Source organism: Cupressus sempervirens, chromosome 10 (genome assembly GCF_028749045.1).
Source record: "Cupressus sempervirens isolate cs-2001-9-10 chromosome 10, ASM2874904v1, whole genome shotgun sequence".
NCBI classification, from domain to species: Eukaryota; Viridiplantae; Streptophyta; class Pinopsida; order Cupressales; family Cupressaceae; genus Cupressus; species Cupressus sempervirens.
In genome coordinates, this window is record NC_143127.1 from 164,682,113 (window position 1) to 164,826,291 (window position 144,179).

A 144,179-nucleotide genomic window follows, 5' to 3' on the forward strand; every position below is an offset into this window, starting at 1 on the left:
TAACAAAAATCAAGGATAATTCAGAAGGGTAATTGAAAACCCAAATGAGATAGCAGAAACATTTGTGGATTATTATAGAAATATCCTTAATAATTTGAATCATCAAATTTATTAGCCAAGAATAAGATTTAGGATCTATTCCAAGAATAATAAATGCAAAAGATAATAAAAACTCAACTAAGAAATTTACCAAAGAAGAAATCAAAGATCCCCTTTTTCAACTTAATTTTGACAAAGCTCTAGGCCCTAATGGCTTTCAACCCTTTTTTTTTCAAAAATGTCAAGAAATTCTAGGAGATGGCCTTTGGAAGGTTGTTGAGGAAACTAGGAATTATGGATCCCTTCTAACTGAAATTAACAATACATTCCTAGCTTTAAATGCAAACAAAGTTGAACATATGGGTCTAGGAGATTTTAGTCTTGTAGCCTTATGTAACACAATCTACAAAATACTCTTAAAAGCACTAACCAACAAACTTTTTTAAAAGTACTACCAAAGCTCATTTTAGAGGAACATACAAGTTTTGTTCCTAATAGGTCAATTCTCAATGCTATTATCATTGTTCAAAAATGAATTCATTATGTACAAATTAATAAGGAATCCCGTATGCTAATGAAGTTAGATATCTTAAAAACCTATGATAACATGGATTGAAGATTCTTATGTAAAACACTCAAAGCTTTTGGATTCTCTCATGAATGGACCAACTTAATATATAATTGCATTTAGACAACTAAAATTTTCCTTCTAATAAATGGTACTCATGAAGGTTTGTTTAGCATATTTAGAGGAATAAGATAAGGGGATCCTCTATCACATTTTCTCTTCATTATTATGGTAGAAGCTTTTGGTAGGGCTATAATAAAGGCTCAAACTTAAAAGAAAATTAGAGGAATCATAATAACTGAGGAGGTCCCTAAAATAACACATCAACAATTTGTAAATGATGCAATTCTACCAAGAGAAAGCACTTTGACAGAAGTTCAAGATTTTAACCAAATAAAAAATAATTATATGGAAGCATTAGGTCAAAGAGTAAATGCTAATAAATCAAAGATTTCTTTTATTAATACCAAAGAGGAAGTGGAGAGAGAAATTTGTAGAATAATGGAATATAAAAAAGGAACCTTTGCATGCAAATATGTTGGTATTCAACTTGAAAAGGGCATTAGAGAAAGTAATGCTTCGGATACAATTTAGAAAAATTGGATAAAAAATGAGAAGTTGGAAAGGGAAATAGTGAAATAAAGCCGGTAGAATGACTATGATCAAAGCAATAGTTTCAATTGTCCCCACATATCATATATCATGTCTTCCCCTACCCAAAGGTGTAAAAATAAAATTAAGACTCTAAACTTAAAAACTTCTTTTTGGCAAGGTACTAGATATAAGAAAAAAACTTTGATAAAATCGGAAAAAATATGTAGACCTAAAGAATTTGGAGGCCTAGGTATAAAAAAATTGAATTTGCAAAATGAAGTGTTAGGGACAAAACTTATTTGGAGAATGTTTAAAGAACACAATAGTAAATGTGCCAAAATTTTGTATCATAAATAATTAAGCAATAATAATCCTCTGTCTTTGTTTAGAACTAAAAATCCTCCAAAAAGTTCAAGAATTTGGAACTTCATGTTGAAATGTTGCCCATTAATAGCTAATAACTTAACTTGGAATATCAGTTTAGGGCATGATGTTTTATTTTGGGAAGATTCATGGCATGGGCTCCCTTATTTGAACAAATGATACATTCTAAGTTTGCTAGTCCTATATTACCTCTAGAGGCCCATCAAAATTTAACTTTGACAATCCTGCAAGAAGAGGTTTCCATTTACATTCTTTCCTAGCGACCTTGTTAGGTTTTGTGTATATTATTGGTGGATTAATTAATTTATACCGATTTATTTGCATCCCAATCTAAAAAGGAACCTTCCTCCTTATACAAGTTTCTGAAATTACCGATAGCTACTTCAATAATACAAGCCTCCAATTTATTAAAAAAGATGTTAGATCCATCTTTTCATTACAAAAAATTCTCCTATCCTTTCTTTCCATAATTCCATTAGGAGTATAGAAGGGGATATTTTTCATAAATTACTATAAACCTTAGAACAACCATGTTTTAGCCAACTTTAATTTATTTTTAATAGGTTATCAAGGAATGTGGTTTGCCAGTTTAATTTCTTACATAACCAATACCAATAATTCTTAGCAAAGGAACAATCATAAAACAAGTGTTCAGAAGTTTCAATTTTTATTTTTTTTCACAAAGTGGGCATCTAGATGGTCCTTCAAAACCCATCATGATAAACCTATCGACTGTTAGAATTCTCTTTTGAAGAACAAGCCAAAGGAAGATGCTTTTGGAAGACAAGTTAGATCCCAACATAGATTTAGAGAGATGTCAATCTTATCCCATTATTGAGAATTGATTAACTTTTCATACTCTAGTTTGACTTTATAATTACCGTCCTTCAAAGCTTCCCAAATTAATTTATCTTTCATATTTTTATGATTTGCATGTCTACTTTTTAAAAATTATGCACTTTTTCTATGATGAAAGTGGAGTTTCATCTAGGGTTTTCCATTGCCATCCTCTATTTTGGTCACTGTTAATTTTAATTTTATAATCACTCACATACTTACCCCATAGAGTTGAAAGAGTGTTTTCTATATTAGAGAAAGAGAATATATAATTATAATGGTTAATATTATGAATAGACATTCTTGAAGAGACAAGTCTATTCATAACTCTTTCTCCATATAAATATATTGATAGTTGCATTTGAAAAACACATACCAAGAATAATAGCAGTGATATTACATTTGCAGCAATACTTATAAAATCAGCATGTTATTAGAGTCAAGTTGCAAATGTAAGATAAAGTATGAAGAGTTGAGTAAGAGCCTTAAATTGATGATATTGTATTAGTGAGTAGTTCCTTGCAAATACCAAAGGTACAGGAAATAGTTTGATATTTCTTAAATGGCAAGGAGTTCTGTAAATTGGTAAACACTGATGAAGTAGTAGCGTTTGCTGCTGCCCTTGAAGCAATTTTCTTGAATAAGGATGACTTTGACATTGTCTTGGTGGATGTAAGACCTTTTGAGCCTTGCAATCACATTATCAAGTGATAATATAATTTACTTGAAGTATGGTTCAAAGGTTCCATTGCAGAGGTACATAAAAGACACCAATTGTTTGCCAGCGTCCTCCATGCTTGTCCCTAAATGGCGGATTCCATCCAGACACTATGCAAAAGATGTCAACAACTCATTAATGTCTAAGAGTATGTAATATCGAGTGGTGAATTACATGTAAAATGTGGAATCGTCATTGAGGAATGTCGACTGGTCATAGAGTGATGATTGCATGCTCTTGTTGCTTGCACCAAAATCCATAAGCTTTAGAATGGGTGATCGATATTCTATATAGCTTGACGGTGGTCAATTTTTTTGCCAATCAAGACCACTTCAATATTTGTGAAGCAAATATCACCCATACCATAACTGTGAAGGAGGAAATGTGCGGGTTATATTATCCATCAAAGACACATTATCTACATACTCATCAAGAAATGCCAGACCCGCAGTTGGTGTGGTACAGTGGTCATAGAGAAAGGTCAAACTATGTTGGGCAAGGTGTTAATGGTCCATATACTATGGAATTAAGGAGAACAAGATGTGTGTGTGGCTAATGAAATAAAATATCTGCTACAATCTCTGAAAGAAATATCATTTGAGGAGAGGGTTCTGATGTTACTACCTTTGCCTAAGGAGGAAGAGATGATGCAGTCTTACAACTCATCTAATATCTTCCCTGAAAACCCAATTTCGAGGTGGTCAAAATATGGTATTCATCTGCCATGCCGATGGGACAAGGACAATTAAATAAGAAGTCATCCATATGTTTGAACACAAAGATCTTATTACAATAAGTATATAAGGAAAAAGAGGGAGATTGAGATTCAAAGGGAGCTTGTCATTTCATTAGAGGCAACCTTGAAACAGAGGAAGCAGATAGAGGACATGATTCAGTCAACCTTCAACGATCTTAGCTATATTGATTTAGAGGGAGTAAACCATGTTCAAATGGATTTTCCAGCGATCAATAATTTGTAGCAGTCACGAGGGTTGTGATTCATGAATATACCTCGTGGCTATGCAATTTTAATAGGCCTACCCTATATGTACATCATGAGAAAGTGACGACTTTCAAATGATGTCACTTCTATATGCAGAAGTTACTATAAAGTGACGATCTTACAATAACTTGTATCATGAGATCTAGATTTGAGTAAATGGTGAATGTCTTACATCTCAACATTCTGGGAGACCATTACTCAAAGAGTAGTTGGTGAATATCATTTGATATTCTGGGAGGTCAATACTCTTGATGTCAGATGTGATATCAAAACTTTTTTTCTTTTTTTTTGAGTACTTGGTGAATATCTTTGATATTATGAGAGGCCAATACTCTTAATATCAAATGTGATATCAAACCTTATTTGAGTACTTGGTGAATATCATTGATATTCTGGGAGGCCAATACTCTTGCTATCAAATGTGATATCAAATCTTATTTGAGTACTTGGTGAATATCATATGTTGATATTCTAGAAGACCAATATTCATGATATTGAATGCAATACCAATGGTGTAATATATGTCTTGTGTCTATCCTCCCTAGCTAAGAGGGAGTGTTAATGTTTTGCAGCTTCGTTTTGATAAACTCTAGTGAAAATATATATATAATTTTTTTTTTATTTTTTTTTTATTTATATATTAGAGAAAGAGAATATAAAATTATAATAGTTAATATTATGAATAGACATTCCTAAAGAGACAAGTCTATTCATAACTCTTTCTCCATGTAAATATATTGATAGTTGCATTTGAAAAACACATACGAAGAATAACAATAGTGCTTTTACATTTGCCGTGATACTAATAAAATCATCAATATCGTTATGTGACATCAATTTAGGAGATATATATTTGTACTTGTATTGTATTATGACTCGACTCATTATTACTATTATCCTTGTGATATGTATAATGGAAGATGTGCTATTGTATATGCCATGATGCATTATTATATCTTATGGATTGTACCTTTACTTATATGGATATGATAAATGCATCCTGATCCCTTCTATGTCATGTGTATGCATTAATAACCCTCTTGATATGTATTCATTTAATTACAACTAATTAAAGAATTAGGAATATTTCAATTGGGTTATTAAATGAACTTGGGATATATCATGTGATTTTGTTATGATGGATCGTAGTAGTTTAGTAACTATGTCTAGGAACCCTTTAGATAGTTAATCGAGATGTGTAAATTGGTATCATGTTTCATCACATGTTAACATTGACATTTAGACTTATGTTGTACTTTTTTCCACATTTTTGATGTTGAATGTTCATTGCATAATATATGTTTAACATTTAAGAAAACAAAATATTGCATCAACGATGCAAAGTTAGGTTGATTTCTCATGCATTCCCTGGTGAGGCATTACATCATCAACTTGTGAATTCATCATTTGTGGAAGAATCAAAAGCTACGACAGCCAAATGTTCATCACTGGCATCCTTCCACCAAGTGACAACACTAGGAGAGAACAATCATTTGTCAAGTGACGAGTAGAGAAACATCAATGACATCAAAATGGAAGGCCCTCTTAATCCACCGTTTGAGTCTATGGCTAATCCATCGGCTTATCCCCCACCATGAGAACTACATCTTTAAGTAGAGTTGTGGAGTTATCAATGTCAACCAAAATGTATGCAAATGTAGAGGCTCATACGAGTCATAGTCTCATCCACCTTTAGAAAATGACCTATACAGTTGCCAATGGTCTCAAAGCAAGAATTATCTAAAAAATTAAGGGAAAGATTTGGGAGACAAACCCACGTTGGATGCACAATAAGTGGTTCAGTAAGAAGGTTAAATGAGATTGTACAAGGATTGGCTGAGAGAGTCTCCCAAACATAAAACTTCTTAGCACCAAATATCGTTCTTGCAAAGAAGTAAACAAAGTAATAAAAAGAACCACTTGCATAAGGGAAAAACTCAATGTTAACAAGGATAACAAGTCTCCAAGAGTCTGTCTCTCGACAATAAAGATCTAGAAAAGAAGGCTAGAAACCAACGAATCTACAAACTAGCCTACATATTTGTTAAAAATCCACATTTTCCACCGCATCATAGTTATACACCACCAGAAGGGATGTCTTGGTAAAGGCAAGATGTCAATTTCTCTTTTGAAGGACCAACAACAAATTTGACAACATGAAAAAATCTCTCCACTAGTACTAGGTCTCTAAGACGAGTGTCCAATGAGCACCACTCCAACAAGAACCCTTCCACCAGCATGTAAGGAACAACAATAAAAACACCCATAACTAGATGCAGGACACCCAATAGACCCGAGGAAAGGAATTGGGGCGAGAGCAAACCCCCAACCTAGACAAGGTTGAAGCATCAATGACTTACCTAGAACCAACCACAACTCAGCTCTATGACTTTAGGGTAACCAAACAACCCAAGGGTTAACTTATCTCTTTATCCCAGGCCAAATGGAAACTTTGACCTTTCCTCGAGTATGAGGTGTCCATAAAATAAAATATTAATTTCTAACATTTACATCATAAACCCATTAATCCATCAACATATATTTAAAACATATTTCAAATAGCAACATCACTGCTCTAATTATGCAATTCAAACAGTTAAATTAAGAGTTCATGGAGGTATGTAACATTTTCTATCTCACATCTCTTGGTTAGCAAGCCACAAAATACCAAAAACCAATGAAATGATTATCATATCCAGAACTGCAGATTTGGTTTTTCATTAAACAGACCTCAAAATACTAATATCTGAGATATTTAGGTATTTTTAACAAACTGCTTTGATCTTTTAGTTACGGAACCACATCCACAGGCACAAGATCAGGGTTACCATATGCATGCACTTGACCATTGATGGAGGACATCTGAGTTTCTTTAATGCAATGGACTTTAACATGAGAGTGGGTTGTGTTGGTTATGAGCAAAAATGGGAACTAAGGTCATTTTCATAATGTTGCCATTGAGGAACTAATCCTAATAGTCTCTCCTTGTAATCAATATCTTTGCAGTGGTATTATACCAGTAATGCCTAACAAATAATAATTCCAATACTGAAAGAGGGATTAAATGGCTTCAACAATCCCATTATGTACTTTGATATCACAAGGCAACATGCTCAATCCCCGAAACATATATTCACCTTATGTCATTGTTAATATTTAGATGGATATCACTCTTATAATCTTTTAGCATTATACCACTGTTGAGATTTAGATGGATATCACCCTTTCATAAAAATGGACAAAATCACCTAATCTTTTCAAACTCAACACTCAGCAGCTTCCATTCTTACTAACCCTCTGCTCCATGATGGCTTAACGTTGCTCATTTATGAGCACATTAAAGTCCATTCTATGGAGAAATTTCATGAGGTGAAAGGCATGGACGATGTCGCAGAGGGATCCCAGGGTCTCTCTAAAACTTAGGACAGTGAAGGGTTGCACTCGGAGGGCGAGGAGGTGGTGCCTAAAAGCAAGGGAAAGGATAAGGGTTCTGCCCTCAAGACCCCTGTGAAAGCATCTCTGAAGACCCGAAAGAAGAATATAAGTGCCCTTCCTAGCAAGAAGCAGACTAAGAAAATAGTGGAGTCAGACAAGGACTATTTGAGGAGGAGGATGGCCACAGCAAGAAAAAGCAAGGGAAGGCAGTGGATAAGAAGAGGATAATGTCGGCCTGGAAGCATGGTAGGACCTTTGTGTCCAAAAAACAAGCCAAAGTTGTTATCTTGTCTGATGAGTATGAGGATCATTGTTACTGTCACTGAGGATCAAGGTGTTGCCGCAAATAGCAAGGATGGGATTGGGAGGAGGACCAGAGCCAGCATGAGGAAAATGACAGCAAGGGCCTCTTCGGACATCAATCAGATCAAGGAAGCTGCAGAGAAGATGGGCCAGCTGGAGAAGCAGGCAGCGGAGCTGATAAAGAAAATGGGGTAAGTCACATATGGTGTCCTTTCTCTGATTTTTAAGTGTTTTCTGTTTGTGGTCAGTGGTCGGTGTGCTGTCCTTTTGTAGCTGGCCTTTGTTCAGTTGTTGGCTCTATTCTTTTTCGCTCAGTTTTGTCTACTGGGCTTGATGTTATATCTTTGAATCTAAATGTACAAGGTTTCAGGGGCCTTTCAAAACCTGTTTTCTTAATAGAAAACACTCAGCAGCTTTCCAGATTAAAAAGATTAAAAAATTCTTCATGCTGGAGCATCCTCTTATTAAAGTTAATGGCATAAAAGAATTTCAAAATTCAAAGAATTTCAATATGTAGCAAGGTCATGTAACAGCTATGTTTTAAATTCAAGTGTAGCACACTAATGTGCATCACAAGAATCTCATCACATTAAAGGCAGCCCAAAACCTCACCCAACATCTACCAAGAAAACAAAAAATACATAGTGACAGAAAGAAGACAAATCTGCAATGAGGATGTCAGTCACCATTCTTATTAATTCTTCATAATTACCTCAGAATAAGGACGGGATTTTGTCATCATTCATCCTCTTCAAGATAAATCGCAAAAATACACAAAATGCACAGGCTGAAAACATGGGCTTGGGATATTCATTTCCATGCAGTGCAATGGTTTATAGGTTTCTTGTAGAGTAACCATAAATTACAAAAGTTTCTCTGTAGCTAATGTTGTTATCACATCTATATTCCAAGAAATTGTGGTATGCTGCAAGACATTTGTGAATGGCTGGCCCAGTTTTAAACCCCACCCCACAATGCAACAAGCATGACTCATGCTTCCAAATTTAAGGAATGCGATCGAAGCTGACCCTCAAAGTCTTAAAAGACAGCTCATGAACTCTACCAAGATCTTCTATGCAAAGATAACAAAGATAAATGAGTCAAAGACTGTAGAAAAAACATCCTTTCATTTTCTGTAAAATTTTGCAAATAAATTTTCCATGCACAGATCTTGACTGTCTATGCTGTGATGATATATATCTCTGGTAGGTTTTTGCTGATACACACCTGAATTTGTTGGTCATGTTCCTGAAGATATAAGCCTCACCACTTTAGGAAATGCAGAATGCTTTCAGTTTTGAACTCCCACCCCACACTGCAACAAGCATGACTCATGCTTCCAAATTTAAGGAGTGTGATCAAAGCTGACCCTCAAAGTCTTAAAGACAGCACATGAACTCTACCAAGATCCTCTACGCAAAGATAACAAAGATAAATGAGTTAAAGAATGTAGAAAAAACATCCTTTCATTTTCTGTAAATTTGCAAATGAATTTTCCATGCACAGATCTTGACTGTCTATGCTGTGATGATATATATCTCTGCTAGGTTTTTGCTGATACACACCTGAATTTGTTGGTGATGTTCCTGAAGCTATAAGCCTCGCCACTTTAGGAAATGCAGAAAGCTTTTGTTCACTTTGTCATTTCTTCTATGCAAGCTGCTTCTATCCAGAGATTCCACTTAAAGTTTCTCTGGTGATTAATATTGTGCCTGCCTTGTGGAGGATGTAACATGTAAACAAAAAATAACTTGCTGGAGGACTTGGTTATTGACCCAAATGCTGACTGTGGTTTATGGAACACCAATAATTGTATGTGTAACATAGTTACACCATCTTGGGGGACGGGGAGACGGCGGAACAGGGGGACAAGTTTCCAGGACGAAGGGACAAAGGTGCCTTAATTTGGAGACGGTGGGGGGACGGCGGGGGTACAGTGGTGGGGGATAGGAGGGGTGCGTGTATAGATACATATGATACATTAAATTGCTAGTTATCAAAAGATGTATTGCAATATAAGATGTAAAGATATTAAAGAGTAAATACTTGAACATTGGATGGAATTGGAACATTGAACATTAAACATAAATAGTTGAATCAACAAATAGTCAACATCGGGACGTCCCTCATCCTCAGCGGAGGTGGCGGAATCTGGTGGCGCTGCTGGGGACGGGGGGACGGAGTCCCCAAGTCCCTAGTGCGTCCAAAAGTCTCTGGGACGTGGGACAAAAGGTGGGGGGGGGGGGGGGGGATGCATCTCCGTGTTACTATGATGTGTAAAGTAACGGGAACTTAAGGCACTCAAATTGACATATTGACAGCACAGAATAAAAATAAGCTTATTTCAAACAGCATTTTTCTTCCAAAGTTTAATTCTAACAGTAGTTATCCTCCAAAGCATTATTAAAGGTATATAGAGACAATTCCAAGTTCTAAGAATTTGAATCAACATTTAAAAACTGACTCAATTCTTCAATTATGAGTTTCCGTGGCAGTGCCTGTTCAAACTTTTGCCCTTTCTTTCAGGATTGAGAACACAATGCCTTCCATTTACAATGAGCAGTAAGATAATCAACCCAGAGTCTTGTAAGAACAAGATATAATAAAATGACATAATATAGACTCTTTTCCAAACACGAGAATCAAATTTTCATGGCCATATCACAGAAAGCACTATTTTCAGATAATACATCGGTTCTTCAGAAACCTAGTACTTTATGTCAGACCAATCTGAGTGCAACTGGACCCAATTAAAGCAATTATTTGTACTGAGTAGAATGGTTGAAAGACCAAAAAGAAATCCTACAAAACTCACAAAGAATGTGCCTTGAATGGAAATGTAGCAGTCTACAGCAATCAAAGGTCCAAAACCATTTTCCAGTTAATTAATTGAAATTGGATTTTAAATATAATCATTCTCTAGTATCACCTTTGCTTTCTCCTTGGATGAGACGCATAATTTAAACAGGGAAATAGGGACCATTAGCCTCTCAGCTCTGATGCATTAAACATCTGATGACATAACCAATAGGGAAATCTAAATAGAATTTGAGATAGAGCATGGCAATCCAGTTGAATATTGCCAATTATGCCCATAAATGTAAAGTTGGAGTTTGAACCATTGCATAAAGCCAGCTAGACTGTGTTTTGTAAGCTACAACCATCTCAAACAAGAGCATGATCCATCAACTCAACTTGCAAACTTCTGGGATATAATGAAGCACCTAGACAGAACCTTAATATTGAAACTCACAATATATGATTGGGCATGTCAGAAGAGAGATGAAAATCATTCCATCCTTGTGATTTAGCTAAGATACCGATGCATGGCATTTTGGCCAGGATGTGGATGCAGATGCGCGGGGATGTGCGGATGTGTTTGGAAGAGGCAGGAGGTGGGCAGGAAGCGTGGCTTCTGCCTGTGGAAGCTTGCGGGATGCTTGGGAAAGCATCCACAGAGAATCCGCGGAGCATCCGGGCGAATCCGCAGAGCATCCTGACTGTAAACTCTCCTTTGCGAATATGGCTGACTGGATCCCCTATTTTGTTCCTCCTAATCCCTTTCTTCTGATGTTGTGCTTCTCCATCAGAATCTTCCCCCTCCCTCAAATGGGAGACTAGAACACTTGGTTACTGGTCTGAAGCTTACTGTTTTGAAATGTAGTCAATATACACTGCCAAACTGACTAGAACACTTGGGGAGACTTAATCAGTTTTTTGCAGTATTATAATGTCATGAAGATGAACTGTTTCAGTCATTGACACTGGCAATATACTTAGTTATACAAATGTAGCTGAAAACAATTAGATTTATTGAATGTTACACCAAATTAGTCAAACAAGGCTTATTCAAAAACTTACCTATACTTACGCCTTCAAATTTTCTCACAAACTCTCATCATTCTAGAAGCCAAGTATAAGTGTACCATGTGTTTTGTTGTTTTCCTTCTATACTGCGTCGCTATTGAAAAATATTAGCTCATACAAAATAATTTCGATTAAGTCTTTGATTATTTCCCATGTTATGTCTCCATCATTTTAGGACTGCCACAGCAAGCAATAATATTCAAAAACTAAATTTGCATACATAAACTATAGTGTGTGTATATATATATATATGGACGCACCCAAACACATCCAAAATCCCCCCAAAAAAAATCCGCACATCAGCACTCCACACCCACATCAGCATCAGAACCAGGATCGGTAACTTAGCAATTTAGTAAAACTGAATTTGCATCTTAGATGAACAATAATGCATCAAAATCATATACTCACACAGTACAATGTGAACATTATACCTGCAGCCCTGTAAAAAAATTCAGGAGGATTTATTAACCTTAGCTCTTCATGCACAGGAAATATAACTAAATTACGATCACATTTACTAGGATACTCCAGAGTTGTTAAATGACTCAGAAAATGATATTAATATGGTACATGACATAAAATAGACCACAGAAGTAATGAAGTGCTAAACATGAATAAGCAGAGAATTCATTGCCTGGAGATACAATTGATAATTCCAAGGCTCTGAAGCTTTTAGTCACAATTCAGTTAGCAATAGTTTGCCACCAATACATTTAATATCTCACAGATGAGTTTGAAGATTCCTTCCCTGCAGTATTCACTTGTTTAGATAGATATTCCTCGTAGATTTCAACAACGAGTCTTGGGTCCTTGTCAACCAAGAGATGGTACTCCTCTCTTGTTGTCAAAGTATGCATATTCTCAATGATTAATGAAAGTGCAGTCTCACGTAGATGCTTGGCATTATGCTGATGGGCAAAGGCAAAAGTCATGATGGCATTGTCCTTGTTCACCTTGGACATTAGGAATTTCTCAGATACAGTTTTAAGATGCTTGACCTGATATTTTTCTGCTAGCACTAACAAGTCAAAGGCCATATGTTCATCTGGAAAAGTCTCGGCTGTGTACAGGTAGTGTACAAAAGCCCTAAGTACTTCATAGCTGAAATCAGTAATCTTGATGGTGCCACTCCTGCTCTCCTCCATTTCATTCTCCAGCATTGCTTTGAAAACAGGAGACTTGCTGATCTATCATTAGAATGAAAACAAAATAAGTCACTGAATGCTTCAAACTATAGACAGCACAATACATACATGTTGTAGGCTTACGAATCTATGACAACATTGCTCAAACATCTAAATGAAAAAAATAAGAGGCCCAATTTAGTTTATAAAAACATCAGTACTCTCATAAAAATAGGCTTCACGCCAGATGGTTCCCTACAGCTAATAAAAGCATCAGTACTCCCATAAAATAGGCTTCGCGCCAGATGGTTCCCTACCGCTAATAAAGCAGGCTGTTTATAAGCTTGACTATGCATATAACCTTCGCACACTCACACTAGTTTATTGTGAATACAAACCTTTTCATGCCCTGCGAAACTAACCCTAAATCGTAACAAAATACTTTGGAAATGTCTAAACAGCAAAGTAAAATGCATGTCTTACCCAAGGGGGCAGTTTTTTTTTTCTGTAATTGTCTTTATATGACATGTTTTAGTTTTCTATTTAACCATGGGTAAAAAGTTTGTAGTATGTGAGACATATCATTGTGGAAGTTTTCATTAAAACCAATGACATTATGCCTTCTTTAATTCTACTCAAAATCTATCATTCAAAGCACTCAATTTTGAACTAAACGCAAGAAGCCCTCTATTATTTAATAAAACTTATGGTGTTTGAAAAGTCTTCAAATCAGATCAATATAAAGGGAGCTTGTCTTTCTGTTTGACATATAAATGCCAGCTAATTTTATTATATAAGACGCTAGTTTAATCTATTAATATAATCCAAACTTTTATGGGCACAAATATAGATACAGAAGAACATGGTATTGCTTACGGATATGGCCATTTTTGGAGACCTCCAATATGGCGACAGCTGGATATGATATTAATGAAAAACACATTCACATATATTTAATAAAAATTATAAGTTATTATAGGATATTTTTATTACTTCAAAAGCAATATAAACACAGAATTGTTACATAAATAATTACTAGGTTACTGATGCTCCTCCTAGAACACAGGATGCAGGTGCAAGTTCCTGCAGATGTTCATGCGGGCCCAGGTGCCTTGTGGGATGTTCATCTGGAAGCCCAAGGTGAGCTTCTGGCAGGCACCCAGACGCATCTGACAGAATCCACATGCCCAGAAAACAAAAATTAACTTTTTTTCCCTCTTAAAGCACATATAAACATGTGCTAATAAACATATTTTATTCTTCTCATTTCATCTCATTTTGTTTGCAGCTAGCCTCTCTTCTCATTTGATCTCCATTTTGGCATTTTGAAGGCCAGATAATTTTTTTGAAGATCATTCATGGGGCAAGAGATAGCTTCCACAAAAGAGTTTTAAGCATCTAAGGTAAGCATTTGATCCCATTCTTGAGTCTTTTAATGAGTTTTTTAAAGTTTGTAGAGAAATTTCTCAATTTAAAAAATATATATTAAGAAATAAGAAACAAGTTTAGCTTTCAATTTTAGTAGTTTTGTATTATTTTTTTTGCACTTGTATGCTTGATGTTCATAGTTTTTTCTAATTTAAGTTTATTTAAGTTCTTACTATAGTAAGAAATTAGATTGTATTCTGCAAGAATGGCCGCCACTTGTTGTCGGTAAAATTATAAAACAGCCGACGGGTAGATTAGCATTAGTCGGTAATTGTTATGTAGCCAACGGACCCCTTCGGGAAGTCTATGTACACCATCTGAAATCATTGTAATCATCATTGGAAGCACTATGTAATCTCTTCGGCATATATGCAAATAATAAAAAAAGTATTGTTGTGTTAAATGGTCTTGTCTATTGTCTGTATGCATAAGTAAACCATTTACCCCATGCGGTAAACATTTGGCACCATTGCCCATGGACCTGGAACGAAGGCAGAAGAATGAAGACTAATGCTGAATCAACTGAACAAAAATAAGAATAAGCTAAAGGAAAAAAATGAAGTACGCACCGCACAAGAATTTTTTTTGGGACAAATAGGCCGAGCGCAGACGGAGATTTCAGCAAATTGCCGACGAACACTAAAGCACCGAGGAATTGTTGGAAGAGACTCGACAACGGTTGAATTTGGTGGAAGAAACAAAGGAGGAATTTCTTAACCTGTATATGCCAAGGGAAGAGAATCTAGATGGAAGGGAATTGACTTGCACGGCTCAAAGTGCCGAAGCAGCACAAGCATGGAGTGAACTCTTCGTCCACAATACACTTCCAACTTTGTTTGAGGAAAACCTTTTTTCGCCAAGTAAAGCAGTTGTTGGAAATAAGACAATTGTTCGAAACAACACGAGTGTTTAGAACAGCGTGGGTGTGCAGAACAACGCGGGTGTGCGGAACAGCGCAGGTGTGCAGAACAGCGCAAGTACACAAGTACCTCCAACTCGAATAGTAATGGCTAGACCAAAGGAAAAATTGCCAAAGTTTGATGGTGATGGAACGGTCGATCCAATCCGACACTGTAAGACATGCGAAACAATTTGGACGGCGAATGACATAACCGACACAGATGAATGGGTCCGGCAATTTCCAGCAACCTTGAGAGGTGTAGCAATTGATTGGTTTGCCGACGTCGATCCCCAGAAATTAACTTCCTAGGCAGCAATTAAAAAAGAGTTTATCACCGAGTTTCAATTGCTGTGAGACAACAAATAGATCGTAGCAAAAATATACACCACAAAGCAAGGGAAAAATGAAACAGTCTATGTCTATGCCAAAAAACTAAAAGAATTAATAAATAAAATGGAAAGTAAGCCAACAGATGGGCTGATAAAGCGATGGTTCATTGAAGGACTACACTCGGAGTTAAGGAAGAAAATGAAGATTGTGTCACCATCATCACACACCGAAGCGTACAATTGAGCGATGGACTTAGAGAGTGAATAGAAAACGAAAAAGAAGAAGAAAAGTAGCTCATCCGACTCAGATGACTCGTCTTCAAAAGGAGATAGCAGTGGTGACGAAAAAGACAATAAGAAAGTTTGAGCTCTCCAGAAGGATATGATCAGAATGATGAAGGCATTTAAGAATATGCAGAAAGAGACGAAGGGAAATGAGCTATGGTGTACAGAATGTAAGACAAAAGGTCACACGAAGGGATCTTGCCCGAAAAACCAATTCTGTGATATTTGCGAAATTATGGGACATTCCACAAAGGAATGCCCCTTCAATATGAAAACAAGAGGGCATCAACAAGTGCTCCTAACACAGGAGGCTTCTACATCAAGAGGGAGCGGAAACACAAGCAATGATCGTGCCACTTCGGGTGGGTACAGAAATAATAGAAGAGGGCAAAACAATAATATCAACAATTATAATGGGGGCCACAGCTGAATTCAGTACGATGAAAACAGCCGCCCGATGGTTCAATGTCGAGCATGCAGTTTGTGGGGCCACTTTGCACGAAGCTGTACATCAGCAAATACACCAAAGTTGTTATGGCGATGGTGCGGTCCTAGAGATCATGAAGATGCCAAGTGCCCGAAATTAGGAGTGAATTTGATCAGCATCGGCACGAACGACTTTTATTTTTGGGGGGGATGATGTTGTTGGTAAAATTATAAAACAACCAACGCGTAGATTAGCATTAGTCGGTAATTGTTATGTAGCCGACGGACCCCTTCGGGAAGGTTCTTCAGGAAGTATATGTACACCATCCGAGATCATTGTAATCATCATTGGAAGCACTATGTAATCTCTTTGGCATATATGCGAATAATAAAAGGAGTATTGTTGTGTTACATGTTCTTATCTATTGTCTGTATGCATTAGTAAACCATTTACCCCATACAGTAAACACTGCCAGCAGTCGAAGTTCAGTGGGAGGGCAAGAAGCAGAAAGTTTCAAAATTGATGTAGGATCTCCTTTATGGAGACATGCCACAAGAATGTCACAAGTTTCAAGAGGTGACTCATATCTTTGAAAGTGAGATTATGTCAAAGTAACAAACGCAAACCATTCAATAGCTGATATTCCCAAGTCAAACTTCATTTTATGGGCCCTTTTGGCCATAAAATGGCAATGTGCAAAGGCACATATGAGAAGGGGATATATAAAGGACAAATAGCTTCATATGTAAAAGAACAAGAAGCTGCTGATAAATTGGTTGAAAATCAAAACAAAGTTTTTATCAACCTCCATCCGAAAAGAAACAATACATTTTCCAACTGAACCAATTGTATCTTCTAGACATCCATTCTTGCAAGTACTTGTACCCAAGAGGAGGAGAAAGAAGTAGAAATTGCATCCTGCATAAGAGGTCCATTGGACACTGTGTTTAAAATGGAGGCAAGAGAGCTTGTTGATCAAGCCATTGCACACTGCCTCTATGCCAATGGTCTTCCTTTCAACTTGATGAGATCACCATATTAGAAGGAAATGGCGGCAACCATCAATAAAGCACCGACTAATTACACAAGTCCTAAGAATGAAAAGGTGTGTACCATTCTATTCCAAAAAGAGAAGACTTCTATAAAGAGAGTTATTCAACCAATTAAATATTCTTGGAAACCTAGTGTTTCTATTGTTTTTGATGGATGGAAAGATACAAAAAAAAGGCCATTGATTAATGTGATTGCAATGTTCCCTAAGGGGCAATATTTTTCAAGGTAGTTGAATTCATTTCCAGAATTCTCATTAAGGCTATTGAGATGGTGGGTAGTGAGAATGTGGTCTAGATGATTATAGACAATGCAGGTGCTTTGGTTAAGGGCTTTTATGACCATATTTTTTGGACATCATGCACCGTACACCTCAACTCATGCAACAAATTGGCACTCAAATACATTGGGTGAAGCAAATATACTAAGGGGGAGGAGATACAAATATTTGTGATGAACCATCACACATCACAATCAATATTCAGAGCATTCTCCAAAATGGAGTTGTTGAAGGTAAATTGTAATTACTAAATTTAATTTATTTATTTAGTTTGAATAAATTTTATGTCATGTTTAATTAACGAATTGTATAGAACTTTGCTTGATATTTGGACAAATTGTTATTAGCTTGCTTAGGTTGTTGAGATATGCTTTGCATCTCATACTATTGTTACGAGATGATTTGTCAAGGTGCAAGGGGCACTGAGCCAAATGATTATTTATAACCAGTGGGGTATATGGAAGGCTTCAAATTCAAAGAGGGCACAAAAGGTGAATGCATTGGTCTTGGATGATAGTTAGCGGGCTCATGTGCAATTTGTATTAGATTTTACCAAGCCCGTGATGACTATGCTATGCTTTGCTGATATAGATCAACCTTGTTTTGGGTAAATGTATGATGGTATGGACACAATGATTGAAAAGGTAAAATTGTAACAACCAACTTTAGTTGAATTATTTTTTCTTAACTTCAATGATCAACTTAATCAACCATTCATCTTCTATTTAATTTAGAAGTGGCGAATTTTAATCCCCTCCATTCACTATGGTGGCAACAACTCAATTTCCCATTTTAAGCCGTCTTATGATGGCATTTAACTTCCATATCTAGAATCGTCCTAGACCTAAACCTAAGCCTTTGAGGGATCACTCCTAATGACCCTACTTATGTATCCTCTCATGGGAAGTCGAAGGCTTCGTAGTTTGCACATGGAGGGAACTTACTCTCTCCTCTTGACAAGATCTATGATCGCTTTAATAATGTCTATTAATTAAGAGGTCCCTTGAACTTGAGTCAATCCCAAAAAAGATATCGATTTTTCCATTATTAGTTGATAATTCCATACCCATCATCATCACTAATTGGTATACCAATTCCATGCATACGCATGAGATTCGTGTCAAAATATCACATAGCAATTATCTCGAGCATGCCTCCCTCACACAAGGACTAGCTCATACACATCATAAGCACACAAGATGACTAGCTTTCCATACATCACATATATAGAAAGTAGCTCCAACATACATCACAATAACAATAGTGCTCAACTCATAGTTGAACATAAGACAATAGTTATGGGTTGATATAAGCATAATGAACTGCATGGTAATTGTCTTATATAAGCATCACAAAGAATATGATGATTGGGTCATAATCAATGGCTAACCATCCCTCATCCATAGTGCATCCTAGAAAAAAAAGGCATATTGGTGTATTGTACTCTACACCTTGGGTCCCATTCCTTTCCTGGGGTTTTGCACTAGCATATACTTGGTAAGAGAACTTGGTGCATCTTATACACCAAGGGTCTATCCTCAACCCAATAGGGTGAAGTATACCATTTCACAGCAAACTATGTGCAAAGTTATACCATGAGACCACTCCGATTATCACCCACCTATTCCTCATTATAATTTCTCTTCCCTGCAGTCCATCACATAAGTAAGCAATGAGGACATCCATTGCCAACATGATATTGGCCCCTGGACCCACATGATCCTAATGTAATCAGTCCAATTCCCTCGATCAACACGGGTATCCTTCGCCTGCATACAACTACAGGTAACCATCCACTACCTAGGGGGTACGACTAACAATCAATCAACATAGTATGCTCCTTGACTACTGTCAATCTCAAACGGATAAGCTTATCTCAAGCAGGTCATAGGATTATCATTCAGTGATCATCTCGAACAGACAAACTAGTCTACATGCTAGAGGAATACTTACCTCTACCTATGCCCTCATAGGGTCCTAACTCCATCCATATTTGTAAAAGTCAGCGCCTGTACTTGGCTTAGCATTATAAATGGAATAAAAGTTCTTAATTTAGAACAAGTAGATAATAATTGAATGATCTACAAGGTCATACACAAATTCTTACAAGATTGGGCTTAAATATCTCAAACACATAACTATTATATCAAAACAATGCATTAGGGCCTCGACACAACACATGACATTAAGTAGATATTGAATATAAAGTACTCATCCCAAATCATTTCCTTTATATTTTTATTCAAGCACATTATGCATTAAATATTTATTGGGTTTCTCATCCCTTATATAACCATTACTACTTGTTCCAATCTCAACTGTAGACTACAATAGAGGAAAGGTTAATCAAAGATTAACCCCGATCCCTAGAGTTATCCCCGCCTAAACTCTCCCCTACGGACTTGAGATCACAAGGGTATCCTTCACTCAAGTGTTGCCTATGTTCCCACTTCCAAATGAGTCAAAGTTACATGTAGTTCTCCTCACTAGGCTTCTCAAAGGACCTACAGACAAGTTACCAAAACCAAAGGCTCATTAATATTTTCCATCATAGTTAATGGTGATTAGCAACAAATAGGAAATCCCAATCACAATTTAACAAATTGTACTATCACACTTACTTTAAAGATATCGAGGTCTTGAACCAATTTCACCCTTTTATTATTCATAAGCCAACTTGATCATCCCAAAGTTGCTTTACAAACATAGGGTTAAGATTATTACTCCGTATTACATTACCTCAATTTACATAAGCACATTGGAAACACTTCCATTCAGAATTCACATAATAGATTCCATATGATGTTCTTATACTTAAGCAGACAATGGATATCGTGTAGTCATATAGAATTCTTTACTTCCGTGCTCAAATGTCATTCTATAATTAAATGGCATGTCTTACTATTAAATTAGGACAAGAGAGTAAATCCATCTTAACATTTGCTCAATATAGTGCTCCATAAATATTTTCAATATCACACGTATATAAAATATCATAATTCCTACATCTTAAGTTTATTCTTAGCAATGATTCTTGCACAACCATACAATCATACTATCATCCAATGCATCGCATGATAACTCTCCTATCAGATTATTGTAATTGGGAGGTCTATAAACATCATGTGGTCATAATATTTCTATAAAGTAAGGCCACTAGGAACACCCCAACAAGGCTTTAGTTGGGTGCCACTTCAATATAGTTCAATGATTCATAAGATATATGACATCATCCTAATAAACATATACAAATTCCTTTGGATCCTCAAAGACATGTTAAGAATTATTAATGTTTGAGCCACAACCGAGATAAGTGAGAACGCCACGATTGTATCTTCATGTATTAATGGTAAAGATATTTTTAACATTCTAGTTTCGTCTTCCTTACATAACTCATTTCCCTTATAATAGCTTAGCCTTTTCATCTAGATAAGATTTAGCACTTGTCACCTATAAATAAATGCTTCTCGTAATTATGGATATCAACATGGTAGAATATCCACCTTGTTATAGGATTCTTTCATCTGATTATTGGATATATAGAACCCGTATTTAAAACTTGTCCACTAACTTATACTTGGATGCATTATATACAATTTCATCTCATATAACATTGTCATCTTATTAACTGTTGTCTTCAAGATGACTACATCATGCATATTATACTGCACTATCTGTCTATAAGGAGGCTGACATTACTAATGATAAATTTGCTTTTAAGTATAATTATGGTGAACACTATGCTCGGTATGAAACACTTAATTGTTAAATTGCCGAATGAGGATATATTTGTGATAATAATAATATTATTACCTTACGATTTATAACCTCATGAATTCAATTACTAGGACAAGTCAATATTCATCATAACTAATGATCATGTCCTATTAGAAAAAGTTTAAGGAACAATAATTGCAAAGTTAACTATCCATAAATCATTATTTTTCTGTTAAACAATTGTTGACGGCTAATCATGCCTAGTTGAAATTAATATATATTGCCTCTATTTATCCAAAGGTAATAAAAAAGAAAGCTTTGTCATATCACTCGCTTTTTCATAAAAATTATTATGAGAAGAAATAAAAGGATAAACACAATCACACCATGGAGGAGTAATTCTCACTAATTTTGATTAGACTCTTTGTAGGTTTAACTAGTTTAACTTTTTATCTTGTTATACTAGAATTTCAACTTCAAAGTTCAATGGATGAAATGAGAATTCTTTTGAATGCACCATTTAAACATTCAAATAAAATATCTTCAAACAAATGGAAGAAGTGCCTAATCAAACCAAATGAATTTGAGAGAATCTTGGGAAGGGAAACTATTTGAAATCTACTAAATTTGTTGAAACGACATTAAAAAACTCTCCTTATTCTCCGACTCAGCGCACTGCTCTGCTAACTTCAATCCAACTACATCTACTTAAAAAACTTAAAAAACAATGGCCAGGCCATACTTGGCTGCCATGGCTTCCTTTGCGGCTACTACTGACCTTTCATCTCAAAGAATGCAATGACTACAGATTTACAGATTATAGATTTGATGAAAAGACTTAGAAACTTTCGAAGAAATGCAATTGCTAGGCGTAAAGCCAAAATTCACAACCTTTTCCACCATCCTCCCTGTTTGTGTTAAAATAGAAGCTTTGAAACAGGGGCATGGAAGGCTGGTCATCCATTCCATCTCAGCGTAGTGTAGTTGATAAGAGTACAAAGACTGTCCTTCCTATTTGCAATCTGTATCTCTAAATACAAAATGGATTATCATATGAATCTTCCAATACATTTTTATGAAAAAAAGCATTCAGATTATTAACAAAGATCATTATTGTCTGCAAATACTACAATGGCATTAACACTTATCATTTGCTGATATTCAATATGTACTTCTGCTCTTGATTCAGATCTGATTTCTTATTTTCTTATTGGCTTGTTCTTGACCATTCCATCCACCTTCAAATGAGGCTTCAACTCCTTTTATACCCCACAAGTTGGGAAAGGTCACATCTCTATAACTTTGAACAGATACCCCTCTTCTTGTGCACCTGCTGCCTTTTTACTAACACCCACTGCCCCTTGCTAAAGATGATAATCAACAATCAAGGAAAGCATCGATCCCAAAGCAATAATTAATATGTTTTCAAGGGAGATGTCAACCCCTTATTTATTGTTCTTTGCTTCTTTCTTATGTGGCAATTTGTTGTGTTATATTTTTATCATCTTCTCTTACGGTGGGGAGGCATGACAGTCCACCCTTCCAAAGATTGCTTGGTCTCAAGAAATTTTAAATAGGGATGACCAAAAGATCTTGGTTCCTTACCAACCGGTGTCTTCCATAGGCAAATGATTCCATTTAACCAAATACTCGGGAATAGTTTTTTAATCGGAATTTCTACTCACATATTGATAATGGTTTCGGGTTCCAAAATCAATTTGCCTTCATCATTAAGCAAGGGTATTTCCAAACATGGTGTGATATGTCATCCTAGCACCTTTTTAATGCAAGACATGTGGAAGACATTATGAATTATGCTACTCGCCAATGATTCCAAACTCGTAAGCATCCACGCCAATCCTCCTTATAATCTTGTAAGGCCCATAGAGTCTCGGTTTCAATTTTCCATCCAACTTACTTTAATTGATGATTGCTTATAGGGTTGCAATCTTAGGAAGACTAAGTCCCCAACTTTGAGTGTCCTTTCAATTCGTTGATCAACAAATATCTCTTGTTGATTTTGTGCTTGGTGCAACTTATCTTTAATTGTGTTCATAATGTCTACATTTTGTTGGACTAAGTCTCCAGCTCCTGGCACCCAACTTTAGGTGAAATTAATCTCCAGATGAGGTTGCCTCATACACATACAAGGCTTTGAAAGGACTCATTCATGTTGACATATGATGGGTGGTGTTATAAGAATATTCCAAAAGGTGTAACCATTTGATCCATGCATTTTGTTATTTGGTGACGTAGTTTCTTAGATATCCCTCCAACCATTTATTGACAAATTAACTTTGTCCATCAATTTGTCGGTGGTAACTTGTACTAGGTGTGCTAGGGGTTAGTTTAATCCCCCACTCATTTGAAAACCTCATGCCAAAACAAACTAAGGAATCTATTATCTTTACCATTGACAGTATTTTTGGGTAAACCATGCAATTTTAAAAATTCTTTCAAAAACGCAATGACCACTTGAGTGACTATAATAAATGATTATTGCAAGGAAATGTGGACACTTAGCCAAATGGTCCACCACACCATATAATCTAATTCCTTGTACCATTAGAAATCCTCAAACAAAGTTCATTGAAAATAAATCCTATTTCTAATTGGTGAGAGTAGAAGCAATATTGTGAAAACTATATGTTCTTTGCTCCTCTAACATGCCACGCACTCTCTAATGTGTTTTAGGATGTCTCCTTTGAGACCTTTCTTAGAGAATCTCTTTCTCATTTTTTTGGAAGTTTTGTATTACACTTGGTGTCCTACCAAAGGGGTGGCATGATAAGCTTCAATAATTTTCCCTTCATCTTTGACCCCAAAGTGACATTTTTTTTTCTTGCAACTTTCATATTGTAGCTTTCCTCCTAATATATCATTTAATAGTGTGCCCTCGCCATACTCTACAATTATGAAACATTCCCATTCGATGGAGATATCCATCATGGAGCATAGGGATCTTCATGATAAGGCATTGGTTCCAAAAATTATTGTTCCCTTTCATATAATCGATGTCAACATCATAGACTTGTAATTAGCTCATTCATTTTTGTTGTATGCCATTTAGATCCTTTTGGTTTTAGAATAATCTCAAGCTAGTATGATTAGTTTTTATAAATAAGCCTCTGACAAACAAGGTATTGTCTAAATTTTGCTAAGGCATGCATGATTGCTAGCATTTCCTTGTCATAGATGGAATAGTTATTTTTGGTTTCTTTTAGTTGTCTACTCTCAAAAGCTATAGGATGTCTGTTTTGCATTAGTAGTGCTCCAACACCTTCTCCAGGAGGATCACATTCAAACTCAAAAGTAATAAGAAGTCCAAAATGCCAAAATTGGGCAAGAGCTCATTATTTTATTAATCTTTTCAAAGGCTTGTCGGGCCTCTATACTCCATGACAGTGCACCTTTCTCAATTAAGTTTTTTAGTGGGGTGGTTAACTTCAAGAAGCCTTTGACAGATTTTTTGTGGTAGTTGTAGAGTCCCAAAATCCCCTTAGGTTTGTTAATGTCCTTGTTGTCAACCAATCCTTTATGGCTTCAATAGTATCTTTATCCATGGTAACTCCTTGGGCACTAATTTTGTGTCCTACTCCTCCAATCCAAATTTATAATTCGATATCTTGGCGAATAATGGCTATTGTTCAAGTATCCCCAATATTTCATCTAGGTATCTTAAGTGTTCTCCCCAAGTTCTGTTATAATTTAGAATGTCATCAAAGAATACCAAGAGAGAGAAATTACTTGTTTGCTAAAAGGGTGGTTTGTACACGATTGAAAAGTAGCACAAGCATTGGTTAGTCCAAAAGGCAAGATAAGGACCTCAAAGTGCCCAAAATGACATCTAAAAGTTATTGGTGAGCATTCTTCATCCACACCCTAATTCAGTGGTAATATCCTAAACAAAAGTCAATTTTTTAAAAGTACATCACCCATGAAGTTCATCCACCCTAGTAATTAGTAAACGGTTTTTAATGGTCTTCTTGTTAAGCATCCTATAATCAATGCACACCCTCATGGTACCATCTTTCTATTTTACTAATAGTACAAAGGAAGCTAGGGGGCTAGAGCTAGGCAGAATATGTCCCATTTCCAATTATTCCTTCATGGTTTTCTCAAATTCTTCTTTATGTCTTCTTGGATGTTGATAGTGTGTGGTGATAACAGATTTTGACCCTTCTTCAAGTTCAAAATGTGTTTGAAACCCGTTTTTTGTGGAAGTACTAGAGAAATGTCACCAAAAACCTTTTTATGTTTGTTTGGAATAGATTGGATTTCTACATGTATAGGTTTTCCTTTGATTGAAGACTTGTCAAGCATCATACATTGGACAGCCCATTATACTTGACCATGCTTAAAAGGCTCTCTTTGTACTTTTGGATGATACTATTACTCTTGGCATCTCAACTACTAAACCTTGTAAGATCACCTCTTTGTCATTGCAATGAAAACAAGGCTACATCTTTTGCAAGTCTCAATAATATCTCCCTAAGAAGTGCAACCATCAAATGTAATGTTGCTTTGGTATTTGCCCATTTTCACCACATAGAAGTTCTTTTTTATTAGATGTCTTCACCATTGAAGTAATATTGTAATATTTTTTGTAATTATCATGTGAGTAATCTTTGTTTTAAGTTACTCAATTGGTTTTTAGTAACTTTTTACTCAATAAGTTGTTTAATTTAGTAACTTTCTAATCAGTCTTTATTTCTTGATAGTTTTTGTTATGCAAAGTATTGAAGTTATAGCGTCAAGAGCAATCTTTCTTACCTAGATTTTAAATATTTAAATAAATTATCTTATATTGAAGGCAATAAAGGGTCCTCACTTTGAAGGGACAAGACATTAAGAGTCAAGACAATGGAGGTCAAAACAACGAAGGCATCTTCGTTTTGTAATGGCAAGATAATGCAGGGTCAAGGCAATTTTACATATTCTTTAGTAGGAATCCGTATGATATACACATTGATATCTTCTATTTCATAATATCAATTCAGTTTGAGCCTTGTGTTTGGGCATGTTGTATTTGACTTAAGCTTGTTCATAAATATAGTGATATATTTGTGGTTGGGTTTTTCTGCCTCAAGTTGCAGGATTTTTCCAGAATAAATTGTTATGTCTCAATGTCTCATTATTTTGGTTTTGTTGGTTATCTTCAAATCCGGTCAAAACATTAACATGGTATTAGAGTAGGTTGGATAACAGCAAATAAAGGACCATATATTTAGTCATTAGTTGGCACTGATCAAATGGAGCATCGTGCAATGGGAAGACTTAATGGCACATTCAAGAGATAAGTATAAGCAACCTGTAAGTATATGGATTTTCTCTTGATTTCCCAACACCCATCTTATAATCTAAATATTACCTTTAAAACAGTGTTACACCGGCGCAGGGGTGCGGCGGTGCGGTGGGATGTCGGGACGAGTTTCAACTACGGGAAAAAAAAAAGGGCCTCAATTCGGGGATGACGAGGGTGCGGAGGGGGCGGGAGGGGATTGCATAGTGTATATATATAAGACTAAAAATGCTAATTATGAAATGATACTTCAATATATTATATAACATACCGAATATAGTTGAATAGAGAAAATTGAAATGCAATTCACAAACCAAAAGTTCAAACTTGAAACTTGAAACTTCATAACCATTACCAATGACCATTTAACAAATTAACTTAGTTCAAGATGCAAGATTCAAAATTCATTGTTCAATTATGAATATCATATATCATAAAGATGCTCATGATGACAATGAGCCGAGTAGCATGAAACACTGAAATGAAATAATGTATCATAGCCATATCAAAGTGAGTACAATCAACAAAATGACAAAATGTCAATAATGAGAATGGAATCTTCCCAAGTGCTCTCTAATCATCCCCTATACTGAAGTCCTTATCATCCCAAGGGTTAGCTTGCTTAAAAAACAAATTAAAAAAGAAATGCAAAAAGTGTTTTTTTTTAATCTTTTTGGGCCAGTCAGTCAACTGCACCCCGCGAGCACCCTGGGAGCACCCCATGCACACCCATGCACACACCCCCGCACCTAAGCACCTGTGATGCACCTAAGTCTCGTGTCCCATCCGGGTGCTCAATCGATGCGGCCAAGGTGCGGTGGCACTTTTTCGGCCAACAGGGATACTTGGGTGCATGACGCACCCGCACTAGGTGCATACTTGCACCGTGTGCTTTGGGTTTCTGACCCGGGTGTGCGCACCCGAGTTACACTGCTTTAAAACCATGTCTATTAGAACTTGTATAAGTTGCACTTGGATTAGATTAGTTCGATATAAGTTACTTATAGCAAATGTTTTCTTTTGTCAATAATATGATAGAGCTAACAATATTTTCTTGTATTCTGTCATAGCCTTCCCAAGAAGATAAAAAAATTGGGGCCAGCAAGGAGAACGTAATTAGTATTGGGCATCGGCAATATTCTCTTTTCATCTGGAACTTATAGAATTAACTCACCAAGCCTAGAGAAACAAGGAAAGGCGCACATTTAAGACACAGGGGTGCTTTGTGCTCTACATGAGCAGCTCAACCATGGCATGCATCTTCCTTGAGGCATGATGGCAATTATTCATAGCAAGTTGCATAGTACTACTTTGCGTGATGTGGTCTTGGGTGCCCTTAATCTAAATGTGCAAATGACCTAAGAGAGAGGGATTTTGGACAGGGCTTTTAATCAATCAGCAAATATGTCGCAAATAGTAGTTAAGGAGGCAAAGAAGCTAGCAGCCAAGGAATGGAAGAGAGAGGCCTAATGTGGCCTAAGGCTAGGGATGTTTCCTGGGGTTGTGGAGGAGCCCGATGCTCATGTCGATCCCTATTGATTTTCCTTGATGGTGCAGGAGCACGTTAAGGTCTTCTTGGAAGATCTTTACAATTTTGGCTTGTAGGTGGTTCTAGCCAACCACCAAGGTAATAAGGACTAGTCATAAAGTCCCAAGGTTGATTTGGTGTGTGGATTGAGATAAGGATGTTTAGAGTTTTGTGATTTATGTGTTCAATTGGGCTCTAGAGTTAAAGTCCTAGTAAAGTCAACAAAAGGGTCAAAGGTTGACCAAAATCCCAAAATGGAGTGGCACTTATGTTTTTGATGTTTTTAAGATGTTTGGGATCCAAGGAATGGATTCTAGCTTGAGATATGCAAGTTAGCAAGAGGAATTGTTGAATGAGCAAAAATTGCAAAAGTTGCTCATGACAACTTTGCAAAGTTATCATGACAACATTTCCTAAAAACTCGAAAATCACCTTAATGGTGTTCTAAGCCCGACCAAAGGGTCCAAGCATGTAGGAATAGGGTATATAAGATCAAACAAACCCTAACTCAACAATTGGGGGTGGCATTGTACGGACTGAGGTTTGGAAAGAACAAGATCTGACTATATTTTCATAATAGAGCCTTCATCCAGTCATCAAATGGATTGAAAGGACTGAACTAATGCTTTGAAACTTCAATTTGTGTTGTGTATTACCCTTGTGTGGCATTGGTTTAGTTGTTTTGTACAACTAGTTAGCATTTTGTTAATTTCTTGTGGTTCACTTCCTGGTTCAGAACCAATTTTGTAAATATGTATCCTACTTGAGTTCTCATGGCTGAACTTCCATGGCCTCTTGGAATCAAGTAGGAGACCTTGTATATATTGTAAATATGGTCTGTGGAGTCATTGTTTGCAAGAGAGCTATATCTGCCATCAAGCCCTAAGCGAGTGCAAAGGCATTCTGACTGGGTGCTTGACAAAACAGAAGCAAGAGGGCTTGCTTAATGGATTGGGTGTGCCAATCAAGAAGTGTAGAAGTGAGGGGGCATGTGTCCTAGACATTTGTATGCAAGGAGGAGTGCAGAGGAGACCATTAAAGCACTTGTTGAGAGCAAAGAAACCAAATAGTGTCACATGCCCTAGAAACCCTTAAAATAGGGGTTTGGTAAAAGTCCTCTGTACGGACAATTTGGGAGGCTAAGACCTAGAGAATCTTGAAGCCTAGGGAGATCTTAGGAAGAATCCCTAACCAGGTTGGAGGTTAGTTTGGAGAAGTTGGGAGATATCCCAAGAAAACTGAAATTGGGAGGCCTAATTGGGGGCAAAAAAGGCTACAAGGCCTAGAACTAGCAAAAGAAGAACTCAATAGAAAACCTAAGAAAGAATCCATCGTTAATAGAGGGGATACTTGTTCCTACCTCCAATAACAGGTTGGGAAGGAAAATGGTTAATTGAGCCCATGAGTGCATCGTTGGAATCTAAGAGCATAATTGAGTGTTTGAAGTTGGTGGAGAGTTCTATATGGAGTTAGGGATACTAGAAGTGATTTCTGAGTAGGGTAGTGAGGAATACCCGAGTAAGACCAAAGAATAGGTCATTGGAAGAGCTAGAGGGCTCTAGAGAGAGTGTGGACTCCCCATCAAAGTGTTATTAGAGCCATTAAAAGGTTTGGGAAGTGAGGTGCATATGCCAAAGCACCATGGTGACCAATGCAAAGTTGCCAAGAGATTTGACAAAACAACAAGACAAGAATAGACTTCTTGAGGAAGTTGTGGAAGAGATGAAGAAAAAACTAGAAATTGTTGACACTGTAGGAAAGATGATTAGAAGTAGATAAAGACAAGGGAAAAAAGTCAAGTAGAAGAGGAAATAGAACCTGAACCAAACCCTCCATTAGCTGAGGAACCTTTCATCAAGGCCTTAAAGGCACTAAGTGGCAAGGCACTAGAAGGCATTCCTATCTTCACTGGAAGAATGGATGCAGAGTTAGTTATGGAATCGATTGAGGGTATGGAAAACCACTTTGAGTGCGATGGCATAATAGAGGTACAAAAGGTGAAGATAGCCAAATCAAGATTAAGAGGACAAGCATTAACTTGGTGGAAGTTCTTGCAAGAAGAAAGAGAGAAGGCAAGAAGCCAATAGTCAATTGGAAGACTATGGTGGCTAAAGTGAAGGAAAACTACCTACCAGAGAATTGTGACATCCAACTAGACAAGAAGAGACAAAACCTTAGATAGGGAGACCTAGAAGTGGTTGCATATATTGAGGAGTTTCAAAAACTAAGCCTTAGGTCTAGAGTGCAAGAAAGTGACAGTGTGATGTCCCCATATTAGTATATAATTTAACTAATAAATAAATGTTTTATATAAAGTAATATTAAATAATAATATTTTTATAAAGTAATATTGCATTCTAATTATATAATAATATCCATATCGTGTTATAATAATAATAATCTAATACAGCAACATACTATATTAATAGAGTATTATAATTGATATATTACTAAACTAATATATATTTTATATTATGTGATATTAATATAAATATTAAATTCAATATAAATAAATAATTATATTATTATAATATAATTTTTATATTGAAAAGTCACAACTCTTCAAATTAAAATATATATATATATATTCTCTTAAAAGTTTATCAACTTCAATAAAATTTACCATATTTATAATTTAATAAATATTAAAATAAATAAATAATAGAATATAAACTAATATGATTGGTGATATAATATAATAATTATTAAAGATGTATAAACATAATCTAAAATCAATAATAGATTATTCTATCATCTTATTCATGTACATATTTACATTCATTAATTATTGACTATTTAATCTTGCAAATATGTCTACATATATAACATTGATGTAGCTTAAATAATAATAATTAATTAATTAATATAGCTGACCATTCTATAGCATAACAATAATCATCCAATTAACCAAGTGCATCATTCAATTAATTGGCCCACTCAAACTCATTTACTCAAATCGATGGATTAGACAAAGAGTGAAGTGGCACCCACATATCAAGGGTCGTGTCAGATCGGAATGTATAAAAGTCACATAAATATTAGAGCATGGGATATACCTCACATTCTCAAATTTCGGAAATGACAGACAAGAAAAGAGAATAGGAAGAATGTGCATAAATACGAGACGAGAAAAAGAATGAAGTATTCATCCACAAATTTTTGTACGTGTCGTCATCTTCTTCAAAATACAATGAACATAGTCACATAAACATTGACACACGCCGTGGAAGTTTATCATTAAGGAAATTAGAAGAATAACTCTCATCCACAAACCCACGTACAACCATGAAGTACAGACAATACACATAGGCGAGGATTATCCAGCAGCGGATAAGGAGGCTTATATGATTCTTATTGGCGGTTCAAACAGAAAGAAAGGACATGGAAAATGATAAAGAACTGTGTGGCATTCACATCTGTCATAGATCTAAAGCATGATGATATCATCTTGGATTTAGCTTGTAATATCTGACTCAGCCATGAACAATAAGGAGGTGATATAAACATCGGAGAGAAAAGATGGCAAAAAGACAAAAATAAAATAAAAAATTGAAATAAACGAATGACTCTCAAAATGGGTTCATTACAGAAAGCATCAAGTTTGCTAGGTATCTGAATAGCTTTAGATGGAATATGCAAGAAAAGTTGAGTCTCTTTACGCTTACTACCCTCCATAGCTGTTATCATATGGCTATTAAAGTGGAAGGAAAGTTGAAAAAGAAACAAGATTCCAATACTAGGGGTAGAGGAAGAGGCAAAGATTCAAGAGGTGGATACAGAGGAGGTTCTAATGGGAGAATCCATGAGAACATAGGCCAAGTAGACTCCAAGTTGGTTGAACAAGCACATGAACCTAATAGTAGGGGTGGTTATGGTAGAGGAAGAAGTTTTCCCGGTGGTGGAAGAGGAAGATCAGGTGGATTTGGAAGAAGTTCTCACTTTGTTTCCATGAAGTGTTACAATTGTGGGCAATTGGGTCACCCTGCTTATAGGTGTCCTGACAAACCATCATCTTCACAAGGGGAGAAAAAGATAGCATATGTGCAAGAGGACTGCCCTATACACTCAAAGGTGAGTTTGGATTCAGAGAAAGGTGAGAATCTGATGCTTAGGAGGATATTGATCAAAGAACCTACCAAGGATGAGCACAAGCAAAAGTAGAGTGCTTTTTAGAGTCATGTGCAAGATATTAGGCAAAGTGTGCAGGGTCATAATTGATTCAAGGTCTACTGATAATGTCATCTCAGAGGAGGCAATCTAGAGGTTGAACTTTACCAAGATACCTCATGAATGTCCCTATAAAGTCACTTGGTTGAACAAGGGGCAAAACATATTAGTTAATTAGCAAGTGTAGGTTGAGTTCACCATAGGCAAGTATCAAGATAGAATACTCTATGATGTGCTACCCATGGATGCAAGTCATCTGTTGATTGGCAAACCATGGCAATATGATAGGGAGGCAGTACACCATGGCAAGGAGAACAAGTACTCATTCAAGAAGAATGGAGTAACTTATAAGATTCAGTCTTTGATAGAAGAAGATGCAGTAGAGAAGGCAGAGGCCAATACAATTTTGATAAGTGGGAAGGAGTTCCTAAAAGATATGACAAGAGAAGACAGACTTGACTATGCTATATTGGTCAAACCAAGGGAGGAGGAGTAAGCTAAACAGCCACCTATGCTAGAAGAGGTAAAGCAAGTGTTAGATCAGTTCAAAGACATTATTTGTGAAGGTACGCCAGCTACATTACCACCAAAGGGAGCAATCAGCCATCAGATAACTTTGTGCCAAGGGCATCATTGCCTAACAAGGCAGCATACAAGATGACACCAAAACAAAACAAGGAGATAGCAAGGCAAGTCCACGAGCTATTGGACCAAGGGTTGATCAGAAAGAGCATAAGCCCATGCGCTGTCCCAGTAGTGTTCGCTCCTAAGAAGGGAGGTAAGTGGAGAATGTGTATTGATTCTAGGGCAATAAATAGGATAACTATTAGATATAGGTTAGGATAACTATTAGATATAGGTTTCCTATTCCTAGAATAGAAGACTTAATGGACTGCTTAGGAAATGCTAAATACTTCTCCAAGATTGATTTAAAAAGTGGATACTATCAGATTAGAATGAAAGAGGGTGATGAGTAGAAGTCAGCCTTTAAGAGCACAGAGGGGTTATATGAGTGGCTAGTAATGTCATTTGGGCTTACAAATGCACCTAGTACCTTTATGAGGGTAATGATGAGGTTCTAAAGGACTATATAGGAGTCTTTGTGGTAGTCTACTTAGATGATATCCTCATCTTTAGTAAAACAAAGGAGGAACACATGAAACACCTAGAACTTGTGTTGAAGAAACTCCAAGAGGAGAAGCTCACCATAAACCTTCAAAAGAGTGAGTTTATGAAACAAGAACTAGTCTACCTAGCAATGTAACTTGACGATGGACAAGAGCAAGGTTGAAGCCATTTTAAGTTGGCCTACTCCTAAGATAGGGACTGAAGTCAGAAGTTTTCATGGGTTGGCTCAGTTTTATAGGAAGTTTATAAGAAGATTCAATGAAATTTGTGCACCAGTCCTTGACACCATAAAAGGAGGACTCAAGACAAAGTTTGTGGACCAAGGAAGTCAATGAAGGTTTTGAGAGATTGAAGAAGGAAGTGGCTACCCAACCTATACTGGTGTTGCCAAATTTTGATAAGCCGTTCATAGTGGAATGTGATGCAAGTAACATTGCAATGGGTGCGGTCTTAAGCCAAGAAGGCAAGCTAGTGGCACTCCTTAGTTGAAGGTTGAAACAGGCCTAGTCTAGGTACTCATCCTATGATCTAGAACTATATGCTTTAGTTCAAGCCCTTAAGAAGTGGAGTCACTACCAATTGCCTAAGGAGTTTGTGGTTTACATGGATAACAAAGGCCTAAGTTACATCAACACTCAACATAAGCTAAGTTTGAGGCATATCAAGTGGATAGAATTACTACAGTCCTCCAACTTCACCATTAAGCACAAGAAGGGAGTCAATAATAAGGTTGCAGATCCACTTAGCAAGAGGTTGCTCACTGTCCAAGAAATACAATTGCAGATAATTTGGGTTGAGGAATTCAAGGACCTCTACAAAGGAGATGCAAACTTCTCAGAGATCCACAAGGTATGTACTGAATTTGATAATCATTTTCATTGTGAATATGTTGACTACACATTACAAAATGGGTTACTGTTTAAAGGCAAGTAGTTGTGTGTTCGAAGAGGCTCTATGAGGGAGAATCTCATTCAAGAAAAACACAATGGGAGTTTGAGTAGGCACTTTAGTTTGAACAAGACACTAGACTTAGTAGAGGGGTTCCACTATTGGCCTAAGATGCAAAAAGACGTAAGGAAATATGTGGAGTGGTGTGGATAATGTCAGAAGGCAAAAGAGGCATCATCAAATGCAGGTCTCTACCAGCCATTGCCCATCCCAAATAGGCCTTGGGAGTGCATCAACATGGATTTTGTAGAGGGGTTACCTAGGACACCAACTGGTTTGGATAGTGTGTTTGTGGTAGTGGACAGATTCAGTAAGATGAGTCACTTTATCCCATGCAAAACAACACATGATGCTAGTCACATTGCCCACCTTTTCTGCAAAGAGATAGTAAGGATACATGGGTTGTTAGTAAGCATAGTTGCAGACAAAGATGTGAAGTTCATGGGACACTTTTGGAAGACCCTTTGGAGGAGGCTAGGAACCAACTTGTCCCATACCTCAACATATCATCTCCAAACTGATTGCAGACAAAGGTAATTAACAGGGTACTTGGTAATCTACTGAGATGTTTGACTAAGGAGTATGGACAAGGATGGGAACAAGTCATTCCTCGAGTAGAATTTGCCTATAATGACAGTACAAATAAAACTACTAGCAGGAGCTCATTTGAAGTGGTGTATGGATTACATCCAAGAGGAGTCCTTGAGCTCAGGAACTTGAAGAGATGTGAAGGGATCAATCGTCATACTGATGACTTGGCTCAATCAATGAGAAAGGTACTGTTGGTGCTTGAAAACGTTACCCATTTCCAATTACCCTGATGAGAATATGACACATCTAGGGGTAGCTAACTCCCATTATCAACACATCCATTCAGAGACCAGGCCAACTATAAGGCATGACCCTTCTTCTTCTTCAGGCTCTGCAAAACCTAGGCGGGTGGACCTACAGATTCTTTATATGGTACCAGTTGTCAAAGCATACACTGAATCTAATATGAAGCAGATAAAACCCTTATTTCTCCTAATAACTCATGAAATGACATCCATCTACAGTAGCTAAATGCAGATCTAGGAATCTCATGAGCTGAGTGAGGGCATTCTATTATAGCTCTTCAACATGAAAGGGGAAAAGCGTTCGATTATTGATGTTCATCTCAGTAAAACCTCAAATATGCAACAGTATAACAGGTGATCCTATAAGTGATCAGTGCCTTATCTATTGGGCAATTCATACAAAAACCTAACACACATCCCTGAAAATCACTGATATGTGCCATACATCAGGACTTCCTGATCTATATAACCACTTTGTGAACTAGACATCTGCATCCTTCTGAACCTCATACTCGACTTATCCCTTCATGAAATCTGCAATCCTATGATGAGGAATCAAGCATTTACATAACTCTTTGAGTCATAAGCAAAATAAATCAACATATACAACCAATAAGTTGCAACTGAGTTTCAAATTCTTTGTTTACAAAACACAAAAGATCACAAACAGCATGAATGAGAGACAAGATATCAGAATGAAGATTGACTTGCTGCTGCCTTATCATTCATTTCCTTGAAACAAATTACAATAAGATGCATGAAATTTAAATGCAAAGCTACCTAACAGATCAGACTATCTGTATTTTTATTTCTACTGCTGTTCACATGAGAGAAATTGCTGAAGAAATATGTGGTATCACAGTATGGGAACATATCAAAACTGGATCCAAAATTTGGTATCTCAGTAGTGACTGGTTTTTCTCCAAAAACTGGAACCCATACAAATGAAAAAAGAAAGAAAGATATAGCAAGAAATGAATTCCCGGATCTGATATGCAATTGCCAGGTGTCCACTTGAAATCCAATCCTCTGTAACTGAAAAACCTCTTTCTTCTTTCATCCCTTCTGATCCGATTTTGTTTCATCATTAATCTGTAACAAACTTGCAAAATATCCTTGCCTAATGATGAAAACCCTTTACTTGCCAAAAAATCTGATTTCCCATGAAAAAGCCAGTGAAAATGAGTTTTTACTGAGTAAATCAGAACAAATTCGACCCTAACTGCATTTCCATTGCCTTCTACTGATATCCAGGTCATTACCTTGACAAAAAACAAAACTGAACTTCCTGGTCTGAATATGGTTGCAATTCAAGTACCTGATAGAAAACCTCATGTAGCTCAAACTGACTGATACCTGTGCAAAAACCGACTCCAGAATCGGAAAATTCATCTTCTCCCGATTCCGGCGATATATGATAAGGCATACTTTGCCTTCCAGAAATGCCTAGAAACTTGATTTGAAAAACACTCCTCCGGTTGAAAGTTCAGGTTGCACATCTTTAAAATTTTAAATTTCAAAATTTAAAATAAGCTAAAGTTTTAACTTTAGCTTATAAGCCCCTTTAGATTTAAAAGAATGTGCACGTCACTTCCTTTTGGGAAAAATAATAAAAATATTATTTTTCAAACATATCATGTTTCTCCATCTCATTCCATCCGGGTCAACCTAAAGTTTGACCGAGTGACACGTGTCACTTACTGATTCGCTCCTTCAATGCATAGTCATTGCCTAGTCACTCACGCCACGTCATCGTCGCTACCTCGCTATATTAAAACTCGTGCATCTTCTGCTTGGCGAGTTAACGAGAACCGTCGGATCTGCCACGTGGCGCAATTTGGTGCGCTCTTGAGTTTTTTATGCCACATCATCATCTACCTTGGAACTCGCTGCCACATGTCACATGTTGATTCACTGATGGCACTGTAAATGGGATCAACGTAGCATTTTGACTCTCACCGGATTTTGCAAATTTTTCGGCTAGTCGCTACCTCGCTAGTCGGAATTTCTCACCACTTTTCGGTGGCGAGGTAGCGAGTCGCCGGATTTTGGAACATTCCGGCAAGTTACCTCCTGCTGACGTCATCCTTTTTCTCGGCATGTTCCGTCAAAATTTTGCTTTGATAGTGTTAACGTCACCTCCGGTTGGTGTATCTAAGTTGGGACCCACAACATGGCATGCGGCTTTTCAAAAGCCATCTCTTTTGGGACATTGCTTATGTTGTTTAGAATCATATTTAAAGATTTAAAAAATCTTTACCCACACCAATGTGGGATAATACCATAATTGCGGTTTCTTAATGATTTGCGTGGACTTTCTGATCATGCATGGGCATTTTTTAGCATGGATCTGCTCCTACAATCAATAGAAACTGTGAGTATTCTTCATCTTTTCGTGTTTCTTGGTCTATTTGAACTGCGTTTCACCTGCAATTTTGGATGCATGGTTTTCTTCCTTAACGCCTGCTACTGATCCTTATCGCATGATATTTCTTATGGCCCACTCATGGTGCTGCCTGGGTCTCACGTGAGGCTTGTTGATCAATTTTACTGTTGAAGCCTCTCTTTTATCAATGCTTGGGGTCTCTGACTGTTGGCGTCTGTTCTATGTGCCTGCGGGTTCTATGAAAACTCATTTTTCATTATGGCTGCTTGAGTCACATCCCCTGTCTCAATGTGCAGCTCTTCAACTTTGACTGCGTGGGAGCTCCCTGTTTCAAAAGGCGACTTCTAAGTTGGTGGCTTTGTCTTTTAATCTCCCACTCATGGCTTCATCTGCGGCCTACATGCTCTCTTTTCAATACATTGACTACTCCTTGACATGGCGCTGACTCCCCTTTTTAAAACATGCATTTCACTCCTTTAAAAAAAAAAAAAAATTGGGCTATTCTTCTTCCTGAGCCAATGAAAAAGGGACTTCTCCTCGCAAGATTCCAATCACCTCTTCATATATATTGACCCTTTGTAAATATGAAAGTGGACCTGCCGGCATATGTTCATATTGAGAAGTAAGGCCATCCACCTCAAGACCAGATAATATAGGTAAAGCTGCCATCTCAAGAGAATACTCAACATACTCTTTGAACAAATGCAGTTTTCTTGTACATTCCTTCAAGTAACCTAGACTTTCCAAGAGCAATGCTACCCAAGCCTCTTGTTTGTACAATCCTGCAACAGAATCAAAGAATTTCTTGGCATTTCCATACTCCCTTGTAGAGAAATATTCACGGCCCATCACACTTCCAACATGATGAACCATTCTGCTAGCATTAACCATCTTATGCTCCTACTCAATGATAATAAATGTATATCAAATGTTGCCCTACATTTATCCTTTTGAAACAGAATGACAGATACATAATATGTATTTATTATTAAGACTGTTATCATTCTTTCTTCAAAAACATCTTTAAATTCCCTCGAGCTCTATCAATCCTGTTGGATTCAGTCGGGCCCCAAAGTGGGTCCGGCTAAAAAAATTTCGTTTTCGAACAACTGATTTGCAAATTGATTCATTGACATCCTTGAACTGACTGGAATTCAATTTGAATGATAAATCATCACTTAAAACTCATTTTACAACTTAACTGCAGACTGTGAATGTGGTGCTAGGAGGTCTGTTGACTACCTTTGGAAACTGATCCAAACACCTGATCGGGCTCTGAAAACTAGCATATTGATTCTCTGTTCCACACACTTCTACCCCGTCGAATCTCGTCTCATGACGAATTCAAGGTCAAAAGATATTGACCATCAAAGTCGCCCCTTCAGAATTACCTGCGCCAAAACATGTCAGAATACCATAAACTAGGTTTGGATTTGGCTCAGAAAACTAGGCAGATGGGCACATGAGAAGACAACAACTGGGGCGTTAAATCTCTGTCATGAGGACATTATGGATATGCGATTTGGGCTCATGACGAATCACAGGACACAAATGGCGGACACTCAAAGTGGGCTACTCAGAATTTTGCAATTAGGAACACTGACTGAAAGCGATTTTTGCAAATGGAATTGACCCGAAAAAGTGTGTAAATGGATTCGTCATGGCTTGCAAACTGACACACTTGGAATATTTTCAGAGGACAACACAGGGGTATAATCCATTCGATCTCACCAATCGCAGATCAGGAGTTATGAGGTCTCAAACAGGGCTACCAATCAATCTGTAAATACTGACACCAGTGAAAAGTTAGAAATTCCATTTGAAATCGCGTTTGAAAACCACTCAAACGGATTCGTCAAGAGTTGAAACTTGAAACATAACAAGTCTCTGACGTCGAAAATATAATGCAACAGGAATTTTAACATTTTGGTCAACTGGTCAAAAGTTATAGCACGTCAAACAGGCCTACCCAGAAATATGCGCAAAGTGCAAAATCATGAAAATAGGAACTGACCAACTTCGAGGGATTCAAAACCTAATCAAATGGATTTGAAATGATTCAAAATCTGGAATATAGGTTCCTAGGTATGGACACTAGACACTCTCAAAGTGGAAAGTCACAAAAACTTTTTTGGGTTCGAAATATTCAATGGCAAACACAGCCTCCTGTCGCTGTTTGACACTCGGGGAAAAATGCAGATTTGAAATGCACTCAAAACAAGACTTCGCAGAATGGTTCAAAATGATGCTTTAACTTCATGGAACACTTAGACGCACTAAATGAAAGTTGCTAGAAGCATAAAACACCTCATGGGGTTTCAAAGGTACAGCTAGGTACATAGGCTTCACAAAGCATTTATAGGCCTCAAAATTCGGACTACAATTTTGAGCGCCAACAGGTACATGAGCAAGTAAAGAAGACCCTAATGGAGACCGATCAGAAGTTGAAAGCTAAGAGAGATGAAGAGAGAAGAGATCTACAATTTGAGGTAGGTGATTTGGTGATGGTATTCTTGAACAAGGCTAGACTACAAAAGGGCATACCAAGTAAGTTACAGATGAAAAGGATTGGGCCATGTAAAGTGTTGGCTAAATATGGTCAAAATGCCTACAAGGTGGAATTACCCAAGGAGATGTCCATCTCTCCTATCTTCAATGTAAAGGACTTGATCAAATATAAAGGACCAGAGATGAATGATGAATAGTACAGTACTGAGATGTGTAAGGATGTGGAAGAACTCAAGGTACCAGATCAAATAAAACCACAGGTTGACAAGATTTTGGATTCAAGGGTGAAGAAGAAGACTAGGCACAAGACATACATGGAGCACCTAGTGAAATGGAGACACCAACCAAAGACAGAGGCTACCTGGATAGCAGAGAGTGACTAAAAAAGTCTAGTATCACTGAGGAGTTCTTAACACCACAGGTTCCTTAACTTCCTTGTTGCAGGGGGAGAATGGTGCAGAAGTACCTTAAGGTCTTCTTGGAAGATCTTTACAATTTTGGCTTGTAGGTGGTTCTAGCCAACCACCAAGGTAATAAGTATTAAGATAATATCTTATACTTTCTATAATAGTCAACTACTTGTCTATAGTCCGTCTTTCAGTCTAGATAGGAATGTTTCCTATCCCGTCTCTTTTTTCTTCAGTCCAGATAGGAATATTTCCTATCCTGTCTCTAGTTTTGTTTCTAATTCCGTCTTCAATCTACGTTGTTTCTTTTAGAAAAAACATCCTTGTAATTCTTTATAAGGAAAACATTTGTTGCTCTGTTAATCAATCAATCATCCGGAAATCCATTAATCTGCCAACTCTTCTTGAATCTTGTAACATGGTATCAGAGCCATGATAAGGAATTTTTCAAAAAAATTATAATTTCTTTTGAAATTATCTGCACACCACGACAGTTGTCTCTTTTTGCAGCCTCCTAGTCTGCAAAATCTGTGCCTGTATCCTTGGGAAAGCTCGCAATTTTTTTCTGCAAATTGCGTCCAAATCACACACGTTTGAAGCAACTCGCGTCCATATATTTTCCAGCTCATTTGACAGCAAAATCACGATTGTAGGGTCAAGGATTAGTTCGTTTTTTTTGCATTCTTCATCATTTGCGCTCTCCCTGAAAAAAAATCTGCCATTTTTATCAAGAAATCTGAAGTTTTTTCAAGCGTTTTTCAGCCAGGGCCTTTTTTTTCGAAACCCTAATTTTTGGAGTCGAAAAAATATTTTGTTTGCAAATTCTTGGTGGGTTTTTCGAGAGCTCAACTGGGTTGTCGTCCGTTTTTTTGGGTGCCTCGATTTTTGAGCCAACGGATCCAAAAAATAGCAGCAGATTCCTTCTAGGTTTTTCGAGCTCTCTTCTAGGTCATTCTCTGATTCTTCCGGGTCCTTCGTATTTTTGCCTCGAAGAACGTGCCTTCACAGATTTTCACAGTTTTTCATTGAAAAACATGCCATGGCATCTCTGACAAATATTCTACTCGAACATAATTCCAAATTCAATGGTCGCAATTATGGAACCTGGAAGCAGTGCATCATCGCAATCTTCGAATATCGAAACACCGATCAACTTGTTCTGGGTGTTACGCAGCGTCCGACTTCTCCTGGTCCTGATCAAGGCGAAGTTGCATTTTTTGCCTTCTGAATTTGTTTCTGAGATTTTGGGTTTGTTGATTTTCTCCTCAAAAATCATTTCAAGTTGTCTGTAATACGCAAGGTTGTGTGAGATTCTGGGTTTGTTGATTTTCTCCTCAAAAATCATTTCAAGTTGTTTGTAATACGCAAGGTTGTGTGAGATTCTGGGTTTGTTGATTTTCTCCTCAAAAATCATTTCAAGTTGTCTGTAATACGCAAGGTTGCGTGAGGTTCTGGGTTTTACCGTTTTTTCCACAAAAACGAAGTTTTGTAATTGCAACTTATTTTGAGTCATAGCACTCTTCTGGCAAAGCTTCTTGGTTTCAGCATTCTGTAGATCCAGGGAGGGTCTCAGTTATCACAGAATGTTCCAACATCCGTACGTTGACCATTAAAGGAGGGTATTAAGATAATATCTTATACTTTCTATAATAGTCAACTACTTGTCTATAGTCCGTCTTTCAGTCTAGATAGGAATGTTTCCTATCCCGTCTCTTTTTTCTTCAGTCCAGATAGGAATGTTTGCTATCCTATCTCTAGTTTTGTTTCTAATTCCGTCTTCAGTCTACGTTGTTTCTTTTAGAAAAAACGTCCTTGTAATTCTTTATAAGGAACACATTTGTTCCTCTGTTAATCAATCAATCATCCGGAAATCCGTTAATCTGCCAACTCTTCTTGAATCTTATAACAATAAGGACTAGTCATGAAGTCCCAAGGTTGATTTGGTGTGTGGGTTGAGATAAGGATGTTTACAGTTTTGTGATTTGTGTGTTCAACTGGGCTCTAGAGTCAAAGTCCTAGGAAAGTCGACAAAAGGGTCAAAGGTTGACCAAAATCCCAAAATGAAGTGACACTTATTAAAATGTTTTTAAGATGTTTGGGATCCAAGGAGTGGATTCTAGCTTGAGATATGCAAGTTAGAAGAGGGAATTGCTGAATGAGCAAAATTTGCAAAAGTTGTCATGACAACATTTCCTAAAAACTAGGAAATGACCTTAATGGTGTTCTAAGCTTTACCTAAGGGTCCAAGCATGTGGTAATAGGGGATATCAGGTCAGAAAAATCCTAACCTGACAGTTGAGGGTGGCATTGTACGGACTGAGGTTTGGAAAGAACAAGATCTAATTGTATTTTCATAACAGAGCCTTCATCTAGTCATGAAATGGATTAAAAGGACTAAACTAATGCTTTGAGACTTCAATTTGTGTTGCGCATTGACCTTGTGTGGCATTGGTTTAGTTGTTTTGTACGACTAGTTAGCATTTTGTTAATTTCTTGTGTTTCACTAGTTCACTGCCTGGTTTAGAACCAATTTTGTAAATATGTATCCTACTTGAGTTCCCGTGGCTGAACTTCCATGCCCTCTTGGAATCAAGTAGGAGGCCTTGTATATATTGTAAATATGGTCTGTGGAGTCATTGTTTGCAAGAGAGTTATATTTGCCATCAGCCCTAGGCAAGTGCAGAGGCATTCTGGCTGGGTGCTTGACAGAACAAAAGCAAGAGGTCTTGCTTAATGGATTGGGTGTGCCAATCAAGGAGTGTAGAAGTGAAGCAGCATGTGTCCTAGACGTGTGTATGCAAGGAGTGCAGAGGAGACCATTAAAGCACTTTTTGAGAGCAAAGAAACCAAACAGTGTCACATGCCCTTAAAACCCTTGAAAATAGGGGTTTGGTGAAAGTCCTATGTATGAAAACTTTGGGAGGCTAAGACATAGGGAATCTTGAAGCCTAGGGAGATCTTAGGAAGAATCCCTAACTAGGTTGGGGGTTATTTTAAAGAAGTTGGGAGATATCCCAAGGAAACTAAATTTGGGAGGCCTAATTGGGGGCAAAAAAGGCTAAAAGGCCTAAAAGTAGCAAAATAAGAACTCGAGAGAAAACCTAAGAAAGAATCCATCAGAATGGGTCAAAATGGATTGAGAACAAGCAAGGAATAGAGGGGATACCTATTCCTAGGTCCAAGAACAGGTTGGGAAGAAAAATGGTTAACTGAGCCCATGAGTGCATAGTTGGAATCTAAGGCATAATTGAGTGTTTGAAGTTGGTGGAGAGTTCTATATGGAGTTAGGGATCCTAGAAGTGATCTCTAAGTAGGGTAGTGAGGAATACCTTGGCAAGACCAAAGAATAGGTCTTAGGAAGAGCCAGAGGGCTCTGGAGACAGTGTGGACTCCCCATCACTTGATAACATTCTTATCATTTGAGAAGTTTGCGGCTTGCATCAACAAGGTGTTGAACTAACTATGAATGACCACTAGATGACATTGTCAAGCAAATGTAAACTGAGTGGAGATTACATGTATCATTTTTCTCCAACTAGTATTGTATAAAATTGTTGGCATTTAAGAAATTGTGCTTTATAAACTTGTCATCCCATAGTAAATGAGAATAATGGTAAAGGGGAGTTGTATTAGTGCACCAAACGTCATTCAGATATGATTTTGTAAGTAATTTCAATGTGTCTTAAATATTGTGCAAACTGGAGTTCCAAAGCAATTGTGAACGAAGTTTCTTAATTACCTGTGATGGAGTCTTTGAATACTCTGTGGATTCATTTAAAAGTCACAAAAAGAAAAATTGGAAGGTATCATCTTGTGTATGATGTGGAGGTCATTATGATTGTTGTTACAATGAAAATTCTTGGACTCTTGCAAGTCAATGAAAGGTCTTCTTGGTTCAGTTATGATCATTCAAGATTGAGGGAACTGTTCTTTAAGGAGATATTCGTTGATATTCATCTTATGTGAGTTTTGGGCAAGAATTAATGGGCAATGGACTTCTATATAAATGTGACTACAACCCTACAGGTTCTTTCTTTGCATTGGGCAAAGCATGTCCAATATATTGCTCAGTTTGAGTATGCAAATACTCTGCAAGGACTCTTTCTTCATATCGAGTTAGAGATTCAAAGGGAGCATGAGTGGCAGATGAAGAGTGTCAAGTTCTTTACAAATAAACAAGATTGTGAAACAGCATGGCTTCAAAAGCTCCTTGTATGGTCAAACATTGGAGTCAACTATAAATTATTGTAATAATCTAAGTTGTAAGAATCTTGCCCTTGCTGAGAGGGGGTCTCGGCATCAGTTACTATTATTATGTGTTATAATACATTTTTCTCTGAGATGAAGAAATTTGAGGTGAAAAGAGAAATTTGACGTGAAGGCCCATGTAACATTTTACTCTGGGACGGAGAAATTGACGCTATCAAGGAAAGAGAACCTCCAAAGGAGATGCTTAACCTTAGACTTGGATATGCCATAGCGGAAATGCCCAAACAAACTATAAGAAATGAATACCAAAGGAAGAAATATCATTGGATTATCATCAAGTTGGCTTGCAAATGCAGAAAATGCATCACCATTGTCAATATACAACTGCTAGCAAGTCAGATACACTCACTGCCTTTAGCAACCTATTTGCAGTTGATCATCCCTCAGTTATGATACTTCAACAAACACAAGTTACCCTAGTTGCTTTTCCACATTTCCTCTCTTAAACAAGAACTACTACCCTACTTATATATAGGATAGCCAGCTACAAGTTGGCTTATCTAATCATTAAATTCCAACACAAAGGAAATGTATTACAAACAAATAGGCTAGAACCCAGATCCATAAGAGCCATCCCAAATAGATACATCATGTCGTGTGAACATAGAACAAGGTCAATCAATCATATAGCAACCTAGAAAAATGCACCATTAAGCATCGCATGTCATGAATCTTCATCGCATGCTACACCTCACAACTTGCCACTTTCACTGTTAGAACAAGAAAGCCAATATAGGATCAAGCATATTGTTAGATAACTTCATCTGGGAACCTCAAAACAAGATGTGAAGCTAGACATCGGATCTCCATGATGCATGGACCGAGCCATAAGGATCACATAAGAAAACGAGCCTACTAGATCAATCGCAAACCTAAAACAACAGGTAAACCATCCAAATGAATTGGAAACAAACAAACCGAAAGGAAATATTTTTGGGTGATGCAAGATTACCAATGACCCAGGGATTGTCTTGCATCTCAGTCACCCTAAGTGAATAGAAGATGTTCCATAAGAGGAGCTTATGAAAATCTGACAAGATTCGGAACATAAATCCCATGTTCATTCTTGACCCACATATCCTCCTCATCAAGAAGGAAATGATTGTGTTGACTCTACAAATGCATAACTCCAAAAGAATATCCTTCATCATCAAGTATCGCACTACAATTGCTTCCACACCCTCTACTATGATCAATCTCACCATACTTAGTGTTTCGACCTTTGTCACTTTTGCAACACCAACTAATGTTCGCTTCAACTTTTGTTGTTTGACTCCACCTCTAACATCATTCGACAACTTTTCATTTTATAATTCATTCACAAGATTGTGTTGCTCATCCAGTGCCCTTTCACTGGTAACCTGATTTAACATCATCCTGTTGTCATTAGTCTTCAATTTCACTAGTTCATATTTGCTCATTAGATTTCTAAACTACTAGATCACCTCCATAACCTTTTCAGCAACTTGTTGCAAATCCATTAGTTCTAATCTAAAGCAGTCTGATCTCCTAAATCCTCCTCATACTTAGGTTCTTAGCTTTCATTTCTTCCTCCTTCAAAGTAAGTAATGTAAGCCAATGACCATCCTTCATAATAGAAACAACATTCCTTTGGCAATCATAAATAACACCAACATCATATTGCCAAAGTTTACCCAACAAAACATGGCAAGCACTCATATTAACCACATCAAATAATACTTCATCATGATATAATCCAATGTTGAAATTAACCCCATGGTTTTTCACTTTTACCCTATGATCATCTTGAAACCAACTTATCCCATAAGCACTTCTACAGCCACCAACTAATGCCTGCTTCAACTTTTGTCATTTGACTCCACCTTTGACATCATTCAACAACTTCTCATTTTTTGTTCCAGTCACAAGACTCTGCTACTCATCTGGTACCCTTTCACCAATAACCTATTGTAACATCATCCAATTGTCACTAGACTTCAATGTCACCAATTCATATCCACTCATCAAATTCGTCGACAACTGTACCACCTTAGTAACCTTTTCAACCACCTACCGCGAATCCATCACCTCTTGATCCAAAGCAATTTAATCTCCTATGGGGTTAAGTCCTCATCATACTTACGTTCTTAGCTTTCATTCCCTCCTCCTTTAATGGAAGTAAAGTAAACCTATAGCCATCCTTCACAATAGAAACAACATTCAATCAGCAATCATGAATAGCACCAACATCATATTGTCAAAGGCTACCCAAAAAAACTTGGCAAGCACTCATTCTAACCACATCACATAATACCTCATCCTGTTATGGTCCAATGTTGAAATTAACCAAACATTGGTCTTGCACTTCCACCATATGATCATCCTAAAACCAACTTATCCTATAAGGAAAAAGATATTTGAGTCTCCTCAATTCTAATTTTTGTATCATTTCTTCAGTCACAAGGTTATCAATACTTGCTCTGCTTTGATGTAGAACTATGCTTTGATACCACTTAACACAATCAAGCAAAAAGAACCTCCAAAGAAGATGTTTGACTTCATAACTAGATATGCCACAATGGAAATGCCCAAACAAACTATAAGAAATGAACGCCAAAGGAATAAATATCACTAGATTATTATCAAGTTGGCTTGCAAATGTAGATATTACATTACCGTTGTCAATATATGACTACTAGCAAGTCAAATACACTCACTAAATTTAGCAACCTATTTGCAATTGATCAACCCTCAAAAATTATGATACTTCAATCGACACTAGCTACCCCAATTGTTTCTCCCCATTTCTTCTCTCTTAAGCAAGAACCACAACCCTAAATATATATAGGATTGTCAGCCACAAGTTGACTTATCTGATCATTAAATTACAAGAAACATTTTACAAACAGATAGGTCAGGTCCCAAATCCTTAAGAACAACCCCAATTAAACGCATCATGTTGTGTGAACATACAAGAGGGCTGATCTATCATATAACAACATAGAACAACGTACCATTAAGCATCGCATGTTGTGAATCTTCATAGTGGGCCGCAATTCGCACCCTGACTATTAGAACATGAAACCCAATATAGGGTCGAACCAATCGAAAGATAACATCATTTGGAAACCTTGGAACAAGATGTGAAACTAGACATAGGAACTCCATGATGCCTAGACCATGCAATAGATCACACAAGAAATTTAGTCACTTGGATCTATCGTAGCCTAAAACAATAGGAAAATTGTCCAAATGAAGATAACATCATTTGAATAAATAAAATAATATATTTGTGCCTGGGTTTTTCTCTCTCATGTTGGAGGGTTTTCCAAGGATAAATTGTTGTGTCTTAGTGTTCATTATTTTGTTTTTGTTGTTTATCTTAAATTCTGGTCAACACATTAATTGGAAGATCTTGTGATTGCTTATTTAAAGAGTATTCCTCTACTTTTGTTTAATATTGAATATCTCAATCAATTGTAATTTCATGGTATCAAAGTAGAGGTTGGTTTTGGGCAAAATTTTCCAATAAAATTCGTGGTTTAATTACCTAGGAATTTAGAGAAAAAATCTAGAACAGTTTTTTCCAAGTTTTTTAGAAACAAAAATTTGGGTCTGCAAAATTCTTTTCAGAGCTACGAAGTTTTTCCCAAATTTTTCACAATATCATGTATGATATCAGCATTAAATTGAAAGTTTGATGATTTTTTTCTACAAAATCGTGGTGATGTTTTGCAACATATTCTTTTGATGGTTTTTTGCAAAATTGTGGTTTTACAGTTGTTTGCCGATTTTTAATCAACCATTTTTGAAGTTGATCTTAGTTTTTGTGTCTCTCGATAAAGAGAGTGTAATGTCCCCAATCGAGACTAGACTTGATTTTTTCCTTAAACTTACCAAGTAGGGTTGAATTAGGTTTGAAAATGGTCATTCACTTAGTTTCTAGATTGTTCCCTTGTGATATTCTATTTCAAAAAGATCACTTGGAATGCCTCCATGGTATTTGTCTACTTGTTGCAAGACTTGACCTCAAAGATCAATGAGTTAAGAGTCATTGATACGATCATGTTGCCTAGGAATTCTTCTATTTGTTTCTCAGATCATCAACTACAATTAGTCATCCTGATGAGTCGTCGATGAATAAACTCTCTCCTTTGTGATCTCTTTCTGCAATGCGGAGTATTCTTTATATTGGTAGTGTTAGCACTAATCCCAATTTATGACAAATTGTACTAATTACAGGTTGAGATTAACTTGTCAACGTCTATTCTTGATCATAAATAGCATTAAATGGCATTACTACATCGTGAGTTATGTTTCTTAATCACAGTGTTGTGTTGACAACCATTCTTATTAAGGAATGTACCCAATGTTGCTACCTTAGGGACCTAATTATGAATTTGCATCAATTATGTTGTTCGAACATGCTATATAGAGACGGCCAACATTGTTACATCCCAATTTTTGGCTCCATTCGAAACGTTCATATAACGGCTGAGGTATTATGTGAAGTCTATTGATAGGTAAAATTAGTTACAATCATGCAAAATGGTAAGATGGTTAATCGTTATAATCTCATATGAAGTTGGCATGCTAGTTAACCGTTATGATGATATTTTAATGCTCTTTTGGAAAGTTGGTTATTTATTATGAATTCCTGGGAATTGAAAAGGCGGTTAGCCGTTATGATTCTTTATGATTAATAACTTGTTATGGTAATATGAATTAATTGTGGAAAATTTCCTTGTAGGGAGCACGTCAAAGGGGTGGAAGCATTGTCAGAAAAGAATTGGACACAGGAGCACCACCATCACTGGGCAAATAGGTATGAATCTTGAACCACCATGGTTAAGGGTAAACGACCAGGCAAGCAAGAGTGTACGCTGGGTAATACCATGAGCTACTTGGTCAAACATATATATATTTAATCATAGTCAGAATTCATGTTTAGAACCATTACTTTTGTTGTTCTATTATGGCGTCTCCAGTTTTTTCATCATCACCTATATATATACGCATATATCTATATATATGTATGATGCCACCATGATATTAAAATAGTATCTATAGTTCGTCCCTATTAATATATGTATAAATATATACATGTGTATATATCAAGAGGATATGAGGTTAAAATAAATCATAATTCTTCGAATTACACACGTATATAGATATACGTATTTTAATGGGTACGACCTTGAACATAATAATAGCATGATGGAGTCATTTGAAAATAATATATATATATATATATATATATATGCATATATATAGATATTTATTTAATAGATTTTCAATGGAGCTCTTTAATATTTCAAACTAGTAATTCTCTACGAGGGGCGACATGTACACTTGGCGCAACTCTTTCCTTTTGAATCAGTGAGCTTAAAAACTGATGGTCTTGATCGAAACTGCCACCTTGGGCCACGGCTTAAGTTCAAGACTTCTCTCATTGCCAAGGACGGCATTCGGCTCCTTTTATTTATTGGGCTCCTATTGTTGTATGTGAAACCGAGCATCATTGTCACACAAATTCTCTATATCAGATTTTAGCTTTGGCCTTCTACAATTCAAACCATTGTGAGCCAGTCAGTCGGGACTTCCCGAGTCACATTATTATCATTCAGGTTATGTTGATACCTTTGCTTCGTATCTTTATATCAGAAATTCGATGCAAGTATATACGATAGTGGATTTAAATATGTCATTTTTCTTCCATCAAACGTGTATCCACATTACAAATCGAATTATAAATGTTCGACTCATGTCTGCCAATCCTCCTTGTTTTCTTCAATATCTACGGTAAACTATTATGCATCAAATTTAAATCAAAAGATACAATGTGTCTCTTATAATGAACAGTTTTCCTTTATTTATGATACAAAATTCTTGATTAAACAAGTGCGAACTTTTGATTCACAAAGATGGCTTAACGCCAGGATTGATTTATCATCTTTGCATCAGCTGAGTGTCAATAATGAACTGCTAATGGCAGAATTCCATTAATGATCCAATACCAAGGACTCGCCCTATCCGGAAGAACAAAAAATCAGAATTATCATAGAGGTAAAGGAGATACCTGTAAAAAGGCAGAATAGAAAATTAGAATTATCATACATGATAAATTTTACAATTAAACTCTTAAGAACTTCCAAGTAAGCTCATGTGTAATGAACCAATTTGGGATGAACTTCAAATCAATCCCAGTTCTAATTTAGTGTCTTGTGAATCTCTTCAAGTGTCTATTCTCTACTTGGAAATGTGTAGAATTTGTATTTATTTTTCAATCAATTCCAATTTCTTGATTTTTATAAGATAAGGTATATTTGAAATTGATAATTTATTCTAATAACATATCAAGTTGTTCTCCTCTCTTACTTAGAGCTTTATTCCTCTTTATGTATTGGTGATTCAGTTTATAAATTAATTGACTTGCTCTTACCTATGGTCCTCCTTATTACTTTACCACTAATGTATTTAACATTTCATTTGCATTGTTCCCCCTTAAGCATTATATTATGCGTGGCGCTCCACGGTTTTAGCCTAAAGGGATGTATCGATTCTCATTCACTTGTAACCGAATATATCCAAATTAGATATTCTTCGTATCTCCTTACTTGTATATTCTTGGCCTCGGTGATATCACCCAATCGTCCTCGTCCACGTCCCTATGATGTGTCAGGTTCACACTTCTTAAATGGTTTGGGTATTTCTCTATGCTACTGCCTTTCTTTTAATTTGTTCCGTTCCACCCTTGTGTTCTTCACTTTTAAATACGATTCCTTCATTGATGTGTAGTTGGTCCTGAATACTCAGCTATTAATGTGTTTCTACCAATCCGATTCCTCTATGTCATTTGATCCATGTCCTTACCATCTTAAGTAAGCTGCATCGATTTTGGAGAGGTGTGGATGAACCGACGAGACGCATGTTTATATTATTATTATTATTATTATGATTCGATTTGTTATTGAGTTTGTTCATTTATCGCATATGTATGTTAAATATATATAAAGGTGTTTGTAATATAGTTATATAAGAGTTACATTTAATTCCAAGAATATTTGATATATATATTTTTATAAGATATAAGTATTAAATATGTTATATAGCATTATATGTTTATTATAACATATTCAAATATATGTTGTTATAAATATAATACCATATTGTATTATTGTTTATATTAATTCTTGTATCATTAATATATATAATATTATATTGATTAGTCTATTAATCAATTTATTATTATTATCATTAGTTATTAATATCATATATATATTCAAATGTGAATATATTATAATCTTCTTTGGTTTCATAATGTAATTATAATATTTATTATTATCTATTTATTATTAAAATATTTGTCAAAATTAGGGTTATTACAGCCCTCCCTTCTCGAATTTGCTTGTCCTCAAGCAATAAACATTTTCATATTGGTTTCACCTTATCTAACGAAATTGACTACTAGATCCCATTCAAATTTTTACTTGTAATATTATTTCATTCTATCCTATAAAAAACCACACATGTAGTATGCATTTGAATGCAAAGTATACATATGAATGTATGAAGACACAAAGAAAACACGAGGCATACACATTGATGCATGAAGACACGAAGTAGACACGATGTAGACACATCATACATAACCTTGATTAGACCCTAAAATTAACAATGCGTAATGACTATACTTCTTCATCCTGCAACCACAAAATAAGCATCAGTACATGCATATAAATATATAAACTTCAAAGAAACTCGAATAATTAATAAGTTAATCCAAGCCAGTTCCATGCTAAGCCCAAGAGGGAACTTTGGCCCCCTTGGCCTCGGTGGTAGGTGTTAAGCATCCACACGAGGTGGTTTAGTGGATTGCTTGTTTGGCTAGAAAGGTTCTTGTGAAAAGGAGTCATTACTATCTTTCCCTTAACTAGCACTACAATAGGGTGTCCTAACCGCTCTTCCTTGATTGCAGACTCCATAGGAAAGTTGATAGGGTGCCCTTACTATCTTCCCCTTAACTAGTACTACAATAGGGTGTTCTCCCCTGATTGCAGACTCCATAGGAAAGTGGTAGGGTTCCCTTACTATCTTCCCTTTAACTAGTACTACAATAGGGTATCATAGCAGCTCTTCCTTGATTGTAGACTCCATAGGAAGGATAGATGCCCTTATAGTCTTTCCCTTAACTAGTACTACAATAGGGTGTCTTAACAACCCTCCCTTAATTGAAGACTCCATAGGAAAGTTAAATATGGCCTTTCCCTTAACTAGTACTACAATAAGGTGTCTTAACCGACCTCTCTTAATTGCAGACTCCATAAGAAAGTTAAATATAGCCTTTCCCTTAACTAGTACTACAATAAAGTGTCTTAACAGACCTCCCTTAATTGCAAACTCCATAGGAAAGTTATATACAGTAGGGTTTCTATATAGTCTTTCCCTTAACTAGTACTACAATAAGGCGTCTTATAGACCTTCCTTGATTGTAGACTCCATAGGAAAGTTATATACAGTAGGGTTTCTATATAGTCTTTCTCTTAACTAGTACTACAATAAGGCGTCTTATAGACCTTCCTTGATTGTAGACTCCATAGGAAAGTTATATACAATAGGGTTTCTATATAGTCTTTCCCTTAACTAGTACTACAATAAGGCATCTTATAGACCTTCCTTGATTGTAGACTCCATAAGAAAGCTATATACAGTAGGGTTTCTATATAGTCTTTCCCTTAACTAGTACTACAATAAAGCGTCTTATAGACCTTCCTTGATTGTAGACTCCATAAGAAAGCTACTTGAAATCCCTAAATCATTTCTCAAATAATCAATTTTACACCTTTATGATTACATTAATTAAGAAAACTTACAATTTCATATTTTTAACTATGGTTGAACTTCCTCAAAGCTCCATTGGCTTCCCTCTTTGTTCATTCACTGAATGTTATTGATGTTCCCTTGATCATATCTCATCTTCTTCGGTGTTGTCCCTTCTAATTCTGGGTCAAGTATTTCTTCTATTCTATGAACTTGACTTTCCTTCCTACATTTATGTCCTGGTTCCCATGATTCCTTGCATTTGAAGCATAATTTCTTCCTTCTTAAGTCTTCTCGTTGTTTTCGAGCTTTCTCATCTTGGCATAGGTGATCCTTTTCAAAGTCCTCACCACAGTGAAAACATTTTCTTTTTGGGAATTCTTGCTTGTGCTTTTCACACATATCATGGAATGGTTTGCTATGGTTGCTTGAAGGTCTACAACTTGATGATGAAATTTCTAATCTCAAAGCTGTTTCAATGGCGTCGTCAAGAGATGTGGGTTTAAGAGCACTGACCAACCCTCTTAGTGAATATTTTAATCCTTCCACGAACAAGTGAGTCTGTCATTATCTACTCCTGTAACTCTGACTGAGAGTTTTTGAAATTGGGCTATATAACCTTCGACTGATCTTTGTTGCTTGATTTGAGTCAACTTTCTAAAGTCTTCTTGAGGGTGCTTCCTATAGAACCTTTTAATGAGTTTTTTGAGAGAATTCTTCATAAGAAGCAATATTTTGGTGTCCTTGAGTAACAAGGCCATGATGCCACCAATCATGTGCCATGCCTTCTAAGTGAAGGATCGCAAATTGAAGTGCGTCCTCTTCTATCATTGGGCTAAGGGTAAGATAAGTGTTTAATTTTGTAGCCAAGCGCGTGCAGTGGTCTTTTCCGATCCATCAAAATTTGGAAGTGTTACTTTATTTACCTTGCTTTTAAGATCTTGATTTTGCGGTCTTCTTTCTCTCCTAGGAGTTTCTTGCCTGTTGGCTTCACAGAATTCTCTAAATGTTACTAGCTCTCTGATTTCTAATGCAAGGCTGGCATAAGCTCTTGCATTCTCAATAGCATTATTGGTTGTTTGTCCCTCTCCTTCTATCGAGGGGTCCTCCCAAGGTAAGAAAGGGGATTTGGGCACCCGAGATGATGAAGCTCCATTATTTTCTGAGTGGTTTGAACTTACGTCTCTTCCATTAGCATTATGGTTTCTTAGATTGTTTATGGAATTTCCCACGTTTTGCAATGCTTGAAGGAGTGCTTGGTTTGATTTCTCTATCCGCTCTGCTAGAGTTTGCTTTGTCTATTCCATAGCATTCCTAATTTCATTAGATAGTTGTTTGCTCATTTTTGCTCCTTTTTTCATTTACTATCTTTTAGGATCGCAGAATTAAGCTCTGATACCACTTGTAATGAACCAATTTGGGATGAACTTCAAATCAATCCCAGTTCTAATTTAGTGTCTTGTGAATCTCTTCAAGTGTCCATTCTTTGCTTGGAAATGTGTAAAATTTGTATTTATTTTCAATCAATTCCAATTTCTTGATTTTTATAAGATAAGGTATATTTGAAATTGATAATTTATTCTAATAACATATCAAGTTGTTCTCCTCTCTTACTTAGAGCTTTATTCCTCTTTATGTATGGGTAATTCAGTTTATAAATTAATTGACTTGCTCTTACCTATGGTCCTCGTTATTACTTTACCACTAATGTATTTAACATTTCATTTGTATTGTTCCTCCTTAAGCATGATATTATGCATGGCGCTCCACGGTTTTAGCCAAAAGGGATGTATCGATTCTCATTCACTTGTAACCGAATATATCCAAATTAGATATTCTTCGTATCTCCTTACTTGTATATTCTTGCCCTCGGTGATATCACCCAATCGTCCTCATCCACGTCCCTACGATGTGTCGGGTTCGCACTTCTTAAATGGTTTGGGTATTTCTCTATGCTACTGCCTTTCTTTTAATTCGTTCCGTTCCATCCTTGTGTTCTTCACTTTTAAATACGATTCCTTCGTTGATGTGTAGTTGGTCCTGAATACTCAACTATTAATGTGTTCCTACCAATCTGATTCCTCCATGTCATTCGATCCATGTCCTTACCATCTTAAGTAAGCTGCATCGATTTTGGAGAGGTGCGGATGAACCGACAAGACGCATGGTTATATTATTATTATATTTATTATGATTCAATTTGTTATTGAGTTTATTCATTTATCGCATATATGTATGTCGAATATATATAAAGGTGTTTGTAATATAGTTATATAAGAGTTACATTTAATTCAAAGAGTATTTGATATATATATTTTTTATAAGATATAAGTATTAAATATGTTATATAACATTATATGTTTATTATAACATATTCAAATATATGTTGTTATAAATATAATACCATATTGTATTATTGTTTATATTAATTCTTGTATCATTAATATATATAATATTATATTGATTAGTCTATTAATCAATTTATTACTATTATCATTAGTTATTAATATCATATATATAATCAAATGTGAATATATTATAATCTTCTTTGGTTTCATAATGTAATTATAATATTTATTATTATCTATTTATTATTAAAATATATGTCAAAATTAGGGATATTACATCATGTTTGTCCAATATGTGCCATCTTGTCAAGTCGAGTGGTGGAATTAAGTATTGGGATGCTCAATGGCTGGACAAAGTGTTCCATGTCTATTATGGGTAGGGAGAGCCTTTCTCGAATGAGATTATGTGAGAATATTTTGAGGGTCCATGGTTGGGAGGTTAAACCCCTAACAATGTTTCCCCTCTCCACAAGATGTCAAGACATGCACCAGACAAAGATAAGTTATGCATTCGAACATTTGTTGGTAACTAGTATTTTACTTTTATGATGTTTATACAAGTAGAAGATATGATGGATTGATTTATATCATCGATTCAGTTATTTCCTTTAATGAAAGCAACTTTTCTCATCAATGTAATTAGTTACCAGTTAGATTGGTTGATCTTCCAACTAAACATGGAATATATCTATATGCAAGAGATAGGTTTATCCGATGGATTGTTATTTCAGTCTGCCATTTATGTGAATAATGAATATGAGCGTATCTTTTAACTATATGTTGTTGCCATAGTTAGCAATGGAAAGAGAAGGGATGATACAATGATATTTGATGCCTTAATTGATACAGTGGTATTTAATGCCCTAAATGATAGTGGTATTTGATGGTATTTGTCATTTTGATAGAGTAGTATAACTATCTGTTCCTAAGCAGTATATATGGACTAACCTAGGTTTTGTAGAAGTATCCATAGACGAATTTCAGTTTTGAATTCTACAGTATGTAGATTTAAATTCATTGATAGTGTCTTCAATTGTTAGTTATGAAAATTTCCGTTTAACCGATTGTACCCATTAATCTCATTCACATGAAAATATCCATTATAACTATCTTCCTATGAATTTGAAGTATTAACTGTATTCTTTGATATGACTGGTTGTTAGTTAAGATCCGATGAACGTGGATGTTACAAACATAATTAGATAAATTGGTGACGTGTTTGTGACATCTACTACAGGTTAGTCCATTTCCATACTCTATGACTTGCTCTTCTAGTCTTTTCATTTCCCTTAATCCGAACAATGATAATGATATTCTTCGCCTTATTCTTAATACTTTTATTTGTTTAATTTTAGTCTCCTCTTCCTTTATGCTTGACATTGTGCCAACAATATAACTACTAATCTTACATGAATATGCACATCATCGTACATGAACATTATTAGTAGCGTATTAGTATGACGAACTCAATATGATGTTGAGAGATGCTAATATTGGCGCTAAAGGTAAAGGATGCTCAAACCAATGATAGTTATCAAGTTGTACCTTGCATATTATTCACCACCTTCTAATATTGATTCAAAATGGACCGTTGGCTAAATTAGGATGTGATTAGAGTGTACGAACAGGAAGCTTATGTGAAATGTCTCCCTTTTTATCGATCTTCTTTAATGCATGGTTTGATATGTGAATTTGTTGCAGTCACTGACTATATTCAAAATTGATGATATCCTTCCCCATATTATGGTTGATGTTTTTTCCCTGTCCATCATCTTCTACTTTCCCCTCATGTGGGTTGGGAAAAGCAATGACTACTATGGTTGCATATTAAGTCACTTGCTACGTATTAGTGTCTAGTATACATTATATAGTATATTTTATTGATGTATAATATATCTCAAATTGTCAATTTTTGATTAAAAAAATTAGCATATATATTACATTATATTGTAATTAGTGTATCACATTGATTTTATTCAAGTTATTATATCAATCCGGCTATATATGGTTTTCATCAATATATTCATTGGATTGTTATCATAAATTAATCTCCTCGTGTATACAAATGGTAGACCACAAAATTCCTAGCTTTTATTAATTTCCATTTGATATCCATATATTCATATTGTTATCTTCTTTATTTGCTTTATGAGCTTCTTTAGATGAAAATGATTACCTTATTTGACTATCACTTGCAATTATTTAAATTTGTTTGGTAGTTATAATTTATTAATTAATTTACTTATTTATTATTTAATTATTACTCCATTATTTCAATGTCTTAATTATTTGTTTGTTATTCTTTTGGTTATTATCTATGAATTTCAACTTAGGAAACAGGGGATGTCACCGTCCACCCTTCCCAAAATTGTGTCCTTAAGCAATTACAATTTCTATACCTATCTTTTAATGAGTAGTTTCCGTTGAGCAACTCTACTATTAATGAGTTTCCTCTTACATAATTTTATTTCCTCCTTACGTCCTTGATTAAGAATTTTGAAGTGTCCTAGTTAGCAAAGTACGTGTTGTTAGAAATAGGGAATACCGAGCAGGGGGTGAATCAGTGTTTCACAAACCTTTGCCCACTATGGTGATTAATAACAATCTTTAAACTTGCATGTATGATTAAACTGAAAAGTAAACATGACCATAACATAATGCAACTCATAACAAAATTATTTGTTAACTAGGAAAACCCTGATGGCGATAGTACCCACAAAATGATCCACTAATCAAAAGTATCTTGTGAAAGATATTGACCTAGTTAGGAGTTATATATATAGTGTTTATGCCCTTGTTAGAAGCCTCAACCCTGTTAGGAGTTGGTATTACAATACAAAGAGCAAGCTAAGCCTACTACCCAAACATGCATATACAACAATATAATCTATATGCAAAGGTGTGTATACACAAACCTTTACAACTGTGCTGATATCTGCACTATCCGATTCATCCTTTGAGTTCCACTTCACAAAATTGTGCATACACTATCGCTGTTATGCTCTAGCATCAAATTCGCATTCTTTACAATCATATAGTGCACCAAAATAACATTATAGCATTACATTACAATCTCACACTTTATTACAAACAAAAAGCTCTTCCTTTATACCAAAACCTTTCATCCTGTCGGACTAGTTGCTTGATACTTTGTTAAATCTTTTGAATTATCTTTTGCCACATGTGGGTTAACATCTAGGATGTCGTCCCAACATTGTAAGTCATTGTTTTGGTAAACCAAAACAATCCATTAACCACAATGCCTCTTTTTTGCTTTTTACTCTTGTTAGGTAGGGTTTTGAGACCCTAAGTATTCTCTTCTCAGAACTTAAAAGGAAAAAAAGAAAACTTACTAAGTAAATCTTTATAAATTATTTTGCATTATAGAATATTTAATTCTTCAAAAGAATTAAAATGCTATCACATTTAAATGATAAATTACTTTAAGGTGACATTATTTTCTTACATAATTTTACTATCGTAATCTGACCGTGAAAGTAAAATAATAAATTGGGTGAACTAATGGGTGTGGAATAAATTGCAAAAAGAATTTGAAATAAATAATTCTTCAAAAAGAATTAATTATTATTGTAATTTGAAACATTTGTGGAAGGATTTGTACAAGAAGAATAATTGGAAAAATCAACTTTAGGAAGTTACAGGCAGTTAGGAACTACTTGGGTAAGAATTCATTAAAAAGGGAAAATTCTATTGTAAAGGTGTTCTTGTCCTCTTTCACATGCCTGTGCATTTCCAAAGGAAAAGGAAGACATTTTGAGGTTTCATATTTGTAACTAAGAAAGGAAAGGAAGGGATTGTATTTAACTTACAAACTTGTTTATGGTGCAAGGATAAAATGATGATATGGTTGTTTTGTTTACATATTTGGAATGCAGGGAAATTTACTTTTAGATCTTGTGGTTTGAATTTATGTTTCTCTAGTTGGAAATGATCTTGTGGTTATTCTGATCATATTTGAAATATTATCTTGCTCTCATTTATCAAGAGTTTTGTTTCATGAAATCTTGTGGTTTTATGCACCATATATGCAGTGTGTATCATATCTCCATTTCATTTCTCTGTAAGTGAGGAGATTGTTTAGACGGCCAGTGTTGTTGGTAAATTCTATATTGTAGCCGACAGGTAGAATTGTATCCGAATGGGCGTGTGACGATTGAGTCACCCCTTCGGCAAAGTATATGTACACCGTCCAAAAAGGACTTTGAAAACATCATCATCATCATTGTAATCATTGAAATAATTGTAATGTGCATATTCTATATTGTAGCCGACAGGTAGAATTGTATCCGAATGGGCGTGTGACGATTGAGTCACCCCTTCGGCAAAGTATATGTACGCCGTCCAAAAAGGACTTTGAAAACATCATCATCATCATTGTAATCATTGAAATAATTGTAATGTGGATATTGCGTTTATGAATAAAGTATATGTTTTGTGTCATATCTTGCTAGACTACATGTGTTAAGTATCCTTTTACCCTGTACAGTAAACATTTGGCATGATTGCCAGACAAACCTGGGACGAAGGAAATGTTATGAAGATTAATGCCAAATTTGTTTAACAAGGATAGGAACAAGATAAAAGATAAGGATGAAATACGTACAACACAAGAAGTTGATAAGTAGGACATGATTTCCACAGCTAGTCAAATTGTGATGTGAATATCAGGATTTAACTGTGTGATTTTGAGTCAAACTCGATGACCCATGTTTCATGAGTAGTGATTCAACATGAATCCATCTCTCATGAGAATAAATGGAACACTTAGCACTCATTGGATCTAGGTGATGCTCACAGGGGTGAAGCACCGGGACTTCCCGGGAGGTCACCCATCTCAGTACTACTCTAGCCTGAGCGCGCTTAACTACAGAGTTTCCTCCACAGTTAAACCCAAAGCTTGCAACCCCATTTGCAAAACCTTCACCAAGTGTTGTGCCTTATGAACCATCCATTAGAAAGCCCCTTAAGCTCATCAATTGATAAGTAGGACATGATTTCCACAACTAGTCAAATTGTGATGTGAATATCAGGATTTAACTATGTGATTTTGAGTCAAACTCGATGACCCATGTTTCATGAGTAGTGATTCAACATGAATCCATCTCTCATGAGAATAGATGGAACACTTAGCACTCATCGGATCTAGGTGATGCTCATAGGGGTGAAGCACCGGGACTTCCCGGGAGGTCACCCATCCCAGTACTACTCCAGCCTGAGCACGCTTAACTACGGAGTTTCCTCCACAGTTAAACCCAAAGCTTGCAACCCCATTTGCAAAACCTTCACCAAGTGTTGTGCCTTATGAACCATTCATTAGAAAGCCCCTTAAGCTCATCAATTGATAAGTAGGACATGATTTCCACAGCTAGTCAAATTGTGATGTGAATATCAAGATTTAACTGTGTGATTTTGAGTCAAACTCGATGACCCATGTTTCATGAGTAGTGATTCAACATGAATCCATCTCTCATGAGAATAAATGGAACACTTAGCACTCATTGGATCTAGGTGATGCTCACAGGGGTGAAGCACCGGCACTTCCCGGGAGGTCACCCATCCCAGTACTACTCCAGCCTGAGCGCGCTTAACTACGGAGTTTCCTCCACAGTTAAACCCAAAGCTTGCAACACAAGAAGTTTTAATTTTAGCACAACAGGCAAAGCGCAGACAAAAGCTTCAGCAGATTGTCGACGGACACCGAGGGGGTGAAAGGGCACAGACGGAGGGAGTGCATTCACCTAGCAAGTTGAGGAGCGTCACGAAATTGTTGGAAGAGACTCGATAGCGATTGAATTTGGTGGAAGAAACAAGGGAGGAGTTCCTTAACCTGTATACACCGAGTGTAAAACATTCAAACGGAAGCAACTTGCACGGCTCGAAGTGCCGAGGGAGCACGAGCGTAGAGTGAACTCTTTGTTCCCAATACACTCGACGAACAGATACATGTAGAGAATCGAACAACTTCACTTAAGGAAGATCTTCTTTCAAAAGATAACGTGATTGTTGGAAGTAAAACGGTTGTCCAAAGCAACGTTGTTGTACAGAACAATGCGGGTGTAAAGAACAACACGGGTGCGCAAAATGACGTGGTTGTACAAAACAGCGAGGGTGTGTAGAACAACACAGGTGTGCAGAACAACGCAGGTGCTCAAAAGAGCGCAAGTGTGCAAAATAGCGCGAGTACATAGCAGGTACCTCAAAATCAGAAGAAAGTAGTAATGGCAGGACCACAGGAGAAGTTGCCAAAGTTTAATGGTGACGGAACGACAAATCAAATCAAAAACTGCAAGACGTGTGAAACAATATGGACGGCAAATGGTGTAACCGATGAGGATGATTGGGTCCAACAATTTCCAGCAACCCTGCAAGGTGTGGCAATTGATTGGTTTGCAGGCACGGATCCTCAAAAGCTAACTACATAGGCAAAAGTTAAGGAGTTCATAGCAGAGTTCTGATTGCTAAGGGACGATAATGAAATCGTAGCAAAGATATATAGCACCAAGCAAGGAAAGAACGAAACAATCTGTGCTTATGCAAGACGGCTGAAAGAGCTAGTTGGGAAGATGGAGAGTCAACCAACTGATGGATTGAAGAAACGATGGTTTGTTGAGGGGCTATGATTGGCTCTGAAAAAGAAGATGAAGATTGTACCACCAGCATTGTACGGCGATGCGTATAATCGCATGATGGATCTGGAAAGCGAAGAGAAGACAAGTAAGAAGCATAAATCGTCGGATTCAAACGATTCATCATCTGAAAGTAGCAGCAATGATGAAGAATCAAGCAAGAAAGTTCAAGCGTTACAGAAGGATATGCTACGAATGATAAAAGAATTTGAAAATTTGAAAAAGAATCCAGACTCGATGAAGGGAGAATTGTGGTGTACAGACTGTAAAGAGGAAGGCCACACAAAGGGTTCATGTCTGAAGAAACAATTCTGTGATATCTGTCAGGTGGCAGGACATTCCATAAAGGAGTGCTCGTTTAATATGAAGTCGAAAGGACACCAGCAAGTGTTACTGATGCAGGAAGTGCCCACCAGAAATAACATGAACAACGATGCAATCTCGAGAGGTTATTGCAACAATAACCGACGTGGAAGGGGTAGAAATAATAATAACAATAATAATAATGGAGGTCGGAGTCAGATTCAATACGATACGAGTGGACGACCAATGATACAGTGTCATGCGTGCAAACTCTGGGGGCACTTCGCCAGAGATTGTACCACGAAGGAGACGTCGCAACTGTTATGCCGATGGTGTGGTCCGAGAGACCACAAAGAGTCAAAATGCCTGAAACAAGGGGTAAATTTGTTAAGCATCGAAGCATGTGATGAGAAGGTACTAGCCATTACACGTGAGCACGCTAAGAAGGCAAAATACCCTGATGCAGAGGAAGAAAATAAGATGTTGCAGCAAGCACAAACAGAGCTAGAAAGACAGATGAAAAAAAGGAAGTTGTAAGTAAATGTCATTGCCAATACCTCGAAAAGGAACTTAGCTGAACAAAACATGATAAGGCAGGTGATGCACATGGAAGTCCCTATTAAATTAAATGACCTCCCAATGCCACAGTTGCAGACGGCCATTCTGAATATGATACTGCTTCCAAAAGCAACAGAGGAATCAAGGACGATAGTGGAACGACAACAATAGACCCAATGTTACTAGCACTCACGACGGGAAGGCATCCGACAGTAGTCGAGATGGGTATTCTGGGAACTATACTAACAGACACAATTGTGGACGGAGGGTCAAGCATGAACGTGTTACCCGAAGATATATGGAAAAAGTTAGGACAACCCACGCTGTGGCCACCTACATTCCAGTTACTCACGGCAGATCAACATGGAATCAAACCGTTGGGAACCCTAATGGCACAACCGGTAACTATTGGAACGCAACCATTTTTATTAGATTTTGTGGTCATTCCACTGAAAAGAAAAGGGTATGACGCTATCCTTGGACGGGATTGGTTGGTACAAGCAAAAGTGAAACATGATTGGAAACGAAATACCCTATCCATGGAACGCGGAGATAAAAAATTTATAATTGACCTGCACACAGATGATGGAGGAGGCAACGTCGTCAGACTCAGGTGGAGGCGAGAGTGACGATGAAGGAAAGAAGAGAATGGAACCAGACAAAGGAGTGTTGAGATTAGGAGGGTCAAATGATGACGACCTAGACTCCATGAACGGCCTATTCCATTGGCAGATAGAAGATTACAAGCTCTTTCCGAGCTGTAATATGTTAAGGGTCGACAAAGGTGAGAAAGGAGAGGAAAATAAATGTCCAAAGGAATACAAAGAAGCGGAAGAAGGAAAGGCAGTTATGACTGAAGCTGAAGGGAAGAACATACTATACGAACCCAGCAAAAGGAAAGATTCCACTGTACGGTACACGATGAATGGACCGCGCAGGAAGAAAATGTTACATTGCACCATGGATTTAGTAGAAAGGTATCGGCGGCAAGGAAAACACATCATACAGTCTGCTTAGGAAACAAAGAGGAAGGGCTTGATAAAAACTTCAACAGCACGGAGTGAAGGTTCTAAAATCAAAAATACAGTTATTGATGGCAAGGAGTGCCAACCGACAAAATTCATAGTACCAAGTTCAAGGATTGCGATTGAAAACAAGCTTGGAGATATGGAAAGTCTGAGGGAGAGATTGTATAATTTAAATAAACAATTGCAAGCACAATGGGCCACGAAGGTTATACAGGAACAGGCATAAGGCATGGCACAACAAGCACTTAAAGTTGAACAGCAAGCACTTAAAGTTGAACAGATTTCAATCAAGACAACTAATGCTGAAGTATAATGGTCGCAATGAGATCAAACTGGGCAAATTTAAAATAAAGTGGGTTGGGCCATATAAAATCTGCAAAAGTGAGCGATAATAGAGCAATAAAATTATGGACGCTCGACGGAAAGAAAGAAGCCGATGCAATGAATGGGTTCAAGCTGAGATTCTATCATGAAAGAATTAACACACCTCCGTGGACGAGCAACTAAGAGACTCTAAAAATAAAGAAAATATTGGTGTATATATGTAAATTAAGTGTAAAATAATTTTTTTTCATTTTTAAGTGGATAGACGTAATAAGATATAAATAGAAGAAAATTAGTCAAAGGAATCATCTCTGTACCATACAGCTAGAAAACCAAGGAATCCACCACTATACGGTACATACAGTACGGCTACCAGAAAAAAAAGGGAGACTATGATAAATGTTGTTGAACAGAGAGTATTTTGAGCAATAAACATCTGGAAGACACCATACGATCGTACGAGCACAATGAGAGGAAAGTGTCGTACGGAGCACTGAAGAGCAACAAAAAGTCACAAAAAACTATACCGTCGAGGAAGGAACACTAGTGGCTATTGGTAAAGATCGTATTGCAAACAACGAAAGAGGGACAAGAACAACATAAGGCAGCAGGAAATCACCGTACAGTAGGGAGAAAAGGGAATAACCATACGGCCTCACATCATAACCATGGTAAACCACTGTAAAGCATTCATAAGGAGGGAAGTAGTAATCGTACAGCCTAAGGAAGGTACGGCCACCAAAGAGCAGAGGAAAAGCGTCACACGGCAATGAGGATTGTTAGGAGACAGTAATGTTGTAGATACCGTATGGCCATCCAATTGTTTGAAAAGCATTGTATGTATTAGAAGCAATTGTCATACACCGTATAGTTAGAAAACAGTTGAAGGAGCAATAAGTGCATACTATACAGTTGAGTAGCAGAAACTCGTGGAGGTTCTTAAAAAAAATGACAACAAATCAAAACAGTCCCTAATGAATAACGTATGATACCGAAGGGAAGGGAAAGACATAAACAAGTAGTAAAACATAAGTTGTTGGCATGAAGAGTATGGGATCGAAAGAAAATCACAGAAATGGTGTGTTACATGGACTTTTGCGTGAGTTTGAGGGTGTTAATTTGGTCTTGGCAGTGGGGTCGCTACCACTCGACCCCACCCTGTATCACGACAGGGAGCGCGCCTAGGGCTCTACCTGCAAGACCCCAGTCAGTTCAGTTATCAGTCGTGGGAAGTGTGACCAGTTGATGAGACTTGGAGCTGCTGCAGGCATAGAGTGTTTGTGTTCCAAAGGTGGAGAGAGCATTGGAGTAAGCCTTTCGAGAGGGGTGCTACGCTTTGAGGCACTCAGAGTAGGTGTTGGACGTGAGGCTGTCTTGGTGGATGCATAGAGAGCTCGAGAGGAACTGATCATCCAGTTGGAGAAAGTAGAGCAACACTTGGCTCAATGTACTCAGGAGTTGGAAGCAGAGAAGCGGCACGGATGGCTATCAAGGTCAAATTAGCTAAGGTGACAATATTGTGCTAGTAGAGGCTACAGATGCAATGTGTTTTGGAGACCAGCTTGGTGCAGGCACGAGAGGAACGTGAAAGTGATGTGATGGAAACAAATCTATCTTGTTATAGTTAGTCAATTAATGTATTCCATTTTGTTAATCTGTCTTGGATATTTTGTAATTGTCGTCCGGAGACGACTTTACTTTTTGAGGGAGATGATGTTGGTAAATTCTATATTGTAGTTGACAAGTAGAATTGTATCCGAATGGGCGCGTGACAGTTGAGTCACCCCCTCGGAAAAGTTTATGTACACCATCTAGAAGGGACTTTGAAAACATCATCATTATAATCATTGGAATAATTGTAATGTGCATATTGCATATATAAATAAAGTATTTGTTTTGTGTTATATCTTCCTATACTAGATGCGTTAAGTATCCCTTTACCCTATACAATAAACACCCTGTGCACTATATTTTTCATTTTCTTTTAAGGTATTTAAATCAATGTTCACATTCATTTCATGTTGATAAGTGGATGTCAGTGTTCCTTATGTGCCTTTTGGTTAAATGCATAACCAGAAATCATTCATTGTGAATCAAGAGAAGGGAGTTGTACCTTCATTTCAAAATTCAGAGAGCACTTGACAAAATAATTGCAAGTGACTCAATTGGTTGTTTCAGAGTTTGTCTTTCAATTTGAACGTTTAAGAGTTATCTGTGAAGGATTTTGAAAGAAGACAAATCTGTTTACTAACAACTATGTTCTGCCTATCTGACCTGTACCTAGAAAAATTCTTATAACTATGTTCATACATATCCAAAACTTTAGCGATGTTACCCACGTGCTCTATACTATCTGTGCTATCTCCATCTAAGAGCACACATGCTCAAATGCCTCCAGTGAAGCGTGCCAAAACAATCTCTGCAACTGTTCACCGTTTTCATTCATGACACTTCGACAATTTTCTGAGTCTTAGTTTATAAAACTTCATAATATGTTTTGCCTTCTTCATACAAGGTATATGTTATAAATGACAACCAAGAGTCATCCTCTTAGCCAAATTGCCAACAATGTACGCTTTTGGCATTGATGGCAACATGTGGGGAAATCGGCTAAGTTGCAAGATTGCAAAACTTCTCAAAATTGTGAAATAATTCACATGGCCAACAAAATTTCAAAAATGTGGATCATCTTTATTCATTACCATCTTCTACATATATTATGCTTCTTGTTAAATTATGCTTATAACTCCCTTTACATTAATACATTAAAATTTTCCATAAAACTGCTCTATCTCCCCCTTTGACATCAATGACAAAGGTGAGTCAAAAAAGATATATACATGTCAATATTGTTCATCTACCTTGATGTCTTCAAGCTGATTGGTTGGATAGAAGAGTGATGCAGTCTGCAAAATTCTTCTTCAGGCTAGCGAATTCCTTGTCCCATGCATCTTTTATTGCATCATCTATACTTGTTAAGGCACACAGTCCATAAGATGCTACCTCTGCTGCTTGAAGATCTTAAAAAATAAATTTTGCATATGATTCTTTTGCTTCTAGATAGATATCCAACTCTTTCTTCACAATGTCAATCTTCAGTGTGAGATGATCCTTCATTAATGAGAATCTTTTTAGGATTCTTTCTCTTTTCAGCCCAAGGGTCCTTGACTCATCATTGGTCTGACTCGTTTTCTAATCTATGCCCAGAATGCTTGCCTTTGGATCCTTTAATTCATTCACTACTTTCTCCAACTCATCTCTTTTTTTCTTCAATGCTCTTGAAGATCTCTTTTGGGTACTTGTGTGCAAGAGCACACTTTGCAAATAGGTCCTTTCCTTCTGATTGTGCACTTAATTCTTTGATCCATATGTCTAATGCAGTGAACAATTCTAATATTACCACATACTATGATAAACAAATTTGCAACTTTCTCAATCTGTGCTTTTAAATTTGCTGCCTCTTCAAGTGTAGCAAAATGACTGTCAAATGCCTTTATAACCTTCTCAATTCTCTTCTCAATGTTCTGCTCATTTATCTATACAAATGAACGTAAAGTGCTCTGCAATTTCTCAATAGAAAGGTCCAATAACTTTTCTGCATTCTTGCTCAGCTTTTCTAATTCTTCAACAATCTTTCCAATTAAGAATGGTGTCAATTGAATATACTTTTGTATGTCTTTACTTTCTTCGAACATACTTGTTATGTCCTATGGAAAACCTAAGAAAAGTGCTTCAAAGGGTGACTTTGAAGTGCTTTCAGGTGTAGTTTTTGTTGTCTTAGAAGGGGTGTGCAATACTGCTATCTGCTTTTCATTGTTAGTTTCATCCTCCTATTGAGGTCTCTATTCAACTAGTGTTCGTGATGGTTGTGTATCCATCAAAGCTTGCCTTTCTTGCTCCTCTTCTCTCTTTTATTCTTCCTTCTCTACTTGTGGTGTGGAACTGGTTTCCATGCTCTCGATAGTTGGTGCCACTGCTATCAAACTTGGTTGTGGCCAAATCAGGAATAGTCCTTGAATTGGCTCATTACTGCACTGAATGTTTTTCTCAAGTTCATTGTTCTTTTCCTTACCATCTTTCTCATCCTCATCATCAGTGATGCAGAGTAAGCACAACAAAAGGTTAATGAGACCACAACCTTCAATATCCTAAGGTAACTCCACCTTACCTTCTTGAGCCCAAAAAGATTCCTTCTAACAACCTTCAATACAATCACAAACTTCTCCACAATCTTTCAACCTTCCAAACAACTTCCCCTCTAGTGACTCTGGAGATCAACAATGGGAAAATGAGCACAAACTAGGAAATGGGCTCTAACCTATTCTTTGAACCAAACCAACACTTGGAACATTCCAAGGGACACTTAAGGATTAGACTTTTACTAAAATTTGGCTTTCTTAACTCTAGTTATGCAAAGTTGCTCTTAAGAGGCCCAATTCTCCTTGTAGCCTTTTTACTGGTTTTAGGACAGTAACTTACTATTTCTCCACAGAATTTGGCAAACAAGCTACGGTTTCAGATACCCTTTTCAAAGTTCTATCAATCCCCCAAATACAAACTCTCCAACCTGCTCTAGCACCCATGAACCTACACAAGCCTCACAAGCCTTGGAAATGAACAAGGATCGGTACCTAGGTCTGGTTTATTGGTGCAAAAGGCTTTACCTATCTTATTCCACCATGAAATGACCACTCACCAAGTTCTATGGCCTCATTTCCCTATCCACAACATCAGCACTTTCTTCACTGAAAACATAGCAATATTCAGCCTAGGGCACATTCATTGGACCCTTAGATCCTCTGAGAAAAATTCACCACTTTGGAATCTTAAAGTACATGCCCTAACCTTGCAAATTCCAGAAGGTCGTGGAAAACCAACCGTAGAATTGCAGGTTAGGGCCACATCTTCTTGAAAACCCTCAATGTCAAGGTTTGTTGAACTAATTGCAGCAAAAACACTATAACTTGCTTCAAACTAAACCAATCAAGATGAAATCAAGTGCAATGGAGCCAAGTCTCAGAGACCTAACAATTCATACAATTGGATTTGATCTCCCAATCCATACTATTCCATACAACCAACAAATGCTCAGAAAATCTGTGTATTCCTAATGCAAAATTGGTTGAACGTACACCACATCACTCCTCTGACTTCCTTGAGGGTGTTAGGATCCAAATACATCATTTCCAACCGATACTTGGGTGGTTAGAACGGTACCAGACAAGTTGCATCTTTTTGCAAAAGTTGTCAAAAATTGTCAAAAAGTTGTCAGGAATTTTTCTTGCAAAAAGTAATTTTTCAACTATTGCCTCGTAGGACTTAAACACTTGGACACTTGCAACTCCTAGGGTCCTAATAGAGTGTAATGACTCATAAACACACCTAGAGTCATTTTATTAGCTAAACAACCAAAAAGCAAGATCCTTAGTACTAAGTGAACTTAGGCTTATATAGCTACCTTAAATTCCTTGACCTAACATAAGGATTAGCCTTATTCAAATAAGCAAAAACCAACATATTAATGAGGGGAATCATCACCCTTTGTCTTCCATCATGAGTCTCCTTCAAGTTGATCAGATGACCTATCAAGTCACCTAGGTGCCCTGCACTAATCAAAGCTGGAGCAATCTATACTGTTATCAATAACCAAATTGCCAACATTGAAATCTTGCTGATTTACAAATGGATTCTCTGATGTGCTAGCAAAAGGGTCCTCACTGGTATCAATTGTGATTGTTGCTCCCCCTATCATCATACTGTCATCTTGTTCAAATTGTGCATCATTGGTGTCCATAACTGTGCTATCTAATTGTTCTACTGAAAGGGTGTCATCCTTTGTTTTCATCTCAGTAATATCTTGTCGTTGATCCACAGTTTTAGCAAGCTCTTTCATTACTTTCACAATTGTTTCTTTTGTCACATCCTCGTATAGGCCTCCCATAATTTGTATAGCTCTTGTCTTCTTTCTCAATAAAGGATCCAATCTTTCCTTAATAACTTCAAGTTGATTTTTAATTTCTTTAATAAAAAGTTTTTATATGGCATTCTCTCTTATCTTATTTTCCTCTTCATTTGCTCTCTTCTTCTTTACTTTCAATCTCTCATATAGTTCATTTGGTATGTTTCCATGTAGGTGTAAGAATAGTTGTTTGGAATCTATTATGCATCTAATTATTGCATTTTCCAATTGTCTTTTCTATAATGGATCATACATATCATAATATTTGTTTAATTGTGTTATGTTGTCATCCTTTATGATCATTGGGTTCATTCTGCTTATTTATGACTTCCAACTTCTCTTTTTCTTTTCAACTCCTTGTTCTTGTTGTGGTTTAGCTTCAGGTTCAACCAGGGGTGAAGAAATTTGTCCTCTCATCTTCTTTGTTGATGTATCTTTGTTCTCCTGTGCTTTATCCTTCTTTCCAACACAAATGGCTATTACTTTTGGTTTCTTTCTAGGACCTGGTCCAATAGCCATTTCTTTAATCGTTTTTGACCTTTTAGAAGTTACCTCCTCTTTATCTTGCTTGGCTGTAACCTCGGGTGTGAGTATTGTTGCAGGTGAAGTCCTTGAAGACTTCCTTGTAGAAGGTGCAGGCTGATCAATAATTCTAACTTCTTCTTCCTCTGTTGGCTGATCTGCCAAGGGTGTTGCAGGTGTAGATGTTGTTGGTGGTCAAACTGCAGGTGGTGGAGTGCTTGATGGTGCTATTGACAAGGGTTGGACCAATAGAATGTTTTGACTGTCCACTTGCTCTCATTTCTAATGTTGTTTGCTTGGCGTCAACAAATTCTTCTTTAGTCATTTGGGTATCCTTGAGCGTCTTCTTTACTACATTTTCAGCTTCTTGTTTTAGATATATATGTACCTTTTGCACTTCTGCCAATCTTTCCTCAATTGTATCCCATCTATCATTGTCATCATTCATATCAGATTCCAAAGTTTCTTTTCCATATCCATCTACCCTATCTGTTGTAACTTCATAACCCAAAGGTTCTACAAGCATAACTCTTGGTTCAACAGCTTCCATGCATGTCTTGTCAGTTTCAATCATGACACAAATATCATCCTTGTATTTGTCCACAACTGATTTAGAAATCCTCATTTTCCTTTTCATCTCTGTCTGGAATGACTTTATCATACCTGTTATACTACTAGTCATGTAATCCTCAGAAGTTTTCCTGTAGTAGTGGCTCATCAACTCCATTGTACACTTATCAAAATTCCTATCAGATAAAGGCATGTTGGGAAATTTCTTCAAAACATGAAAGAATAGATAGGTGACTAGTGATTCAAATCTGAAAGTAGCATACTTGTTCTTCTTTATCGTTTCTAGGTTGTCAACTAGTTGTTGTCTCAAAATCTCACAAAGATTTACTTCTATTTTGTCCGCACACATCTTATAGGCTGCATTGATGAATCCGGATGACGATTCATCATCTCTAGCACTAGAATTCATTTAATAGGCCAAGATTTTGTTGACAAATCTCACATCATTTTGTTTAATCAGAGTCAACATCATACCTCTATCATTCCACTTAGTTTATGTGTTTTGTAACACAATTTTCTTTACATTCTTCTCATTTAATGGTATTATCCATTTCTTGCTCAAACCTATCACTTCATGAATTAGGTCAAATATAATTTCAATGGTTTGATCTCAAATCCAGAATTTGTTATCATGCACACAGCTCAGAATAATCCTTGTCCATTCCTTATTGGCAAATTCATGGCAAAATATATACTGCGAAACCTTAAGTTGCTCGAGGTGCTCAAATCCTTCCTTAAAGGTCATATCTTGCTTATACACATTTTCATATTCACTGATAATATCAAAATCTCCTATGGTCTCAATCTTACAGTGGATGTATGACCTAACGTCTTGCATTATCAAGACTCTATCTGGTATTTGTGAAAATGCCCCAACAGGGTCATCTTCCAAAGTTGCAATAGAGTTCCTTTTTAACTTAGACCTTGGTCTTTCCATAATATCATGCAATAATGAAGGATCCATTCTTAACCTCAAATTGATTCCAAAAAATAACCTCAATGATAGATTATATGCCTTGACATCGTAAAATAAGGGCTTGATGGAAATTAGTTTGAATTTGCTTCCAAATTGCTCCAAAAACTCTCACAAGTTTCTCTAAGCTCCAAATGATCAAATGGTGATCAATTAATCTAATTTTAATCCTTAAATCTACTTTAATTCTCATCCGCATTAATTGTTCATCCACCATAACTCAAAAAGTTGATAATGTATCTTTAATCTAGATTACAAACTTGAAGATGGGCATGATGGAAGATGAAAAGAAAAGTCAATGAGATTTGAGATATGAGAACACAGATCTGAAATTCAAACTTACCAAGGTGACATGATCAGATCAAAGATACAATCTTTAAATTTGCATAAATGATCAAATTGAAGAGTAAACATAACCATAACACAATGCAACTCATAACACCATTATTTGGTAAGTAGGGCAACCCTGGCCTAAGGAAAACCCGGTGAGGATGGTACCCACAATGATCCACTAATCAAAAGTATCTTGTAAAAGATATTGACCCTGTTAGGAGTCTATTACATCTGTATAGTGTATATGTCCTTGTTAGAGGACTAGGCCTTATTAGAAGCCTCAACCCTATTAGGAGTTGGTATTACAATACAAAGTGCAAGTTGAGCCCACTGCCCGAACATGCATATACAACAATATAATATGTATGCAAAGGTGTGTATACAAAAACCTTTATGACGGTGTTGATATCTGCAATATCTGATTTGTCCTTTGAGTTCCACTTCACAAGACTATGCATACACTGTCACAGCTCTACTCTAGCATCACATTCGCATTCTTTACAATCATACACCAAAATAACATTATAACATTACATTACAATGCCACACTTTATTATAAACAAAAAGCTCTTCCTTTACACCAAAACCTTTCATCCTGTGGGCCTTGTTGCTTGATACTTTGCTAAATCTTTTGAATCATCTTTTGCCGCGTGTAGGTTAACATCTATGATGTTGTCCCAACATTGTTAAGTCATCGTTTTGGTAAGCAAAATGCCTCTACTCCACCTTTTACTCTATTCTAATTATCTGACATGTACCTGGTAAAATGCTTATAACTTTGTTCGTACATATCCAAAACTTGAGCGCTGTTACCCACGTGCTCTATACTATATGTACTATCTCCATCTAAGAGCGGAAATGCTCAAATGCCTCCAATGAAGTGCACAAAACAATCTCTGCGACTGTTCACCATTTTCCTTAATGACACAGACAATTTTCTAAGTCTTAGTTTATAGAACTTCATAATATGTTTTGCCTTCTACATACAACTTATATGTTTCCATAAATGACAACCAAAAGTCATCCTCTTAGCCAAATTACCAACTTGTCCTGGTTTACATTAGCCCTTGATGGATGAAACTGCATGAGTTAGTAGGTTTCATACCAATACATATACATAAACATGAATGAAAGTAAATATATCTAACTTCTATGTTAATTCCCACTTGATCTTTAGGAAGAGTTCATAATTAGGTTCTTAGCTCTTGGGGAGAACCTCTGGGCCTCTAATTGCTTTATGACTATTTCAAAACAGTCCTCAATTATTCTACCCTCTGCTTACTATTCGTCTCTCCGAAGCCCTCCAAGATAACCTTCATTTGTAGTATCCATCCTTAGAAATCTTGGGAAGAGATTCCCAAGTCTTATGGATACCCACTAAGGCATATCTATTATAAAAATATATTATACATTAATAAAATATGTTAAACACTAATACTAAGCAAGCAACTTAAGACACAAACATAGTAGTCAATTCTTCTCCCACCCTGAGTAGGTACAAATGAGAGGAATGTAGAAGATGGAGGATGGGGAAAAATATCAACTAAACTATGGGGAAGGATATCATTGATTACAACTATAGTCATTCGCCGCAGCAACTTCACATATCAAACCATTCAATGAATTTCAAGAATTGCTGCAAATGTACTAAGCACTGCCATAATATTTGGTATGTGTTTTCCAAAGGGCAGCAACCTTTTATTTAAATTGAGAATAAGCGATGAAGAGACATGTCCCGTGTATATTCAATAATTAGATAATTAATATAATAAAATTTAATCATATGTATTATACTAATTTCTCTCATCTAATAAAAACTTATATCTCATATATGATGCGCACGCGTGCACACACACACACACACATATATTAAAATTATATCTCATATATAACTATATATGGGTTTATCCGATTGAAGCTGCCAAACATCAACACTCCCTCCTAGCTAGGGAGGATCAATACAAGACAAATATTACACTATTGGTAATATTAGGAATGACAAATTTTAAGCATATCTTCGATCAGAAGATGTCCACCATTTTGATATCACATTTGATATTAAGCGTATTGGTCTTCCAGAATATCAACACGTGATACTTGTAAAGTTTCTTACCAGATTTCAAATTTGTGGCTTGCTGATGCACAATTTTATTGCAGGTATGAACACTATTGACAAAGGATAGATTTGCTCTAGAATCTGTAGAAGTTAGTACAGAGATAACAGAGATAATATAATATTCTTGAACTTGAAATGTCCTTTGATGTGCTAGCATTAATTGATTTCGATGCCTTGTTTATTTGGGCTGATCAAGTATACATATCCCGTGGAAGGGTGTGGGGGTGAATGGTCATGTCTCTAAATGAAGACATGGACATTCATCCTCACACCTGTTCGGTGTTAACTAATCATGCCCAATTTGTTACAGACTTAACACAAGTCTAATAATGTATTACCAAACATTATGCTCTGCAACCCGATATAAAGTAAAGATCGATAGTGATCTAAATATCAAAGGAATTAGAATAAGTTTCGATCGCGCCTTAAATGATCTTAGAAAATATATATATGATCATCGGTTTTAACTGTGCATTGATGCACATACAGCAATAATATATATGCATATATATAACAGCATGTGCATCATACTATTGCATATATATTCATACGCATATATGCTGATCACAGTTAATGTTAGACCGAAGCTACATGCTTTAACACTCCCTCTTAGCTAGGGAAGACAAAGTGCATAAATATAAGTTCTGCCTATTTAAAATGATATCATCTAGATATATTTAAGAAAATCAAGTCTTGTGATATTCTTTCCAGTTATGGTGTGTACACAAATATCAAGTCTCATGATATCTACCATAAAAGTTCATAGTATATCCATTGATATTATGTCACATAATATCCACCATGAGTTTGAACATGTTGATCTTCAACAAATATCAAGTCGCATGATATCTATCAACATGCTCTTTTAACTATCATGATTTTTTCATTAATATCAAGTCACATGATATTCATCATGATAGTAATCTAATAATTATAAAGTTGTCACCTTATATTATTAGAACCAACTAATAATATAAGTTCTACTTATTTAAAATGATATCATCTAGATATATTTAAGAAAATCAAATCTCGTGATATTCTTTCCAATTATGTTGTGTACACAAATATCATGTCTCATGATATCCACCATAAAAGTTCATGGTATATCTATAGATATTATGTCACATAATATCCACCATGAGTTTGAACACATTGATCTTCAGCAGATATTAAGTCGCATGATATCTATCAACATGCTCTTTTAACTATCATGATTTTTTCATAAATATCAAGTCACATGATATTCGTCATGATAGTACTCTAATAATTATAAAGTCATCACCTTATATTATTAGAATCAACATTTCATTATAAAAGATTATCACCTTTTAATAATGTACATAGGGTAGGCCCATAAGTCATAGAGTCACACATATCACAAAAGAGTTTACACTTTAAACATCTTTATTAAAATAATACAAATTTACAAAGTTGAGACTCAATCTCATAAACTTACATTTCAACCATGCCAAGTTTCTTTCAGAAATGATCAACCTTCACTTTAGGAAGAGCCTTGGTGAGAATGTCAGTTGTTTGATCACTTGTAATATATTCCAACACTGAATAGCTCTTCTTTCCACCATGTCTATTATGTAGTGGTAAGGAAATTTCTATATGCTTGGATCTATCATGAAAAACCGGATTCACAAATAACTTGATACAACTTTGGTTATCACATTGAATAGTGGTAAGTTTCATAGGCCTACAGAATAAGTTAGAAAGCAACTTCCGAAGCCACACTGCTTCTCTAGTGCCCATTTCTACTGCAATATACTCTACCTCAGTAGAACTCTGAGCAACTGAAGCTTGCTTCTGCAAATCCAAGAGATCATGGTTGATCCTAAGCTAAAACAACATCCTGATGTGCTCTTCCAATCTTTTACATTTCCGGCCCAATCAGAATCAATATATCCATGTAACTTCAAGCTGGTATTCTCATATTTAAGTTCATACCCAATAGTGCCTTAGAGATACCTTAATATATGCTTCTAAGCAACAAGATGAATTTCACGAGGTCCACACATGAACTAACTTAATGCATTCACAGCATAGCAGATATCAGGTCAAGTATTTATAAGATACATCAGAGACCCAATTATCTGTCTATATAAAGTGGGATCAACTAGTCTGGATTCAGCACTTGCTTCCTTTGTGTAAGTTGGTTTCCATAGGTGTTGACATAGGTCAATAGTCCCACACTCCAAATCTTTTCAAAATATCAATAGTATACTTCTTTTGATGCAAGAAGATATTCCCACACTTTTGAAGAACTTCCAAACCAAGGAAATAATGAAGAATTCCTAAGTCCTTCATTTCAAATTCAAAAGCCAAATCTTTCTTACACCGATTAATGAGATGTTCTTCCCCTGTAATCTGAAGGTCATCAACATAAAGAATTAGAATCAACATATCACCTTTAGTTGCCTTAAAGTAAAGATTTGGATCAGCAATATTCTTGGTGAATCCAAGACTTACAAGTATTTATCAATCCTTTCATACTAGGCTCGAGGAGCCTATTTGAGTCCATATAGAGCACTCTTTAATTTAAACACATAAGAGACAGCATCATGAATCACAAATCCTTCTGGTTGTTCCAAGTATACTTCTTCCTCAATTGTTCCATTTAGAAAAGCAGTTTTTACATCCATTTAATGGATTTTCCAACCTTTGGCTACTAAAATGGCTATTACAGCTCTAAGGTATACCTAGCAACTGGTGCAAAAATTTCTTCAAAGTCGATTCCTTCCTTTTGAAAAAAACCTCGTTTTTCAATGCTACCATCTGCAGCATACTTAATTTTGAAGAGCCATTTGGAAGAAACAACAAATTTTCCTTTAGGTCTAGGAACTATATCCCAAACATCATTTTTAATATTGACTAATATTCTTCTACCATTGCATCTTTCCAAGCTTGATGTTTGAGTGCTTCTGAAGCATTTGAAGGTTCAGGATTTGGACTCTCACACATGAATGCATTGTATGTTAATTTTCGAGGTCTTTTGTTTTCTCTAAAAGTCCCTAAAGGTGCTGCAAATTCATCTCCTTCCTGTATAATTTTTCATGCTCAAAGTGGCCTTTTAGAATTATCAAGACTCTCTTCTTGAGTCCTATGAAGAATCTCAATTCCATTTGACGTCTCTTCAAGGTACTCCCTCTGAATCTCAAGAGCAGGAGCCTCTTCTCAAGAACACGATAAATCATCTGAATCTAGTTCATCTAAAGTTTTAGCTCTTTTGAAAGCAATATCTTCTTCAAAGATGACATCTCTATTGAGTTCTATTTGTTTCTGTCTAGGTATGTAGATTCTGTATCCTTTTACTATTTCACTAAAACCAATAAGAATTCATTTTCTTCCAGTAGGTTCTAACTTTGTCATTTTCTCTTTAGGTACATGAACATACATAGGACATCCAAATATCCTTACACGACTAATGTCAAGTTTCTTTCCTGAAAATGCTTCTTTGGAAATTTTGTTGTCCAAATATGAGTGAGGACATCTATTCTGAATATAGATTGTTGTATTAGATGCTTCAGCCCAAAATGACATGCTCAAGTTTTGATCAAAACTCATAGCCCTAGCAACTTCTACAATAGTTTTGTTTTTCCTTTCAGCAACTCCATTTTGTTGAGGATTGTAGGGAACTGTGAATTGCCTCTTAATCCCAACAAGTTCGCAGAATTCTTTAAATATTTCAAAAATATATTCTTTCCCATTATTTGTTCTCAGAGCTCTAATTTTCTTTTTTGAGGAGTTTTTAGTGATAGTTTTGAATTCTTTAAAATTAGAAAGAATCTCTTCAGATTTTTGAACTTAGGAAAGTATATCCATGTCTTCCTTGAAAAATCATCAACAAATATCACATAGTACAAGAACCCTCCTATGGATGGTGTAGACATGGGTCCACATAGGTCAGAGTGCACTAGTTCTAACACATCTTTAGTTTTGCTCAAACTATGAGGAAATGACTTTTTAGTGTTTTTCCCTAAGGCACAACCTTTGCAGGATTCATTGTGAATATGACTTAATACATTCCAGTTACCAACTTCTCCATAGATGTTAGAGAACGGAAGTTGATATGACCTAATCTTCTATGCCATATTTCATTTGAATCTGAAGTCTCGTGAACAAGTGCAAGATTTTTCTTAGTGCAAAGCTCATATAGTAGCCCTTGTCGTACCCCTATTGTTAGAGCCTTCTTTATAGTTGAATTCTTAGGTCATACTAGTACCTTACCTTCTGATGGAGCCCAAATTTTGGGATCTCCATTTGAGGAATATGCAGTAAACAATCGGCACGAGAGAGGATTCCTATCTCTGAATAAAATTTTGTTGCCCAGCATGATACAATTATAATCAGGTCATTTGATACAAATAAACTTGGTACTGAGGTTGATGGAATAAAAGTGGTGTTGCTGGTGAATATGTGCTGAGGGGTGTTTTGAAATGAATTAAAAGATACATACAAAGTCATAAATTCAATCCTCGTATCAGGGTCAGTGACGTATAAATTCTAAGTACATGGAGAAGTGCATGCTTGCTGAGTATCTGAAAATGTTGCCAGTGGTCAAAAAACAAAAAACAAAATCTTCTGCCAAAGAGGTGTTTGTTCCGAAAAAGGTAATTGCAAGCACTGAAGTAGGCCTGTCTACATTGCCTACAGCACCAGGACCCTTATCTGGGGAAAATGAAGAAGAGTTTCAGGATTATTTGAAGGACTTTGCATCCATTGTCTGGGTTTTATTCATGAACATTTCTACTATGCCCGGTCATGACTGGTTGGCTTTTACTGCTATCAGGTTTTTGGCATTTAGGAAAGCAAAAAGTATTAATATCTGTATTGCAGGAGAAAGGATTGATGAAGAGTTTGAGTTCAGAAATCCTCTTGAGATCCCCCTCAATATTTCTTTTGTTTCCCTTATATGTAACTATGTTCTTAAAGCAACGGCAAACAGAGTTGATTGCGATAATGTTATGGAAGTGAAAATGTATCTGAACATGCTCTGCCTAAGTTAGCAAAATATTAAGGTATTCAGAATCAGGCGTTGCAACTTGGAAGTTTTTTTTTTCAATCTGCAGGAACAGTTCAGGACAGTATGATGTACCATCTCATATGCATTATACATGCTGTTGCGGTTGGCATGGAGTTAGAGATGATCCTGAGAAGTCGCTTGAGCAGGGAGTTTCCCCCGGATACTTAGCAGTTTGATGTTATGCGCGCTCATTTAGTTTTTGTTTGTTTGCAGGTCTGTGTTAAGTGTTGAGAGCGGGCGATGGGAGAGAGCATGGAAAATAGACTTCACATGGAGGGCAGATTAACGCATCAGGTGTGCGATCATGCATATTGAAAATGCGAAGACTCTTTCAGAGTGTCCGTGGAAGGAAAAGAAAGGCCTGTGAGCGTATGAGCAGAGAAGGAACCAATCACGATAAGAAGGCCCGATGAAGTATGTAAGAAAGAATCATCAGATCACCCACGGAGGAAGTTATAAAATATTCACCTGCTTCAAAGGTCTGCATGCTGTGCAGGTTTCACTATGATGAAATACTTCGCCTCAAGAATGGGAAATTATTTTCTCAAACTATAGTCCAGGACGAAAATGTAATCATGTGTCAAGACAAATCATCGGATGTCAGTTGAAAAAAGATTTGAAAGTTTATTTAAACACTAAATATTATACCTGTCGGTTATGTAGTTATTAGTCAGGTTGCTTATTAAGATTGTGATTAGTTGGTGTGAAAAGGTGTGCTGCTTCAGTAGGCAACCTTTCACTTCTTATAAATGTAAGGCTTGTGATGTAGCAAAGGAGGACAGGTTTCTTTCTCTGAAAAACAGTATATATTATTGAAAAACTCCCTGCATATTTATCAAAAAACATACATATTATCAAAATTCTTCCAATAAAAATTTTGAGGATTTGAACAAAGCCAAGGAAACAGTGATTTTCGAGTTTAAATTTGGATGTTTTGGGGCTGATATGTATTGAACCGATAATCACAGACCTGAAGTCTTTCAGTACAATTTCTCCCACAAATAAACCAGTAAGAGATTTATTTGTTGTAGAGTTAAATTGCTTGTATTCTCGTCCTTTATGGTTCACCTATTTATTTGTCTATAATTTATTAATTTGATTGGAACATTAAATTGTTCGATGCTGTTCAAATTCGATTAATACAAATAATACAGGATATCATTCTATTTCTATTATTTGTATCTACTGCGTCCACATGATGGTTAAAAACGTAATAGACTAATTTGAATATGCTGAAATATAACAGTTTGTGGCATCGAATTAATTAAATTATTAGCAGGTATTCCATTAACACTATAAAGTTGCATGTAAGAAATCTGCATTGACTCTGTTACCCAACTAGAATCTGGCACTGGTCATAACCTTGCTCTTAAATTCTGAATCCAGGACTTGCATTTCCTCATCATTTTTCTTTGAAAATTTAACTTCGCTTTGTAACTCATTTTAATTTTATTTTTATTTCAGCAAATTACGATCTTAATAGGCAGTCCAAGTTTGAAGTTATTTACAAATATAGAAGTTTTCTTTAACACTTGCCAGTTGAAGGAATTTGTTTTGCGATCCGCTGTAACACATCTTGCATTTGAGTTTTGGATTTGGGTAAACAGGCCTTGGTCCAGCGGAACCTAAAGCGCAGAGGATTTAATCCTGTCACGTTGGCCAAAATCAGTTAGATACCCAGATCGAGTAGGCAAGGCTCGTAGGTTTCTAACCGGTGATTTTGATAACCAACACCTTCCATGAATGCAATTCTATAATCATCATCTTCAAGTGCAGATTTAGATATTAAATTCCTTTTAAAACCTGGTACATAAAGAACTCTAGAAAGTTGAACAGAATTTCCAAATTTCAATTTGATGGTGCAGGTCCCAATTCCTTTTATGGAATGTGCAAAATCATCACCAATTGTAACTTCTTCATCTGTTTCCATTTGTATGCTTTCTAGGTTATCCTAATATCCAATGATGTGTCTTGAAGATCCACTGTGAATTATCCAAGTGTTGGATTTGGTTGATATTTGACTAGACAATGTTGAAAAGAAGGCATACTTCTCATATTCATGATCTTCATTTGATTTATCAGTTTTGGCAAATGGCGCTTGAAGTTTAGATTGATCAGGCCATATTGATCACATCTGAAACATTGAATTTTGGACAAGTATTTCTTTTGTTTTGATAGTCCTTTTTCATGAAAGTTTCTTTTCCTTTTGTTGTTCTTCTTCTGTCCCTTCTATGAGAGTTGGTGTTAAGAACTAGAATGTCTTCATCTAAGGTTTTATGTTTTCCTTTAATCATTAATCTTGATTCTTCTTGAAGGCAATCATTTTAGATCTTGCACTTATACCTTGTACAAAAGACTACCAAGAATTTGGTAGTCCTAACGCTATTAGTGATAACTCATGGTTGTCAATCTCATAATTAACAGAAGATAATTAATCTCTCAAGTATGTGATTCTCATGAAGAAGGCATTCACTGTTTCTCCTTTATTCATACTGATATTATTCATTTGTCTTTTAAGAGCAAGCTTTCTGCTAGTGTTATTTACTATGAATGCATTTTCAAGAGCTTTAAACATGTGATATGCTATAGGATGTTTTGCCACAATAGGCACTATGTGATCTCGAACTGCATCCACGATTATCTTCATAGCTTTCTCATTATTTTCTATCCAATCAGTTTTCTCTGGATCATCTTTAGGTTCTTCTTTTTCTTCTCTTACAAAAGATTCCAATTTGTTTTCTTTTAATAACATTGTTATAAGAAATTTCCAAGATTTGAAGTTATCAGCACTTGTAGGTGGTGTTCAAATCTTAACATGTTTGTCGTCTTGCAGAGAAATGAGAGACTGCAATTTAATGTGAAATCTAATCTCTTAAACTTAATGAGATCTCTCCTTAACAAAGCTTTAATACCATGTAAAGTTTCTCGCCAGATTTCAAATTCGTGGCTCGCTGATGCACAATTTTATTGCAAGTATGAACACTGTTGACAAAGGATAGATTTGCTCCAGAATCTATAGAAGTTAGTACAAAGATAATATAATATTCTTGCACTTGAAATGTCCTTTGATCCTTTGATGTGCTAGCATTAATTGATTTTGATGCCTTGTTTATGTTAAAACTAGGGCCCAAAAAAACAATGAAGATAACTAGCAATAAGAACACCAAAAACATTCAGGGAAAACCCTTATAGAATGAAGGGAAAAACACAACCACACAACAAAAATATCATTTTATTGATAAATACAATTAAGTGTACAATGTCTATCGCTTGATACGATATAAATAACTTAAGGAGAGACTCTACACATTCCAACCAAAGGTCTCTCCAAATTCCCAAAACGAGACTCTTCATTACAATTACAATAACAACTCTTTGAATTTCCATGCCTCTATGCATGTTGAATGACACGTCATTACATTTAATATTACAATTTAGACATAAGTGTCCATTTCAGCTGAATGTGACAATAACGGTAATAACGTCCATATTTCCAAAGATAAAGATCTCTATCACAGCTACAATCTTCAACACTCCCTCTTAGCCAGAGAGAGATCTTTGCCTGAACAATCACACAAAACTACAACCAAAATGCTAATGATAAAATCTCATCACATAGATCCTATAAAATTCATGAAATCACTCAACATGAAAACTTGTAACAATTCCTCATTGTTAATAATCATGGAATCACTCAATATGAAAACTTGTAACAATTACTCATATTCATGGAATCAGTCAAAATGAAAACTTGTAACAATTACTCATTGTTAATAATCATGGAATCGCTCAACATGACAGATTTGTATGAGTGACAGATTTGTAAGGCTCGGCTAAGCCTTTTATCACGGACTCTCTCAATGTGAACTGTCATTGAATCTCTCAATATGACATCCAACTCCCATTACGAAATCTCTCAACGTGATGACATCATGGACTCTCTCAACATGATGTTCACTATCGCATTGAAAGAGTTATCATAGCTGATCTTACAATCTCATTTATTCACAGAAGAATATGCATAACAAAATAAGACTTAGTTCCATGTAAGTCTCATTTTTAACAAATACCACAAGCATCATAAGCATAAATGAGAGTGATGGGGATTCCATAAGTACTCCTTAATTATGAAGCCTCCCTCTTATGCTAAATCATCTCCCTCTTAATCATTACTTTTCTCCTACAATGAAAGTATTTATTAATAACTTATAATATTAATTCTAATAGAGACCAATATTAGAATATTCACTATTCCTAGTGAAACGATAACTAAAAACTAAATTGCAGGAAGACACCATGCATGTCATCAAGAGATATTTATCTTCTTGACTAAACCTCTTGAGCAAACTCCATTATAATCCCAAATGAATAATCTGAGTGATTCTTCTTTCAGCCAGGGCAGTCCTCTTATTGTCAAAAAAAAAAAAAGAGCTTCCTCAAGTATGCATCCTAGAATAGTTCGACCTATATTGCCATGTTCCACCTTTGAAATGACCCTAAGTTTTGCAGAGGTCGCTCAAAGGTTCAGAATCAAGGTCACAAAAAAAACTTTACAAAAAATACTCATAAATTACTCCTCAATATTGATCTTTTATCAAAATCTGAAGACTATAGGTGAATATCACAAAAGAATATGAAGAAAACTTTCCTAAAATGTGAATGCTACAACTGATACTATGTAGACTGAAAGACGGACTACAGACAAGTAGTTGATCATTATAGAAAGTATAAGATATTATCTTAATACCCTCCCTTAATGGTCAACGTACGGATGTCGGAATAGTTTGGGATAATTGAGACCCTCCCTGAATCTACAGAATGCTGAAACCAAGAAGTTTTGCCAGAAGAGTGCTATGACTCAAAACAGATTGCAATTACAAAACTTCGTTTTTGTGGAAAAAACGGTAAAACCCAGAATCTCACGCAACCTTGCACATTACAAACAACATGAAATGATTTTTAAGGAGAAAACCAACATACCCAGAAAAACAAAAACAGATTCAGAAGGTGAAAAATGCAGCTTTGCCTTGATCAGGAAGCTCAACAACTTGTGTTGTTGTTTCATGCTGCTACTTCAGATATTTCCAAATTTTTGCAACAAACTTGCCGAAAGGAATCTGCAGTAGTTGATCATCGATAACAAAGAGGTTGAGAAGCATAACAGCCTCTTGATTGCGATCATCAAACTTGTCCTGTTCTGCTTGGTTGAAGGTCAAACAAGTCTTTGTGCCTAAAACAAGCTCATCCAAGGGACGGTACTCGAAAACAATCAGCATGCACTGCTTCCAAGTGTTGTAATTGCGGTCATTGAATCGTTGACTGCCCTCCAGCATCAAATTAGTCAAAGATGCCATTTCAAAGAATTCAAGTACAAACTTCAAGACTGAAATTCAACAGGCGCAAATTTTAAGGCAAATTCCTAGCTGACCCCAAAAAAAATTGACAAGTACCCAGAACAATTGATACAAAACCCAAAAAGAATATGAAGTCAGATTTCAAATCCATCGGCTCAAAAATTGAGGCACGGAAAACAAGGCACCCACAAAAATCTAAAGAAGACCCATTTGAGATCTCGGAAAACCCACCAAGAATATATGATCAAAAAAAAATTCTTAGCCAAAAAGTTAGGGTTTTGAGAAAAGAACCAGGTCGGCAACCATGGAGGTCAAAAACAACAGGAAAATGGTGGTTGCAAGCAGAAGAACTATCTTTTTTTTTTCAGAATAGGGGCGTCTTGACTGAGACGATAGTTGGGAAGAAGATTTGATACTAAAACACGCGGATTCTGTTCCTTAAAATCGCGAGTTTGCTGATCGCACGACTTCTTGAAACAATCTCAAAAAAAAAAGTGTTAGATAATGATCTAGACCAAAACCATGGATTTTGCATGTTTTGGTAGGAAGATACAAACCCTAGCAATTGCAATGTGAGCCTCCAAATCACGTGGGTGCAGGCTGAAGACACGAAAATGAAGACTGTAAAAAACACAACAGTCAAAATGTCTGAAAAAAATGTGAGCAGAAAAAACGACCAGAGCAAAAAAAAATCGCAATTTTCATATGTGATGAGGATGCGAGTTGCTGAAAAACAACCTACAGATCTGCGATTTTCAGCAAACATTTCTTCTATAAAAAAACCCAAAAAAAAAAACACACGAATTCTTCACAAAAAAACTAAAACCCTAGCCGGGTTTATGTGAACAATCTCAGAAATTTGAAGTATTTGCTCTGATACCATGTTACAAGATTCAAGAATTGGCAGATTAACAGATTTCCAAATGATTGATTGATTAACAGAGGAACAAATGTGTTCCTTGTAATTCTTTACAAGGACGTTGTTTCTTCTAAAAGAAACAACGTAGACTAAAGACGAAATTAGAAACAAAACTGAAGACAGGATAGGAAACATTCCTATCTGGACTGAAGACAAAAGAGACAGGATAGAAAACATTCCTATCTAGATTGAAAGATGGACTACAGACAAGTAGTTGATCATTATAGAAAGTATAACATATTATCTTAATAGATAATACCACTAGGGACAAACAACCATAAATACAAAAAAGCATGATGCCAAATGGAAACGGAGCCATGAACGATAAATACATTGTGGCAAGGCATGCTCCAGATATTGCAAATGATCGAGTGCTATAAAAATCTTTCACAAACGACTAAGCTCGAGATCATTCTTGGTGATTCAACAAATCATGACAAGAGGGCTTTTTCTTGCTCTGCGGATCTATGTCACTTTCATACACTAATACTAGTCAAGAAATAGGGATTTGATAGAACAAATGAGATTACTCATATGCATCTACTTAAGAATTGCTCACCCAACAGAATTGCACGAAATCCACGAACGACCAGACATAGACTACGATAAGGTTTTGCATGAATACAATATGATTATCATAAATCTCAACTACACTAATGCAAGCGCCATCACAGACATCGATGAAGACAAGAAACAAAAAAATATAATCCATAAATAATAGAATGCTCTAGATGAAAGTAATAACCTGACTGAATTCCTTAGCAACGACAAACCATGCATGTTATCTGCATGAAGAGACTGATATCCTCAACCTAGCTCTGATAACATGTTAAAACTAGGTCCCAAAAAAACAATGAAGATAACTAGCAATAAGAACACCAGAAATATCCTCGGAAAACCCTTCTAGAATGAAGAGAAAGCTCCAGCCACACAACAAAAATAGGATTTTATTGATAAATACAATTAAGTGTACAATGCCTATCACTTGATGTGATATAAATAACTTAAGGAGAGACTCTACACATTCCAACTGAAAGTCTCTCCAAATTCCCAAAACGAGAATCTTTACTACACTTACAATAACAACTCTTTGAATTTCCATGCCTCTATGCATGTCAAATGGCACATGTCATTACATTTAATATTACAATTTAAACATAAGTGTCCATTTCAGCTGTTGAAGGTGACAATAACGATAATGACGTCCATATTTCCAGAGATAAAGATCTCTATTGCAGCTACAATCGTCAATAGTTTATTCCGGCAGATATCTCGTGGAAGGGTGTGGGGGTGAATGGTCATGTCTCTGAATGGAGACATGGACATTCATCCTCACACCTGTTGGATGTTAACTAATCATGCTCGATTTGTTACAGACTTAACACAAGTCTAACAATGTATTACCAAACATTATGATTTGCAGCCCGATATAAAGTAAAGATCGATAGTGATCCAACTATCAAAGGAATCAGAATAAGTTTCCATCATGCCTTAAATGATCTCAAAAAATATATATATGATCATCGGTTCCAACTGTGCATTGATTCACATATAGCAATAATATATATATGCATATATATATATATATATATATATATATATATAGTATGTGCATCATACTGTTGTACATATATACATATGTATATATGCTGATCACAGTCAATGTCAAACCGAAGCTACATGCTTCAACAATATTCACCAAAAACTCTAAGTAACATTTTTTTATATCACATATGATATCATGAGTATTGGTCTCCCAAAATATCGACACCTGATATTCACCAAGTACGCATTAGTTTGATATCACGTCTGATATCATGACTATTGGTCTCCCAGAATATCAATGATATTCACCAAATACTCTTTGAGTAATGGCCTTCCAAAATGTCGAGATGCAAGATGTTCACCAAGTACTTAGTAATGGCCCTCCTGAACATCAAATTGCATGATATTCACAAAGTATTGTGTGTAAAGGCCTCCCAGAACATCAATTTGCATAACATTCACCATGTGCTGAAATTAGGTTTGACATCACATTTGATATCATGAGTATTGATCTTCCAGTATGCACGATATTCACCAAGTACTCGGTAATGTTTATAAGGTATGTGCACATGCATTCTCATAATGTGTACCATATAAACATCCACCATGCAAAGTATAATCTATCATGATTTGCATAGACATCGTAAGATATCCATCATAATAAAATATTAAGTTATTGTAAGATCGTCACCTTTCAATAACTTCTACAAATACAAGTGACATCATTTGGAAGCCGTCACTTCCTCATGACGTACACAGGGGGTAGGCCCATTAAATTATGCAATCACAAACATGATATCAAAAAGTTTACAGGAAGTCAAAACTCCCTCTTATTCTAATATTATCAAGATCTTCAAATATTCAATTGAAACATATCCTATATTCGCTCCTTCAAACAAATGTGTCAAATTCCCTCTAAACAACAATCTACTAAGCTCCTTTACTTTTGAATAAGTGTCAGTTTCTCTTTGAATCTAATATTAATCTCCCTTTTCCTGCAAGAACATTCTCGAGAAACGATCACGAAAAATAGCTCGTATAGAAATAAAAATCATCTTTAATAAATATAATATCACATTTATATTGACCCATTCAATAAGACTAATTATGAAAGAATATTTACAATATTTAAATTACCTTATATATACCTTTATAACAATATAGACTTCATCCACTTGCTATATTTATCCACATGACCAACTTGCTAGTAAATCGTACCTAATCTTTATAGCTAACTTGTTTGGGTTGGCTCTCCAGTCTTTTTCTTTTAATAACTATGAGCCTTCATACACGTTTAATCAATGTTTATGAAGTAAATGGTGGTCTTGATAATCGTAGCTTGTCCTTCATTGTTTTAATCTTACCTACTAGCCCTGCACGGTCAATTCTTGATGACCTACCTCACACCTTGGAATTCCCTCTCTTGATAGGGCTTGTCCTTCATTGTTTTAATCTTACCTACTAGCACTACACAGTCAATTCTTGATGACCTACCTCACACCTTGGAATTCCCTCTCTTGATAGGGCCCGTGATTTGTTGAAGGGAGGTGGGACATACTTTTTCATTACACCTAATACCTCGGTGATCACCTTATTACATTTTTGTTTATCGACATAGCATGGATTTTAGTTTATTGCCTTCCTTGAGTACCGTGAATCAGTCTATATTCCACCATCTACTATTATGTGGTGGGTCCTCCATTAATACATGGTGAATTTGAACTCTTATATATTAGTCTTCTAAGTATGGACAGGTCAAAGGGACATTATCAGAAGAGAGATCAACAGATATACTCTGGTAGTGCCCTCACAAGATTCACACTGACTCAAATATTCAATCAACCAAATCGGGCAAAATATTGGCCAAACTCTTTCCAGTGACAATTTGTTGAGATCCATGCAGCTCATTGCCCTAGCAAGAGTCTACAAAGAATCACCAGAAGATCTCCTATATCCCTACATGGGCACGTGCAATCTTGACTCGTAGAACCATTGTTTTCAAAGATCACATCAGCATAGACAAGCGAGAAAGCAACTCCCATAACTCTTTCATCTCAAATATCGTCGATCTCAACCTTTTTTTTTTCTCCCACGGCGGCACTAATAAGAGACCAGTGATCTCATCCCCAACAATATCGATTACAGTCCAAACAGACCAACCAAATACTATTAACAACGTGTAGATTCCAGTTGCAGCCATTTCTCTAGCATGTTTGTTAGACACTCACTGTCAGATCTGAGTATTTAACAACCGAAGACACCCATGAAACCACCTTTTTCCGTTTGACTATGTCAATCAAATTCAGGGATCAAACATCATTAACTGCCTGTAAATCACAGGCTTCACCATCTTTGGTGAGGACAGACTGCTCGATGCATTTCTATGCTTCCTCTCAGGGTTCAAGGATCTATGATTAGCTGGAACTCATCTCTTAAAACGTACTGGAGAGTTTGTCTGATTTCTTTGGAGACCTCATGACTCAAAAAAGAGAACCCTTTGTTCAATAAGACAGTTCCGTGCCCAGATAATAGTAGCCACATCACTCTGGCCCCTGATGAAATATATGAATGAGACAACCACTATTCTCAGAAACTCATTTATGCTAGATACAAATCTTCATCCTATGAACTTCTGCACATGTCAGCATTCTTTCACTGTAAGAACAAAGATACGAGATTATAACAATTACAGATTGTTGTCATCTTTTATTTCTTATTTTAGATTTGCAACCTTGCTCTTATACCATGTTGAATTTCAAGGATCACTGCAAAAGTACTAAGCACTGCCATATTGTTTGGCATGTGTTTCCAAATGGCAGCGACCTCTTATTTAAATTGAAAATAAGCGATGAAGAGACATGTCCCCTATTCATTAATTAGATAATTAATAGAATAAAAACTTGATCATAGTTCTATATATATATATATATATATATATATATATATATATAGGATTATCCAACTGAAGCTACCAAACATCAACATACACTAAGGAAAATTGATTGAAAGAAAGATATTTCAAAGAATCTCCTTGTTTGTATTCTCTAATCACTTCTTGATATGGCCAATGGTTTATTTTGAATTGATATTGATGGCAATGAATAATACATAAGGTACAATGGCTTGATACTGTCGTTGATGTGAACATCCTCTACCTTTAGTGCCAATATTAGCATCTCTTCGTATCATCATCTAGGTCATCATACATATACACCACTAATAATGTTCATGAGTGACAATTTGCAAATTCATCTAAGACAAGCACTCATAATGTTGGCATCCCAAGAGCAAGTTGGAACACATTGTTAGGCGTAGAGGAAGAGGAAACAAAAATTAAACAAAGACAAGTATTAAGCACATATCGGAGAATGTCATTATCATGATTTAGATTGAAGGAAATGAAAAGATTGGTAAAGCAAGCGATAGAGTATGGAAGTGAACTGACCTAGATAGATATTAGGAACTTAAGTGACCAATTTATTTGATTATGTTGGTCATTTCTATATAGCAGGTTCAAACAACATATCTAGTGCAAATATATTACTAAGGCCATGTGCCAGCAATACTAGGTATATATCTTAATAAGAATGGATGACAGCATAACACTATGATTAAGAAACATAACTCAATGTAGTATTGCCATTCCATGTTATTCTTTGATAATAATGAAAATAAATATGATGAGTAATAGAGATTAACAAGTTAATCTCAACTTGCAATTAGTGAAATCAATCATAAAATGTAAATAGTGAGAACGCTACCAATATAAAAGATATTCCACATTGCGAATAGATCACAGAAGAGAGAGGTCAGTAATTGATGACTCATCAAGATGACTAATCTTAGTTGATGAGTTGAGAACCAGATAAAAAGAGTTCCAAGACAACACGATCATATCAGGTGATCTAACTTATTGATCTTGGAAGGTAAGTACTGCAACAACTAGACAGATATCACGAAGGCATTCCCAGTGATTTTTTTGAAACAGAATATCACAAGGGAACAGTATAGAAACTAAGTGAATAGCAAATTCCAAACCTAATTCAGCCCTAGTTGGGAAGTTCAAGGAAAAAATCAAGTCCAGTCCCAATTGGACATAATTACAGAGAGTGATGGTTTTGTTGCCCAACAGGTTGGAAAACACTCAACTTGTTTTTGTTCTTGGTCATATGAGCAAGTTCAGTAGAAAGTGATTGGCTAATCAAAAGTCCAACCAAGGAGGATCTCAACAATAGACTTATGTTGCAGAGTGTTCTAAAGAGGAATTAGCCTTCTACGCACTCATGGCCAAATAACTTGCAAATTCAGTCAAGTCTTTTCTAGAGTAGTTAGTAGAATGACCATCGAGGAAGAGAACTAAAGTAGTATTGTAATATTTAGTATAAGGGTCTTGTAAGTAACTTTCTTTTAAGTCAGTCAGTTTTTGGAAAAGATTGTTCTTTAGGTTGCTTAGTTAGTCTAGTAACTTTCTATTTTGTTTTCAGCTCTCAATCATTTTTGTTATAGAAAGATCTTGTTATTGCTTATTTAAGGAGTATTCCTCCCATTTTTTAATATCGAATATGTCTATCAATTATCATTTAAATCCAAAAGTTAATTTTAAATGTTGAATTCTTTATATGCATGGGGTGGCGAACCCATCTGCCATGACCACCTTGAATCCTTCTAAGTCTTCACTTTCTAATTTCATCCTTGTTACCAATCCTTATCAATGAAGTTATGAGCAGTGTCACTATGTCATGCCCCCTTTCTAAAGTGGACATCAAAGACGATAGAGTTGGCCTATCATTAGAGTCTCGTAGGCTGACAGTGGCGTTTAGGGACTCAATCAGGGTACACAGTGTTTGGATCTGGAGTTTCAGACAATAGGAGAGCAGTTGAGAGCAATTCCTTAATTGTAGGAGGAGTTTCCTACACTTTAGGAGGTGGAGATGGGTTACATTCTTGAGCCTCTATGAAATGTTCCAACTGGCAATGGGTGATTCGTAGGCAGATTATGGCCGGAATGGATACCAAATTGCTTCTCGAAGAGATCCGTACGGATGAGAGAGGCTATCAGGAGGTGATGTACGGTGGCTAGGGAAGTGTTTCTGAAGCCGTACCGTGTGAATATTATGTCTGCACTATGATAGGTAGTCCGTACAGAAGTGTGAGGACAGTATGGTGACAACAAACTCAAGAAAGAGTCTGTACGGATACAGTAGGCAGATGACCATATGGGATTTATGGAGCAGGAGGTACGGTTAACTTGGAAGTTCGTACGTCGTGTGTGAAATCCGTACGGCAATCCACAGTGACCGTACGGTGACCACCCAATAAGCCGTACAGTTAGCACAGTTGGTCGTACAATGAGCCCAGAAGGTCGTACGGTGCACACTTAAGGTCGTACGGTGTCAATTATGTGAATAGGATGTTGTGTACAAAAAAGAGGAGATGGAAGCCGTACAATGTTGAATCACGATGGAAGCACGATGATGCAAACAAACACAAAAGCATAACACTGAAGATTTCGAACACTAAATCTTACTCGAACAAGTATGGAAGAATATTCGTCAAATTGATATGAATTTGCAAGTAATATGAGCACTCCAATTTGCCGAATACAAACTAGTTGAACACCGACGGAATAGGGTGAGAGTTGAATCCCACCGAAACCGTACAAGCCAAATAGGGAAGGTCTTTCACTTCTGAAATGGCGAACAATGTCAAACTCCAACAGGAATCCGCAGTACAAAGAAATGAAATCCAAAAACATGCCTACAAACTTCTACAAGCCTCGCTTAAATACCCATCGGGAAAAACTTTTCGAGGGTGTACAAAGTTAGCCGATGGCGACACAAACTACGAAAACTAAATAAAAATGGGCCCGAGATAAAATAAATCAATTGGCCCATTACAAAGATTAAATGAGAACATTTATTTTATGACGGGGACATTACACTCTACGAGATCATTCGATGGTTTCAGTTTCGGGAGATTCAAAGACATTCCTATTTTTTAGGAGTATCCCTAATTTTGAGGGATGAGACTGTTAGTTATTTCAAATTATCCAGCATCAATCACAAAAGGTGACGAGTTCAGTTTCACCTTGTAGAGGTGTTTTGGCTATTAGTTCGCTATTTGAGAAATATTTTAATATATTTAAATATTCTCCTAAGTTAGCGTTTTAATAATTTAAATAAGGCTAAGTTATAGGCATTTTGGAGTAATAAGGGGTTTTTTGGCCTCATTTGGGTTAATATCCCTTGGTGCAATGGCTCATTGGAAAGGTCTTGAACTTTTCTAAATATTTCTCTTTTGACTCGGAGCATTTCAGTGAACGGATTTCTTTCTATTGGGAAAAGGTCATTTTTTGGATACTTGACCACTTTAAAAATGAGAAATATATTATTTTATAACCCAACTCCACGTGGAGACACTTTTAGGGTTCGAGCTAAGTTTGGTGGGTTATAAGGAGGTAAAGACAAAGTTCAAAGGTATTATTGACATATTAAATCTTGGATTTGTGTTTTGAGACCTGATTGAGCTTTCAGCACTTGGGATGCCAAACCCACGTGCTTTGCCTGTTTGGGACCCCAGTAACGAGTCAAAGTTTTAGCTAGGTTTTGGGTATTTTACCCACGTGTGGGCACTTTGCAACTGTACCGCTGCGCCTAGCAGCCATCTACTTTTCCACGTACAGCATTTGAGAGCTAGATTTTGACTGTCGCTTCCTTCTAAGCTCATATTTCACCTTCACGCCTTTAGGTTGGCTTGATTCTTGGTTGTAATCATCTAGATATTATTGTAAATCTTCATTTGGTTACATATTAGGCATATATTCTAAAAAATCTGCTTGAAGCGACTTTGCTTTAAATGTATTTGGAATACATTCTCAGAACTGGTCCATGTTATTGTACTTCTGTTATTACTTATTGAAAAATCATCAAAAATATAAAACAATCAAACCCTTCTACAACTTCTCTCTAGCTCTGCAAGAAAATTTTAATAAACAGGGAAAACAAATTTAAAAATATAAAATTATAGCAAATCAGCGGAAGAGATCCATCAGGGATCTTTCAGTGGTATCAGAGCCTAGAACCTGCCAGCCTGTTGGGAAAGAAATCAATTCAGTTACAGGCCAATATCATGGCTAGAAATAAAAATGGGTGCTCTAAAGTTTCATCTTCGTTAACAAGCACAAGTAAGATGTCTCTTGTCAAGACATTCAATGTTGCAGTTATAAGCAACTACCATTAGTATTGTTCTCTTCCTAAGGAGATACGCAACCTCCTTTCCTTTATAGAATTTATGGGTGTACCTAAAGCAGATGATAACTGGGTATCTACAAGCTCCTTTCAGCAATAAAAAGAGAAAGAAATATTAAATGATAATAAAAAAGCCATTGGTCACAAATTGGAAGAGATTACAATCAGGGGGCAAAATATTAGAGATGTTAGAAATGTGACACCAAGGTGTGAGGCCTATTCTGAAATTTGCAACAGCAATTCAAATCATGAGGTAACATTTATTTCAAATGGAGGTAATGATGTTGATGATGGTATTCAACTTAAGAATGGGATGACAAGTTTAGTATGCAGGCAGTCTGATTTTGAATCTCATAGAAGCCAAGTTGAAGACTTCTTTGAGCCACTCCTATCTAAGCATGTGAAGAATCAAGATGGGGTGTTGTTTAATGATTGGAATGAAAGCATGGAGGAGGCTCCCACAGCTCTGATTTGGGGCAGCGATAACTTACACCCTCCTTCTTGTAATATGGTAACTCTTTCACTTGGGAATAGTCATGAAGGCCTGTATGCAAGTGGTGGCCATGAGGCTTTCTATGATAATACACTTAAAGGGGTCAAAAATATAACTAGAACACATCATAATAATTCTGAAGTTCATAACAGCAGTGACACAACTTCGTTACCTCAAGATGTGGCATCCTTTGGTCAAGAAGCGAACAATGATTTGTATTCTATATTTGAGGGTACACATGGTGCAAGCATGGGACGTGATAATGGGAATGGTACAAGTCATCATAAGCCTGATTTTGTATACTTTGGGGTAGATGATATAAAACATTGTCAAAGGTTGAATAAATATTGGTTAGATAGAACTATGCAAGCAAAGATACTTGCTGCCCAAGCAAGCCAAGGTCTCCAAAGAGTCAAAGAATGCCATAATCAAATAGATGATGCAAGGAAACAAAGAGAATCATCCATTAGATCTTTATTTCTTCCAACGGAAGAAGAGGCCAACGTTGATTTGGATGGAACAACAAGTAATACAGAGGGTCAGGATTATTTTGGTGAGTTTGCACAAGAGAGTAATCCGGACATAAGTATTTCAAAGGCATTGGGTGATGAGACTTCATGTCATGATGAGTTTGATTTCTTAGACCACACCCTAGAAATCAAAGTAGTGTGTACTCATAGTGACACTAAATCCCAAGATCGTGATTTGGTTGTATGTGCAAACACATGGGGAGCTGATGAGAGTGAGCATAGTGTGGTGACAACAGTTTCATCATTGACAGAGGAGGTGGTCTCAGAGGTACAAAGTTGCACTACCATAAATGAGGATACATGCATTAGTGAATGCATACTGGATACTCCTTACAGCGATGTACATGACTCCGACATAGTATTCTACCATAGCGCAGATTCAGAGGTAATACACATGCCTAAGAACTATCATTTTCAGACTCCTCATCGCTTGATTAGACAACTCAAGGTTGATGACAGGAGGGTAGACATAGTGGTTGAGCACTTTGATGTCACTCGACAGATGTTATCTACACTCAGTTGGAGTGCTCTTATGACTGATGGGTACGATAGTGGAGGATTTTCCATGGCAGATTTCCATGCTCTTCATAAGGCTATAGGGATATTGAAGCAGGACTTATACTATCCGTGTTGCGATAGTGCGCTCCCATCTTCAGAGGATAGAGTTATTGACTATAGGCACTTGACTCAGCAGTTTGGGAGGATTGGTTGGTGGGACCAACAAACGATCCAACATTATGTTAACCGATTTCCAACATGGGCTATCACATCTATATCACAGAGACTTCATCTGGGATCATGGTTACAGGATGATGTGGGTATTAGTAGACATGATGCTTTGGATGATTATTACTTTCATGTTGGTATCACAATAGTTGCAAAGAGATATGGCATGATAGAGGTTTCCAATTATCCCTGTTTATACCTGATGGATGGGTGTTGGTTCAAATGGTGTTGGAATTCGGGTGTTGTTTTGTTTGACGCCTTATCTCACAAGGATACCAGTATGTTACCACCTTGGTTGTGGGAACACTCTCATCCAGTGTGGGATCCTAGTATTATCCTATGCAGTGCATTTGATTGAGGGATCCTTGATGTGTTGCTTCATATCACACACCCAAGAGTGTATATCAGAGTGGCGCAACAGGAGTTTGTTCATTGTTTGTGGACAAACAATCTCCGGGAAGGGAGGATTGTCATGTCCCCTTTCTAGAGTGGACATCAGAGACGATAGAGTTGGCCTATTATTAGAGTCTCATAGGCTGATAGTAGTGTTTAGGGACTTAGTCAGGGTACACAGTGTTCGGATCTAGAGTTTCAGACAGTAAGAGAGCAATTGAGAGCAGTTCCTTAATTGTAGGAGTTTCCTACATTTTAGGAGGTGGAGATGGGTTACATTCTTGAGTCTCTACGAGATCATTCTATAGTTTCTATTTCGGGAGATTCAAAGACATTCCTATTTTTTAGGAGTATCCTAATTTTGAGGGATGAGACTGTCAGTTATTTCAGATTATCCGGCATCAGTCATAGGAGGTGATGAGTTCAGTTTCACTTCATAGAGGTGTTTTGGCTATTAGTTCGCTATTTGGAAAAAAATTTAATATATTTAAATATTCTCCTAAGTTAGCATTTTAATAATTTAAATAAGGCTAAGTTATAGGCATTTTGGAGTAATAAGGGGGTTTTTGGCCTCATTTGGGTGAATATCCCTTGGTGTAATAGCTCGTTGGAAAGGTCTTGAACTTTTCTAAATATTTCTCTTTTGACTCAAAGCATTTTAGTGAATGGATTTCTTTTTATTGGGAAAAGGGTCATTTTTTAAATACTTGACCACTTTATAAATGAGACATATATTATTTTATAACCCAACTCCACATGGGGACACTTTTAGGGTTCGAGCTAAGTTTGGTGGGTAATAAGGAGGTAAAGACAAAGTTCGAAGGTATTATTGACATATTACATCTTGGATTTGTGTTTTGGGCTCTGATTGAGCTTTCAGCATTTGGGACGCCAAACCCACTTGCTTTGCCTGTTTGGGACGTAGCCCCCAAAACAGTGGTTTGGATTCTTGCAGTCAGAAGCATCATGGAGATTGTGTATTGTCTCTTCTGGGGAACACAATACTAAGTCAGAGTTTTAGCTGGGGTTTCGGTATTTTACCCACGTGTAGGCACTTTGCAGCTGTACAGCCGCGCCTGGCAGCCATCTACTTTTCCACATACAACATTTGAGAGCTGGATTCTGGCCGTAGCTTCCTTTTGGGCTCATATTTCACCTTCATGCCTTCAAGTTGGCTTTATTCTTGGGTGTAATCATCTGGATATTATTGTAAATCTTCATTTGGTTACATATTAGGCAAACATTCAAAAAAAATTGCTTGAAGCGACTTTGCTTTAAATGTATTTGGAATACATTCTTAGAACTGGTTCATGTTATTGTACTTCTGTTATTACTTATTGAAAAATCATCAAAACTATAAAACAATCAAACCCTTCTGCAATTTCTGTCTAGCTCTGTAAGAAAATTTTAATAAATAGGGAAAGCAAATTGAAAAATATAAAATTACAGAAGATCAGCAGAAGAGATCCATCAGGGATCTTTCACACTACCCACTAGAACCATCACTTTTTGTCTTTTTAGAACAATCGAGATTCTGAAAGGGTGATATTTAGGTGCTTCTAAGAGTGTTGCCAAAGGACCCTTTTCTTCATTGCCAAGTCTTCTTTTACTTTGAGAGTTAAACTCTTCTTCATTTGCAAAAGCTTCTATGTTGTGTGCTTTTCCTCTCTTCATGCACCTATGTGTCCTGACCCCCACTTTTTTTTGCACTTAAAACATAATCCACTTTTTCAAAGTTTTGTCCTTTCTTCCAATGTGTGCACCTCAGAAAGTTAAGTCTTATGTTCCAAGTTTCTTTTGTACGAAGGCTGATTTCCTGATCTTGAAGGCATGTTCCTAGATTGGTTCTTTTCCTTTGATGATGTGGCTTTCAACCTTAGGGCCTTTTGAATTGCATCTTGAAGAGATGTACGGTCAAAAGCACTCACTCAGTCATGAATTGACTCTGATAGTCTGTCAACAAACTAGTATGTTTGTCTTTTCTTTGCAATCCCAAGTAACATGACTCAAATATTTTACAATTCAATTACATAGTCTTCTATGGATCCCTTTTGTCTTAATTAAGTTAGTTCTTTAAAGTGCCTTTGAGGGTAATTTTGGTTAAATAGGTTTACAATCCTTTCCATAAATTTGTCATAGGCTGTTATGTTTTGGTGCTCTAGAGCAATCAAACCATGGTATCACTGGTTATGTGCAGCCCTTCCAAATTTAAGATGGAAAATTTGATGGCATCTCCTTCAACAATGAGACTAAGAGATAAAAATGTGTCCAATTTTTGGATACATGAATGGGCAGTGACTTTCCCTAATCCATCAAAGTTAGAATATTCATTTTACTTATTTTATAACATGAATCTTTGTTATGCTGATCACTTTCTCTTCTAGAGTTACTTCTTGTTCTAGCCTCACAATACTCTTTAAAGGGAATATTCCTCCTGATTTCAGGGTCAATTTTTGAATAAGCTTCTGCATACTCATCTAAAATATTAATTATTGTATTGATTTCTTCTTCCTCTTTTGATTGTCCTTCTCTAGGTAAGAAAGATGATCTAGTTGCCCTAGGTGTTGACCCTAGTGGAGCTCTAGTATAATATCTTGAATAAGTAGAAGTGGCATCCCTCCCATTACTATGGTTAGATCTAAGAGTGTTAATTGTGTTGCTCATATTTCAAAGGGTTCATTATCATCTCATTTTGCTTCATAAAAGCTCAGCTTATTCTTTCATTGTGCTGCATGAAATCCCTCAACTCATCTCCCAATTGTTCACCTATTTGATTACTTTGAGTAGAGTTATTGCTTTATGCAAGTAATCTTAGTAGAGTTATTTCTTTATGCAAGTCATCTGCTTTCGCTTTCCAATGCCCTTTGAGCCCTTTGGCTTAGTTGCATAACTTGCAGGCTGGTAAGAACAATGATACCAAATGTAATATCCCTTATCGGAATATTCCTAAATTTTTCCCTAAAACCACAATTTGAATTAAAATAAGATATATACTACATTTAAGAATGCAAATTTACCAATTGAAAATACTCTTTGAAACAGAAATCCTAGTACACATCCTACACGCCATATTAGTCACGAGGAATTGACGTCAAAATTGTAAGTCATGATAACATGTCTTACTAATCATCAGTAAATATCATGATATCCATAAACATCACTCGCATTGTAAATCAAACATGCAATAACCATTTCAAAGTAGATTCCTAGAATAGTCTCATTGGTAACCACAATTTCAAGGTTGGTTGCCCTTGTAATGCAACAAGAAGAAAGGTGGGACAACCTTCCATCCCTAACCTTGGAGGCTGGTTATCATCCTCAATCAAGCCCAAAAGCATGGAATGCCTGTCATTCATTCCATCTGAGGGTGGTATACATGATAAGAGCATGAAGGCTAGTCTTCCTTCACCTCTCATGAGCTTGGAAGGCTGGCTGTCCTTCCTATTTGCAATCTGTTTCTCTAAATACAAAATGGATTATTATACAAATCTTCCAAAACACATTTATAATAAAAAGAAGCATTTAGATTACTGACAAAAAACATTAATTTCTGCAAATATTACAATGGCATGAACACATGTACATGCCTATAGTTTAACTTTATTCACAAAATTTATTTTAAAATCTATTTGCTGATATTCAATATTTATTTCTGCTCTTGATTTAGATCTGATTTCTTATTTTCTTATCTGCTTGTTCTTGATCATTCCATCCCCTTCAAATGAGGCTTCAACTCCTTTTATACCCATCTCTCCTTCTCTTCTAGGCACAAAACTGGGGCTCTCCTTGCACACCCTTGGCCACATCGGGCAACCTGTCACCACCATGACATGGCATGCTTAGAAGAGGACCTCATAACAGTTACTCCCTCATTGTATTCCCCTATTATCCCTACCACAATTAACTACGGAAAACGCAAAAAAGAGTTACAAATTGTTGCATGTATTCTTCGAATACAGGATCCTTATTCATGTACATCATTCATAACAGAAATCAGAGATAAGACCATTATCCATAAGCAAGAAATCATAAGTAAGACCATTGTGCTGCTTATTATAAGAATTGATACTTCATACTAATATGTAGATAAAATTCAGATTCTCTATGCTGGAGTGGTTGCTATAAGACAGATCTGATCGGTTCAATGTTTGAATGATTAATATATAGACTGATTAAATTGATGAAAGAATTGACCATTGGTTTGTTTGCTTTGTTCCCAATTGATGTTTGATGGATGATTGAATGATTTGCTCTCATTTAATGATTTGATATATTAGTGAATGGCAATTGAATAAATGAAAATTCATAGAGTGGGAGTGCTGATTTAATGCATTGGAGAGTGATGATAAATCCCTTGAATCCTTGAATGATGTTTCCTTTATAATTTATTGGTAAAAGGGTCACCACCCTTCATGAGAATTGAGTCACCATTTTTCATTGTTGCCTACGAGAATAATACAGTATTCCCCCAAATTGATCTCCCCTAGATCCTCCTCAAATCAAACCTTCTCCACTTTGTATCTTCCAATGTTAGGGAGAAGTCACACCTCTTCATCATAGCTGCCCATTGCAGTGGTCACAACCTTTCACAATTACCACCCTTTAGAAAACTCACAACCCTCAATCATTTCTACACTTCGAAAGAATCACAAACCTTCATTATTGTCACTCTTTGAAAGTGTTATAATCCTTAGTAACTTTTTCCCTTTGAAGGAGCCAATTATTTATTTTCTTCTTATTACTTTTCTCTTCCATTGATTCTTTAGAGAATCCCACCTTCCCTTTTCTCTTCCTTCCTCTCTCCACTTCCAATAGAAACTCCCTTCTCCCTTTTCATATCTCATGTTTGAGAGAGTCACAACTTTTCATTTCATGCCTTTTGACCATTCATTAACTTAACTAAATTTTAATTTTGTTATATTTATTCCTTTATACTTTTCATCTTAATTTTATTTGTATTCTTAAATTTTTTGAATTTATTATTATTGTTTATTATTAAATCATTCCAAAAAGACAAAATTACAGATTCCTCTCAAAAATATATGCACTTGAAAAAATGGCAATTGATTTCAAAGTCAATGAAACGAAATAACCATTATTGACTATCGGAAGTTTTTGCAACATGCTAAGAGAGTAAGGCAAGCTTGTTTCAGGGGAAGAAGCATCATGTGCTAAGTGCCTAAACTGAAATATCACTACACTTTGGATTCCTCTCAAAATGTTATGCACTTTAAAAATAGCACTTGATATCAATTCTGTGAGCACAAGTTATGACCTCAGCAAGTTGAAGGAATCATGAAACAGCTAAGAGGTAGTTTTATTTTTGTCAATGCTTTCACAACTGATGCTTCTGGCAGTGGTGATTTTGTGTTTAGGTAAAGTGGTAGTTTTGTCCCAATGAAATGTACAGGAAGGAGAAGCAATTAGGAAATATTTTGTCTTCATGTTCCAGGCTCTTGGGGTTCTTGTTTGAGACTAAAGCCTGTTGTATGTTTGCCAAAAACTTCAAGAAGTTAGAGAAGGTGACTGGAAATCTAATTAAGGCATTGTATGCAAAAGAAATTCATGAGACATCAAAAACATGGTAAAGAGTGAATTGTGAACATTTACAACAACAAAGCTAAGATGAAGGAAGGTGTCATTTTGGCCAAGAAAGCAAGTCATGCATGGTAGATTGCAGAAAGCATTTGCAAGTGGTTAATTGCTATAATGAATATTTGTGTCCTTGGATTTTCAAAAAGGCAATAATACTCCAAAAAAAAAGTACTGAAGATGACAAAGTAATGCTAACCCTTCTAAGGTTTCCCCATATTAGGTTTCTCTAGGGTGACTGCTTCTCAGTTTTGCTAATGTGTTTGGTTTCCTTACAGTGTACTTTTATTTTATGCAATTAGTCCATTATCTCAAACACCTAAGCAAGTGAGAAACAATTTTAATGTGTATGCACATGTGTAGTGCACTTGTTCCTAACAACAATTGAGAGTTGAATCTAATCTCATTACCCTTCTAAGGTTTCCCCATATTAGGTTTCTCTAGGGTGACTGCTTCTAAGTTTTGCTAATGTGTTTGGTTTCCTTACAGTGTACTTTTATTTTATGCAATTAATCCATTATCTCAAACACCTGAGCAAGTGAGAAACAATTTTAATGTGTATGCACATGTGTAGTGCACTTGTTCCTAACAACAATTGAGAGTTGAATCTAATCTCATACTACTGATGAACAACAAATTCCTGAACATAACTGATTTGTGGAATTCTAAGAAAAATAAAATGTATATTCCCAACCAGAGATTTTACGACAAACATTGGTAAGCTCTCAGATGGTTTCCTGTTTCTATAGATTTAGTAGATCCAATTTTTAAAGTATGTTATAGTTTTTTTTTAACCTTGTGCCAAAGGTATCCCCGCAACCCAGCCCAATGCCCAACCTGCCTTACCTTGGTCTACTTGCTGCCAAGCTGGGGTCGGGAAGGAGCAAGCTGGGGAGAGAATAATCCTCTGGAGATGCACCAAGCCTTTCACAAGCCAGGTGCATTATGTGAGTTGGGGCATTCAAGTAAAACTTGAGTCTAGGGGCAAACCCTGACCAAGCCAATAGTCTTGTTACTACGATTGGAAAGACCAACATGAGAAGTCATATTTTATTTGATAATATCTGCTAATAGACTCAACATTGCAAGATCTAAATTGGTGCCATACAAATACATGGTTGCAAGACTCACAATCATATAATGCTGAACCCATAAAACTGATTATTTTAAATAAATTGTTTTGAATACACCATCACAGTCAAGTTGCTATAGTGGGACAATTAACATTCATGGTGGGAATGACATGGACTACTTTTTTCAGCTATCATCAAACTTGTACTCATATTGTTTAACAATACAAATACATCTCTTATATAAATAAAGTTCATTAAGCATGCTTCTTTCTGACTAATTATTTTCCTTTAAAGTGAATTCTTTTAGCAGAAGGAATATGTAGAATTACCAAAACAATTCTGTGAGCTTTTATTTTAGAACCATCTCCAACTTCAAAAACAATGTCCGTATATTGGTCAAGCATTGTCTCATGTGCCCATGTTTTTAGGAAAGCAATCCGTGCTTTCAACTCTTCAATCTCTTTCTTGAGCTCTTCCTCCGTTTCACTTGCCTCCTCATAGCATTCTCTGCAGGTTCCCACAGCATCCATATTATATTCGTCTTTGCAAGAAAGGCATGACATTCTCAGGATACCCTCTCTCCACTGTTCATATTCCCTTGCCATTGTAACTGAGTAAGCTGATATAACAACAACTTTATCAGACAAACTTAAAGGAGCTAAAAGTGTCTAAAAGGTTTATAAAGATAAAAATTATATCAATAACCATCTTGTCTCCTGATGATGATTTTCTGAATGTCTCTGAAATGTCAACTCAAAAAACTTCTACACAGTTTACTATCAGAAGCTTTAACTATTGCAATCTCATGGATTGTGAACATATTATATCTTCAAAGGTTTAATGGCAATTAATGTACAGCACAGAATTCAAGAGACTCAAACAAGGATTAAATTTGAGAGTAGATAATAGGTGCAAATGAATAGAGCTAGCACGGGATTATTTGGCTTTTGATGTAGCCTTGTTGAAACATACATGCTATTAATCAGCAATGAAGCCATAAGGTGACAGGCCAAATTGAACATTCCATAATGACTGCTCAGAAATGTCTTTGTAGTGAATAAAAAGGCTAGGTGAAGTGTCTGTGTGCAGTGAACAGGGAGCAAGCTTGAGTAATATATGTATTTGACAACATATACAGTTCTTAAATATGTGCGCTTCAATGCTATAAAAACAAAATTGGAAATTTGGATGCAAAGTTGCTAAGAAAATCCATAGTTGAGTGTGAACATATGACACCCCGCTGGGGGTACACCAACATGGTCGAGCAGCCAATATGAAAATGAACAAAAAAAAATCCATCGGAAGTATTTGCAAGGAGAAAAGACAGTTAGATGTATAATTTACCAGGAATAAAAGGACTATTCATTTGTGAAAAAGGAATTATGCTGATCATAAAAGGAAAATCCCAGTGGTGCTAATAACACGAATGAGAGAGGTCAAACAACAACAGTGCTTTCTAGACTACTACTGATGCCTCACCTTCCGATGGACTATTCCACATCACAATGACCAAGTTAAAGACTCTGTCCCAGATGAAACTTTTTTTTTATAGAACACAAGAGCCACCACGTGAAAACTTTGCCTAGAAGGTATAGTGTCCATGCAAATGACAACAAAATCTCCAACAAAACAAATCGCAACAACTCTTAGTCACCAATCCTCACATTCTAGGAAAATTTATAGAAAACTTATCTCTCTACCAATCCTCATAAAACAAACAATAAAGAGTGACAGACAGACTCCAAGATTATGATGCAAGTGTAGCAGTGATTCAAGGCCCTTGTAAGAGGATCATACCTAAATTCAAATCCCCTATTGCAGTAGGTGCAGCACATAACCTCCATGATGCATAAAGTGAAATTGAACTGCAAAAAGAATGGGGTACATTCATGCATGACCTAAGTGTACAATTATTAAGACGAATCCAGACATACCAAACACCATAGTAAAGGTAAACCACAACATTTCCATCTGAGATTCACTGGGTCAAAAAGAAAAGTAAAAATGATGTGCAACTCATGAAGGGCATTCCTTACTTACTGAAACATTTCTCTCAGGAAAAGGCAACCTAGATTAGGATCATTTCTATCTCTGGCTATCTCAACCAAGCAATGGATCCTAAAGTATGATAAAAAATAATTGCATGGTTAAAACCAGAAATCTTGCCAAGCCGAAACCTCAATGAGGATTCTGCTCAATTGAATCATTTGGATTTTAGATGTGCAAATAAAAGGCTATTCTGCATATGAAAATTTTTACCCCATAATTTAAAAAGCATTCCTGCCTAACTAGAGCAATATATCTATTATGAAAATTCTGCCCTATTCCTACAGTTTTCAAAAAAAAAAAAAGATTTTTTTTTAAAAGGTTTTCTGGATTGCCCACTTAAACACACATTTGGATTGAACGGACAGTTGCAATGCCTTTATTTGGAGTTTAAAGGGACTTTAAAGATTGACCCAATATGTGGCAGCTCACCATCAAATGTATAATAGTGGTACAAGATATTCCCATTTAAAAACCAAAAAGCAAAAGTTTAATGGGCTTTGACGAGTGCCCACTAAAATGAAGTTTACGTTTAAAAAGACCGTCCCCATAGGAGAAATTTTCATAACAGAATAAACAAAAGAAAAACAGTGAGCTTTAAAGATTACTCAGTAAAGAACATTTGTGTTAAGGATAGCTGTGCTATATAATTTTGCGTTTAAAAAAACACAGATTACCCCATAAAAAAAAGTTTCTGAATAAATCAGTAGCCGCCGTAGAAGATATTTCCATTTTTTTCAATTGTGAAGGTTAGGTTTTGACAATTACCCTGAAAAGCGTAGTATAAATCGACAATGATAAGACGAGATGTTGCCAATCGAATACATATATAAATTAAACGCACATTGCCCAGACATAGACCCGACACGTGATTTTCATTAAATAGCAGTTTATTATTGAGATGTGGCCATGAATGCCAGATGACATGAATCATTAAACCAAAATACTGTGTAATGTGACTTAAAAGCATTAAGCCTACCTCAGGTGAAAAAATAGTCTTGTAAAAACCAGATGAATAGGTCTGGTTTGCACAGAGGAGAAGTACATGAGACTGTTGTTGTTTTCTGCATACCCGAGGTATGTGATCCAGTTGAGAGCCACTATTCTTTTGGTGTACAATGTAACTCCTTCCGAATTAAAAATATGAATGGTTAATCGTACTGATTGTGTTTCGCTCGCTGATGCTCTATGAGCAAAGTGAGTAGTCTCAAATGTTTTACGCGTTAAATCGTCATTTGGGGTAAAAATGCTTTGAAGATGCGAGTGTGGAGTGCGAAAACCCCAACGTTTGATCACATTCGCGGTTTTGAAAATGTTTATTAACCCATGTTCTTGTATGCGGTTCTATCACCCCAACGTTTGATCACATTCGCGGTTTTGAAAATGTTTATTAACCCATGTTCTTGTATGCGGTTCTATCACCCCAACGTTTGATCACATTCGCGGTTTTGAAAATGTTTATTAATTGATAAGTAGGAGATGATTTCCACAGCTAGTCAAATTGTGATGTGAATATCAGGATTTAACTGTGTGATTTTTGAGTCAAACTCGATGACCCATGTTTCATGAGTAGTGATTCAACATGAATCCATCTCTCATGAGAATAAATGAAACACTTAGCACTCATTGGATCTAGGTGATGCTCACAGGGGTGAAGCACCGGGACTTCCCGGGAGGTCACCCATCCCAGTACTACTCCAGCCTGAGCGCGCTTAACTACGGAGTTTCCTCCACAATTAAACCCAAAGCTTGCAACCCCATTTGCAAAACCTTCACCAAGTGTTGTGCCTTATGAACCATTCATTAGAAAGCCCCTTAAGCTCATCAATTGATAAGTAGGAGATGATTTCCACAGCTAGTCAAATTGTGATGTGAATATCAGGATTTAACTGTGTGATTTTTGAGTCAAACTCGATGACCCATGTTTCATGAGTAGTGATTCAACATGAATCCATCTCTCATGAGAATAAATGAAACACTTAGCACTCATTGGATCTAGGTGATGCTCACAGGGGTGAAGCACCGGGACTTCCCGGGAGGTCACCCATCCCAGTACTACTCCAGCCTGAGCGCGCTTAACTACGGAGTTTCCTCCACAATTAAACCCAAAGTTTCATTTATTCTCATGAGAGATGGATTCATGTTGAATCACTACTCATGAAACATGGGTCATCGAGTTTGACTCAAAAATCACACAGTTAAATCCTGATATTCACATCACAATTTGACTAGCTGTGGAAATCATCTCCTACTTATCAATTGATGAGCTTAAGGGGCTTTCTAATGAATGGTTCATAAGGCACAACACTTGGTGAAGGTTTTGCAAATGGGGTTGCAAGCTTTGGGTTTAATTGTGGAGGAAACTCCGTAGTTAAGCGCGCTCAGGCTGGAGTAGTACTGGGATGGGTGACCTCCCGGGAAGTCCCGGTGCTTCACCCCTGTGAGCATCACCTAGATCCAATGAGTGCTAAGTGTTTCATTTATTCTCATGAGAGATGGATTCATGTTGAATCACTACTCATGAAACATGGGTCATCGAGTTTGACTCAAAAATCACACAGTTAAATCCTGATATTCACATCACAATGTTTATTAACCCATGTTCTTGTATGCGGTTCTATCTAATTTTTTTTTTTTTAACTATAGAAAAAGTAGTTATTCTTAAAATTTAAAAAAAAGTTTTAAAAATAATAGCTGAAAATAGCATTTAGGGAAGAAATCATGTGTGTCTTCATTATATTAAGTAGTGATTAATGTTTTCAATCTGCACAATGCTTAGGAAACACTATATCTTAATGTTATTTTTCAAGATATCACATCATAATGATGAAATTTAAATTAAAGTAAAAAATATGTCATTCTTCACTCTACTACTAAGTTCCAAGCATTTTATTTTTTAATACATTACAATGATTTATCTTTAACTTAACAAAATAAAATGTAAATACAAAATTTCACTTAGATATATGATTTTATGTCATTCTTAAACTCACTATTTTATTGAAAACACTAAATTAATACTAATTAGTATCTCTCAAAACTACAAATTTTATCAATACAAAAATATTGTATGACGCATATTTCTTACTATATTTTCTATTCTACATCCTATCACTATATACCTTTGTTAATTTAACTTTTCAAAAAAGAAATTTTAATTAAATATTAAAAAAAAACATATAAGGAACACATTCACTTTGAAGACACATAATAGCAAACATAATCTCATTGTAATTTATGTCCTCTTATTTGCACGGTTAACCCACTTAACCTAGAAAATGTTAGGTCTACTCTAGATTGTGGATCTAAATAAATTTGGCTTGGTGTGGACTAATGAAGTCTTTTTTCTCATTATTTAATTTAACATAATTTTATTTATTAAATTATGCACTATCACTTTTTTTGTATTTATCTATTTTGTACTTTTGTGTCATTTGTTTATCTTTTATGTATTTCCCTCTAATGTCATCTTTGATGCATGGAGTAATTGGTTCTACAAATTATGCTTTGAAAAGTTAAGCATGGGACCTACTTTAAGAAGAAAGCACATCACATTCAAAAATCAAATATTTCGAGTGAAAGTTACCTAGCATAAATAAAATAAAAGTTGGGCATTTTCCTTTTTTTTTTGTTTTTTGTTTTCTTTTTATCAGTTCTTACAAGAGAATACTTATACATTCAGCTAGATTCAATTAAACATTAAAGCATCAATCAATCATCATTCACAATCAAGAATTGAAATCAATTCATCGGTTCTTCTTTATGATTGTGAAAAAAAATTATTTTCATACAGTAGCCTTTTCACATTATTAAGTTTGATACATTATTTAATAATTTAAATAAATTGAACATATATTCTTAGAAAATAAGTGTGTTAGTAATCAATTATTTCATTTACGAAAAAAACAATGTAATAAAAATTATATCCATATCCAATTTAGTAGTTTAAAATATTAACTATATTTAGTTAAATTTAATATTTATATACAAAATTCAACACTACATTGTAAATTGATTTGGTGGTGCCCATGTAAATCAAATAATTCATTTAAAAATAAATAAATAATTCCCAAAAATCTTGCCATAAAAAATGTAATAAGAAAAGTGATTTATATAATATATTTAATTAATAAAAAAATCGAAGCTTTAGAAAAAAATAGATTAATGGAAAAATAGTTACTTGATTAGTGTAAGAATTATATCCTAACCTACACACCTTATAATAATCACTTACCAAATATCTTTTTCTCTTAATATTTTTAATTATAAAAATACTTAATTTTTTATAATATTAATTTTACATTTCTATACTTATAAATATTGTTGAATTATTTTAATAAACTCTTTTAGTAATAATAAGATTATTAGTTTGTATGTAATTTTATACAAAAAAATACATTTATTAGATAAAATTTAATAAGAGAAATAAATACTTATATGACTTGAATAAGGTCTAATTAAACTAGTATTTATGATTTTAAATGTGTTTCACTAGGAAAATTTCAAAAGTCTTATATTGATCAAATTTTGTAAATTGAAAATGACAAAATTTGCAAATTTTGTCAAAGCGCATAATGTCCAAGTCATAAAAGAAAAAAGAAAAAATAAATTATTTTTCTAAGACAGACACTCCAACAAAACCCTAGTAAGTAGGCAATCCCATTTGCATAGCAAACCAGTTTGCAACTTCAAAGGATTTGCAAGAATGAGGAGAACCGCAGAAAGATAGAGATCATGACCCCTCTATATGCCCACCCTTCAACCCTTGGAAAAAATTGTTCCCAAATAAAGAACTTTGTCCCACCTTTCATCTTCCTCTTCAAAGCCAACCATCAACGAATTACAGATGAAGAGAAGATTCCCAAGCACTAAAACTAAGATATCCAAGGACACATCAAGCAACAATAAAAGGATTTGGGTCATCTTCCTTACATCCTTGACTCCTAGCTTTGCCTCTAGAGCTATTCAACTCCAATTAGGGTAGAAATTGGATCCCCCACTCAAAATTAACCCTAGAAGTAGTTTGACCACCTACCCTCATATTATCCAAACCCCACCATGCCATGTAACCCTAAATTATCATTACAAAATCCTTCATCCAAACCCTCTACTGAATCACTTTGAGGAGATAAACCCTTACCAAGTTGCAAAAAAAGTCTGGTAAGCAAGGAATTGTTAGCCCCAAGTAAAAAAACCTTTAAGAAGGAAGTTAAAATTCTAGGGTTCGAATAAGATTCCACCCAAATCTACATATCTCCAGTGCTTAAAATGCAAAAGCATCCATATACTAGTAATAGCCATAGGGGAATGGAAAATAACCTCTCAACATTTATCATGAGCCAGATATACACGGAAGGAATCTAGCATCGTAGGGAAAAAAGGCCTATATGCATTTTGGGTTGACCCTTCCTCCTCCATGATTGGCATTGTCAGATGGATGAAAGAAGGCTTTAGAAGCCAGGTAAGTGTAGTCATTCTTGCTAACAATTTGCTTTATCTTGATTTTAAAATGGAGTCTTTCAAACAAACATCATTAAAAGACCCAATATCTTTTTATGAAGGTAATTGCATAACATTCTTCTAATGACATTCAAACTTCAATCCAAAAAAAATTTCTTGACTTTAATTCCCAAATAGGTTTTTACAAATGGACACACCCATGGTTAAGTTTTTAATAAACATAAGGAATGATACTATGTTTCTAAACCGATTAAAATCATAACCAAGAGATCACTATATGTACTCAGACCAAAGTTCTATCAAGGAGATATTGGTAACATAGCCATCTTTAGGGAGGAATCTAAAGAAAATAGCTTGGGCTCATTTTACAATTTAGCTACTAGAAACATGAATCTTAGATCTAGATTTCCAGTAGAGATTTTGATTAAATTCCAAGGTGAAGGTTGATTCATATTACACAAATTCTCAAACTCTACCTTTTTGGAACTAATATCAAGCAAATTATTAATTCTTATTACCCAAGCACCTCCTTTGCTTCGAGAGTAGAAACAAATAGATATCCCATTGATTAGATTAGATATTGATGATGGAGAAATATTGGAGGAAGATAGTCAAAAGAATGATAGGGCTGAGAAAAAAGTATCCCTTATTGATTTAGACATATTAATTCCTCCTACTAACATCTTTCAAAACCTTAATCTAGATATATTTAATAAGAAAACAATTATGAAAGAAGCAAGAATAATGAGAGGTAATATAGAAGAGAGCATCCAAAGATTAAGCATTTACATATTAGAAATGTGGTTAATAGAATGACAAAATAATTAGAGGATGAAGTTAACAAGGAGGATAGGATGCCCCCCACGACAAATAATGGTTTAGAAAACTTCAAACAAGTTCAGGTAGCAAATAGTAAGGAGGTAAATGTTGAAATAAATAACCACTCTAATCATTTAGAGACCCTAGCTATAACTAACCAAGCAAAAGATAACTCACTAAACCCCACCTGACAAGTTTAACAAGGATGTAGTCAAAACACAAGAAAACTTATGTATTGAAACTAAAAAAAAATAACTAGTAATAATTCACTTATGAATCCCTATAATTTCAAATATGAAAGGAACGAATCAAACTATGACCTAGACCAAGTACAAATAGTTAAAACATAAAACATAACATGAGAAAACCATTTAAACTCTTAACTCCATATAGGTTGAGTACATTACTAACAAACTTTGTAATAATTACTATAACAATGTGATTGATGACTGTATAAATATGGAGGAAATCAACAAAGAAAAGGAAGAGTTCATTCAAAAAATCATGGAATTAGATTTTTTTTTAAATTGCATCAAAACCTAGAAGAGGAAATGATAAAATTAAGTCAAAAGGAGAAAATCACAAATTTAAGCATTGTTATTACTAATTTTGAAACATCTACTTGAGATTATGCAAATATCCCTAAGATGAAAGTGAGAAAATCTCTTGCAGAACTTAAGGAAATGAATGGTAAGGCTGATGACCAACCTAAAATAACTTCATTACTTGATGTGAGGAGGGGGAAGCACCCTCCCATAGTGCCATGTAAACATTATCATGAAATGTTAGGGGCTTAAATGCCGCTAACAAACAAAGACTCCTAAAACAATTTATCTCTAAATATAAACCAAACCAATTAATAATCCAAGGAAAAAAAAAATTAGGTGATTTGGACAATCTACAAAAGAAGTTAGGACTATGGAAAATCTTAGGTGTTGATGTAGAAGGGGCCTTTGGTGGTACAACCATCATTTCAAATCCTAGATGAGTATCCTTCACCCAGATCAACAACAACAATAACTAGATGATAGGAATGGTCAAAAGCATCAAATCTAAACTATAAATTTATGTTGGTAGTATTTATGGTCCTGTTTAGAGGAAAAATATATGTAATGAATTTAATAATGTCAATTAGATGAGATAAATTCATTAACTTACAAGAGAAAGAGGTCCTTCCAGATATAAATCTCAAAATAATCCAAGTTAGATTAGAAAAACTCAAGGAGATAAATGGATGCTAATACTAAACCCAAACTACATCAAAGAAGTGTTCACACAAGTCCTCTTGCATGTAATGTAGGTTTTAATTAAAGATATGAAAAGGCAAATGTGTAACTGAGCTAATTGATTTAATCAGAAGTGTAAGATAGGTCCAGGTGCTAAATGTAAGCAATTAACCCAATTATGATATGTATAGACTAAATGATTAAATAAATGATAAATTACTTAGCTTGAAATGTGTAGAGGAATATGTTTTTTCACTTTGAAAATTGTGGATCTAAAATTGTGAGGGAACTTCCAACTACAAATTTGCAATCACAACATAAAATGTAGAAAATATTACTTTTCTCAAGGCCTCAAGAAGGCATCGACCAATTCATCATGTTCCCAAACATATTATGATGAATCTACCATGTTTCTAAGAGATTCTAACAACTTTAACTCAACTTCTTCATAAATGGTTTAGTGAACATTTTTCAAATCTGTGGTTGCCATTTTACTATCCAGCTCTCGCACACATAAAATCTTTTTTTTTTTGTTTTGTTTTGGGTGGATGAGGGATTTACTTGGTCAAGTCCTAGATTGAGAAATCAACCTTGAAATTGAAATGCAATTATGTCAAATAAAGCAAGACAAATGTAAGTATCCACCTTACTAGTAGAAACTATTACCAATAAGGATTTGCAATGGTTGTATGTTGATGATGTTGAACTTGAAATAATGGTAACAAATGTAGGAAATATCCACAATTATAATAGATCTACCAAAACCACATCATGGAGCCATGGATGTAAATGTGCATCAATAAAGAGTGCAGTGAATGTCTTCATGGAGATATCCTCCCTTAATGGCCAACAAAATGCTAGATCTTGAAGAGGAAATGCTCACAAAAGATTCTTGAATCTTTGAATACTTGAAGGAAATCTATTTGCTTGAATACTTGAACTTTCATGTGAGATTTTTATAATGATTGTGGATATGAAAATGAGTTTCCATATATCCTTTGATATTATTATATTGTCTTAAAATGGAAGCACTTCCATGTTAAGAGCATTTAGCCCTTCGAGTAGGTGGCATGGGGTCATGTCAAGCACCTTGAATGGGTATTTGCATGCATATGATTATTTTCCCCATATTCTACCTCCCTCCCCCCCCCCCCCCCCCCCCCCCCGCTCTCTCTCTCTCTCTCTCTCTCTCTCTCTCTCTCTCTCTCTCTCTCTCTCTCTCTCTCTCTCTCTCTCTCTCTCTCTCTCTCTCTCTCTCTCTCTCTCTATCTATCTATCTATCTCTCTCTCTCTCTCTCTTTAGCCTATTTCTAATAAAATGCTTTGTGAAACTAAGGACTTTGGCCTTTGGGTCAAGGATGACCTTTTGGATCAAGGTCAACCTTGACCTTGACCTAGGTCACGCACAACCTCTACCCTGACCTAGGGTAGGGTTGACCTCATCCCTGACACCAGGTCCCATTTTCAATTTTTGAGAGTTTCGGGATCTCGAGCTTCAAAAAGTTTCTCTTCCCACTTTTGGGTCAGTTGATTCGGGTTTCAAAATGGTAGATTCTTAAATTACATTCAATCTTGGTCTATTCCTAGGGTTTAAGATTAAATGGGATTTAATACTCCTATATTGACCTTCTCTAGGAGTTTTTGCCCTAGATCTCTATATAAGGAAGCCTTCTTCCCTCGTTTTGTCTACTTTCAATCTACTTTTTCCATCCACGCATATCTACAAGCCATCTACAATCTACTTATGATCATTGAAGTGAAGATCAACTAGCATTCAAGTATTCAAGCATCCAATTCATCAAGGAGATCCATTGTTAGCTATTGAAGGATTCAATCTCTATGGAGCCCTCTTGTTGAAGATTTCATCCACACTCATCCAAACCTTCTTCTATGCAAAGATACATTCAAGATTGGTGTTGAAGATCTAATGACATAAATTTAAGACATCCTACATCCATTTCTACATACATTTGGAGCATTCGTACTTGCAGATTCAAGGATTGAATCCTCCAAAAGGATTTCCACATAAGCAAGGTGAATAGTTCCATTTACTTTGTTTATGCTTATATTGTTTCAATTATATTTCAAGGTTAATTCCAAACTTGGGTATGACTGAGTCAAACCCCCCATCCAACAAACAAACCATTTTTCTTGCAGATACAAGTGTGGAACAACAAATTGGAGAGTAGATTTGGATACCTTTGTCAAACTTGTGAGATCCGCGAACATAAATTTCATCAAAGCAATGCAAGTCAAGCTCAAATTTTTGGGGTACAATTGTACCCTAGGGTAAGATTGTGCCCTGCCAACAGGGTCAAGGTCCACCTCCCTTCAAAAAGATAAAAGATTTCTTTGTTTTCTCCGTCAAGACATTTCCAGTCCAGAATAGGTTGCAGATTTTCCAGAAATTACATACAAACATCAAAAAATAGCATTTTCCAGATTCAAGGTTACTATTTAGCTTTTATCTATTTCAAGATCTAAGCACATACACCCCCACAATAGAAAGATCATATAACCCCCCTTGTCTCCCTATTTTCCATCACTTGATCCACTTATGCATTGAACATTTTATTGTGCTTAATTAATTTGGATAGTTCCTTTTGGAAATTAGGGTTGTGAACATGGTTTCCATTTTCTTTCTATTCAATTGTTTTTTGGGTGTGAAAACAAAGAAAGCCAACAAGATCACCTGACTATTAAAATTAACTTGTTGGGACAAAACTAGCCCCAAGATTAAAAATCCTTGGGGAACAAATCAAATTGGTTGATGTGTTCCTAGAATAGGGCCCATAATAGGTTGACTTGTTTGACATGTTCTAGGGGTGGCCTATAAGGAGATAAACATCAACTCTTTTATTCAGCATTGGTGAAAGTGGAAGATATGGGTCAGAATATGAGAACAAGGTGATTGAGCACAAATCCATCCATAGTCCATGTAAGGTCACTAAAGAATGGGAGCTAAAATGTCTTAAATAATGGTGTGTCTATTTTAAGATGGTACATGTAGCCCCCATTTTAGTGGGAGTATGAGCTACCTCATACTCACGGTAATGTAGATAAAAAAAGAGAGTTGATCTCGTCATGACTAAGGAGACAAAGAAACTACCAAGCCCCCAATAGACTCGAGTCTTCATTATATCCAGAATCATAACAAGAGAGATGCCATTGATAAAAAAGAGAGAAAGAGAGAGGGGGTGTGTGATAAACTCACCCAATAAGGTTTATTTTCCTTATTCTAAACCATACCAAAGGGATAGGATTCAATAGTCTAGCAAATTTACATACTGGTAGTCAAATCCATGAAGATAAAAAGGGGTAGGATCAAATGGTCCAACAGGTTTGTGTGCCCAATAGTCAATTCCACAAAGAAAAAAGGGGATAGGATCGAATGGTCTAAAACATTTATGTGCTTAATAATCAATCCTACAAACTTTGCACCTTGTAGTGCCTTTACACCCTCATGATATAGTACTCATACACCATGAGAATGGTTTGTGTATGTGCTAGGGTAGGTAAAAGGGTCTAGAAAGTAAATGTGGCATGATATTCAACCAATCCAAGACATGTAAAAAAAGAGGAAGAGTAGTTAGCCCCAACACTTGTATTATGCTAGTATAATCTATATGTTGTGATTATTTTTTAAAAAAATATGAAAATAAGGAGATCATGTATGCCCCACCCTTAAGATGGAAAAATAAATGGTTATGTTGGCATCTTAAGGAAGTAGTGAAGAAGGATAAAGCAATTTCAACATCAAGATACTATCCACAAGTAACACCTAGCCTAATCCAAAGACATCACAACTCCTATGAGGCCATGTAAGGGAGGAATTCAGTGAGATTTCATGCAAGAAGCAAAGAAGGAAATCCTTGCAAGGGATAAAACACTACTATGAGGCTCCAAAGTAAATGATCCATCTACCACGAAAACCCGATAGAGAATGATGCAAGATTTGATATCACATGATAAATAATACATAACCAAGGAAGTAGTGGATCTTGAGAGAATGAAAAAGGAGGATATGATTCCATTTCACCCCAAGTATAGGAACAAAGGAAAAAAAGATCTATTATGCTACTCGTAATGCAGACCATGCATGAAAATGAGCCCCTAAGAGATAGGCTAGCAATGCTACATGGTATAGAGAAATATAATAGGGACTTAGATATTATTTAAAGAAATAAGGATTGAGATAGAGCTCATCATAAGGAGATATGTAAATAAATTCATTATAAATGAGTTGTTGAATCTTGTAATGTAAAGCTTAATAAGTGACCATCTTTTCTTGCATGCTGCTTTCTTATCACTCTCCTTATGGATTAGTCCCTTGTTCTCATCAATACACTTTGAGGTTGCTTCATTCTTTAGTCGTTGATAGTTGTCTCCCTGGCTAGGCTTAATTTTGGCTGGATAAGGGTGAGGCCCCTAAATTTTCTCTTAGATACTCAAATGTATCCTTCAGAAGTGGCTTTACGAGGATATCAACCAATTTATCCTTGGTACATATTCCAACCTAACCTCTTTTTCTTGCACCTATTCCCTCAGAAAATGGTACATGATGAATATGTGCTTGGTCTTCGAGTGCATAATTGGATTTTTGTATATATTGATAGCGCTAATGTTATCCCAGTTGATAACTATCGATTCATCCATTTTCTCCTAAATTACTTCAAACAATTGTTTGATTTAAATGACTTGAGTGCAATTAATAGCTACAACAACATATCTTGCTTCAGTGGTTGACTGTGATATGTAGTTTTGTTTCTTGTTGGTCTAGGCAACCAATCTTCCTCCAAGAAAGAATGCACCTCTAGTTGTGCTCTTTTTGTAATCTATGTTTCCTGCTCAATTAGCATCTGTAAAGACATGAAGTTTAAATTTATCCTTGCAAGGGTTCCATAGAAAATATTCTTCAGTACCCTTTAGATACCTGAAGAATCTCTTTACGACTACTATGTGTGATTCCTTTGGGTTGGCCAAGAATCTAGCCACTAACCCAACTTCTTGTGCTATGTCTGGTTTGTTGTGCAACATATATTACAATTTACCAACCATGGACCAATAAAGAGTCTCATTCACTTATGGGCTTACATTTTTCTTTGATAGCTTGCAATTAGTTTCCATTTGAGTGCCTACTGGTCTTGCATCCTTCATAAAAAATGTTTTAAGTATTTCTCTAACAAACTTATTCTACCCTACGAAGATGACACTTGAAGTCTAATGAAGAACTTGATTTCTCCAATAATAGACATTTCAAAATCAATACTCATCTTATCATCTCCACCAAAGATGATATCATCTACGAAGATCTCTGCAATCAACAAGCTTGTTCTTGTGTCTTGCTTCATGTATAGATTGTTGTTATCATTGGTTCTTGTGAACTAAATCTTTATCAAGCATGAGTGTAGCCTCTCATACCATGTTCTTAGTGAATGATTTATTTCATATTTTTCTTTTCTCAATCTACGCACTTGGTTCTTTCCTTTTTCATTTTCAAATCCCTTAGGTTGCTCAATGTAGACTTCCTCCTCTATAAATCCTTTCAAGAATACAAATTTTACATCCATCTAATATACCTTGAAGTTCTTGTATGTTGTAATTGCTAGGAGTATCTTGAATCCTTATATTTTTTCCATTGGTGCAAAGGTTTCTCAATATTCTATGTCTTCTTCTTGTGCATACCCCTTGCAAACAAGTCTAGCCTTGTTTCTAGCCACTTCCCCATCTTTGTATATTTTGTTTCAGAACACCCACTTTGTGCCAATGAAATTCTTGTCATCTAGTTAGGCTACTAAGGTCCATGTACCCTTCTTCACTATTTGATCTATTTCTTCTTCCATGGCTTTTCTCCATTCTTCATCTTTTAGGGCCTCCTTTTTAGGCTTGGGCTCTATGTGTGAGATTAGGCACACCATCTCTCTTGCCTTTCTCCTAGTTATCACTCTAGCATATTTATCCCCAATGATCTAGTGTGATAAATAATGTCTTCTCACATAATTGGATAGTATGAGTTCACCTTCAAGTGCTTCTTCTCTTTTTTTTTTAGGTCTAACTTCTTCTACTTGAGCCAATACAATTTCTTATACAGGTTCTACCTCAATGAGTACTCTTTCCACTGTATCACTTAGTGGAATGTACTCAATTTTTTGTAATATTATAATTCCTTTATGTTGTTATCATCATTCTTCTATGAGAACTCATTCACCTTTACATTTGAAGATTTTACAATTTTGTTTGTCTAAATATTTAGACACCGATAAGCTCTACTCTTGGTAGAGTATCTAAAAAAGATACCTTTGTCACTTTTTAGTTGAACTTCCCATAGTATTCATCTCTCTTGATATATAACTTTCTTCCGAAAACCCTAAATTAACTAACAGATGGTGTGTGACCAAACCACAATTCATAGGGAGTCTTCTTTGTCCCCTTCTTTACTTGTACCTTGTTTAAGGTGTGCACTATTGTGATTACAACTTCTCTCTAGTAGATCTATGCAACATTATTTTGGTTCATTGATGTTCAATTTCTTCTTTTAGCGACACCATTTTGTTGTGCTATCTTGGGAGCTGACATTTGCATTCTCATTATGTGCTCCTTACAATATCTTTCAAATTCTTGTGAGACAAACTCACATCCCTAGACTAATCTCAAGCACTTCAATGCTTCGCAGGTCTCTCTTTCCACCTTTTCCTTATACACTTTGAACATGTGTAAGGCTTCTAACTTTTCTTTTAAATAAATAGTCCACATCATGTTAGAAAAAAATCATCAATAAACAACATAAAGTATCTATCACCAGATACACTCTTTATTTCATTGTACCACACAAGTCAGTATGAACTAGATCTAATATGTATTATGAAGTAAGTGAATTTCTAGAGAAACTTTAACTTGTCAACTTTCTTATTTGACATTCTTTGCACATAACATTGTCAGGTTTGGTAATAGGGGGTACGCCCCTTATATAGTTCTTCCTTCCCACTTTGATAATGCCTTCAAAATTTACATGACATAGCCTCCTATTCCATAACCATCTATTATCATTTCTATATACCACACAAGTATTACTAGAAATATTGAGGTAAAAGGGACTACCTCTACTTTTCTCTCTTGTAGCTAACAACTTGCCCGTTTTCTCAAAAAAATTGCAAGACCTTTTATTGAACTCGGACTTATAACCTTTATCCATTAGTTTAGCCATGCACAAAAAGTTATATTTCAATCATCCCACTCAATACATATATGCACATGTGGTGGATTCATCTAGGGCTACAATACCCTTACTTATCACCATGCATGACAATTTTTTGCCAAACTTCACCTTTCCTCCACTATAGGCCTTGACCTCATAGAGCTTGCTCCTATCACCTAACATGTGGTGTGAGTAACCACTATGTATTATCCATTTTTTGTGGATACGGGTACTTGTTTTTTAAATAAAGGGGTAAAAACTTTATTAAAGATCAGAAAGCACTAATACAAAGAGATCAAGGACCTAAGGTCCCAAGAAGAAACAAAAGCACAACCCCAAATAGAGATAAAACAACCAACACCATCATTTGTCATCACTTTAACCCTATCCTCCTCAAGAATGCTCCTTAAGTCAAAACGGAGCTCTTGAGGAACCAATTCCCATTCCTCAATTCTCCATCCCTCAGCATGCTCGAAAGCCCATTTCACCAAACAATCAACTGCCCTATTCCACTCCCTTGGAATATGGGAAAAAGTCACCATTTCCATCAAAGAACTAATTTGCAAAATTTGTTGCACAATCCTAGCCAATTGCCAATTAACATCAGCCACTTTCTGTTCAATAAGCAGCTTGATCAAAACCTGGGAATTAGATTCACAAACTATTTTTCTCCACCCTAAAGCGTGCTTTCTCAAGAGTAGCAAGAATAGCCAACCCTTCCACCAGGTTAATGGTCTGAATCCCATCATAGATTGAAAAGATAAAAATCACTAAGCCCATAGCATCTCTACCAATCCCACCAATACCAGCCAAACCCGTATTGCTCCTTGAAGATCCACCAGTATTGATTATTGATCTTCAAGACCCCATAGGGGGGAAGCTGCCATTTGCTAACCTTCTCAATTTTTTGCCACTCATGACGCAATCTCTTAGCCCTCGTTAAGGCCAAAGAAGACCCCAAAGTTTGCAATCGCTCCACCAACTCTGTATCTCATTTCCCCAAAGGTAATTCCACTTCACACTTAGCCTCCACTATCTCTTGAATCATGCCCAATAACCTCTACCAAATTTGCTGCACTAGCCTTTACTCTCCACAAAAAATCCTTCAATTGCGCTCTAGCCAAATCTGCCATAATAAGAAGATAGGCCCCACAAACCACACCTCCTACAAAAAAGGATCCATAGAAGGGGGTCGACCCATCCCCTGCCAAAACTCAATCAAGGAGAAAGCGTGGACACAAGGAGTTGTCCAAACTCCCCACCGAAAATGCCAAAGCTATAGGGCAAAAGAGCAATGAAAGAACAAATGGGAAGAGTCCTCCTCATTAGCCCCACACATAACACAAATATAAGGGTAGTGGAATCCTCTCTTTTGAATATTATCCCAAGTCAAACACTTATTCCAAGCCAACATCCAGATAAAATAGTTACATTTTGGCCAAGATAGCTTGTTCTAGACCTTCTTCCACCAATGCACTTCAAGTATAACCATCTTATGAGACATCAATCAACTGTGTAGGTCCCCTTAGAATTGGGAGACCAGGCAAGCACATCGTCCTCATAGAGAGAACAATATCCTCTACTAGAGAGGATATTTTGCAGTACAACACACTCCTCTTGTAAATTAGCAACTGACCATTCCTTTAGGGACTTCCATTTAGCCAATTCCATTTTACCATAGGGGAAAAAGGACTTAAAATCACTCACTCGTGACCAACCAGCCTCCAGAAATCATTGACAAAGAAACACTAGGTTATGAAACTAAGAAATGATTGGGTGATATCCATCCCAAGAGTCTGATCAGAATTGGGCCTCCGCCCCACTCTTGCAAATCCAAAATAATCCATCCTTAATAAGCTTAGCCCCTTTCTTTAGAGTACCCAAAATCACAAATCCCTTCCCCCCAAGTGGATACCTAGAAATATCAAGATGAGGAATCCCCAGAAGATACTTCTAAGAAAGAACCATTGCCCAGCTCTTATCTTGCTTATTACACCACCGCCAGTAAAGTTTAGTAGCCAACGCCTCTCCTGTCAAAGTCGACTGCCTCAAGCCTAGTTCCCTGTAATGTTTCAGACTACACACCACTTCCCATCTAACCAAACTCCATTTGGAGGTCTCCAAGTAGTCTGCCCATAAAAATTGGTGCATCACATAATCTAGGGCCTTAAGAAAGCTCATAGGAGCAACCTGGAGCATGTATGAGCAAAGCCTGCACAACTGACTTAATCAATTGGACACGACCAACAAAGGATAACCAATGGTGAGTCCAGTGATTAACTTTCACCCAAAATTTGTCCAAAATAACCTGCCAAGACTCCTTGGGAAGCCTACTCACCAAGATAGGAATGCCAAGATACTTCAATGGAAGATTCCCAATCTGAAATCTCAAAGTGTGAGCAATGCTATGTTGAATAGAGCCTTGAGTATTAAAGAAGTAGATGGAAGATTTTCCTTCATTAATCTGTTGTCCTGAGGCAGTCAGGTACACATCCAAGCCCCTGCAAAGATGAGATGCCTCCCTCATTGTAGCCATCCCCATCAAAGTAGTATCATCTACAAATTGCAAGTGAGTATGCGAGGGTAAGGCTCCACCCCACCTCCAACCTTGAATAAAACCATACTCCACATTCTATTTAATCCATCTCCCCAAGCCTTCAACCAAAAGAATAAACAAATAAGGGGAGAGAGGGTCTCCTTGACGAAGCCCCCTTGAAGCCCCAAAAAGCTCAGAATGGCTCCCATTAATAAGCATCGAGAAAGAGACTGAAGTAACACAACTCCAAATCCATTGAATCCAATCTTCTACAAAGCCAAAGGCACTAAGAACCCGCCGCAGGAAGGACCACCTTACTCTATCATATGCCTTGGCCATATCCAATTTGATTAACATCACTTTTTCTTTTGATCTGGCCATAGAATGAATGACCTTAGTTACAATAACAATCCCGTCCAAAATTTGCCTACCTGCAACAAAACCACTTTGCTCCTTGGAGATCAAATCAACAAGCCCCTTCTTCAACCTGTCTGTAATAAGTTTGGAAATAATTTTGTAGATAACATTGCATAAAGAGATGGGCCGAAATTGGATCAACCTATCAACCCCCTCATTCTTGGGGATAAGAGCAAGAAAAGTAGCATTTAGAGCCCTTAACATCTGCTTATTGAGTCAAGACTCCTGAACCACAGCCAAGAGATCAAATTTGATGATATCCTAGAACTCTTGAAAAAATTCAATTGGGAAATTGTCTAGACCTAGTGCCTTCCCTTTCTTCAGATTAAAAACAACCCCTTCAAGCTCCTCAAGTGAGATATCCCTCATGAGCTGTTGATTCATATCTTCAGTCACAAGAGAGGGGATACAAGAAAGAACTTGTGCTTCCTTAGGAGACCTCCCTTGCGAGTCCTCTCTAAAGAGAGATTCAAAGTACTATATTGCCTCCCTAAACATTTCTAGAAAGGAAGAAAGATGCTCTCCCCTATCATTCACGAACCTTGAGATAGAGTTACCATGTCTCCTGACTTTCACAGAGTTGAAAAAAAAGCTATATTTTTGTCCCCTTACTGAAGCCACTCAATTCGCATCTTCTGTTTCCAATACATTTCCTCTCACAATTCCCATTCCTCAAGCAATTTCATAGCCTGAACCTTGTCTTGAAGCAATTCATCTGTTACCCCCTCCTCTCTTATCCTTGTTGTGATATCATCCAAATCTGCTTGGGCCCCTGCCTTTTCATGGAAGACATTCCCATAGTGCAAACAATTCCATCATTTGATCTCAAATTTAACATATTGAAGAAGCTTAGCAAAAATATACATTGAAGTGCCATAGGCTGGTCTATCTTTCTTCCATCAATCGGAGACCAAATCATTCAAAGATGAGTCTCGAAGCCACATAAGTTGGAACCTAAAGGAAGGCTTCCAAAGCACCCAAGTTGACTCTGTAGAAATTTTAATAGGCCAATGGTCTGATCCTCTCCAATCCAAGATCTTAGAGCAAGATGACCACATCCCTCCAATCCAATAACAAGAAACCAGGAACCGATCTAACCTTTTTGCAATAAAAAACTCTCCACTTCGACGATTGTTCTAGGTGAACTGACCATTGCTAGGTTTAATATCCACAAGGTTGAAGGTATTGATATTGTCTTGAAGTAGCAGTGTAGAAGGCTCCAATCTTCCAGTACCACCTCACTTCTCAGCCAACTCACAAATAACATTGAAGTCTCCAGCCAAGATCCAAGGATGAAAAGGCAACATGCTACGAATCAGCCTGATGTGGGACCACAAAGCTTGTTTACCCTGGAAATTAGTATGAGCATAAATATTGCAAAATAATATGATGTTCCCTGTCTCTAGGCTAGTAGCAATCATGGACAGAGAGGATTTAGAGGAAACCCACCAAAGAGGCTAGATTTTTTGAGGATTCCATAAACAAGCTAAACCCCCAGAAGCACCATGAGCTCCAATGCATTGGCATTCCCCACTTCTCCACAACCTAGGCTTCAAACCTTGCATACTCTCCATAGATAACTTAGTCTCTTGCAAAAAGAGAACATCGAGACCTTGTCTTCTGACTAACTCATGAACCACTTTTTGCCTAGGGCCATTGTTCAAGCCCCACACATTCCATGGCAAAACAATCATTTCAAGGGGCATGAAAAAATAGAATCCAAAGGCTTAACTGCCTCGACTCCACCAAATTTTCACCAGCTAATTTAATCTTTTCCACATCCTTTTTTCAGCCAGATTTAACAAATTTCTCTGCCCCACCCTTCTTGATATCTTTCTGTAGAATGCCCAATTTGGGAGGAGGCTTAATCTTTGTTGTCAAACTTGAACCAATGTGCTACCCAATAGTTGGAGAATCCACACTTGATATTGTAACAATGGCCAAGGGTTCCTGCACCTTAGAAGTCCCCTTTTGTTGATCAACATCCAATTGCCAACACTCATCCTTTAGGGGATCCATAGTAGAATCGATAATAGGATCCTCTTGAGCTAAGCCCACAAGCCCATGATCCAAATTGATCAAAACTAGGTTTACCTCCTGTTGGCTAATCTCATCCAAAACCTCAAACCTATTAAATGTATCATCCTACCTTTCTTTAAAAGACCTCTTTTGACCCCTGTTCTAATTTTGAGCCCTGACTAAAATAAAACCATTAGAAGCACCTGCCTCATTAGGAGATATGCTCTTCCCTTTATCTATCTCATGAGGATTTCTCACAAGTTGTGATAGATTGGATTCCCAAGGTTTATTCCTTGGGCATCTTCGCTGCAAATGACCATATTCTCAACAAAGGCAACAATGAAAAGGAAGAGTTTCATAGTCCAATTGTTGCACCCAAGAATAAGAACCCACACACATCTCTATTGCATCTGGTAAAGGTCTACTAAGATCAATTTCAACACAAATGCATGCAAAAATCATTACCTTTTTTTCCCAAGGTTTGTGATGAAGTCCCTATAAGATTTCCAAGCACTGAGGCCAAAAGATGCAACATATCCACTCGACAACATTCCACCGGGAACCTTGATAAATGAACCCATACTGGGACACAATTAGGTAGCTCCTTTGTGGGGTTGCAGCTAACATGCCATGGCTTGATAAACAACCCAACCTTATTGTGGAAATAAGGACCTCCCTCAAAGACCCTATTGCAATCAGCAATACAGTTGAAAGTAACTATAAAATAACTATTTGCCAACAACATTATCTCCATTTTCGCTTTTGGCTCCCAAGTCCTCCGAGCCCAAACCTCCAAGAATTGCAAAGAAACCCTCATCCCTAAAAACTTACAATATAGGGAATGATGCGAATAATATTCAACATCATCTGCAATCATTTCAATTGGAACAACTAGTTTTTGCCTCTCCTTACACCTCTCGAGACATCCATTGGTCTTCGTAATCCTTAAGCCATCAAATAACCCCAAATCAATAGTCTCAGAGTTTGGAGCAAATAGATTGTTGTCAAAAGTCTTCATCCCTTGATTTGAAAACTTAGGGCCTAAAGCTGTCCAAAAATCCATGCGAGGGCTCCTCACTGGTGTCTCACCCTTAGCATTAGCCATTTGCAAGAACCATAGAATGGGAAAGGGAGACCCCCCATCCTTAATCCAAACCCTTCCAACTTCAAACCTACACTTTCACTCTCTTGTCCTCCACATCAGAGAACAGACCAAGGCCATGGGTTATCAAATCCCAAACAATAGCATCCACTACCCACATAAAACATAGGTCAGCAAGTAAGCATGAAGCATTCTCCATGCATGGCAAAAATCTCCTCCTCTGGAGCATGGCCCAATCCATGACTCAGCAGGAAGAGCCTCCCCAATCTGCAACCCTTCAAACACCAATCTCCCATTGTCGTAATGCTCAAAAGAAACAAAAATAGAGCTAGGGCATGAGTGCCCTAGCTTGAGACACAAGCCAAATGCTCGAGAGCCCTCATCGCAACCATCTTTTCCTTGGATTTCTTGGATACGGGTACTTGTTATCAGGGATCTCTCCACCCTTTTTTCTATTATGGTAACAAAGGATACTTCATATTTGTTATCTTCCTCATCATTGGTTGATTCTTCATTTGTCACACCTTCTTCAGTGGTGTAACATCGATTCTTCTCTTTTTCCTTTGACCACTTCTGGTTGGAACCTTTCCAGTTGTTATTTCTCTCCAATCACTGGTCTCCTTTCTAATAGACTTTGAACATCTAGCAGCATAGTATCCTACCTTTTTATAGTTAAAGCATTTGAAAGGAAGTTTATCCTTGTACTTCTCTTTTCCTCTAACCATTCTTTTTGTGAACAAAGCCTCCAACTCTTCTTTTCATGTTCTTCAACATATAGGCTCTCCAAATCATTTATGGATCTAGATGATCTTGGTTCTGCTTTTCCCTTAGTGTCACATCTAGTGAAACTAAGACTTTGAATGTAGTTTCAACCTTTGGTGGTTGACTATTGTCGAATTTGCAAAGTTCAAACACAATGAACTTTCCTATCAAGACATTAAGCAATACCTCTAACTTGTTTATGGCTCTTATCTCTTGAATGGCTAACACCCTTATAAAATACTTGGGCAACAAGGTCGTCAACATCTTTCTTATGCACTCATATTATTATATTAGTCTACTATGTTGTGATGTAGAGCCTAATCATACTCAAAGGTTATTTTTTCCCCACTTCATTCATTACACTTTCACACTAGATTTTACTACAAGGGTTTAGGGGTAGTGCGACCATGCTCTAGGGGTCAAGGGGCAATGCCCCTTGTGGGTTCATATGGTAACACCCTAGGCGGGGTCAAGGGGCAGCGCCCCTTGCAGGGTCTGGAGTTAATGACCCTAGGTGCGCTCTTTGTCGCGATACAGGGCAGGGTCAAGGGAAGCACCTCCAAAGCCAAAAATGACTTACTAATTTAAAAGACATTGGGAGTTATATATATTTATTGGTGTACTTATTTTAGCCCTAATTTTGTAATTAAAAAAAAAGCTTGTTTAAAATGGCTTAGGGTTAGGGATTTCATATTGTATGATGAGATTGTAGCTTCTTGTAGTGGTATTAAGTTGCAAGGGGTTAAAAATTGTAATCGCTAGATAATAAGAATATTGGACTTGTTGTTTGGTGGATGTAACCTAGGGATTGGGTGAACCATGTTAAATCTTTGTGTCTTGTGTTCTCTTCTGTGTGATTTATTATGTTATGATATTGAGTATATTTGCATGTAATTATTATTTATGTCTTGTTAATCCTAACAAGTGGTATCAAAGTGAGGTTGTTTCAGTTATCCACTATAGGAAGGTCTCACGATCAAGTGGGAGCCTCATAGTTGAGTGGGAGCGATGACAGACGTGGGTAAGTTGAAGGTTAAGAAGTTTATACTAGGATTAAAGAGATAGAAATAAAAATTACATACACATATAACCAATATCAGAAAATAATAAATTAGACAAAAGAGAATGCAAGACACAAAGATTTAATGTGGTTCACCAAATCCCTAGGCTACGTCTACCCAAGAACAAGTCCAATATAATTATTACCTAATATATAATCTCTTATAGCTCAATACCACCACAAGAAGCTACAATCACATCATACATAATAAAATCCCTAACTCTAAGCCATTAATACAAGAACTTTTTGGTCACAAAATTAGGGCTAGAATAAGCCATCTAATAGAAAAAATATAACTCTTGACGCCTTTTACAATATTAAATTCATTTTAGGCAAAAGCCTACAATGCAATGGTAACTTGTGAGCCTCTCATGTGGGAGGTCATGGGTTCAAATATAAGGGCGGGGGCCCTAGCTCGGTTGGCTAAATCTTCCTTGTTGCAAGGGGTTGGTCACGGGTTCTAGTCTCCCGTATCCCCGTGGTACCGATGGGCGTGTCGCGCCAGCGCTACCGGTCATGTTAAAAAGTTTACCCGACGCATTAAAAGAGTAAAAAAATAATATATATTAAATTCATTTTACCCTTCCTTGTATCGCTCCTAAGGCTTCTAACCCCAAGACTCTGTAAGGGGCGTTGCCCCTTGACCCCACCCAGGGTGTTGCCCTAGGAACCCACAAGGGGTGTTGCCCCTTGACCTCTAGAGCTTCAGAGCAATGCCCCTAAACCCATGTAGTAAAATATGGGCAAAATTGCACTGAATAAAGTGGGAAAAAATTAACCTCTAAGTTTGATTAGGATCCACATTACAATTGTTTAATGGGAAGAACTTTCAGTTATAGAAAATACAAATGGAGTATTATCTTTGTTAGAAGGATTTATGGTAGCCATTACAAGGAAATCCTAAGAAATGGACTGCTATGATAGATGAGGACTGTAATATTTTGAATAGAAAGGTACTTGGAAGTATTTATTTATGTCTGGCACAATTAGTGGCATTAAATATTACAAAAGAGTTGATGACTAAAGGGTTGATGAAAACTCTAGATAAGTTGTATGAAAAGCCCTTTGCTTTGAATAAGATATTTCTGATGAAGCATTTATTTAATATGAAGATGGCAAAAGGCAGATCTATTAGAGATCATTTAAATGAGTTTAATATGGTTACTAATGAATTATCTTCTATAAATGTTGTTTTTGATGAAGAAATTAGGGCTCTCTTGATTTTGTGTTCTTTTCCTAAAAGCTAGAATGACTTAGTATTGGCAGTGAGTAATTATGTTTGCAGATCTAATACCCTAAAATTCGATGATGCAATTGGTGTTATTCTAAGTGAGGAAACTCCTAAGAAAAGCTCAAGTGAATCTACATCAAGAAGATTTTTAAATGCATAAAGTAGAGGTAGAATGAATGGGAGAGGAAAAAATTCTAAAAATGATGAGAAATCAAGAGGAAAATCAAAGGAAAAGAAGTCTCAATCTAGAAGACCAAAAGATTTCCAATACTATGGGAAATTAGGACATAAGAAGAAAGATTGCTAGACTTGAAATAAATATAAAGGTGATAAACAAGAAGGAAATAAGTAGGAAAATGTGGTCAGTAACAAATACAAAGAGGATGCTTTTCTTCTTTCATTAGAAAGTGTTGATGTTTCATGGGTTTTAGATTTAGGGGCTTCACTTGATGCTACTCCCCATAGAGGTTATTTTCTTGATTATGTCCAAGGGTATTTTGGGCTAGTTTATTTGGGAGATAATGAACCCTGTCAGATTGTTGTAAAGGGAAATAATAAGATTAAGTTGCAAAATGGGAATCATTGATTGCTATAAAAGGTAAGAAATGTTTCAAGGCTGAGTAGGAATTTAATATTAGTAGGACAATTGAGTGATGAGGGTTGCAAATTTACTGTTAACCATTTTTTCCTAGCATTGATAATCGATTTGAGAGATTTTTTACAGGATGGATTCTTTGTTTCAAGTTAACATCGCACTAGGTCAGTGGCTAAAATTGCATGTTAGCTCAATTTATTCCTTGTTGGGTTGACTGACTTGCAAATCTAATGGCCCCCATATCTTTCATGAGCTATCTAACCATTTTCACGAAAGTGCAAGATGCTACCAAGAGTTGCCATTCTGATGAGTCCTCATACTACAGAGTCTCCACAAGACTCCAAAGCCTAGGATTATGTGAGATCCTGCCACATATCACCATTCTAGCATTTCTTCATGTTGTAGAGTCTCCACAAGACTTTAAAGACTGAAATGACATGACAACCATTGGATACAGTGCATCTTGGGGTCTCCTCACTGCATCGACAATTATGTTTTAATCTATCATTGGGGAGATTCTCACCACATCTCGGTCATCCACTTTAAGGAGAAGACCTTCATTGATGGCCAACATTCATTTTTTGGGAAAATCAGTTCCCCCCTGCACTCAACCCCTCATGTTGTGGGTGGATAACACATCCTATTATCCTTTCCCACATTTTTCTACCAGTGGCATGAATTAGTCTCTTCCATTTGGCACATAATCAGGGCCAGTTCTTCAATGCCCACCTACTTATTGGGCCTTGATTGGCATGACACAATGCACTCCATGCCTCTTTAATGCATATAATGATCAAATTTTAGTGATTTGATCTCTTGCAACTGGGTACAGTTATTTTGTCTCATCTTATCACTTCCAGTGGGCAATTGAACTTCATGGTCATATTTTCTTTTTGATTCTCAATTATTGTTCTCATTTGCAAGTCAACTCCACCTGTTTGGAGTTTTAACTCAAGGCTGTATCTAGGTTATGCCTACACCCTATAAAGACAAGTTTTCCTGTTATTCTGGGGATCTCTTTTCTCTAGTCTTTTGCAGATTTCTGTTGTAAATGCTCTTGCCTTTTTTTAAATATAAAGTACTACTATTACATCCATTCTTAGCTAGTTAAATTTGTGCAACTTGGTATGCCTCATTTTCCTAGATGTATTTTAGCAGTTACAACATCGTATGATTATGTTGATTTCAATTAACTAATTCGTTAAGTGAATTTGTTGTATTCCTTGCATGGTTATGTTATTTATTGGCTTTTCTATGGTGTTAAGATTGAAATAATATAGATAGTGGTATGTCTTGTGAATTCTATTGGATTTTAGTGTAGTTATTGGAAAGAAGTAGATCAACAATGTATTTGGTGCATCACTGCTTTTCCCTTTCAACATTTTACATTTTTGTTTTCTCCTTCCCTTTTCCTTCCCAGACTTAGTTAGGTGTATCTAGATTGTGAGGAAGTTGACCTTCTCCAGAGATTCAACCATTGATTGCAAAGTCCCATACTTTTGTCATTATTTCCATATTACTTAGGGTCACCTGGGGATAACACATCAAGCAGGGGTGCCAAATTTTGTGTCAAAAGTTACTTTTAATGAAAAAAATTGGAAGGTTTCAAAAGGTTCCTTTATAGTAGCAAAAGGTATGAAAGTAGGCACATTATATCTTTGTATGCATCATATTGTTCCTTCTACTTTAACTATTTCAAAGAAAAATGTTCAAGAACAATTGGTGCAGTTGAGTGGGGAGAACAAATAATTGTTGTAGATGTTGAAACATCACTACGAAACAACAAACTTGGGCACATGAGTGAGAAAGGTATGAAATTACTTCATTGAAAGAAAGTTTTACCAGGTCTGAAATGTGTCAATATGGATTTCTGTGAAAGTTGTGTGTATAGAAAATAAAAGAGAGTTATTTTTGTGAAGAGTGGGAAGGAAAATAAAAATGAGGAATTAGAGCTTGTGCATACAGATGTATGGAGACTATCTTAGGTATCTTCCCTTGGTGACTCTCATTATTATGTTATATTCATTGATGATGCAACTAGAAAATTATGGGTTTATTTTTGTAGACAAAAATATGATGTATTTTTTACTTTTGAGAAATGGAAAAGCTTGGTTGAAAATGAGAATGGTAAAAGGCTAAAATATCTTAGATTTGATAATGGTGCTGAGTATTGTAGCAATAGATTTGAAGATTATTGTTCCACTAATGTTATTCGTAGGTAAAAAACTATTCCAGAGACTCCACATGAAAATGGAGTGGTTGAATGGATGAATAGGACAATAATGGAGCGTGTAAGGAGTATGAGGTTGAATGTTGGGCTGCCCTTAAACACGTGTGGGGGGACTATCGATATTGTTTTATATTTGATCAATATAGTTCCCTCTACTTCTTTGGACTATGGTATTTTAGAGGAAGCATGGATTGGTAAGAAGGTGAGGTATTCTTTCCTTAGAGCCTTTAGTTGTGAAGCATTTGCAAATATAGATTCTGAAAATAGAACCAAGATGGAAGCTATGTCAAAGAAATGTATATTTATTGGATATGGAATTGATGAATTTGGTTATAGGATTTGGGATATTGAAAATCATAAAAATTATAAGAAGTAGGGATGTCATATTCAATGAGAAAGTGTTGAACAAAGATTTGTTGCGACATCATGAGAAAGAAAGAAAATGATTATGTAGTGTTGGATGATTCTCAAAAGAATGATGTTCTAGGAGTCCCTCATGCTTCACATCAACCACAACAATAAATACCAAACATGCTAGTGAATCTTAGATGATCAATAAGGCTAAGTAGACCTCAAGAAATATTATCTCCCTCTTTGTATTTTATTTTATTAATAGATTTTGGTGAACCTGAATAATATGATGAAGTTGTGCATGTGGATACAAAGCTTTAATGGGAGTCTACAATGATAGAAGAAATGGACTCTTTTCTAAAAAAATAGACTTGGGATTTATGTAAGTCACCTACAAGTAAAAGGACTTTAGAGAGTAAATGGATTTACAGGTTGAAAGAAGAGGATGGAGGTAATAAAATATTTAAAGCTAAGTTACTTGTCAAAGGATCTACATAGAAAAAGGGTATTGATTTTGATGAGATTTTTTATTCTATTGTTAAAATGACTTCTATTCATATTGTTTTAAGTATTGTGGCTATAAAAGATTTGCATTTGGAATAGCTTGATATTAAAACATCCTTTCTTCATGGTGATTTGAATTAAGAAATATATACGACACATCCACATGGATTTGAGGTCAAAGGAAAGGAGAATTTAGTGTGCAGATTGAAGAAAAATTTATATGGCTTGAAATAAATGCCTCAACAATGGTATCTTAAATTTGATAGTTTTATGCATGAGCATGAATACACTAGGTTTCATTCATATCATTATGTTTATTTTAAGAGGTTGGATGATAACAACTACAATAATTTATGTTTATATGTTGATGATATACTTGTATTGGGTTTAACATGGATCATGTTAAGGGGTCAAAATAACATTTAACATATTCATTTGCTATGAAGGATTTAGGGGAAGAAAATAAATCCTTAGTATGAAAATTTGCTGAGATAGGAAGAACAAAAAATTGACATTATCTTACCCTGATTATATTGAGAAAGTGTTGCAATTTTTCTCTATGGAGAATGCAAAAGTTGTTAGTACACCTTGTAGAACCAGAATCAGTATGCAAAGAACATTAACAAATAAAGTAAATATTCACAAACCAAAAACTAAATTCACATATATGCTTAGACAAAGGAAGAAAACAAGAAGTGCAAACCTCACAAGAAAAAGCACTCCATGCTTTCTTGATTCTGTAGATGTGTCCTTTTGCTGTGGATGTATGCTCAAGATGCTCAAAAGCTTGCTTCAATGGAGATGGGTAATGGAAAATTGGTAGCTTTGTGAGCTCTCAATTTGGCATTATAAGGGTAATATTGATGGCTTTGGTTCTCAAAATAGCATGGTAACTTTAGCTCAAAGATTGTTGATGAAATGGCTTGGGATGGGATTCAATTTATAGGCTAAGGGGTAGAGGGATGGAGGGCTTAGATGCAAGGATGGATGAAGGCTTAAGGAGGGCTAGGATGCACTCAAAGGAGAGCACATGGATTGTGCTTGTTTAACACCAATGGGAAGGTGACACTTGTCACAAGGAGGATGAGTGTGAGAGGGTAGGGTAAAGGGTTGGTTAAAGGCATGATGAGTGGGGTTGAGCATGTAAGAGGGATGTAAGAGGAATGAGTGTGGAAGAGGGAAGAGTGTGGAAGATGGGTGTAAGAGTCATGAGTGGGCTTGTAAGAGTCTTTTATGTTTTGTAAGAGCACTCATGACTTAGTAGTTGGGTTTTTTGAGGGGAGACTTTGGTTTGGATTAAGAAAGTCTTAAACTTGTTTAAGGAATGTGACAACATTAGGGGGTGGATTAGGCTTGGGTTTAGGATTAGATTAGGGATGTTAGAGATGTGCAAGTGGATGGCATTAATGAGGGTGGGTGAGTTAGTGGCTAAGCTTGGTTAGTATGGGTGGATAGGGTGGATTAGGCTAAATGGAGGATTAGAGATAGGTTAGGGGTTTTTGAATTTGAGGATTTTATTTATCAAATAGATTTATTTAATAAATGGGGATTTTTGGAATTAGATAGAAGAATAGGATTTAATTGATAAATAATAGATTATTTGATTTATCAATTAGGACTATAGATGATTAATTAAATTAATCAACTAGGGGATGACAAAGGATTAATTAAATAAGAATTTAATTAATGATGCCTTTAGAGATGGCTAAATTAGATTACCAAAGCAGTGTAATCAAATTTAGGTGTCTACATTTTGCCCCTCTTTGACATAGTGTTGAGACAACACTATTTCAAAGAAGTTTGAATGAAGACAACATGAGGAAGATGTTTTAGCAACAATGTTGCCCCAGTCTCGGATAAGAAGAGGAAAGACTAGACTTAGATGATGCCCCCTCAAGAAGGCGGCGGGGAGAGAAATGAGGCTTGACGACTTCTTGAAAAGTACAAGAAATTAAGACGAGCTAAGACGCTGGTTGGCGAAGAGAAGGGGCTGAATTAGCTCAAACTCTCACTACGGGAGAATGATAAAGGGAAATCAGAGGCACAATAGTAAAGCAAGCTTAAGACTTTCCAAGATTGGGGGGGGGAGATGGAGGAGCAGAGCGCTATAAAAGGAATCCATTGAAGCTTTTTGAGTGGGGGGATACTTCAAAGAGAAGTACCACCATGTAGTTGAGCACTAGATTTGCTATAGGACTGTTGGTTAATTGCCAAGGTTACCAAGAACATCAAGGCCTTTTCACCAACCGTCCAGAGGACTGACGAACTGACTCAAAACAAACACACAAGGATTGCCCCAGTATCACACATGAATCCCAGAAGAAGCAGCATGGAAACGACACTAGGTAACCCACAAGCAGAAAAATAAAACAAGCAAAAGACCTGATCAAGACCTTACGCTCTAATTGCCCCATTCGCAGCATACCATGATATGGAAGATCATGGCAACCTTGAGGAGGGAACAAGGAGATTGCTTGGAAAAGATATTTCAAGACCCAAAAGGGAAGATCCCAAATCAAAAGAAAGTGAAAATCCAAAAGAGAACTGTTTGCCAACGAGATGTGTAGGAGGAGGTACTAACGGACCAAGATCAGACATGAGGAAAGCTATATACTGCAAAAATCTATCAGAGAGCACCTAAGCTGATGGATCTGGATGAGTGATGCATCTGGCAAGCTGAACTAAGAAGCATAACACTTTGGTGATAGGAGATCTAGCTAAAGGATGCATTGGAATATCTAACCAAGGTGTGCGATGTGTGCAAGATGTTGACCAAGGATGAATTAACATGAAAGCCGAATAGATACAATGATACTAAGCTAAAGAGGATGTATAAGCTGACAGACCAAGATATGTTACAAATGTACAAGTTTGTTCATGTTTTGGTTTTTTTGTGAGATGGAAATTTTTGTGAAGGATGGGATGTCTATAATAGTTGATAGGTGGATAGGTAGATGGTTTGTGAAAAGCTTAAGGAAAATGGGATTTTGTGTGTGCATGTGATAGGATACAGGCTAGGATACAAGATTATTTACAAGCTGGAATATGGTACAAGCTTTGGACAAGATTCAAATATATACAAGGTATGGTAGAAGATTTACAAGGTATAATACAAGCTTTGGTACAAGATTTACAAGCTGTACAGGAGGTATTGACAAGCTCCATCAGATTTTGGATATTTGATTGGAACACCAAGGGAACAAGCAGGTGTTTTATGGGATGGTGGGTGGATGGATGAGGGATAGGATAGTGATAGATAATGGATTAGTCTTTAGCACACAAGGCGCCTGAATTACCAGGTTTTCACCAAGGTACCTATCCAAGGCGCTTGAATTGCCAAGTTTTCACCATTGGACGCTTATTTCTCTTTACTATTTTTTTCTTGTATTTTTCAAAAGCTGGGTATACCAAGGATCTTCAAGCATAGAACTTCTTGAGATGAATGATGTTAGTGGGATCATTCAAGAGTTCTCCTTCTGGTGTAGATAATTGATAGGCTTCGGAGCCAAAGGAGGTAGTAACCACATAGGGACCAAGCCATGTAGGTTCAAACTTGCCTTTCTTTTCTCGATCTGCTTGGACTTTCATATTTTCTTTGAGGACCATATCACCTGGCTGAAAGTGTCATGGGAGCACCTTCTTGTTGAAATTCCTTTTGAGACGAGTTTGGTAGACCGTGAGATGGTCATAGGCTTGTTGTCTCTTCTCGTCTAAGAGATCTAGCTGGGTGAGTCGAGCTACTCTGTATTCTTCATCTGAGATTTGCCCTCGCAAAGATATGCGTAGTAAGGGAAGTTCAACTTCTATAGGTAATACCGCTTCGGCACCATAGACTAGGGAGTATGGAGTTGTGCCTATGGATGTACGGAAGGAAGTTCGATAGGCCCATAGAGCCGGATTTATTTGAAGGTGCCAATCACGGCCGGAATCATTGACAACTTTCTTTAGGATTTTGAGGAGGGTTTTATTAGTTGCCTCTGCCTGGCCGTTACCTTGTGGGAAATATGGGCTAGAAAAGTGGTGATGGATGCGGAGGGAAGTGCATAATTCTTCCATGTTGAGATTTTCAAAGTTACCTCCGTGGTCAGTGAAGATGGTGGATGGGATGCCGAAGCGGCAAACAATGTGGTACAAGATGAACTTGGAGACTTGAACTCCTGTAGTTGAGACTAGGGGGACTGCTTCCACCCACTTAGTGAAATAGTCTGTAGCTGTTATTATCCATTTATGTCCATCAGATGAGAGAGGGGTGATAGTTCCAACTAGATCAAGGCCCCAACAAGCGAAAGGCCAAGGTGGTGCAATAGGCTGTAGATCTTGTGCTGGAGCATGCACAAGATTTGCATGCTGCTGACATGGGAGACACTTTCTGACAAAGTCACAAGAGTCTTCTTCAATGGTAGGCCAATAGTAGCCTGCTCTAAGGATTTGTCGTGCTAGGACAATACCGCTCGTGTGGGCACCACAAAGTCTGAAATGTACTTCTTTTAATGCCATCGCGGCCTCATTTTCATCTAAACATCGAGAGAGAGTATCGTGATAACCCCGACGATATAGGGTATTGGCTATGATAACATAGCGGGATGATTTTCGGATGAGGTTCTGGCATTGGGTACGTGTGAGGTGAGGGGATATGATACCATCGTTAAGGTAAGCGTGAATTTCATGGTACCAAGGGGATTGGGGACCAACCAAGATACAAACACGGTTTGAATCCTCATTCGCATAAGCGGGTGTGAGGAGCTGCTCAACTAAAAATTCATACTGTGCAGCATCTTGGGGAATTTCCAAGAGCGAGCCGATAGTGGCCATGGCATCTGCTGCCTTATTCTGCATTCGAGGCACTTGTGTAAACTAAAGCTTTGTAAAATGCTGGGTCAGTTGATCAACTAGCTCTTTGTAGGGTAATAGCTTTTCATCTTTGGTTTGATATTCATTTAAGACTTGTTTGATGATGAGCTGGGAATCACCAAAGACTTGTAACTCAGTGATATTCCATTCTGCAACTATCTTTAATCCTACTACAAGAGCTTCATATTCTGCTATATTGTTGGTGCTAGGGAATTGTAGCTTGAAGGCTTTTGGAATGTAATCTCCTTGAGGTGTAACTAATAATATTCCTGCCCCTGATCCATGAGAGGTGTATGAGCCATCAAAATAAAGCTTCCATGGGGGCTGTTCTTCAATTAGGCAGATATGCTCGTCTGGGAATTCTGTGAGCAAAGGATATGCATCTACTAGAGGTGCATCAGCTAGGTGATCTGCTATAGGTTGCCCTTTGATTGCCTTTCTGTCCACATACTGGATGTCAAACTCACTTAGTAGCATAACCCATTTCGCTAGCCGGCCTGTGAGTGTTGTTCTAGAGAGCATATACTTGAGGGGATCAATCTTAGAGACTAGTTGGATGGTATGACTTAACATGTAGTGGCGAAGCTTTTGAGTTGAGAAAACAACTGCCAAACAAGCTTTTTCCATAGGAGTGTAATTGAGTTCATAACCAACTAGGGTTCTACTGATATAGTAGATGGCTCTCTCTCTGCTATAATCATCATGTTGTGCTAGAAGTGCCCCTAGAGCAGTAGGTGTTGCTGATATATACAAGATCAAGGGATGACCAGGAACTGGTGGAACCAAGATAGGGGGATTGGTGAGATATTGCTTGAGCTGATCGAAGCTGTGTTGACATAAAAGATCCCACTTGAAGTTCTCATTCTTTTTTAGCAAGTGTGAAAATGGTGTACACTTATCTGCAAGTTGGGAGATGAAGCGCCGGACAGATTGAAGTTTTCCCTGAAGAGAGCGAAGTTGTCGCAGTGTCTGGGGAGGAGGCATGTCTAAGATAGCCTTGACCTTTTTGGGGTCGATCTCTATACCCCGTTTAGAAACTATGAAGCCTAGAAGCTTGCTAGATGTGACCCCAAAGACACACTTCTTGGGATTTAGCATGAGATGATATTGGGCCAACCTATCAAAGACTTTTTCCAGGTCAGCAAGATGATCCATGAAGGTGTGAGATTTGACTAGGATATCGTCCACATAATCTTCCAAAATGCTATGGATAAGATCATGGAAAATGGCTGTCATAGCTCTTTGATAGGTAGCCCCAACATTCTTTAGGCCAAAAGGCATCATGGTGTAGCAAAAGGTTCCCCAAGGGGTCGTGAATGTTGTCTTATGCTGGTCCTCTTCTGCAATCTTGATCTGATTATACCCGGAAAATCCATCCATAAGGGATAGAATTTCATGTCCAGCTGTAAGATCTACAATCATATCTATGTTGGGCAAGGGAAAATCATCCTTTGGACAAGCTTTGTTAAGATCTCTAAAATCAGTACAGATTCTGATGTCACCGGAAGGCTTAGTGACAGGGACCATGTTGGAGATCCATTCTGAGTAGTCGATAGGTCGGATAACCTTAGCAGCTAACATTCTTTCTAGTTCAGCTTTGACTAGTAATGCCACCTTGGGGTGCATTTTTCTAAGCTTTTGTCTGACGGGCTTGATCTTTGGATCGACTGCAAGATGATGAACTACAAGCTTTGGATCAAGTCCTGGCATGTCCTGATATGACCATGCAAATCGGCCAATGTTCTCTCGTAAAACCTCAAAGAGGAGGTCAGCTTGGTCTTGTGATAGGGATGCAGCAATGTGAACAATTCTAGGGATCTCTGAAGAACCAATGTTGACTTCTCTAGTATCCTCTATTAGAATAGAAGACACCTCTGGTCGATTATCTTGAGGAGGCAATACTAAATCCTCATGTTCTGCTTGTGGCTCTGGATTTTCTTGCTGGGGGGTTCTCTTCGCTGCCTTAGCTAGTCCCAGATTTACCTTAATTCCAGTTTTGGGTGTATCGAAACTAGGTTGGGGATTTTCTCCAAAATACCCCTTGGGATCTAGCTTGTAGATGTAGGCAGAATCTGGCTTTGTCTTCTTATGAGGAGTTTCAGCTCCCATAAATCTTAGAAGTGCTTCCTCTGATGCGAACTCATCAATATGTATGACACTTGGTTGGTCCCAATCTATGAGTTGTGGATGAGCAAGTGGTAGGTCAATGAGATGGATGGATAGTTCTCGGAGAACAGAGTCTCCTAGGAAGATTTGGTCTGGGATATCGTCGTAGGCTCTCTTTTCAACTTCCTCAGGAATGTCTTCGATTTCGACAAGGTCACAGTGGATGTTCGAAAAAGCGTGACCATTCTCGTTGGTGCCCCCAGTTGTGGGTATGCCAAAGCCAAGACCTGACTTTATTTCCCAATTATGTGCTTTGATGGGACATTGCATGCCCCTTTCTTCTGGTCCTAGTCCACCTCCTTGATAGTTCCATTTTTCAGTGACGAGCTTATGTTGTTGGGGATACTTCTGGCTGAAGTGATCAAGGCGTGCTTGATTTCTTGGAGGTGCATCCTTATGTAGCCAATTGTTGATATCTGGAGTGAGCTCCTCATGAAGAGGGGTTTTTGAGGACACAAAGGTGGTTGGGCCAAACTGTTTGTATCGAGGAGGTGGAATCTCCTTAGCTTTGTGATATGTTGGCCGTCCATGGGTATGTGGATCAAGTGGGATTGCTCCGACAACAAATGCATCTGATAAACTATATTCTCCACAACCTTTGTTGTTGATCTTTACAGTAGATAGGGTGGAGGCAAGGATGGTTTCTGCATCATTACAAGTGTGGGATGAGTTGGCGATGGCTGTGCCAATGTCTATTCCAGGGCAATGGTTTGTATATGAAGCTTCAACCGCATTGCAGTAAGCAAAGGGTTCTGGATCGGCATGGATGGTTACCTCGGTGCCCTGATGCAGAAATTTGATGCACTGATGGTAGGTGGATGGAACGGCCTTCATAGCATGAATCCATGGGCGACCGAGGAGGATGTTAAATGGTAGGTTTAGATCAACAACATGGCAAACTGTCTCTTGAATGACTGGCCCAACCTTGATTGGTAGCAAAATAGTCCCTTCCGTGGTCCTTTCCAAGTTGTCATAAGCTTTGATGGTGATAACCTCACTGATCATATCTGCCTCAGTATACCCAGCTTGTTTTATAAATTTTAGGGTGCAAATGTTCAAGGCTGATCCATTATCTATCATTACTCTTTTCACGGCAAAATTGGATACCATGATGGCTATGCGAAGCGGAAGGGTGTGATCTGGCTCAACCGCGGGTATGTCGGTGGGTTTGAAAGATAGGGCACATGAGGATGAAAGGTGTCCAACAAGATTACGAAAATCAGTAGCATTGATATCAGAAGGGACACAGGATTCTATGAGAGCACTGTCAAGGATGTCTTTGTACACAGGACTAGTGCGGAGAAGGTCTAAAATGGATATTTGGGCTGGCATGTTCCCAAGGTGTTCCAAGATATTGTACCAGCTTTTTGATGGAGCTGATGGCGTTGATGAAACTGGTGGGCCTGCGATGTTAAATTGCGCTCTTCGAGTGGTGACCGCACACTCATTATCTGGTCCTCGAATATTGATAACATTGACAGAAGGCTCTTTCTCAGATATACAACCTATAAGGCTACCATAGTCTATATAGGATGAAGTGTGGTCATTGTTCTTCCCATGCTGCTGGTTTGGCTGGCGGTTGTTGGTGTTGTTTTGGATAGGTGCTTTTCCAGGATTTTGGTTGTTGTGTGGAGGAAAAGCATTTTGAAAAATCTGTAAGCCTGCATTGGGAGAGGTTTGGGCACCAACAGTGATTTCCTTCCGATCAATGAGGTCCTGCACATAGTCTTTCAGTTTCATGCATCTGAGGGTGGTGTGACCATTTACCCTATGGAACTTGCAATACTCATTGTCCTTGTACCATGCAGCTTTGGATTGGCTTGGATCAATTTGCTGGGTAGGAGGAAATTTGATGAGGTTTTCCTTAGCCAATTTCTCAAAAATAACATCCAATGGCTCACCAAGGGGTGTATAGTTTCTAGGTGCAGGTTGGAATCTAGGCTTTTGCCCTGCAACTACATTGATGGCATTAGCTTGATTGTTAGACCCTTGAAAGTTGGGTCTTGTATTGTGGTTTTGATAGCTTTGGTTATTTCGTTGTTGGTAATTGATAGCTTGTTGGTTGTTTGTTTGATATGGTGGGTTAGACTAGTTTTGAGAAGGACCAATGATATTCACACGTCTGGTGTCAGTAACCCCATCTGTTGCAACATGCTTGTTTTTGTTCCAATACCTAGACTTGTCATTGGAATGTGATTGATTTTGGTTGGCCTCTTTGTAAATCTTTACCACACCATCTTTGATGAGTCCTTGCTCGAGGATCATTCCTTTCTCTTTGATATCCTTATAGGTCTGCAAACAGTTCATGGTCATGTGGTGAGCCAAGCTGGGATGTGCATTATCAATAAACATTTTCACCACATGGTGTTCTGGCAAGGTGCAAGATATGTGGGTGGTAAGGGTTTGCCATCTTTGCAAGTATTCGGCAAGGCTTTCTCCACCTTTTTGCTTGGTGTGGACAAGATCAACTATTGATAGCTCTGTTTCAACAAGATGGGCATATTGGGCTACAAATGCCTCAGATAATTCAGCAAAGTTTTTAATTGTGCCATAGGGGATTCTATAAAACCATTCAAGAGCTGGTCCAGCCAAGCTTTTGGGAAAAAGGCGCAAGAGGAAGACATCATTGTATGCCACGTCCTGGCAATGCATGTAAAATTCTTTGATATGTGTGACAGGGTCTCCTTTTCCTCTGAATTTGTCAAATTTAGGTACCTCAAAGTGTTTGGGAAATGGTGTCGTGGTAATGGCTCTGTCAAATGGGTAAGGACACACATTCTCAAACTTGAATGTCTTTGGATCATTCCCTTCTTGGATGGCTTTCAAAGCTGTCTTCATTTTCTCCCACTCTGAATTGATAGGTGATGGTTGGGGTGCCCCCAATGTAGGAGTGCCTTGAGGTAGGTATGTGCTGGATGGGGCCACTGAATATGGATGGCTGTGAGGGATTTGCTGATAGGGATTGTACATTGTTTGGGCAGCTGCATGGTGGATGACAGGTTGTTGAGGGGGAGGCAGCGCATATTGCTGCATGTGCTGCGAGGCTTGCTGTTGATATGGGATTGTAGGTTGGGATTGAGGAACATAAGCTGGCTGTGGGATAAATGGATTGCTTTGTGGAGGTAAGGTATAAGGTGGTTGTGAGGCTTGGGGAAAGGATCGGAGGGCTTGTGGGGTTTGACCAATGTATGTGGGTTGTGCCCCCATTTGGGATGGTATCTACAAATAATTGGTGGTTGGCTGGGGTGGTGGATTACCTCCTAGAAGTGGCATTGAAAAGTAGTTGGTAATTGGAGATAATGGATTAGTTGGTGGTGGAGGTGGTGGGAATTAAAAGCTTGGGAATGGAACTGATGGGGTTTGATAGCTTTGTGGCTGGATTGGGAAGCTTGGTAGAGTGGTGGTGGGAGCTGGGGTCACTTGGGAGCTTGGTAGAAGATTGGCAGTAGCTTGTGGGTTTTGATAGTTTTGTGGA

At 36.7% G+C, this 144,179-nt stretch overlaps 1 protein-coding gene and 1 long non-coding RNA gene across 7 annotated transcripts; both read right to left on the reverse strand.

The window, feature by feature from the left end:
• Window positions 1-8,546: 8,546 nt before the first annotated feature.
• LOC149533115 (uncharacterized) lies at window positions 8,547-10,126 on the reverse strand. The gene is made up of 2 exons (XR_016357340.1): window positions 9,447-10,126; window positions 8,547-9,293 (listed from the first exon to the last, which is right to left on the reverse strand). It is a non-coding gene; the product is annotated as an uncharacterized LOC149533115 (long non-coding RNA).
• Window positions 10,127-12,284: 2,158 nt separating this feature from the next.
• On the reverse strand, window positions 12,285-107,599 carry LOC149533116 (BTB/POZ domain-containing protein At4g08455-like). 6 transcript variants are annotated; one of them, XM_089807548.1, is made up of 3 exons: window positions 107,160-107,599; window positions 104,464-104,753; window positions 12,285-12,938 (listed from the first exon to the last, which is right to left on the reverse strand). In XM_089807548.1, the coding sequence occupies exons 2-3, from the start codon at window positions 104,737-104,739 to the stop codon at window positions 12,465-12,467; spliced, it is 750 nt and encodes a 249-aa protein (XP_089663674.1). In that variant the 5' UTR covers window positions 104,740-104,753; window positions 107,160-107,599; the 3' UTR covers window positions 12,285-12,464. The 6 variants fall into 6 exon arrangements, with proteins under 6 accessions (XP_089663674.1, XP_089663671.1, XP_089663673.1 ...); XM_089807545.1 differs by lacking the exon at window positions 107,160-107,599 and adding an exon at window positions 106,949-107,098; XM_089807547.1 differs by lacking the exon at window positions 107,160-107,599 and adding an exon at window positions 106,858-106,969.
• Between the last annotated feature and the right edge of the window lie 36,580 nt (window positions 107,600-144,179).

Excerpts from the sequence above, each read along its gene's own strand:
- LOC149533116 (XM_089807546.1), bottom strand. The coding sequence starts at position 106,025 with ATGAATGTACCCCATTCTTTTTGCAGTTCAATTTCACTTTATGCATCA. Across the intron at positions 104,754-105,931 it reads AATAGGGGATTTGAATTTAG|CTTACTCAGTTACAATGGCA; the intron begins GTATGATCCTCT and ends TTGTTATATCAG. Across the intron at positions 12,939-104,463 it reads AAGCTCACAGAATTGTTTTG|ATCAGCAAGTCTCCTGTTTT; the intron begins GTAATTCTACAT and ends TTCTAATGATAG.